The sequence below is a fragment of the Melozone crissalis genome, unplaced genomic scaffold (assembly GCF_028551555.1).
Source record: "Melozone crissalis strain CALT ecotype California unplaced genomic scaffold, PUWL_Pcris_2 ptg000026l_1, whole genome shotgun sequence".
NCBI lineage: Eukaryota > Metazoa > Chordata > Aves > Passeriformes > Passerellidae > Melozone > Melozone crissalis.
In genome coordinates, this window is record NW_026535804.1 from 3,817,809 (window position 1) to 3,943,833 (window position 126,025).

General features: G+C 45.6%; 7 protein-coding genes across 7 annotated transcripts; 2 read left to right on the forward strand and 5 right to left on the reverse strand.

Moving 5' to 3' along the window:
- Window positions 1-2,560: 2,560 nt before the first annotated feature.
- On the reverse strand, window positions 2,561-10,026 carry SUMO2 (small ubiquitin like modifier 2). Its single transcript, XM_054278890.1, has 4 exons — window positions 9,849-10,026; window positions 8,363-8,494; window positions 5,301-5,372; window positions 2,561-3,777 (listed from the first exon to the last, which is right to left on the reverse strand). The coding sequence occupies exons 1-4, from the start codon at window positions 9,867-9,869 to the stop codon at window positions 3,715-3,717; spliced, it is 288 nt and encodes a 95-aa protein (XP_054134865.1). The 5' UTR covers window positions 9,870-10,026; the 3' UTR covers window positions 2,561-3,714.
- Window positions 10,027-15,922: 5,896 nt separating this feature from the next.
- NUP85 (nucleoporin 85) lies at window positions 15,923-27,484 on the forward strand. The gene is made up of 19 exons (XM_054278965.1): window positions 15,923-15,976; window positions 16,107-16,200; window positions 16,934-17,096; window positions 17,450-17,520; window positions 17,852-17,895; window positions 18,624-18,693; window positions 19,575-19,696; window positions 20,018-20,152; window positions 20,460-20,582; window positions 20,909-21,040; window positions 21,421-21,527; window positions 21,804-21,887; window positions 22,064-22,129; window positions 22,607-22,758; window positions 22,841-22,958; window positions 24,243-24,343; window positions 25,932-26,083; window positions 26,643-26,729; window positions 27,303-27,484. Exons 1-19 carry the CDS (start codon window positions 15,944-15,946, stop codon window positions 27,402-27,404), a joined length of 1,956 nt encoding a protein of 651 aa, XP_054134940.1. The 5' UTR covers window positions 15,923-15,943; the 3' UTR covers window positions 27,405-27,484.
- Window positions 27,485-27,822: 338 nt separating this feature from the next.
- Window positions 27,823-49,287, reverse strand: GGA3 (golgi associated, gamma adaptin ear containing, ARF binding protein 3). The gene is made up of 17 exons (XM_054278807.1): window positions 49,207-49,287; window positions 43,688-43,772; window positions 43,203-43,278; window positions 42,659-42,757; window positions 41,746-41,869; window positions 40,501-40,604; window positions 39,895-39,975; window positions 38,815-38,952; window positions 37,385-37,466; window positions 36,806-36,922; window positions 35,642-35,920; window positions 35,055-35,122; window positions 34,346-34,668; window positions 33,610-33,875; window positions 32,259-32,428; window positions 31,236-31,346; window positions 27,823-30,058 (listed from the first exon to the last, which is right to left on the reverse strand). The coding sequence occupies exons 1-17, from the start codon at window positions 49,244-49,246 to the stop codon at window positions 29,948-29,950; spliced, it is 2,274 nt and encodes a 757-aa protein (XP_054134782.1). The 5' UTR covers window positions 49,247-49,287; the 3' UTR covers window positions 27,823-29,947.
- Window positions 49,288-49,369: 82 nt separating this feature from the next.
- On the forward strand, window positions 49,370-52,939 carry MRPS7 (mitochondrial ribosomal protein S7). The gene is made up of 5 exons (XM_054278759.1): window positions 49,370-49,425; window positions 49,975-50,166; window positions 50,466-50,529; window positions 51,420-51,587; window positions 52,445-52,939. The coding sequence occupies exons 1-5, from the start codon at window positions 49,370-49,372 to the stop codon at window positions 52,664-52,666; spliced, it is 702 nt and encodes a 233-aa protein (XP_054134734.1). The 3' UTR covers window positions 52,667-52,939.
- A 9-nt stretch (window positions 52,940-52,948) lies between these two features.
- On the reverse strand, window positions 52,949-57,962 carry MIF4GD (MIF4G domain containing). The gene is made up of 6 exons (XM_054278760.1): window positions 57,880-57,962; window positions 55,851-55,987; window positions 55,593-55,702; window positions 55,141-55,296; window positions 54,401-54,493; window positions 52,949-54,276 (listed from the first exon to the last, which is right to left on the reverse strand). Exons 2-6 carry the CDS (start codon window positions 55,930-55,932, stop codon window positions 54,049-54,051), a joined length of 669 nt encoding a protein of 222 aa, XP_054134735.1. The 5' UTR covers window positions 55,933-55,987; window positions 57,880-57,962; the 3' UTR covers window positions 52,949-54,048.
- Window positions 57,963-62,032: 4,070 nt separating this feature from the next.
- SLC25A19 (solute carrier family 25 member 19) lies at window positions 62,033-67,993 on the reverse strand. The gene is made up of 7 exons (XM_054278639.1): window positions 67,848-67,993; window positions 67,595-67,740; window positions 66,948-67,103; window positions 66,080-66,250; window positions 65,102-65,285; window positions 63,832-63,962; window positions 62,033-62,661 (listed from the first exon to the last, which is right to left on the reverse strand). The coding sequence occupies exons 2-7, from the start codon at window positions 67,718-67,720 to the stop codon at window positions 62,461-62,463; spliced, it is 969 nt and encodes a 322-aa protein (XP_054134614.1). The 5' UTR covers window positions 67,721-67,740; window positions 67,848-67,993; the 3' UTR covers window positions 62,033-62,460.
- Window positions 67,994-69,235: 1,242 nt separating this feature from the next.
- GRB2 (growth factor receptor bound protein 2) lies at window positions 69,236-118,674 on the reverse strand. The gene is made up of 6 exons (XM_054278721.1): window positions 118,658-118,674; window positions 113,735-113,957; window positions 79,980-80,077; window positions 75,446-75,568; window positions 72,959-73,127; window positions 69,236-71,580 (listed from the first exon to the last, which is right to left on the reverse strand). Exons 2-6 carry the CDS (start codon window positions 113,810-113,812, stop codon window positions 71,395-71,397), a joined length of 654 nt encoding a protein of 217 aa, XP_054134696.1. The 5' UTR covers window positions 113,813-113,957; window positions 118,658-118,674; the 3' UTR covers window positions 69,236-71,394.
- Between the last annotated feature and the right edge of the window lie 7,351 nt (window positions 118,675-126,025).

A 126,025-nucleotide genomic window follows, 5' to 3' on the forward strand; every position in this document is an offset into this window, starting at 1 on the left:
AGGAAAATTCCTGCTGGAAAACCAACTTGCTTTGACCTTAACCCTTGCAGAGATGCTGTCTCTGTTCTGATATTGCAGTTATCTTGAAGCAGCAATTATCTTAGTGGTACTTCAGGGGTTTTTCTTTTGTTAAAAACACCTCCATATGCCAGCACAAGAATCTCTCTCATGTTACCACTTGGAGTATTTCCTTACAGTGCTGGCAGCCTGATGGATTCCATGTCAGAGCAGCCTTGCACTCCTCATCTTCTTTTGAATCAGCACCTCAGGCCAGATACCACTGACCCCACAGGAGCCCCCTGGGGTGCCTGTGATCCCCACTGTGCAGACAAACAAAGGCATTGATTTTCAGGTGTCAACTGCCCAAACCAGCTGTGATTTCCATCTGTCCTTATCTCCCCTGCACATGAATAAAAATGCCTTACTGAAGGTGCCTGACAGAATTTTGGTAACCTATTTTTAAATAACTGGTCATGTTCACAACTCATTTGAGACTAAAACCCCAGCACAGGCTGAAGGGGTCCAGCCATACACCAGAGCTCACCAGGGGACTGGAAACAATTATAACTTGCTCCATCCTTTTTCATTTAAAAACCATGGGAGAAATATTAACTAAATTGCATGGCAATCACTTTACAACACATTATTTGAAAATTGTGGGTAATAATGTAATTTTCCCAGGCTCTTGAAAGATCCCAGCTGTTTAATAAAACATGAAGAACTTACCTCCCAACTAGCCTGATAAGACCTCTTTGCCCAGTTTTCCTTTCTCCTCCAACAATTGGACTTCCAGAAGTCCAGGTAAACCTAGGAACTGCCACAAACCAAGGCAAGCAGCACAGTGTACTCAAAATAAGTTGATTCAAATTGTGCATATCCTTGTACTCCATACCACTTCCAAATCATCATCCCCAGCAGCAGCTGCCCTAAGAGGCTGGCACAGTAAAACCACAGAGGGTTCCAGCAATCAGGAATCCACAGGTAAATCTGCAGCACCACAGGAGCAGCACAGACAAAAACAAGTTCTGACATAAAGAGAGTATTTGCAAGACCATGCAAAAAGAGAGTTAATTTTCTTTTTTTTTTTTTAAAGGATTGTATTTCTGCATTACTGTTACACCAATGTGTTGTATTTCAGAATCAGAAACCAGCCAACATTAGTTTGCTACACTACTGGAAATTCAACATTTGAGGCTGTTAAGGAACTAAGTCACTTGAGATGTTTTTGTGATCACATTAAAAAAACAAGAAACTATATCAGAAAAGACTATTTGACACTTTTTGGCTGAGGTCACCACCTAATATAACACCATTCAGCATTGTTAGAGAAATCATTTCAGGAACATAAGCAAGCCCAGCAGAAAGATGAAAAGTGGAAGAATGCAGGTGAATGCTGCACATAAGTTCAGGAGAGATGAAGTAACACTCGACTAATTCAGGAAATGAAGACATTGTTTTTAAAAGCTCTTCAGTACCTGTCACTTGACTTCTGTTGCCTCAGGAAATAAAAAGTACAAGGCAAGATACAACAGGGAGCTTTGAGCTTCACAATCTTAAGTTGAGCTGAAAAAAAACTGTATTTAAGGAGACCTCACCCTTTCTTCAGAAACTAAAGCAAGTCCAAACACCTTTTTTGGCCAAACAAGATAAAGACAGCTTTCTCCTGGGAAAAGTTTTGGCATGACATCAAGTTGAAAGAATTTTATACACTGATATCAGAAGTTTAGCCAGCTTAAAAGCCAGGGATTCTAAAGCCAAAGAGCAATGTATTCCACATGTAACTTAGGGAAGATGCTGAAATATATTCCCCCACCACCCTCTTCTTTTCTTCAAAGTAGATTTTTATAGGCCTTTTAGACTTGGATATGTAAACATTTGTTCACAAGAAGGAATTTCAATCCTACAAAACACCACAGAAGTCAACAAGATACATCCCACAATGAGAAGTAATCTGCTTGATAATGGCATTTCCTTGAATTAAAACAAAGCTACACAGTAGATTACATTCTTCAGCTACAGACTCAAATGCAACTGCAAAAACAGATGTTCATTTTCCCTGTATCCCCATTAGATGGAACTAATGTAGCATCAAATGTGTTATTTCTGACAGAAGACAGATCACAACTCATCAGCTAAATGCACACACCCATCATTCTGCCACAAACCTTTCAGCTCAAGCAGGCACAGGCCCCACGTGCAATAATCACTCCTTGAATTAAGTGTTACAAAAACTACCACCAAAGAGTGGCCTCTTCTCAGAAATCTATACCTAAAAAAGGATTAACTTACAATAAAATATTGGAACATTCCTAGGACACCAGAGAATGCTGTGGGGCTGTGGGTTTGACAGGTATATAATCTTCCATGAATGTCCATTGATTTCACTCCAACCTCTAAACTTCCCCCCAAAAGTTCCCCAAGAACTCAAGAATTGTGGAAAAGACTTGTGAGAAACACCAGCATCACTGTATCTCCCTCCAGAACTTCCAGCCTCTTTCCCTTTTCCAAGCAGAACAGCAGAGTGGGGTAAAGCAGAGCTTGGAATCTCCACCACCATAGCTAAATACACCCAAAAACAGAACTCAATTTTTTATTTTTGCTTTACATTTCCAAGCAGCTCCCATTTGATACCACGGTAAACTGAACGGTTAATGAAATTATTTGCTCTCTTAAACTTGATGTTTACATCAATAAGCATTCAAATACAGAGTCTTAAATAAACTACTGTAACAACAATATTGATGCTTCTAACAAAGACTGACAAGAAGAGCTCAACCCAAAGGCATTACTAAGTAATTCAGTATTTTGCAGTTTGCCTAATCAAACAGTTTTGGCTTAGCAGAACATTCACAAAAAAAAATCAAAATAAATCAAAATAAGAGAAAACTGACTTCTATTTCCAGTTCAACTGGTGACTGACAGACCTCAAGGAAGCCTTTCCTTTTTAAACAGTCTTCTGCCTAGACAGGGGGGATTATGCTTACTTACCACAGAGAAAGCAGAGATTTGAGAAGCATAAAGTGCTGCAGAGAAAGAAATACAGCTGCTGAGTACTATAATTCCACAGAAAAAGAAAGAAAACTGGTTATTTTAAACAAGAAGTTTATTTAAACAACAAGACGTTTTACTTGAAGGGAAAACTATCTAGGACTTTTTTTTTTCCTTTTTTTTTAAAGAGTAATTTACCCCTACTTAGACAGAGATTGCTCTACATGTAACAGCTACGTACAAAAAAGTTATAAAATTGCCCTTGGTTTTACAATGATAAAAGAAAAACATTGAAATTATCCAATCAAACAAGGTATGCAAGGTTTTTGTTTTTGAACAGTGAGAGCAAAATAACTTACTGGAATATAAAGATAACTCGGCTTATTCTGTGATTCTGTAAAAGTAGAAGGAGCATGCCACTAACGGAGAGAGGGGCATTTTCACAGAACCAGTTTGTTTTCCCACCCCATCTCCATTAAATGTTGATCAAAACATACCATTGGCCATTTAGTTAAAAAAAAATATGCATTATGCCTGTGCACATCACCAGTTACTTTATGTACAATAAAAGGAATAAGAAAAAAAAAATCAGAGAGAAGAGAGAAAACTATACTGCAGTAGTCAGGATGTGGCTGAACCAAGTCTCATTTTTCTAATTGTGAAGTGTTGCCTGTGGGAGCACAGTTCTGGAGAGGAAAGTAGCAGGTTCTTTTTTGTGTGTTTGTTTTAGTAAACTCCTCCTGTTTGCTGCTGGAACACATCAATTGTATCTTCATCCTCCATTTCCAACTACAGCAGAAAAAAAGAAAAAAGGGCTTTCAACTCTTCTCACATCTCTACAGCAGCCTGGGTTGTTCTTACAGTTCCTGACTTTATGTTTACTTGTTATGCAACTTAACCAGAGAAACCCCACTCCCCTCCACCATCACCCTTTTGTACATTTAACAAAACTCACTGAAGTCAAAACCAAAGGAACTGCATAGAAAAAAAAAGCCAATTGATAACTGTTGACCTAGAATGAATTCTAGTACTAACTTCAGGGTACACTGTGTGACTCCTAAGAAACAGATTTATAACATTTGATTTCTATTGCCTGCTTTGCTGTTGCACCTTTGTTCTCCTGTTTACTCCCTCAGTTTACCTTAAAACATTGCCACAATTCCAGTTGGCTGCTGCTGCTTAAATGGCTACAGCAATGGGGAAGCAGACTGGAATTGAAGCCTCTGCCCAACCAGGCAGTAAAACCAAGCATCAGCAAGCACAAAAAAAAATTAAAAACACTTGGCATGTAATCATGTAACAATTGCCAGTGAAGAACAGCAATACTTCATTAATATCAATCTATTTTTTCACTCTAAGTTTTACAGTTGATGTTCCTGGGATGTTAATGGCACCTACTGACAAAATCTGTACCAAAACTGGAGCTGCTATAACTAATTCAAGTTATATTTCTAAACAGACTCAGTTGCTGCTCAGGAAATAGAACTGGTCTATGCCAATTACCACAGCTATAACAGACTGGTCTAAGCTTCAGCAAAACATGGATGGAAAAGAAAAATCATCCTGTTGCCTCAATTATCAGTATTGCAAATTAAAAAGTTGCATAGATTGGGGCCACAAGAGGCACAATCTTTGAAGCAACAGCTTGGAAAACTCAGAACTGAAAACTAAAGTCTGTTATTTCATTACAAGTGGTTCTGAACAGCAGATAAAGCTATCACTTGGTCAGGCTGATTAAACACAGCTCTGTGGAGCAGGACAGAAAAATGCTCCAGGGCCACAGGGAACCATTCTGTTCTTGGAATGGCCTTCATTCAAACACTTACAGACAACCCAAACTTCACCATATTCATTAATTCCATGCTACTGAAACAACTTCAGATCACAAACAACAGAAATTACTTTTGTATTACAAATGCAAGCTTGCAAACAGCATCTCTCTGATAACATCCTGGCAAGCTTTTATATAAAAAATAAAGCCATTGCTTCAAGAAAAACTCAATTCTTAACTTACCATCCTTATCTCAGAGCCATGAATCAATAAAGTAAAAGTTTTACAGAACTCACTATCTGTACACTGCACTTAAATTTTTCTGTTTTACTATTACAGTGATACAGATTTATTATTCAAAACACCACAAGTCCTGGATTCCATTTCTAATTATCCTAAAGTAGTTACACCAAAATAATGGTAAAAAAGACCCAGTTCTATCAGTAATACACACATTTACATAAGTATTTGACGGGAAACAGAAGCATCAACTGTTGCAGTAAATTTCAAACAGTTCTTCAGCCTTGCTGGTGCTGTTTACCTGTGCAGGTGTGTCTGTTTCATTAATTGGCTGCCCATCGAACCGGAATCTGATTTGCCTCATTGACAACCCCTGGACAAAGAGAAACAACACAAAGGGAAATAAACCTGGTGTTAAAGTTCTCAGCAGTTTACTCTTGAACTTGTTACTGAATTGCAGCACCATCATTAAAAGCCACCAGAGATTCCATCCTTCCCTCATGCCCTGACTTTTAGGCATTTCACTCCAAATCCCTGCAATCTGTTTTGTGTTAAACACTGCATTGTGTCCAACAACTCATGAGAAGCAACAGTGCCCCCACTGACTAAGTTAAAATAAAGCCATTTCTGAACACCCCAAGGCCAGCAAGTTTACTGTGCTTTTGAGTAATTCACTTAAAAACCAGGTGCAACACTCTGGGTAATAAATGCCCAACAATGACACTCAACACTCCTTTTTGATCTCCTCCAAAAACAAAGGTATTCTAAAATATTTCTTCCAGAAATGCAACAACAAAATTAGTCTGCAGCAGCAAAGAATAAAAAATGGGAACTTTTTAACCTCCAATTCCTATTATAAAGAAATCTATGTATCAAGTTTTTCCATGCACAGATGGAAAAAATAAAGGAATGTTCTACTTCCAGAAATTAGCCAGTATTTTGGATAAGCATTTCTACCACACAACACTCACTTTACTGACCTCTTCCATCCCTAAAAGAATATCTCACATTTTTCAGTCTGTTGGCTCAGGTGAGGATGAAACTTGGGAGTAACAACCAACCTCTCCCACTGATAACATCAGCTCCAAAATCACCAGTGAGTGTTCCAGGGTATTTTACAGCGCCAGACATTCTGCAAAGGCAGGGCAGTGACATTTGGGGATACAAATTTCCTTTCCAGTTCTAACCATTCTCCCCAGAGTATCTAATAACCAAGAGCCCAATCTGGTTTTAAGGCAATCCAAAGGATTGCAGGGTCGTGCTTTGGCATCTCTGAGTTAGAAGAGAAGCCTCCATTCAGCCTGGCAAGAGCGGATGTCACACACAACAGAAAACAATGTAGGAATTATTTCTGAGGAGCAGATTTGTCAGGAAAAATATTTTAATAAATGTGAGTAAACTTTTTTTTTATTAACTTTATGGATGACAGCAAAATGCCTCCTCCAGCATGATCAGGACACTGCAGCACTCGCTCAGAACATCATCTGCTCTAAGGAAATGTGTGGCTCAGTCTCGTGGCAGCAACACATTTCTGCACAGCAACATTTGCTTTGAGCCCTTTGCTCTGACTTTGTGTTTCTTGAAACATGCATTTGCTATTCCCAGAGTGTTGTTTTTTTCCAGGTTCATAACAACTTTATAAGCTAAATAAATGTTAGCTGAAAACATACTGAAAAACTGTCCTTTGGTGAGCTTAGTCTCCACAAAACATGAAGTGTGGTGCATGAATGATTTTTTCACTACTTAATCACAAATAGTCTTCTCAACAGTTGGTCACTCAAATTTAATTCCATTTTAGATCTACTACACATAACACATGATTATCATCCTTTATAGCTGCTAAGTTCTCTATCACCTCTCCAAAATTAAGGATTTAAGTTGGGGTGTACTAGTTAGGTAAATAAATACATGAATAAAATCTATTTTAGAGACATGCAGAACAAATGTGTTTTTGTTCAAAAACATGCAGCAAAATTTCAGAAGTAAGCACCTAAAGACAAATCCACATCCACAAAAATATTCTTTGGATACTTACTAGCTTAAAACTAAGATCAGAAAAAATGTCTCCCATTCTCAAGATTTACTGATGTTTTCCCTCCAGTTGATACCTGGGTTTGGTTTTGTTTGATTTTTTGGGGGTTTTTTGCTGGCTTTGGTTTTGGTTTTTTTTAAGCATTTTGGCAATCTAAGACAATTTGGAATATTACTTTTGCTTGCTTCAAAGTAACTAAGAATGAATGATACTTCAAAATGTTTTATGCCAGGACTTCATAGACAACCAATCCCCAAATTCCCTGAAAGACAGATGTAACTGCACTCTATGACTGGAAAAAGCAATACAGCGATTTGCAAAATAGAACAAGAGTTTGTATGAGTGAGGTAGGAAAAACAAACTCACAGCTTCCAACATTCACTAATTTCTCCACAGAACACTCATTCAAGAACACATTCACATGTTCAGCAAGAGCTAATTTTTCCTGTCTTTACTTTTATTCTGTTGTGGCACAGGGTAAACCAAAGAGGTTTTACCACTCTCTATGTGAATCACAGGGGTTTTTCCTGGTGATGAAATAGCTGCACCAGTATCTTATACTGACTTTATTGTATGCAATAGTATCCTGGAGTATTTATGCTTTAAAAAACTAAAAATTCCCTAATTCTGAACACTTTTGTAGAGGTAGAATTTTTGAAGGCTGACAGTCACTAAAAAATATCTTGGATAACAGAGACAAAATTTCCCAAATCAGGAGCTGCAGAAGGAAGAGCTCCACAGCTCAACTCAAACAGGTGTTTGTAAAATTTGCAATAGCTGCCTCACTGTGGCTGCAGCTGCCACCACATCAGCAAACACATGGGGTGTGTGAGTCTCTCAGAAGATTCATTTGTCAGCCAGGACACAAGAGAAAAAACAAAGCTCATCATTAAATGTACAAGCTCCCTCTCAAGGTATCTTCTCATCTCAGTACAATTAAGCTAATCAATCAGAAGCCAACAGTCCAAGAAGTCACTCAGAGCTCTAAAAATCCCTGATTATCACTTAACTCTCTCTCCCCTAAGTTCATCCCAAACCCCCCCTTTCCACACGAATATTTCTGAGCATCAGAGCAGCAGTTACCTCCCAGAAGCCTCCACCTATAAATACAGATTTCATAAATGACAACGGATCTTTATTTCACCCATTTCCTGCCACAACCCTCTCAGTCCACCCTGTGACAGAGCCCAAGGACAGCACTTCACAGCACAATTAGTTTCTGTTCCATCTCTATAATTTTGTGTTTTTACTAAAGTTTTAAGACTTCAACTGCTTTCCTCCATCCCTTGGAGAGCAGCTCTCCCCCAGACACCGCTCTCCTGAGATCATACCTGTCGTTCACAATAGGCTTTCATTAGTTTACTAAGTGGTGTGTGCCTCTTAATCTTAAACTGCACCACAGACCCATCTTGCCCTGCCACCTTCAGATTAATGTGGTCATTGTTTTCAGTCTTCACTCCTTCCTGTGGAGGAAATAAAAGAAAAAAAAAAATAACCAACACTTTTTAAAAAAGGTATGAAACAAGAAGTTAACATTTTACCAAAGTGCAACAGGTTATTGAAAAGGAGGAAATAAAGATATTAAAGCTGTTTACTGACTTGAAACCTTGAATTAGGGAATAAAGGTCAGCACTTTTCAGTTGAAAATTTAAAGGAAAAAAGCCACATACAAAAAAAAAATCTGATATTAGCTGTCATTCTGTAGACTGGAAATTTAGCAATGAAGAATTACCATCAGGCCAGGCATTCAAAACAGATTTAAAAAAAATTAAAAAGCTATTTCTATCAAAAGCACAACAATATGCAACAGCAGCGTACCCACTGAATGGAATTAAGTTACCTATAACTATGATCTGTTATAGCTGATTTGTGTTACAACTATGCTCCCAACCAGCAGCAAGGCTCTTTCTCATTACACCTCAAACTTTTTCCTACCGTTTGATGTCCTTATTAAAAAAAACTTTGCAGATACTTTAAAGTGCCTGATAAAACCTGAAACGGGCCAGGTCTTCTCCTTCAGAAAATGTTTTAAAAAAACTCCACATCAAGCAGCCCGACCCTCGCGGAGCGGAAAACTGCGGAGGATCAACTTCCAGCGGCGTCCCTCGTGCTGGGGCCGGGCCTCAGGGCCGGGGGCCGGGGCTGTCCCGGCCCGGGGCTCTCCCGCACCCCCAGTTCCAGCTTTGTTTTCGCTCCTTGCTGCGAGCCGGCTCCCGCCATGTGTCAGCCCGCGCGCGGCCCCGCGCCCTCGCCACTTCCAACTCGCTTTGAAAATAGTGTGGGGGAGGGAAAAAAAAAAAAAAAAAGGAAGGAAGGGTGAGGGGAGAGGGGAAAAAAAAAAAAAAAAAAAGGCCAAGGAAGAAGGAAAAAAAAAAAAGGGGGAAAAAAAAAAAGCCAACCCCCCGGCGGCGGCCTCTGTTAATTCCTGCCGTGCGGAGCGGAGCCCCCGCAGCCCCCCCGGGCCCGAGCGGGGCCAGAGGCGGCACAAAGGGGCCGGAGCCGCGCGGGGACCGTGAGGGCAGCGGCTGCCGAGGCAGCCGGCGGGGATGCTGCGGCCGCGGAGGAGGAGGAGGAGGAGGAGGAAGGCAGCAGCAACCGCCTCCAGACCTGCCTCTCTCCCCGCGGAGGGCGGGAAGGCGGCCCGGGCTCGCTCCCCCTCTCCCCGGGGATCCCCCGCCCGCCCCGGGAGCCGCGGCCTCGGCCCCCCCCACCCGCGCAGGAAAATGGCGCGCAAAGGCGGCGCGGGGGCTGCGGGCCGGGGCCGCCGCCTGAGGGGCCGAGCGCGGCGGCGGGAGCTGCGGAGCGCGCCGGCCTCACCTTGGGCTTCTCGTCGGCCATGGCGAGTCGGCGATGCGGGGGCGGCTCGGAGCGCGCACAAAGGGGGGGCAGAGCCGGCCGAGCGCGGCGGAGAGAGGGAGAGAGAGGGACACAGAGAGAGGGGAAGGCGGGGGGGGCCGGGAGCGCGCACGCACGGGGCAAGGCGCGGCCCCGCGGCTGTGCGTGCGCGCACCCGCCGCGCTCTCCCCTCCCCCCCGGGCGCGTTCCCGCCGCCCATTGGGCCCCGGCGCGCGGGGAGGGGGCGGAGCCAGGTCCGGGCGGGGGGGGGTGAGGCGGGAGGGAGGAGGAAGGGGCGGCGGAGGGAGCGCGCGCGCGCCCCGCGGCCGTTACATAACGCGGCGGCGGCGGAGGGGAGGGGCGCGCGCGCGGCCGCGGCCGCGCTGCCCGCGCGCTGCGTGCGCGCGCCCCTGCCCCGCCCCGCGCGGCGGGCATTGTCCTTCGCAAAATGGCCGCCGGGCCGCCCTCAGCGCCCGCACCGCGCCTCGCACCGTGCCCTTCCCGAACAGAACTTCCCCTAGCCGGCCCCAGCATCCTTGGCCCCCATAAATTTTAAATGTCCTCAAATCTCCTCAAAGCCGCTGGGCCGCCTGCCACATCCGCCTCAGTGCCCCCTCAGTGCCCCCTCAGTGCCTCACACGGCGTTCTTTGCACACACCTTCCGGGCGACCGGGCAGCCCAGGGAGGTGGTGACTCGCTGTCCCTGCAGGTGTTCAAGGGAAGAGTGGACGTGGCACTCAGTGCCATGGTCTGGTTGACAAGGTGGTGTTGGGGCCCAGGTTGAACTCGCTGATCTCAGAGGCCTTTTCCAACCTCGTTGAAGCTGTGGTTCTCCCTCGTCTCTGCCTCGTCAAATCTCTCCCTCCTGCTTGTGCCCCTCACTGTGGTGTGGAGGACAATGATGGCATGGCAGATCCCCAAACCCTGGGCTGTCCCTGTGAGGAGGGCTTATCCTGGGAGAGATGCCATGTCTGTGAGGGGACTGAGCACCTGCAGCCCCCCAACAATTACTCTACATGAATCAGAACCACCAATGATGTGATTTCTTAAAGTTCATTCCATGGAAGGGAGGAGGAAATTCTCAATAACTCCAGAGATTTCACAGGTTCACACAAAACAGTTCCTGTGCCTTTTATCATCAGCATTACACTTGCCACCCTCATTTGCAAATGCTTCTCTACATCACATAGATGGAAGAGAAATATCACAAAAATGATCCCTGTTGATCCCCAAGGGTTGGATTTTCCAGGTTGGCATCACTCCACACTGGCCCTGCTCTGTGTAGGAGCACTCTGAGTCATAACACCAAGGTGGCCGTGTGGTCACACACCCCCTGCTCCTGGCAAGACAAAACTTTCTGCACCATTTCAGAGATGTTCCTTGTCATGAATAAACTGCTCACATAGTGAAATATTGATTGAAGAGAGACTTCACTTACAGGCATAGCTGCAGACTTGCTTTTCACTGTCTGTTCTGGTCCTCTGCTCTGCCTTTGTCTTGTTACTTCACATTCCAGCTCTCTCCTTCTGAGCACAGATTGGATTTTTCCTGCCATTTTCTGGAAATTGCAGAAGAGTAACACCAACTGGGGAGAGGAAGCTGAAGCCAAACATTTATCCGAGTCCCCACTTGAGAAAATGGCACAGCTGTGAGGCAGGAGGATGTCCCAGGCAGCCACCTGAGCTTCCACAAAACATGAGCAGTGGTCTTTTACAATCCCTTGTAGTCCAAATTTTATCCTGAAATTTCATAGAACCTTTTTCTTTTAGTATTTTACTCCTCCTGAAGAGTCTTAGTGAGTCAATTCTGAAAAAACCCCAGACACAGACATGTTCAGTTTGACCTAAGAAGGCAACAGATGCTGTTTCAAATTGTGACTGCGATTCAAAGAGATCATCCTCTGAGCCCTGCTTTTCCACTCCCACGTGTGTCAATTTACTTGATATATCATCAAAAGATAAATCAGTTGATCCTGCCTGTTTTCTCTGTGTTTAATTACTCATGCTATTATGTTTCTATTTGTTTAAGGTACTGAGAGGTGAGAAGCACCCTGGCTGGGAAGACCATGTACTTCTACCCAAATCTCCCTTCATGTGTGATGCCTCAGGCTCCTGTGATCTCCCTTCTCCTTCCATTTGAGCTCTGAAAAGCAATGGCCAACTCGGTTTGGACCTTCTCAAGTCTATCATCACCACTAAGAAATAGAACTACTAGTGAGAAAAAGGAAACAAAGCACCTTAATCCCCACCCTTCTACCTCATCCAGAGCTTTTTAAAGCAAAACTACAAAAAACTACCCATGGGATACTTTACAGAACTAAAGATGAGTTGTGATTCCCAATGGACCTTAAGTTCTATTTTTAGAGATGATGCAATGTCACATAGAAGTGTGGAAGGGCATCATGGGGTTTGATGGTCCTGTTGTCTTTTGTTCTTGTCACTCTTCCCCCTCCCTCCTTGAAGATCCCTGTGCTGCAGGCCCAGGAGGAGGATTTTTTGGGAAGGTGGGATGAAACAGGCCAAAGCCTGAGCATGGCATCAAAGAACTGAAGGCAGGAATGGCACCAAGTGAGACACACATTAAGGCAACCTCACAAATAGAACAAGTGTGCTAAAAAAGACAGGAAAATACTCTAGAATTTGTGAGAACATATGGGAGTTAGATGTGCTCAGAAAAGCTGAAAATGGCTTCAGCTGTACCAGCACTGGTCTCACCACCAATCAAACAGATCCCAAATCACAGAGCAGGTTTATACAAACCTCATCTCTGTGTGGCTTTTCTTTTTACATAGCAACGGAGGAAACTCTGAGAAACTGGAGCTGACAATAATCAGTGCTAAAACCTGCAAAGGAACTGGCCAGGCAGCAGCACTGGGAGCAAGCAGCGGGGGGAGAAGCCACACTGGGAACTACAAAGGCCCCACTCCTGCAGGGTCTGGGCTGCAGCAGAGGGGAGCAAAGCAAAGCTTTTTGTGCCTCTGAGCTCCTCCTCTTCAATGCACCAAGCTGAAGGGAAGTGAATGGGGAAGCGTCACGGTGAGAATTCCTGAGAAATTCCATCTCTGGGAGAAAAAAATTCCACGTGCTGTTTCTTAAAATATTTCCATACTTTGTTTCATTCTTGTATTGCAGTTTTATAAGGAAGAATTTGCAGAGCTCTTTGGCTTAATTCTCCACCCTCTGATGAAGAGGGTGGGGAACACAGGCATTCCATATATATGCTCTTCATGCTGGGATTTTAAAACATTCCATTTCTGACACCAAAGCAGCTGCAGGCAGAAGGTGTGTGCTCCTGCACATCAGCAAGCATTAGCCTACAAAACCCAGTCCAGCCCCTTTAAAACTGGGTGTTATTTTGCACTGAGTCCAAGGCCAGAACTGAAAGCACACAGTAATTTGGAGGTGTGAGCGAGGTTACTGGCTCAGACCCTGCAGGTCTGAGTGCTTTACTCAGGCTTTGCTTTTCATTAATTCTGGCTTAGCCCTGGGAATAGAAAATACCTTTTGCCTACAGCCCTGCCTGTGCTGTGCCTTCCCTGTTCATGATGCTGATCATTCCCTCTGTTCCCCAAATAGCTTCCAAACCTCCTGTTTCAGAAGGTGGTAACTGCTATCCTCATCAGACTTTTTTTTTTCTTTTTCTCCTGACTGTAAACCACACAATTTCTCTTTGCTTTCCTTGCTGGACCCACAGCCCATACTCTCAAGCCTTTCTGAGCAACGTGAAGTTCCATGCTGCTATGAAAATTCCCAATTCTGCTTAATTATATGGACTGGAGAGGCACAGAAGCCTCCTTGAGAGGTGAGCAGGAAGGTTTCCCTTCTAGGTATGAGCAGAGCTCCAGCCAGTGTTCAAGAGGACTAAAAAATGTCAAGATTTCATACTAAAACTCACCTTTCCCAGGATGATTTCCACAGGAATCATCCATTTAAGAACAACAGATGCTGCGGATATGAAAAGCCACGGACACTTTTAGGGAGTGAGCAAAGTGGACACTGTGTGCCAAGAGACAGCAGGAGAGGATCAAAGAGTTCCAGCTTTCAGTGTCTCTTCACACAGATGGACCTGGGAGCAGCAGAGGACACTGTCCCACTCCTAGATCCACCTCCCACACAGTGGATCTCTACACAGTATTACATGGGTATTCTAAATGTATTCTGCCACTCACAAGAAACTGCTGCAGTTATAAAAGCAGCACCTTAGCCTTGAGGAACAGTGGTAGGAGGCCTTGCATTTTCAGACATCTGGTTTTGATTTGCATCTAGAGCCTTTTAGTGACGTGTGGACTGGTATTCTGGATCTAGGAATGCCCACTAGCATCCTCAGAAGTCTGCAGCACAGAGCAGCACCATTGTGTAAGACAGTAGGTGAATTTGACTTTGTACAGCAGAGATTCAAATACAGGCACATCTTCAAATAACAAAACACAGACTCTTACCCATGATAAACAGTGAGGGGTTTAAAATTGATGAGTCTTCAGTTTCTCAAGCAGCTTTCAGAATGTTTAATTTGTTCTACCTGCAAAAATTCATTCCTTCTGACCTGAGCAGACACCACTTCCTTTTCTCGGCATGACTGGTTGCATGACATGCTCTTCCCAGAGAACTGCTGGCTTTATTTTTATTGGAAATTATGGATGCAGTAGCTGATAAGTAAAAAAGGGCAATTTAGCCATGGAGTGTTGCAGTATTTGTCATACAAGGACAGCAAATGATTTACATTTTCTTGAAAAGTTAACTTTTAGTGAGTGTCCTGGGAAGGCACCAGCCTAAGAAGGACTGGTTCCAGCTGCAGGACCAACAAAACTGCACTGCTAATACTTGTCTTAAAAAGTGTATTGCTGGAGAACTTGCTTATTGGCTAGCACAGGCAAAAAGTGAGGAGTACACAGAAGTGGGGAGGAGAGAAGCAGGATGCTGTTAGTGTTTTATCACACCAGGTTATTGAGTTGAGCACCATGGTAGGTGAGCTCTCAGTGCTAACAGAAAGGTGATGAGCCTCCAGCAGCTTCAGAAGGCACCTCTGCCCTGTGTCCAGGGGATATCGACCTCTCCTGGACCCTGAGTGAGTGAGTGAGGCACAGGGGGTTCTTCCTGCTTCAATCCTGCTTCATTACAAGTCCTTCCCCAGCCTGCAGGCAACTCACTGAAGTCAGAGCACATAATTTGATTTGTCAGCTTTATCAATGCCCAAGAGCTCCAGAGAGCATCACCTTCAACATCCCAGAGGTTTCTCAGCCTGCACGTGTTTGACATGCATAAAGAAATAGGAGACATGGGTTGTTCCACAGCAATCACTCAATGAAGTGAGCATGAAAACAGCACTGTGCTAGTGACTGTGCACTTGGACAGAGATCAGAAAGGGTGTGGGGTCTTCCCCACTGGAGATATTCCAGAACTGTCTGGACACAACCCAGTGCCACGCACTCTGAGATGAGCCTGCTGGCTGGAGCAGGGAATTTGGACCTGGGTTTGTGATCCTTCCAAACTGAGCTATTCAGTGAATCTGTGAACGCTGACTGACCAACTGCATCACTGCACTACACACCTGGGGCCAGCAATGCTCCCACCCAGCACTGAATCTGTCCTGACAAGAAAATGAGGTAGATTGTGATGGGGTGGCATCCATCCATCCATCCATCCATCCCTCCATCCATCCATCCCTCCATCCATCCATCCCTCCATCCATCCATCCATCCATCCATCCATCCATCCATCCATCCATCCATCCATCCATCCATCCATCCATCCCTCCATTCCCCACAGCCGGCTCGGAGCAGTCCCCGCCCGCCCCAGCCCTCAGGGCCGGCGGCTCTGGCGGGGGCGGAGCGGGGTCTGTCCCGCCCCGGCGGGGCCTCGGGAGCGGGCGGCGCTTCCGGGGCGAGCGGTGGCGCCTGTCCCGAGCCGGCGGAGACCCGCGGTCTCTCCCTGTCCCCTCCCGTCCGCGGGCGGCGGCTCCGCCGGGGCAGCAGCGGCCGGGCCGGGCGGGGGCTCGGGGCGCGCAGGCGGCGGCGCGGGCAGCCTGGAGGGGCCTCCGGAGCCCCGGCGGGCGGGAGCGGGAGCAGCGCGGCCGCCGCCATGGACGAGCCGGACACGGAGCCGCCGCTCGTGGTGCGGGATGGGCGGGCAGGGCAAGGCCGGGGCTGCGGGGCCGGGGACGGTGCGGGGCCGCGGGCGGTGCGGGGCCGGGGCGGGGCGGTGCGGGGCCGGGACCCCGCTGACCGACACCTTCCCCCCACAGGTGGTGCCGGGCGCGGACCCGTCGGCCCGGCAGCTCTGCTTCGCCTGGGGCCCCGCGGAGGTGCTGGTGTGCGAGACCCTGTTCGGCCGCGCAGGTGGGTTCCGCTCCCCATGCCCGTCCCGTTCTCCATGCCCATCCCGCTCTCGTGCCCATCCCGCTCCCCACGCCCGTCCCGCTCCCCACGCCTGTCCCGCTCCCCACGCCTGTCCCGCTCCCCATGCCCGTCCCGCTCTCCATGCCCATCCCCTTCTCCATGCCCACTCCGCTCCCCATGCCTGTCCCGCTCCCCATGCCCATCCCGCTGCCCACGCCTGTCCCGCTCTCCATGCCCATCCTGCACTCCATGCCCATCCCGCTCCCCGTGTCCATCCCGTTCCCCATGCCCATCCCGCCCTCCATGCCCGTCCCGCTCCCCTTGCCCATCCCGCTCCCCGTGCCCATCCCGCTCCCCGTGTCCATCCCGCTCTCCATGCCTATCCCCTTCTCCATGCCCATCCCACTCTCCATGCCCATCCCGCTCTCATGCCCATCCCGCTCCCCATGCCCATCCCCTTCTCCATGCCCATCCCGCTGCCCATGCCCATCCTGCACTCCATGCCCATCCCGCTCCCCGTGTCCATCCCGCTCCCCATGCCCGTCCCGCTGCCCATGCCCATCCTGCACTCCATGCCCATCCCGCTGCCCATGCCCATCCCCTTCTCCATGTCCATCCCGCTCTCCATGCCCATCCTGCACTCCATGCCCATCCCGCTGCCCATGCCCATCCCGATTCTGGGGTGAGCGCAGCGCGGGCGCTGCTGCCCGGGCGCTGACGGGCTCTGTTGCAGGTACCGGCGATGGAGCACCGAGCTCCTCCCGCGTCTTCGTGGTCCGCAGGGACCAGGACATTTACATCCACACCCTGCGGAAACTCTTCAACGAGTCGCACGGGATTTTCATGGGGCTGCAGCGGAGCGAGGAGGAGCTGGCGGGGAAGTCGCGGAAGGCGCAGTGAGTGGATGGGGAGAGGGGGAGGCAGCGGCTGCCCCTTCTCCAGCCGGGGACCAGCACCAGGGGCTGATAAACGCCTCCGGTGAGGCAAGTGCCGTTGGCCAGGCTGCTTTTACCAGCTCTGGAATCAGCAGCGGGGCGGATAGAATGACCATTTTGGGGGGATTTTACAAATCAAGGCTCGGATCCTTCCAATAACTACGCTGGTAGGGTGTGGCACAGTCTCACTGATTCCAGATGGATCCACCCAGGTACTGGGAGTTGCTGCCGCAGAGAAACTTGCAAGGCTATAGGGGGGCATCACACAAAACTCCAACAGCTCCCTCCAACCAAAGTCATTTTGTGTTTGGCAGATTGGTTCAAGTGAGTAAAAACTACCGGTCAGTGATAAGAGCCTGCATGGAGGACATGCACCAGGCAGCTGGTAAGGTTGTTTGTTCTCTTATTGCAGGAAAAGGAAACGCCAGTTGCAATTATGAAAGTAAGATTGTAATGGTAACTTATTGCAACTGCTGTACAACAGCATGTGTAGGTTTCAGTAATTACCAGGACTCTGTTTCCATGCTGGAGATTTCCAAGGTGATTTGTAAATCTGGTCGTGGACTGTTTTTTTCCCACCGTATTGTAACTGATTTTCTGGGGACTTGCAGCCTTTTTGTATCTCATGTGGCAGATGTATGGAAAGCTGTCAAAGCTCAGAAGCAGCTGTCAAATGTAAATATGTTGCTCTTTGATTTTCCTTGTTTTTCCTTCAGTTTCGACCCGGGACCCTGCCCTGCAAGGCCAGTACAGCACTCAGGTAAGTCCTGTCAGGTTGGACGTGGATTACTGGCTGGTGAATTCACCAGGCCACCACTGTGGCATCGGGCACTTCAGATTTAACTCTGCCTTGTATATGAGACACAGTTCATGACCAAGAATAAATGGAAATAAATAGTTAATTCCTGTACTTCTAAAACAATAAAGATGCCCAACACCTCAATTCACTGCCATGTCGTAAACGTATTTGCTGTTGTAGATGTGATGTTTTCTTGTCATCCCAAAGCTGACAAGAAATGTTTCAGACTTGCTATGTGGTGTTTCACCTCTCAAACTCTCAGATTCCAATCAGCTGCATCTGAGTCTCTGGGTGTTCACAGTGAGCTGTCACATCCACAGGAGTGTCCTGGGAGGAGCAGAGTGCTCACACCAGTTTTGTCCTAGCTGCAGTGATGCTGCTTCATTGGCTGCTCTTTCTTCCTTTGATGTTTGTATTGAGTCTTAAAAGTGCAGAAAGGCTGAAAATAAGACCAGCTAGGTTGCTCATTGGTGACAGATTATTGCTGCATTTCATTACACAATGTCAGTGTTTTCTGACAAAAAAAAGTGTGAAATTTTGGCATGTGTCTTTTAATTTTTATGTCTGAACTGTCAGTATGATATTTCTCTGTGAGAACTGATTGCTGTGGACAGCAGATGCCATTGTGTGGTTAAAAAACCCAACTGGAATAATGACTAGCTCTGAAACTTGGCCCTGCTTTCCTTCAGGTTTCCATTCTCTCTGCAATGGAGCTGATCTGGAACCTGTGTGAGATTCTGTTTGTGGAAGCAGCTACAGGTGAGCCATGAACTATCCTCGTGTAAAGACTGATGGGGGTTTGTTCTTTGCATATAAATTTGTTTAAAATGTATATCATATTCACTGTGTCATAGTTTAATGTTTTAGAGATATGCAGAGTGTCAATAAGCCTTTTAATACACTTCTGCCTCAGATAATTGCCTTCTTTATATTGAATTATGTCAAGCTATTCAATTTGCCTTCTACTTTTCTTCCTCACTCTGATTTAAATTGTTTCTCTGTCAGAAAGGTTATAAAGAGAAGGGATATCAAAAGTTGTTGCCTATCTATTTTATTTATAAGCTTAAACATCTCTTTAAACATCTGTCGATGCCAGTTGACATTTACACAGGTCTGATACAACTCTTTTAATTCTAGGTTGCCATTTTTGAAGTCAGTCTGTTTACATTGGCATTTTAAAGTAGAAAATAATTTTTGAAGGAAATAATATTATGCAAACAAAGGTGCTACTTACACAGTCCCAGAATTCAGGAGAGATTCACAAATTACAGATTACTTAACCTAAATTAATCACCTAGTCCCAAATTTCTTCCTCATATTAAGTTAGTAATAATGAAATGATGCTAAAATAAACAGAAATATTCTGTTTGTCTCTTGGCATGACAAGGTTTATGATCTGGATCACTCACTTTTTATTTTTTCCAAGTTTGGGTTTTCTACTGGACCGTGTTGCCGCAGGAAAACCTGCCAGAGGCTGGGTGCTCCCAGGGCCTCTTTGCTTAAGGAACTCTGTAATTTGGGAGTGGCAGATGAAATCCAGTCAGTAAATCTCATCTAGTGATGTCAAACTGTGACAAAATGTGTGAGAGCAGTTTGGGAACAAGCCCTGGGGACTGACAGAGGGCAATGTGTGTGCACAGCTGGGCCCCTCCTGCTGCGCCTGCTGGACTGGGTGCGGCTGCACGTGTGTGACGTGGACAGCATGGTCCGGGAAGTTCTGAGCAGTGAGAGTCCTTCCAAGCACAAGCTCTTCTGGAACGTGGTGAGTATCACCACCTGGAAGGTTCTTAAACAACAGGAATTCATGTCTGTGCTTTCCTTCCCCTTCCCTGCTGGCCACAACACCTCAGTGCTGTCTGCCTGTGTGGGCTTTAGGATGAAGCCGTTCTCATTCCCTCCTCATCCTTCATGGCCCAGAGAGGTCAAGCCTTACACTGTTACTTGAATTAGCAGTGCCTGCAGTTTAAACATTTTAACTCCACTTCCCTTGCCTGAATTACAGGTTAAAATGCCCTCTGATCCCTTTCCTGGGTGCTCCATAATCCTGCCCAGTGTGGAGCTCATGGACAGGGGGCTTTTGCAGGTGGATGTCTTTGTGCTCCAAGGCCGGATGGACGAAGCGCGGCACCTGCTCTCCAAGGAAGCCAGTGCCAATCCTGCATCCTTGAACATGTACAAAATCTTGGATGACTTGATGAAGAAGATGCCTGTGCCCAGTGTATGTACAAAGTGTGTTTTTTCATGTAGTTTGTTGGGAAAAGCCACCTGGTCGTGTCCCCTGTAACAGTCTATTAGAACATCTCTGTCTTACTCCATTACAGTAACAATATTTGTGTTCTTGAATTGCCCAAAGACCCAACAATTCAGATAAAAGTCTGTTAGGTGACACATCAACCCAGAAGGATGACAGGCAGCCTCGTGTTTAGCTTTTTATCAGGAGTGACTGTGAGTTTGGCCCAAAAGCTTGGTGTGATTTGACTTGGTGTTTCCTTTATTCCCTGTATTTCTTTATTCCCTCTGTTCAGCTTGGCAACACCCAGACTCTGACAGAGCTGGAGCTGAAGTGGCAGCACTGGCACGAGGAATGTCAGAGGTATCTACAGGATGGAACTTTTGCTTCCAATCCCCACATGGAGTCCATCTGCAAGGTGTGTTTTTGCTGGGAACAGAGGAAACTTTGGACTAAAGTATTGAATCTATCCTTGTGGATTTCAGGAGCCCAGTGTAGCCATAAGTAACTTTAATATGTCTCCTGTCCTCTGTTGATGGTTGGCCAGCCTGGGTTGTTGGGTTTCTCTCCCTGTCCAAGGTCCTAAGGCTGATTTGGAAACTGAGCTGTGAGAAAGATTTTTGTTATGCAATTTTGAATAAATCCTCACCTTTGCAGAACAGGAGTAACGCCTGTGGAGAGCTGGAGTGCAGCCGTGTCCATCACTGAGTGTTCAGCATTCCTGGTGTGTTTTTGTCCCTTTAGATCCTGCTGGGAGATGAGGACGCCATTTTGGAGAAGAAGGAGCTCATGACCACCTGGTATCACTTCCTGGTCACCCGGCTCCTGTATTCCCACCCCACGGTGAAGCCGATGGAGCTGCGGTTCTATGCACAGGTAGGAAATCAAATATTCTAACAGTCTCCACTGTTTCAAGCACTAAAGGGTTACTACACTGAAAGAAAAACATAGGGAAAAGTCTTACAGCAACTAGATGCCTGTAAGATGTTGTCTGGAGTTTGTGAAAGGACTGGGAGAGTGATAAAGTTGACAAATAATTGTTGAAGCCCCATTTTTCAATGGGTCACTTCTCAGTGCCATAACGTTGCCAGTCTCATTCCTGCAAATTGTTTTCCCAGTCCCCTATCCTAAAATGAGGACAATTCCATTTTGTTAATGTGTTTAACCTCCATGACCTATTATTTCCTATAAAATAACTGCTACATCCAAACAAATGTCTTGCTTTTGCATTTATGTCTTGTCATCTCGTTCCACAGTCTAGTATGGACCTGTTCCTGGGTGGAGAGAGCAGCCCTGAGCCTCTAGACATGATTTTAATGGCAGCCTTTGAATTTGAGATGCATCAAGTGATCAAGGAATGCAGGTTGAGTTTTAAGGTTTTGATTCTCTAGTTCTACAGTATTGCTTCTGTGTATTTGGGGCAGGGGTATGGGTACAGAGGGACAGGTACATCCTTGCCAAGAATTCAGCAAAAATACATGAAGCTGGCAGCACTTAAAAGTATTCCATTAGGTCTGGGACATTGCAGCCAGACCTTGCACTGTAACAGAGCTGTGTATTGGTAAGAAATGCCTGTGGAAAACCTGACACAGTCCCTGGCAGTGTTAGGCTTAGTTTTTTTCTTTTGCTTCAAACACAGCATTGTCCTGAGCAACTGGTGGTTTGTGGCTCACCTGACTGACCTGTTGGATCACTGCAAAGTCCTGCAGTCTCACAATCTCTAGTAAGTATTTATTTGCATTATTTGAATAAAGCTGGTTAAGATAGCCCAGAGGGAAAAAAACAAAACCAAAAGGAAACATACTGCAGAAATTGATAGTACTTGTGAAATAAAGTAATCAGATTTTTCCAGTGAGATGCAAATAATAATATCTGGATATTTGCTCTCTTTCCCCCCAGTTTTGGTTCAAATATGCGTGAATTCCTCCTGCTGGAGTATGCCTCAGGACTCTTCTCCCATCACAGGTATCACCTTTTGTTTTATTACTTATAGGACAGACTTAGACTGAGGCAGCCAAAACAAATAACTGCATGTTCATGAAGTAAAAGGGCAAAACTCAGAGCAGCCACTGTTAGAATTCAGCAGAGGTGTCCCTCGGGGTTTGTACAAGATTGTCACATTTCCCTTCCTGAATGGAGACAAAAGCTGTCTGTTAGAACTCTTCACACCCCATGACCTGGGCACAGCCACTCCTGCCACTGTGCAGAGTGCCTTGCACTGAAGCTCTTACCAGCTGCACACATTCCAAAGTCGTGGCATTCCAAAGTTATGTTACAGGGAACTGGTGTGAGGTAGAAAGGAAAAGCCATTTCAGGACTGAATGCAAAGTTGATCACAGCAAACAGGTATTAATGCAGGCTCAGATTCTCCTTGGGCCTTTACTGTTGTGCTTGTTGAAGATTGCTGGGGTTGGAATGGTGGTGATTTCTCCCCTCTCTCAGCCTCTGGCAGCTGGGGGTGGATTACTTCGACCACTGCCCGGAGTTCGGCCGCGTGTACCTGGAGCTGCACATCGAGCGCGTCCCGCTCAGCACGGAGCAGAAGGCCCTCAAGGTGCTGAGGATCTGTGAGCAGAGGCAGATGCATGAACAAGGTGCTGCATTTTCAGTCTCACTGTTTCTCAGCGCTCCAGCTGAGCCCACTGGCACTAATTGCTGCTTTGTGTGCTCCCCCAGTGCGCAGCATCTGTAAGATCATGGCCATGAAGGCTCTGCGCAACAACCGCCTGGGCTCGGCGCTGTCCTGGAGCATCCGCGCCAAGGACGCGGCGTTCGCCACCCTCATCTCGGACAGGTGAGGCTGAGCAGCAGCTCCCAGCCAGCCTGGGGCACAGGGAGGGTGCCTGCTGTGCCAGGGCCCAGCTCCCACTGCTGCAGGTGGGACCAGAAAACAGCACCCTTGGGTGCTGTCCCCTGCAGTAACCCAGCTGTGCCTTCCCTGCGTTGTTTTCCTTCCTGACATCTAGAGGCAAAACAGATTGACTTTATCTGAGAGTCCAACCCCCTTAGACCTTATTTGGATAAACATTTCTTTAACAGCTTCTGTGCTCTGGCCTTCACTTGCTGTGACAGAGCTGTTTGATGGGCTGGACGGTGATCCAGGGGGCTGTCCCCACCTGTGCTTTATTCAGCAGATTTTTTATAATCAAGTTCACCTCACCTCCAAACAAGCCAGTAGCAGTCACTTAAGCCACCATTTCTACTAAAAATCTCATTGTTTCTACTAAAAATTTGTATCAGTGAGTGGTTTTATCGTGTCCTTGGCTTTGTATGAGCCTCTCAAAACTCCTGACCTTTCCTGGAGTGGGAGGTTGTTATCAAAGTGAGGACAATACTGACACTTGGCTCAGGCCTCAGCAAAAGCTCTGGCAACTCTTTATACTTTGTGATCTCTAACAATCTGTGTCGTGTGGGTTTTGCTAATTGGAAATAGGCAGAGACCAGTCCCTGCATAGTTAGAGTATAATTTTGAAATTACACTCTGGGTAGGTGGCCAGACAACACTCTGTCTTCAACACTGGCAAAATGAGTGGTAAGGGATTGCTAATCTGAGGTCTGGGGTTTTTTTGTTTGTTATTTGAGGGAGTGGGAATCATTACATTTCCTTCAACAGAAGGATGAAAAAAAAAATCACAGGAAGCAGCTCTGCAGAAAGCAGCATAATGGAGGCTGTGACAAAACAGATGAAAAGCTTTTAGCATTGTTTTTGTTCCTGCTGTTTATCAACTTTTTTACACAGCAGAAAAACAGAGCTTTTGTTATGGTCTGAGAGTGTTAGTTATGCATCCACCAGCCTCAGCTTCCTGCCTGCCTTCCTTCATTTACTCCTTTTAAAAAACAGATCTCAACTACCACAGAATGCAGAAGAATCAATGGAGTGTCTGTTAAATACACATTATAAATATAAATATACCAGTTCCTTGGCCACTTCCAGAAACTTCTAAATCCCTTGGGGAGGTTGATTAAGATGGAACTGAGCTGTCCAGTCAGGTTTTCTGGGAAGGGATTAGGAGGCACAGAATGGATGTGCATGATGGCCTCCCCTCTAAGCTTTCCTTGTGTTCTCCTTTCTCCCCAGGTTCCTGAAGGACTATTGTGAGAAGGGCTGTTTCTCTGACCTGGACCTCATTGACAACCTGGGCCCGTCCATGCTGCTCAGTGACCGCCTCACGTTCCTTGGTGAGAGCTGCCTGCAGGGCCCATGCTGCTCTGCTGTGGAGAACTCCATGGCATTACTGCATTGATGCTTTCTTCCACCTGGCATTACTGCATTGATGCTTTCTTCCACCTGGCTGGCTCCTGGTTTAGTGATGAGGGGAAAGCAAATGGTGAATGTGCTTTGGGATGCAGATTGTACCAGGGGTGGCCTTTACCTCTGCCTTCACACCAGGTCCCTGCTCTGCTCTGAGCAGGACAGGCCAAGTCTGACACTCCAAACTTCTTCCTTTTTTTTCCAGACTGTAGCACTACCTTGAGAGGCTCTGAAATACTAAGAAATCTGCCTTAGGGGGTTCATTGGAAGAGTAATCCATTGGTTTAAGTTAGGTTGACCTTGTTATAATTTTACCAAGTTCTCCAGAGTTTCCAGTGTGTGGGTTCAGTGTGCCAGTCAAGCTCACTGGAGCAAGAGCCCTCCCTGCCCTCTCACTGAGCACTTGTGCCAGAGACAGTGAGGGCCTCTCTCAGCCTCTGGCAGCTGGGGGTGGATTACTTCGACCACTGCCCGGAGTTATTTCCTTCAGGTACCACAGCTTCCTTCTCCTGCCTGGCACAGGGCAGGCTGTGGTAACCTGCCCCTCTGCCTGCAGCTGCTCTGTGGCCTTTGACTCATGGACCAAAACAGGAAATTGATTTCTTTGATGCTGTGAGTAGGCCAGAATCTGATAGGAATTTGGAATAGCTGTCAGCATTGGACTGACTCCCCTCTACCTGATACCACCCTTACAGAGAGGGTGAGCATGAGCTTTATCTGTTTCCACTTGGTCCAGCTTGCAAAACCAGAACTGATTTTCCTTCATTAAAACTGATCCTAAGCTAGGTCTAGAAGTTAAACATGACTTATCAAATTGGTAATCCCTCAGCTCTGCATGCCCAGCATCATCTGGTAACTGTCAATCCCAGAGAAGCCTTTTCCCTTTCTGCTGTTTCTAAACAATCCTGAAAGACCTGAAAATATTTCTGCCTGTTTTTCCCTTAAGGTTTTTAGAACCTTTGATTACCTTTGCTGGACAAATTCCCCATGTCTCTGCCTTGAGCTTAAGCATTAGTCAAGGTGAATCTGAATGGGAATCATTAACTTCCAGTATTGTGACAGTTTAGTGGATACAGAAGGAGCCCCACTTCCATCCTCAGCCACTTCTCTCATGCTGGATATTGATCTCACTAATTCTTAGCAAATGCAGAACTTTCCCTACTAACAGAGATTCCAGTTTCCATTTAAACAACCAAGGAAGATGGTGCAGCTTTTCAGACCTCCTGATACTCTGTGACCTCAAAAAGGACATTTTCTCTGCTCTAAGCCACTGGGGCATTGCTCCCCTGCAGACACAGCCTGAGGCAGCAGCAGCCCTGACCAGTCTGATGCAAAGCCTGGAGCTCACCCAGAACAGCAAACCCCGGGTGTGGCTGCCCTTTCAGGGAGGCTCTGTTGTCACCTTCCTTCATGCACCAGACCCCAACCCCGAGGGGCTGCTTTGGGCTCGTTTTGGCTCTTTGTGGGAGCAGAGGGATCTCCCAGGCCCAGCTGCTGACGGCTCCTTTTGTGCAGGGAAGTACCGGGAGTTCCACCGGCTCTACGGCGAGAAGCGCTTCGCGGAGGCGGCGCGGCTGCTGCTGACGCTGATGACGGCGCACATCGCGCCCTGCTCCTTCTGGATGACGCTGCTCACGGACGCGCTCCCGCTGCTGGAGCAGAAGGAGGTCAGGTCCTGCTCACAGCCCCCCAGGAGCCCCTTCTTTGTTCCTGACCAGGGAGCTCAAAGTGGTGACCCTCCTGCTCCTGCCAGACCTGTCCGTGGCAGTTCCGAGTGTGCCAGCAGTGGGAGCACACAGGGACCCAGGAGGGGATCAGTTGACTCTTACTTTGGTTCCCTGCTGTTACAACAGCAGTGGAATTCATCTGCTGTGGTAATTTTAGCACACGCTGCGTTCAGCTCCTTTGGGTACTTGGCTTGAAGGTTGCTCCAATTCTAAGCACAGTTTTTTCTTTAATACCCATCAAGAAAAGAGTAATTCAGCAATTACAGACCCAGAGCAGCCACTGTGAGTGACTTCATAGCTGACCCTGCTTGGTGCAGGAGGTGGTACTAGAGACCTCCCAAAGTCACATCCAGCCTGAATTATTCTTGGATCCTGTGATTTCAGGGGTCAGAATGGAGCTGTGGGAGTGTAAAAGCATTCTCTTCAACTGCACTATCTTCTCAGCCTATGTGATGTCTCTAAATTTGATCTTTTTCTGTAAATACTTTGATTTCCACAGGTCATATTTTCAGCAGAGCAGACTTACGAGTTGATGCGATGCCTGGAAGACCTGACAGCAGGGAATCCAGACAAGCAGAAATTCCAGGTAACCCTGTTCAGCTCTGAGGACAATTGGATAATGAAGTGAGGAGGGCTGTGGGAAGGGTCAGGGAGGGAAACTCTGCATTTATATTCCTGGTGAGGTCATAAGAGAGGGACAGCCCAAGTCCCAGAGACTGGCACAGGGGGTTCAGGGCAGTCAAATAAGAGCATCAAAAAGAGACTGAAGTATTTATGAACCCAGTGCAGGAGTGTTCCTACTCCTCCTGTTCTGATGGTTTGCACTGGACTGTGATGCCTTTCCAAGATAAATAATTGCACATTATGTGAGCAATGACGAGCTGAGGTGTTGCCATCCAGCAGCTCTGTCTCTGAGCATTCCAGGCACAGAACAGGGAACTATTTGCTGCACATGCAAAGCCCTGTAGCATCCAGGGAATGAAAAGTGCTGTCTTGGGTTGAGCTATTAAGTAGGAAATGCAGGTTTTGCTCTTCTCAGGAGGTCCCTGTACAGGTAAATACCTCTCACTGACCTGCATCTTTCCCAACCCTGAGACAGACCATGGCACCAGCTCATCACTGTGTGCAGTCCCCTACCCCAGGCTCTGCTCTCTTGCAGGATGATGATGTTGAGACAACCAAAGTGGAAATGCTGAGACTCGCCCTTGCACGGAACCTGGCTCGAGTCATTGTCAAAGAAGGCACCGTGGAAGGGTCTTGAAGACTGCAGGGTGTTCCTCCTGCTCTGGGGCTTGCTGTACATAAACTGACTTTTTCTAAGAATAAATGTTTTGTTTTGCAGATTGCTTCATTTGTTCTTGTCTTCCAAAACCAACTTTACATAAGCTGTTTTTTAACCTTTTATGAAGGACCTGCATCAAAATGTTACAGCTGCTAGTTCCAGCTTGGTCTGATGAAGTGAGCCTCACTACAGCTTTTCCTTGGGTTTTATGTTTTCTTTGCCTTTAACACCCAGAACTGAAATGAAGGCCACCTCTTAAACCAGCAGGGTTTTAGAAATGGCAAGCTCTCTAGTTTTGCTTAGGAAGGTCTTGAGTCCACAGTTTGAGTCTGAGGCTTTCCAGAAGCAGCACTGCACTGCAGGAGCTGTCACGAGAAAGGGCCAGCACAGAGCCAGGTAGGGAAAATGATTTATTCAACATGCAGCAGCACAAATGCATTGGAGATGTATGTACAGGTAGGACTGCTGGGGATGAAGCAGGAACCTCACCCTACAGACAAGGAACATTCATGGTTTAATTTCCAAAGCAGCAGGACCGTGGTGTGTGTCCATGTCTGGGTGGCTGCTGCTGCTGAAAGCACCTGTGCTCTCCTGCCTTCAAGTCACAGTGAGATCCACATGCAGGGAAGCAGTGACCCTGCTCCTCAGGACACACCACCCAGGCACTGCCCCCATGCCTACTGTGTCTAAAGTGCTGGCAAGAACATGTCTGAGGCAGAAAGAATTCTCTCCTTGTCCATTATCTCTCAGTCCATCAATTTAAAACAACTTTCTTTAGTATCCAAACAACCCATCCCTCTCCCCTGGCTTCTGCACCAGGAGCTGACAAGGCTGAGATCTCCACAGGCTTCAGAGCAGGACAAGCCTCAATTCCACCTTCAGGGGTTCCTGCAGCTGCCCGGTGCCTCTGATGAGGGCCTGAGGCTTGTGAATCCCATTTTTTCATTTATAGGGATTTTTACTCTGCAGCATAGTAAAGAAAATTCAACTATGAATAACTGCAAGCTGTGTTTGCAGCAATGATTTTACAGCCACCATTCACTCCAGCATCATGTTCTCCTGTGGAGTTTTCCTACACGAGGCAGGAGCCTCTGTACTGCTTTTCTCTGTGCTGCTCCCACTCCACGTTTGAGAAGAGCTGACAGCCCTGCTGGAAATGCAGAGCTGAGTGTCCAAGGACTGAGCAGGCATCTCTGTGTTCGTGTCAATGGGTGTTAAAAACCCCCATTAATTTACAACAGTCTGTCAGGGCTCACTGAGGCACTGCTTGAGATTGGAAACCGAGAAGAAAGAAGGGGCTGCTGGAACCAAGTTGTGGTGCTTTACACCTTATTTCTAGGAGATTGCAGCTAAGGGATCAGCTCTCCTGTAAGCACTGATGTCCAACAAAACTCTTTTCCCCTTTGTGGGGACAATTGCACTTTGCCACTTAATACAGGGAACAAAGAAAATGGGGCATTAACCCAGCACAGGCCCCATCACGGCCCAGAGGAGCCTCTTCCTTTCTCTGCCTGCTTGTTCTGTTTTAATACTCTATGGCTCGATTATTTACATCTTGTAGGTCATTGTACTCAATAAAACACAGTATCTGACTATACCAGTAACACTGCCTGCATGAGGGGACATGAGAGGCATCTCTCCTTATCCCTGGATTCAGTCACTTGCCCTGACTAGTGATTGTAAAGACAGTTCTGTGCTCCAGGTGCTGTCCTCCTCCAATACTGACCAATACCCTCCAGCCCTCCTTCCTCCTCACTATGCATTTCCTCTTTTCCTCACACTATGGAATGCAATGAAAGCAAAAAAAATAACCAGTGTAACCATTTGCAGACAAAACTCAGCACCAGCTGCCCCAAATGGATGCCCCAGGGTGGCAGCCAGCAGCATAAAATAAATAGAACAAGTAAAGATACAGCAGTATGGCACACACGGAGCGAGGGGTTGCTTACACGGGCCCTTGGGAATGAAGCAGGAGAGGGGGAAGGGAGCTAAGTGCTGTTTCAGTGTAAAAAAGGAAGCATTCCCTCATGGAGCAGCATTATTGCTCAGCATGCTCACGGGCCCGTGTGGCACAAGGAGGTCACAGGCCCAGGAGGGTCGGGCAGGGCTCTGCGCTCGCTCGCGGCATCATCACCCCACAGCCTGTCGGGATCTCTGGACAGCAGTGCAGGAAAAGCCAACTAAATCCCCTTCTGCTGACAGGTCTTCCCTCAAAATACAATAACTTCAAGTTTAATAGAGTGGAAGATAGAACCAGATTCACCCAGAGGTCAAAGTAAAAGCAGCCAGCAGCGCCTGTGGCTGGCTGCCTCTCAGTTCATGCTTGGCATAAGTGTTCCAGGGCCCCTTCAAACGTGGGGCACAACATTCTGGACTAAAGCTACAAGCAGAGTGGTCAGGACATGTAAACAAAGCTGAACATCACCAGTGGATAGCATGTGTGTCCCTCCCCACGGCACATCCGTTCCAGTCCTGTGGGATCCTGCCCTGGTCCTGTCACAGTCTCTGGCAGTGTCCTAAGGTCATAGATTCCCCCACTGCTCCACCGGGGGAAACTGATCCACCTCACCCACTTCTGTGCTGGGCTGATCTCCCAGGGTGAAGGTCAGTCTGTACCTCAGCCTCACCTTCTCCTGCAGGAAAGACAAAACCCAAAAGCAATGTGAGAACAGTCCCAGCTCAACAGCCCTGAACAAAACACTTCACTGTGACAGCTCTACAGAGAGCACAAGACTTCTGTTGTACAGAGCAGGGGCAGGAGGGTTCAGGTTAAGTTCATTGAGTTCAGCTATTTACAAACCTGAGTTATTCACCTTACACTTTTCATACCAGAAAACTTTTACTGCTTAGCATGGAGCAGAACAAGAGAAGCATGAATGATCTGTGAGCACAGACTGCACAGACATGGCCAGTTGCTCAGCTGCTCTCCCAAGAGCCTAAAGACTGCTGCTGGAAAAGTTCCAAAAATTACATTCCTCATCATGTGGAGGAAGATAAAACAGTTCCTGCTCTGAAAAATGCCTTGCAATACAGTAAGCATGAGATGGAAGCAGCCCTTCAATCAAGCCACAAAATTTTTTAAACACCCACTAAACCTCTCTAACATTCATCCTTTTATCTGAGATTTTAGCTGATACTTGAAGGGCACTTTCATTGTAATTCTCAAGTATAAACATTTAAATTTGTCAAACAATTAGAAAGTCCTTCAGCTTTGTGCTTGCAGAGCTGGCTGACTGCATGAGTGACTACAGCAAGGAAAAACATCTTCTCAGATGCTCCTAGCATCATCAGCAGAAAGGGAAGGGTCAACCCCATTGTGTCCCTGGTCACAGAGAATGATGGAACAGACAAGATCTGACATTTGCCTGCTGGTTCATCAGAAGTACTGCTACAGCACCAGTTAATTTAGCATTGATCTAATTATCAGCAAAGCCAGGCATGTTCAGTGCACAGGAGAGTCAAACTCCTGATGCAGCTTTGCTTCCCTTTAAAGCTGAGCCTGACACAATCCTTGCCCTTTGGCTGGAAGAAGTACACTGCCCCTTCTCATGCCTCTCCCTGCCAAGACTGTTGGGAAGAGCCTCATCTAGCCCTGAACTGAAGCACCAACATTCCATAGTAACCACTTCTGGAGGGCACATTAGAATCACAGATAATTCAGGTTGGAAAAGACCTCCAAGATCATCAAGTCCAAACTTTTAGGAACAAACAGCTGTAGCTGCTCAAATGTTTGGTCCCACCCCTCCACAGAGTTCAGCTGATATCAAACATGTCTGAAGAGGGCAGGAGAAATCCCAGTGCCCCTCTCACCTTGGCAGGATTTGCCAGAAGCATGACCTGGGTGATGGCAGCTGGTGGCTGGATGGGATTGAACGGAGACAGCTCAGTGCCAGAGGGTGGCTGTAGCTTCACCTTCATGGACTGCAAATGAAATAGAAAACAGAACCTCAGGGATGATCTCCTGCCCTGGGGACAATGAAGGATGCATGCACAGGCTGGGGGGACAACTGCCCATATCCAAATAAGAGAATCAACCCACAAGTGAGAATGAGGGAACAAGAGCCAGCCCAGCTTGCAAAACACAATAGGAACAAGCAGATCTTGACTTATCCTGCTCAGTGTTTTCTGCCTCTGACAAGAACCTTTGTGCTCTGGAAAGAGCACTGTGGAAGCCCAGGGCACTGGGAATATTTCTCTGTCTGCCCTGACCCCCAGGGGAGCACTGACTTTGACCCTCATTCATGCTGAAAGTTTCCTGGACTTCAAGATAAACTGGAATCCACAAAAGTGTGAAATAGATTATAGAGAGTAGTGTAGGTGTATCACTTGGTGAGAAATTGAGGTTTTGGGATTTTTAGTGTGTTGTGGATGGAAGCAAGATGGAGGGCACAGGGTGCCATCCTGGGTTTCTTCTTCATGCTTCTTCTTCCTCCTTCTTCATGGGTTTGGGTGGCATTTTGTAATTGGGTGGAAAAGTCCCCATTGCAGCTCTTTGGGATCAGTGATTGGGTTAAAAGGGAAAATTATCTAGGTGTCAGTTCTTAATTGGATAATTTAGTCTTAAAAGACCTTGTAACAAGAGATTGTTGGCCATTTTGTGCCTTCTAGTGAAAAGCTGCCGAACTCACAGTAGTGAGACTGTTTTACTGATAAGGGATAATAAACACCTGAGTGTGAACACGAATTACTGTCTCAAGTGCCTTCAATCCAGACCCAGAAAAACCAACAACCGGTATCCCCACAAGCAGAGCCTGTGGCACGGTCAGAGCAGGCTGTCCCAAGCCCCAGAGTGCACGGCCAGGCCCCCCTCGCTGCAGTGCCACGTGTCCCTACCTTGGGCACGGCCGCCTGCAGCACGATGTTCCTGACGGGCAGCGGCGCCGTGTTCAGCATGGACACCACCACCACCAGCACGTCCGAGCGGCCGGGCGGGCACTCCCGGGCAAAGTGCAGCAGGATCCGAAACCCGTTCTTGTCGTAGGCTGTCACGGGCAGGGCACTGCCTGACAGGGGGAGAAGGGAGAGCATGCAGGTCTGTGCTGCAGCACAAGGTCTGAGGCAGATGTTGCAGTGTGTTGTAATGTCCTGTTCTAAACTTCCATGTCCCTTCCCCAGGTGTGCCAATACCTCTCTTCCTATTCCCCCCTCGCCCTCTTGTGTCGCAGACATTTTTTCACAGAAATCCTTTTCTTTGGGATTTGTGCATCTTCTGGGAAGCAAAGGCCCCAGAAGAAGAATGTAAACAATTGTTATCAGCTGCTGTGAAATGCAATAGGATGCACCTGTGATTGGTTCATGTTCCATGTTTATAATTAAGGGCCAATCACAGGAGCAAGCTGGGGACGGAGTCCCTGGACACAGAACTTTGTTATAGATTCTTTTCTATTCTATTCTTAGCTTAGCAAGCCTCTGCAACTTCTCTCCTTATTCTTTTTAGTATAGTTATAATGTATTATATATCATATATCAATAAATCCAGCCTTCTGATCATCAACTAAGATTCTCGTCCTTCTCTCACCCCAGCGACCCCTTCAGGTTGCTGTAATACCCTTGCTGAGTGAGTTCTGTCAATCAGGCTTAACATTCCAGGAAGGTCTTCGTGTGGCTGGTCAGGTTCAAAAGATGCCCCATGCCCAGAGGTCATTGGCCTGTCTGGGTGTCATCCTCCCCTGAGACCCTGCCCCTCCCACCTGGTTGGTGGCTCACCTGTCCCCTTCCCTCCCCCCGGAGCTTAAAAGGTCAATCAGACCATGTGCTCGTGATTCTGTTGGAGCTGTTACCAAGATTCAGACCTCTGTGACCATGGAATAAACCTCTGGATATTAACCCTCCGACAGAATCCATCTCCTTCCTCCTCACCATAGCCTGAAGCCTTCCCTCCCGAGGTAAATGGAGTTCCTAACAAGCCTGGACTTGTTCAGTGCCCAGCTGCAATCTCCAGCAAGCCAAAGGTGTCTCTGGGGTGACACACCACAGTTGCTGCCTTTGGCCCAGCAGCAAGGGTCAGACTGGCCCAGGCACAATCTACCTGGTAATACTGGGATTCATCCTCCAATAAGGCAGCACCAGGTGATCAGCATGTTCAGCTGGAGCTGCTCATCCCTTCTCTCTATTTCATAAACTTTGACAAGAAGCTTTGCCTTTAAAAGTATCCAGAGCAAAGCGAAAAACCTGAAATACTTACTGGGTTTAATGGATTCCAGGGGAACGTGGACATTGGCCAAAGAAATTTCAGGTGCTTTCATGGGACTGCCTTGCTGCTGGAATGATGTTGGCTGGAAGAGAGGACTTCCTGATCCAGCAGGGCAGCTGCTTGGGAAGGGAGCTGGAGGGGCCCCAGAGGCAGTGGCTGCCAGCCCTGCAGGTGCTGCTAATGGGGCAGGGGTGACAGTGGTTGGCAAAGTCACCCCAGGGAACACTGAAGGTGTCACCATGCCTTGGGTGGCACTCCTGCAAGAGAGACAGAAAAGCCATGGTGAATGGAGCTGGAAGGGAAGCAGGAATTTCACCAATACCCAGAGGCAACAGCTTAACACAAGGACAAAGCAGCAGCCTGGAGTCAGGCTGGGGTCTGTGACTCTGCACAATCTCACATGAGAACTACAAGGACAAGGGTGGTGGTCAGGTTGGGGTCACTTCTCTAAGTCAGGAAGGAAATGGGGCCTCTTGTACCTTAACAGCTAATTGTCCTTCACACCACACCTTTGGATCAGGCAACAGTACAGCTGTGTGCTCTGCCTGCCTTTCCCTCCCAGAGGTGGGAAACTCATATTAGTTTGTAAACTGAAACCTCTGAGAAGAAAAATCCCAATCCCACATTTCTACCAAACCAGAGAATTGAAAGTCACCCTCAGAACCTGGCACTGCCGTGAGCTTGGCTTCTAACTGCAGAGCCAAAGCAATTCAGGACTTTTGGTTACCCTTTGGCTTCTTCAAGGAGTTGTCCCAAAGCATCCATCTTATGTGACATATTGCCCCCCACAGACGAGCTGAAGTAGCCAGGAGCAGCTGGAATATTCTTAGGAGGCCCTGCAGGGGCAGCTGGCACAGCAGGAAATACAAACGGTGCTGAGTTTGGGGCTGGGATGCTGGGAGCAGGCTGGGAGGCTGGGAAAGCAGAAGGCAGCGTGGCTGATGTCCCACACGTGCTCTGTGATGTGGGATGGAGAAGGGGGTTCCCTGCAGGGTTGCAAGCAACAGTCACCATCTTCGGATTAAAGAAATCCAGGTCCAACTGCTCATTCTGGAAGAGAGGACAGGCAGATGCTCTAACTCACTGCTGGCCCTGATGCAGAGATGGCACTGCTCTGTTACAGAGGGACAGAGGTTTACCACAAAAACATGTTCTGGGTGACAAGCAGCAAAGTCTGTGGCCTAAGTCAGGACTACATCTGATCTGTAATTTAAGCAAAGCAAGGACTAACATCATGGGGACAGATGGAAAGCCAGGTTCAGGGTTATACCTACTCTGCTTAAACACAGCTATCCCACTTTTTGGGGCGAAGCCAGACTGCCCCTTTGCCTGGGTGTGTGTGATCACATGCTTTTCCAAGGTGACAGTGTATCCTGAGACCTCCCACAACATCAGTCTCTCCCTCCCTCCCCTTCCCTGAGACTCCTCCTTTGTACCTCAAACATGCTCCACTGGTTGTTCTCTGAGGTCTCCTTCCCTGCTGCAGGGGCTGGGTCATTCAGGCCTGAAGGGAAAAATAGGAGGAGAAAATGAATACAGTCTAATTCCTTGGCTGCTGTTTCAGTAGCATCAAAACTTTATTCAGCTCTTCCAGAGCCCAAGAACCTGATGAAACACTGAGATGGACTGCAAGTCTGTGATGAGGAAGAGACTGACAGCACCAGCAGCCAACAGTCATGCCCTGCACACAGCTCTTCTAACCCATCCTGATTAGCACTGCCTTCTGCTGTTGACACCTGGGCTCCACAGACAGGCATCCTGCAGGCTCCTATGCACAGCCCTTCTGAGCCCTTCTCCTTAGCACAATGTCCCACCAGCCCCAGAGATTAGACTTCAAATGCACTAAACAGTTACTTCCTTGCAGCCAGCTCTGGGAAGATTTTAACACTGACTCACTGACCAGGGCTCATACTCAGAATGATGCAAGGGAGCGTTCCCTGGAACCCAGGAACACGGAGAACACAAAAGTAGCCTTTCTTAGGATGGACTGAGCAGCCCTTTTGCAGGCCCCTCAGCAGCTTACCCAAGCACAGGAGCTCCTCATCCAGCAAGGACAGGGAGTTGCTTGTGCTGCCCTGCTGAGCGGGCGCTGTTTCCCCGTGGCCGGCGGAGCTGCGCGGGGGCACGAAGGCCTGGGGAGGAGGAGGGAGGATGGGGATCTCAGCTGGGCCAGGGGCTGGGCCGGGGGCTGGGCTGGGGGCAGCTGCCAGGCTCCTGGGGGGCAGCGGGGGCGGCGGCGCGCTGCTGACGTCCAGTCCAGCCAGGTCGATCAGGGTGTTGAGATTGTTGGTGGAGTTATTCCCTGCAGCAGACAGGAGAAGGGCATTACTAGGAAAAAAGGCAAAAGGCTCAGAGCAAACCCAGTGTGTGCAAGAAATTAGCAGAGAGATCCTCATCTGAGCATGGCTTATGGCTCTCTGTAACAGAGAAAGGATATTTGCTGTCTGGACTATGTAAATCAACACAGATACTTAAAAGGATGAAATTCGTGATCTCTTCAAAAATCTTTTGAACTAGGATGAGGCTTTGGGAGATCCTACAGCATTATAATAAACAGAGGTTACCAGAGATCTGGAAAGCTGAAGGAAATTCATACCATCTCAATCTTCATATTTAGAACAGTCTTGTCCCTGTAAGATACTGCCAGGCAGCAGCAAAAATGTTTGAGTCTCAAGTGGTAATTCTGTCACACTCATGCCCAGAGCTTTCAATGGTGAAGTTCAAGTGTGAAATGGGCAACTGGCCTGAATTCACAAATTGGAATTACTTGCAAAACCAGGAAAAGGATCCCTGGTCCAGCTCCTACTCTTCAGCTCTTGTTTGATAAAATGTTTTTGATTAAATTATCTCCTTCTTACACATTACCATTCAGAAACAGGACAAATGTGGGGAGGAAAATGTATGAGAACTTCCAGCCACACGAACTGCTCACATGGAGGTTTGCTACTGATGTCATCAAAGGTTTCAATAATATGGACTGAGCAATGGAGAATGCAAAGCTGCAGCACTGCTGCTCCTGTCCAGAATTGTTTATTCACTGCTCAGAAGCCTTCTTGTTCCCCTCTGATTCACAAACTGTTGGCCACAAGAACCATCAAAAGCTACTTTAACAAAACAGGAAACATTGCTCAAAACACTTAGAATTGCAGGATTCAAAAATTAAACAATTGGCTTCCCAGGAACTCACCTTCCACTACAGACATCCCAGGGAGATCCACTTCACCATTGATCACTTGCCCTTCTATTATTTTTTTATAAGAATTTATCACACGTGATAAATTGTCACTGGCCTGCAGAATATCCCCTACAAGAGAGATAAAAATGACCTCCAAGGCTTTAGTCACTTTGTTCCCACTAATGCTGAGAGTGCTCAGTTTTCAGCTAAATAATCAGCAAGAAAACCCATGAATATTTTGCTATGAGCTCCATCACTCTGCCTGTGCCACATTTCTATAAGCAATACCCTGACCTTTTCTAGCTCCACACACATTGCAGTACCAAGAAAAAAATGAGCCCAAGGTTGTTCCCCACAGCAATTCCCTTCCCCTCCCAAAGCAGCAGCTGTCCCCCATCACTGCTCCCATCCCCCTGAACCAACTTTACTGTCCAGTCCTTGCCTGAACTGAAATGATAAGCACAAAGAGAGAAGGCCTGTCCTTTATTAAAGCAACAGGAACCTACAGTGAGGAAATGACTTTATAGCTGAATCCTTACAAAGGCAAGGAGCACAAAAGCAGTTAAAAAGGAAAAGTGTGGTTTAGTTTACCCAAACTGCTGTCATTGTCCTCTGTCTCACTGGCCAGCTTGAACAGTGTCCGTCTTTTGGTTTCACACCTTTCATAGAGCTCCTGAAAGACAGATCAGGACAGAGGGTTTCACCAGCCAGGAGCCACTGCCAGCAGCACCAGTCAGCACAGAATGACCCCCAGAACAGACCAGGCTCAGTATGCTGACTGTGCCAGTGTGGCTGCACAGCCAGGATGGCCTCTGTGCCCAGCTCACAATGCCCAGCAGCGTTACGTGAGCCTGGGGTAACACAACCTGCATTGCCAACACACTTCTCAGTCCTCCCTCACATCAGCACCTATGGTCAAGTTCTAATCCAAAAGACATGTTCCTTCCTTGTACAGCAGTCCCTAAAAAAGCAGGATCATGCTTCAGCAATTAGGCTTCAATTGTGCTGCAACCACTACTGAGTCTGCAGCCACACAGCAGAAAGGCGGCAGTAACAAAATGGTTCACAGAAACAAACACGTTTCTTACCACTCTTTAAAGACTTTGTTGTTAAAAATAAGTGGGTTTGATTTTTTTAATAAGATAATGTGCAATTCTTAAAGGCTCTGGGCCTACCAAGTCATCCCTGGTGATCGTTTTGATTTTCACTGATGTCCTCCTAAGCCTGAAACACAAGCTAAAACTTTTCCTCTGAAGGGGAGGGACTATTTTCTGCCCCATTTAGCCTTTAGTTTATTCATCCACAGTGCTGCAACAGACAGTTATGACCTGCAAGCTGTGTGCCCTTATAGGATCCAGAATTACAAACTGCAGGTTCTGCCAAGCTGCACCTCTGGAGAACAGCTGCACCTCACTTCAAGCATAGATGAAATGGAGCTACTCCCCACCCAGTCTTTTGGTGAAAGGCACTAAAAACATGGATATTTTCTTGCCTGCTATTTGCAGCAACTGCTCCTGTTTCTCACCACTGCTCTCCATTTTACTGCAGTATTACAGCGACCTGAGGAGGTCGCTTGGGGAGAGAAGGACAAGAATCTTGTTTCTTGATCAGAAGGCTGGATTTATTGATATATGATATATAATACATTATAACTATACTAATAGGAATAAAGAGAGAAGTTGCAGAGCTGCTAAGCTAAGCACAGAAAAGAATCTAAAAACAAGATAATTCTCTGTCCCTGTGTTCCAGAGAGCTTGCTCCTGTGATTGGCTCTTAATGGTACACATGAAACATGAACCAATCACAGGTGCATCCTATTGCATTCCACAGCAGCTGATAACAATTGTTTACATTCTTCTTCTGGGGCCCTCAGCTTCCCAGAAGATGGACAATCCCAAAGAAAGGATTTCTGTGAAAAAATGTCTGCGACACTGCAGTGTTTGCAATTCTCTGCAAAACTCAAGTCTGTAAGAAAGGACTGACTCCAGGATTGCTGGGAAGAAGGAGCAGCTCAGACCCACCTTCATGAGCTCCCTGTCAGCCTCTGATGAGTCCTCTTTGCTGTAATGAACCAGCATCTCATTCAGCAGCTTCACGTTGTTGTTCACCTCCTCCAGCGTGTGCATGCGCTTTGTCACCTTCTGGATCCGAGCCTCATCCTTCAGGGTGGAAAGCACAGACAGAAAGGGTGAGTTTCCTTCTGAAAGCTCACAGCAACACAAACACAGATATTATCTGCAAATGTGTCAAGTAACTACTATTAAAGATTAAGCCAGAAAAAAGGAAACAAAACCCTTCTTCATTCATGTGAAGCTTTGTTTATTTTATTGTCTTTTCACCACCATTCTGAAATTACAGGCAACCCCATATTTCCAAAAAGTCTCATTAGACAGACTTCAATGTATAATTACACCACTAAAAAAGTTCCAAGAAGTTTCTTTCTGACCTTTTCAGAAGATTTTTTTTTTTTGTTCACTTGATGCCACTTAACAAAAGAGAGGTGTTTGAGGCAAAACATTTACTAGGAACAACAAGCACACTCTGGTGGAAAATGTCCACCCATCTCTGACTGGAGATTTCAACTGAAGACGTAGAAGAATCTGCCCTGGGGACAAGAGGAGCTTGAATGAAGTATCTTGGTAACCTATACAACCACTACAGTCCAGAAGGTATCCTTTTATTTGCCAGAATCCCAGTGAGTCATTTCCTGGACTCCAGAGATTGGAATGACTGCCATGGGTGGATGCAGCACAGCTCTGCAAACAGGAAGGTGTTTCCATGAACTTGTTTGTGAGAAAAACCAGTGCAGTGACTCAGTCCTCAGCATCCAGGGGTGGTACCACAATGCTCCCACCAAACCTTGATATGAAATCCCACCTTGAGTGATGGGAATGTGGTTATTTACAAGAGACATTCAATTCCTGCCCCATCATCCACCAGAGACACCAACTGTAGACACAAACATCACATTTCTGTGACACAAACATCTCCTAGGTACAAGCTAGAGATCAAATACTAAGCTCTCCACCATTTGAAGTCAAACTGCTTAAAACCTGGAAAGCAGACTGCTTACCTGAACCAATCCTACAGGAATTTCTTACCTCTTTTACCATGGATTTTATAAGTTTGTTGGCCTCTTGTAAATCATCTGGGTTTTTGCTTTTCAGCAACTTGGCTAGGAGCTGAAAGACAAGAAAATTATAGTCAGGAAACAAATAAAGACCCTTGCGCAAAAGAAAAGGACTCCATATGAACAATTCAGGGGAAAATGGATAAAGCCCAGTATTACACAGCTCACATAGCTTCCATAGTTACAGGGACTTCAGCAGGAGTCATTTGGGGTTTATTATCTATGTGAGTTGCTGCATTCCTACTTTTACACAGGACATATTCTATGACATCTCAGTGACTTCTGGCACTAGTTATTTCTCCCATACATTATTTTTCCTCCTGTGTGTGAAACATTCTCTGCTTTCCAGTACTTCAGTAGGATGGCACTTTAACATAAGTAACCCCATAATGGTAACACAGACAAGGTCTTAACTGGAACTTTGGGTTAAGCAGGTGGACAAAGCAGTGAACCCTGCAAAAATACAGATCATCCCCCCTAAAATAAAAGCCACATTATTATACTTTGCTTCCTTATTCTAAATGTGCACTGAGTAATCACTTTTCATTAGTGATTTTGTCACAAGCCTTCACTGTACCTTGGATTTCTCCTCATCATCAAACACTGGGTTCTTGGGACGAGGTGGTGGGGAAGGAATCAGTGTTCTGTCTGCAGGAATCACAGGATCAAACATGACAATCCCTGAAAGCAGAAAGGGATCCTGTGGGTCAGCACACACACTCACAGCAGGCAGGGCACACAGGCACTCCCAGGTATTACAGCAACCTGGAGAAGGTCTCCAGGGTGAGAGAAGGATGAGAATCTTGTTTCATTATTAGAAGGCCAGATTTATGGATATAAGATATATAATACATTTTAGCTATATTAAAAAGAATAAGGAGAGAAGTTGCAGAGGTTTGCTAAGCTAAGAATAGAAAAGAAAAGAATTTAAAACAAAGTTCTGTGTTTAGGAAATCTTTCTCTGAGCTTGCTCTTGTGATTGGCCCTTAATTGTACCCATGGAATATGAACCAATCACAGGTGCATCTTATTGCATTTACAGCAGCTGATAACAATTGTTTACATTCTTCTTCTGGGGCCTTTGCTTCCCAGAAGATGCACAAATCTCAAAGAAAGGATTTCTATGAAAAAATGTCTGCGACACCCAGGCTTCTCTCAGAGCCAACACACATCTGTCCAGTGAACAACACATCCACATCCCCAGGCTGACTTCACCTGGATGCTCTCCCAACCCCACAAAATGAGATAAACTCTGCCTCTGAAGGGGAGGAACCATTTTCAGCCCCTTTAGTTTATCCATCCACAGTGCTGCAAGGGACAGTTATGACTTCCAGTATGTGTGTCCTAATAAGACAGGATGGTTTCCAGAGCTTTCATGGAATCTATTTTTCTTGTGAAGCTACTGAGTTTTTTTCATTGTGCCTACACAAGAAATGTGTGTCAGCTGAACAAAAGGAACAGCTGCAAAGCCATTTAGCTAAAAGAACACAAAAAGCTACTTGGAAGCCCTTGTTTCACTTTAAATTAGACTTGTTCAAATAATCTAATAACTACTTCCATTAAAAAAAAGAACTTAGAAAAGGCCCTTCAAACCAAAACAAAAGTATTTGCAAGGTATTTCCCTAATTTAGTTAACTGAGCCAACTCAACCCTGCCCAAGGCATTTACACATAATGAAAAGCTTTTCAGAGAATTTCTCCCTTGTTCTATCTCCCCTCAGAGCTTGTCTTGATCCCATTTAATTAAAAGCTGTATATTTTGTGACACTCTTGCTCAAAGCCCAGGCTGGAGAGAATGCATGAGCGAGCAGCTGCCTCCCTACCTTGTCTCTTGAGCATGTAGTAGGCATCCTTGATTTTGGATTCCTCTGGCAATGCCACAGTCCAGCTGTACAGCAATTCAATCACTTTGGACTTCACCTTCTCTGAGACTCGGTCCCCCAGGTACTAAGTGTGGGAAAAAAGATCCAAATTCTTCATGTTCTTAATTTCTTTCTAAAAATAAAGCTCTGTGGAAGCTCAGTGAAATACATTCAAAGGTGTATGATCCAAGTTCCAAGATGGTCTAAGGTACATCTCATTAGGAGGAAAAGGTGCTCCTCTAATAGATTAGAAATAACAGTGAAGAGAAGCTTTGTGATTACCTTCAGCAAAAGAAAAAGCAGCTGTTCTGCTGGCTCCAGGATTTGGCTATTTTAAAAATTACAGCAGTACAGAGAACCACCTCCTCCTCTGTCTTATGGGAGAGAATTTGGGAATGCATTGTTGCATCAATCATGCCATAGGGAAGATTTTCAGCACATTAAACTCATCATGAATGCTGAGGGACTTAGCCTGGCACTCTTTACACAGCAAGTCAGCAGAATGAGGACTAGAACTCCATGGTGTGCTGTCAAACCTCTTGTTTTAACCTCTGCATCACATTTCTCTTCCACAATCACTGGAATTTTGTTTTTTAAAACAACACAGCCCAAGTTTTAGAACCCCTTTAGAGTTACCTGAAGGATTAGAACAGCCCAGAGACTGTATAGTGATAGCAATTCAGTACAGCTTCCTGAGAGATTTAGTAAGGCATAAAAATCCCCCAAACAACAAGAGCTTAGCTAACAAATGCTCTTGAATAATGACTAATAAGTGCAATGAGCCAAACAGAACACTGCAAATATTTTGGATGCTGTCTGTAGCTTACAGAGGTCAAACAAAAAGCAACTACAGCTGTAACACTCAGGGACTAACCTTTGGAGACACAACTTTTATTAACTCATTTAAAAAGCGAAACTTCCCAACTTCATTATGAAATCTTCTCCCACAATTCTTCATGCAAGCTTCCAGCACCTGCATTCAAGGAACAGAAACAGGGGCTGAAAGCCAAGGGAAAAATCCTACAATAACAGTATGTGCTCTAGCTTAGAGGGGAGATAAAGGGCCCCTGTCAGGGAGACAAGTATTCCTGCTCCATGCAGACATCCATCTCCCATCTTTAGGGATGGCACACCTGGTGTCCCACCCTCATCCAGGTGCATCTGGGTCTGTGTTATCTCAATACTTGGCCTCAACAATAAACACCAATCTTGCCTGAAGATAAAGGAAAGCAGCTCAAACTAACCCAGAACTGTTTCTGGACACTTAAGGGATGGAACTGCTCCCTTCCACCTCCCACTCCCTCCCAGGACCAGGGCACTCAGCCCAGCTGACCCCATGGACACACCCTGTGCCCCCTCCACCCCACCCAGGTGATGCAATGGGATAATGCCTGGATTTAGGGGTAAGGACTACCTACTGTCAAGGCTTGCACTGCCTCCCATTCCTGTGGTGACTGGATTTTATGAGCCAGGAGTCTCACAGCTATCTGAGGCCTAGAACAGAACAGGTAAACACCAGGGAGGACTTTAACACTTTCACAAATTCTGCTGTTTAAACAAAGTGTCTTGCAAGTAAAGATTTTAAACATGTGAAGCTCTGCCAGCATTATCAGTGATAACCCCATTTTACAGACTGGCAAATGGAGTAATTTTGGCCAGATGAGAACCCTGGAGGTGCTGATCCTGAAATTAGAAGCAGATTCAGAATTCCCAGTTTCCCAGTGCTCAGTCTGGATTAGCCACGCTGCCTTTCACAGGAGAAGCAGCATCTTCTCTCTGTTGTAGCCAGCTCTTCCTTGTGATATCAGTATATATTAAAAAAACATTGTAAATGTCTGGTAATGGAATTTTACACTTTAAAGAACATTTATTTATTAAGTCTAGAGCAATTTGGGACACCCACCCTTCAAGCTCTTTGTTGATCTGGTCACAGAATCCAATGATGTATTCCCAGTCTTCTTGCCTGTTGGATGGGTTGGTGGCTTTATCTTTGGCAAGGGAAAGAGAACATATTATCAATCAAGAGAAGAAACAGTGTAAAAAGTCACACATTTCCTAGAGAAAAGCATCTGACATAAACTGCCAGCTCTAACAAAGGAGAAAGAAGTTCACACATGGCATGTCTGTTCAGGGTAAAGGGTGTGTCCAAGTTGAGACATCCAAACATCCAGTAAGAACCACTGCTTTCCAAAGAAAACAGGTGGCCAAATCTCAAGTGTTTAGAGACAGGCTACTCTCATATCCTTAAATGAGAGCACAGAATAAAATATTTCAGCTCACAGTTTCCTCTGCCTGAAAAGCTGTCTCTTTCTATCTGGCTGTAACAATAAATTCTTTAAAGGTTAAACCCTCACACTTTCTACATATGAAATTATTTTTGTATTCCCTGGGAATTTTGCAGAAGGAAGAGCTGGAAGATCAGATGTTTAATATCAGTCACTTAGCACTTGCCTTTGGAGTGCCAGCTGTTTTGATTGATGCCTGGGATTTGTGAACTGAAATTTATTATTATACATTGAGTTCTTCTTGCAGGTAATAAACACTGCAGCCTGCACCTGATCAGGAACTCAAATCCAACATGCAGAAGCTAAGAGATCAACACTTCACTGACAGGGCTATTTCAGGCTCCTGAAGGATCCTCCCTCGAGCAGCAGGACCTCACTGATTGCAGAGCAGTGGGGCCATCAGCACCTCTTTGCTTCTGAATGCATCTTCTCCAGGTATTTACTGAACCCTGATGCAGCAATGAATTTACAGGAGATCACATTCCTGCTTTAACCTAATTTTCCAGCCAAGATGACCAGACATAATGTTTTTTCTTTCTTGTAAGGGAAGAAATAATGTGCTGTACCTGTCTCTATATATCTAAGAGCTGGCCTTTAAGAAACTTTCCTAAAAATTTTAATATAATGGAAAGAGGTTTAGGAAATTAAATATTGCTTAGTCAGGTAGTATAGAGCAGGGGATGAAGGGCAGGAAAAAACCCAGCACACATTTCTGTACTTTCATCTCAGAGGGAAGCATAACAAAACTAACACATGCTGCATTACCAAGTGTCATTTTTTATCATCATTAAAACATATCCTTTTACCTTTCCAGAGACAGCTAAGCAGCTGTCAGGCATCTACTGCAAACCCTCCCTTTCCCAGTGCACCTGAGCTCTCCTGCTGTGCCCATCCTGCACGGTTTGCTCAGGTTTTCCTCCTCACTGAATGGTATTTGTAAAGCAAGTAAATGTTTCCATGGATGGCATGGTAAAATATTGCACTGGTGAATGAATCTCTGTGCGCACTGCTGAGCTCCATGGGACCCTAGATGAGCAGAAGACAGCAGTGAGGGAGGAATGACTGCAAGATAATATCCTGTAGAACTCACTAAGCTACCAGGCTGGTCTTAAGAGATTCAAGGCAAGCTCAGTTTAAAAGACAACTTCTGCAGAGCCAAACAACTGTTCCAAACACGTGGCACCTAAACTTATTACCACATTTCCAACTGATGAACACCCTGGAAGCATCATGAAACCATGGACTTACAACAATCTAAAGCCTCTTCATGCAAGTCAAACAGCACTGTGGTAGTTTGGTGCTCCCAAGCACCTCTTGTGCTCAGCAGGCCCAGAAGACAAACCACTCAGTTCCTGGCTGGAATTAAGGGAAGTTACTTAATAAATGCAGGAGGAGCACAAACAGATAAGGACACACAACCAACTGGACCTTGATGGATGCACATCCTGAATTTAGGAAAATGATGTGGCATAAACAGGAAAATGTAACCAAGTTTCCTATGTTCAAAGTGTTAATTTTAAAGCTGTTCCAAAAACGTGTTGCAATGACACTGGATTATTTCATGCTCTCAGACTCATCTAAGTTTTTTCTGCAAAAGCTCTCACACAAAGACAGTGAAGTCTCAGAAGGAGAGAGTGACTGCCAAAGGGAAGCACTGTTCCACATGAAGAATTTTCCTATTTCTAGTATCCATAAAACCTCCATATGAAACCTTGGTTCATAAAAGTTAATGAGCTTGATCACAAGTCCTGCCCTGGCTCTGGAGATTGATGTGTATGCATGACACAACACACCAGGGTGTAGGGGTAGCTGTCCCCAGTCTCAGCACAGCCCCATGGACTCAGCATCCCAGCACAGTGGAATCCCCTCACTTCACCTGCAGCAAGCTGTGTCACATCTATCAACTTGTGACTTACAATCCTCTCTTTTTATGCAGAATGCTTACAATGTGGGCAAGGAGCTCATGTGTGCTGCCTTATAAATATGCTTCAACCCTTTTGTGAAAAGATTCAGTCCAGGATGAAGAGTTGGTGCTCTGGAATATCAAGTCCTTGGCTTTTCTGTTGAAACTGCAACCAAGGCCCCTTTGGTAACAGTTATTTGCTTCCATAGACACTTGTCCACCTGGTCCCCTCCTGAAAATCCCATCTCACACTGGCAACCACATGAATCTAAGCTAGCAATCTGGGGACTGAAGTCTTGGCACTGCCCCAGTCCTGCCACCACTTCTACCTCAGTTTTCAGCTTTTGTTTAAAATGTGCTCAGGACAAACAAAGCTGCTTCACTCCCACCCTGAGTATCAGAGCCTCTCAGCCCTCAGGTGCTCTGCCAGACTGAAATGCTAATGAGGCAACATTCAGATTAATAATTAGATATGAAACAAAGGTGTTTGTTTTCCCTAGAGAGAAACCATACTGGAAAACAGGGGACCACAGAGCAGCTGGAATGAAGAGAACCAGAGACCATTAACTGGCTGATAACAAATGCTCCTGTTCTCTGGGTTCATTTCTCTACTGAAATGAGCCAAAAGCCACCCCAACAAAGAGTTTCCCCAGGTCAGGCTTAGCCTGTGATTCCCAGCCCAGGCATGCCCAGTCTAACAGTCAGACTCTGCAGCCCTGGGCAGAAAAGAACACTAAGCCGGACAAACAAAGGAAAAAAGAAATTGAGACAGTTATAATATTTTATCCATTTGCATCTCATCTGTTCCACAGTGGAACACCGCCTTAGCCTGACATGAGCAGGGTACAAGAAGCTTCCTTTTGGATGCAGCAGAAAAGGCAGCATTGGAGTCAAAAGCTCCAGTTGTGTTTGTACAGCTGGCATTATCTCCTAACCTTCTTGTGTTTCAGCTCAGAGCAGAGGCAGAGCCTGCCTGCCAGGAGGGGACAGGAAGGATCACCTTCTCTCATCCCAGCTGCCTGGAATGAGGCAGGACATGCAGATGATGCCAGATCATCCCAGGCTGAGGCGCAGATCTTGCTGCAGCAGCAGGACACGAGGATGATGTTACTTCATGGCTCTGTGACTCCACCTGATGCCAGAGGCAGGGCAGCAGGAAGCTGCACACCACCACAGGAAAAAAAAAAAAACCTGGAACATTTTCAGTCAGAAATTCTCCATCTTCCCGTGGCTGGGAAGTTGGCTGTGCTGCTGAGTCGTTCCCTTAGGGGGGTACAGCATGGCACATCCTCAAGGCTGGCATTAGCCACAGCTTTGCCACGATCACAGAACCCCCTCGGGCATGGCACATCCTCAAGGCTGGCATCAGCCGCGGCTTCGCCACGAACACAGAAACCCCTCGGGCATGGCACATCCTCAAGGCTGGCATCAGCCGCGGCTTCGCCACGAACACAGAAACCCCTCGGGCATGGCACATCCTCAAGGCTGGCATCAGCCACGGCTTTGCCACGAGCACAGAAACCCCCCGGGAGGGCAGGGCAGAGCCGGGAGCTGCAGCAGCCCTGCCCGCCCGGCCCTACGGCTCCGCTCCCTGCGATGGGAGGGGCGATCCAGCCACACCACAGCGATCCCTGTAGCAGTGACCTGGCAGAAAAGCATCCTCCTAAATCCGACGGCAGCACTCAAGCCTTGAAAAATGTGTGCCCCGCTGCAATCAGGCTCGCTGCAATGCCTCTCATAGTGAGTAAGGCCTTTGTAACTCTTCCCTGTAGCCCCTTGGCCAAGGACACATCACCTCTCCCTTAACTTCCTCAATTAAAAAATATCCCCAGAAAACAAGCAGTCAGGAAGCATTCCAGGCTATACAACCCAAAATATCCTTCCTACTAGAGACATTTTCACACACAAACTGAACTGGGTGAGTCAGCTCTCCTCAGAGAAATATTGCAAGGAAGGGATGTGGGTGTTCCTTCTTGTGTCTCACTGGCTACAACAAAAGATATTGACAAATTGTGGGAGTTCAGAGGAGGAGCAAAATCGGTAAGGGGACAGAAGGGATTGAGCTAAATTGAGAATGGATGAAAACATCTTTCGGCCAGTAACTTGGATAACAGACCATGACAGCATGTACATGTTTGAATTTTATATAAAAATACCAAGAAAGAAGGAGTAATCTTGTTTATGGAAGGATAGCTCCAAGGGTAACAGGTTATGCAGTCTGAGGTATTTGGGGTAATAACCATCTTCTGCTGTTTGCCCAGTACCTGACTACTTGGAACTTCACTTGCTGCCATAATCAAACAAATAACTATTAAAAAAAGGAGAAGAAAATCTAGGCAACAGGCTATGAGGTGCAGCATGGCCTCCCAGGGACAGCAGCAGGAGCTCCTGTGTGCAGAATATATAAAAAACACTTACAGTTACGATTGATTTGTTCAGGAATCACATGCCTGTGTTCTGTAGAGCCAGAGCCCAAATGCCATGGGACAGACACACAGGCAGGGGACACTCAGCAGGGGCTGGGCATCAACACCAACGGGGGATTGTCCCCTCTAACCTTTAAGGCACCTTAGCCTGACAAAGGGGTTTGATATATTCTAGCCTGTACGGAATGGATGTCCACAACTACCCTGAAACTGCAGCCAAGCATAAAGCAGGATTTGTCTGCTTGAACATCACAGTTGTGTAACACAAGAATAAATTAATTCATCTGGGAACCCCCACAATTCTGAACCTCACGAACAGCACTCAGGCTGTACACTCGACGGGCCACAACCCAGGCAAGGGAAGAGACGGGAGGGACAGACACGAACCAGGACCCTTTATGGACAAGAAAAAGCAGCAGCCTCGCAGGGGCCGAGCCGCAGAGCTGCCCGGTGGCCCCGGTCCCGCGGGGAGCTGCCACCGGCCCCGGCCGCGCCCCACACCGGGCGCACCGCCGGGAGGGGAGGCCCCGGCTCTCCCCCCGGCACGGCGCATCCCCGGGTGCCGAGACCCCGTGCCCGGTGTGCCGAAACTCCCCCGTGCCCGGGGGGCTGTGCCAGCCCGTCCTCAGGGCGCTGTCACCCCCCGGCCTCCCCGGGACGGCCCCGGCGCTCCCGCCCGGCTGAGGGGGGTGGCGGGGTCGGGCGAGCGGAGGCTGCAGGGAGGCGCTGGGAAGGGGCTGAGGGGCCGGGGGGCAGCGGGGCCGGGGTCGGAGGGGCCGGGCAGTGCCCGCACGCCCGCGGTACTCACTCAGCCACGACTCCAGGCTCTCCCCCTCAGCCTCCGCCATGTTGCCGGAGCGACCCGGGGCCCCGCCCCGCCCGCGCGAGAGCCGCGCGAGGGGGCGGAGCCAGCGGTGACTCCGCCCCTATCCACCGTGGTCCCGCCCCGCGCGGCGGCGCGCGCAGGGAAGATGGCGGCGCCCAGCGCGGCGGGGCTGGGCCGGCGGCTGCGGGCGTGGCTGCCCCGGTGAGCGGGGACAGGGACGGGGACAGGGGCTGCTCCCCACCGCGGGAACACGGGCAGCGCGGCAGGAGGCTGCGGGCGGCTCGCCGGCAGCGCACCGGGGGTGAGGGGAGGGTGTGCGCCGCGCCGGCAGCACGCGGGCAGGCCGCCCGCCTGTTTTGCCGGGTCACACGGGCATAGAACTGGCAAGGCTGGAAGGTTGGAACTTTAAGGTCATCCAGTGCAGGCAGCATTGCCATTCTGATCCCTAATGGCATCACCATTAGGGATCACCTAATCCAGGGTGATCACCCAGCGCCAGGGGCAGACGCCTCCTGAGCAGCTCCAGGGACGGTGACGGCCCCGGCCCTGCGCGGCCTTTCCAGTGCCTGGCCACAGGAACGGTGACAAAGGGACAGAACCCGCACCGAGCTGCCCGCCCCACTGCCACGGGATGCCTCTCACATCCAGCACTCCTTCTGAGGCGTGTTCACATCTGTCCACATCTGCCCGCATCCCTGTCCCCACAGCGCGTGCCCTGGGTCACAGCCCCGCCTCTCTTGCTCCTTGCAGGATAATGCCCGTGAGATGGAGCCGCTACAACCCCAGCTACCTGGAGCCAGAAGTGAAAAAGGAATCGCATGAGAAACCTTTAGAGGAGCTGACGGAGGAGGAAAGGGAACAAATGGAGCTTAAGGCTGTTCGACCCATCAAAGCTGCTCCTCCCAGTCTGTCCAGTTCCGTGTTCAGCGACCCCATGATCAGGTCAGAGAAAGCAGCAGCTCCTCCTCTCTCCAAAAATGCCTGGGAGCTGTGCTGCCCTCTTCTACCTCCACCTGCTGGCTTCACATTGCCTTTTGTTACAGCACAATCCCTGTATTCTGGGTTACTCTTATCCCATCAACGAGTCCATTGTTCTGCTGTGATTAGAGATAATTGCAGCAGATCTGGCAGCACCCACACTTAACCATGGGAACAACACAGAGGGATGGGGGTGGGGGGCTTATTTCTGTGGGTGATAAAATCAGAATTCATATGGATCCTGTCTGATTTTGTGTTTATAGTAAATTCACCAATATGATGATGAAGAGTGGAAATAAAGTGCTGGCCAGAAACCTCATGTCTCAGGTAAGAACTCAGGTTTCTTCTAACTATTATATTGAAACTAGACAAAATAGAAGGCTGGGACATCAAACCCACTGGAATTAGGAATTACCAGAACTCGGGTGGTCCATCTCTGTGGTCCTGATGTGTTTTGCTCTGCCACACGTTGCTTGCAGCATGATTCCAAAATGTCCAATGGATAAATAATGGTTTGATAAAATGTCCATTGCCCCAGCCTCCTTGGCTCACAGACCAGCAGGGGACAGCTTCATGGAGAACCTTCTGTTTCCATCCTTCATTATCCCTGTGTTCTTTTGTACTGCATCAACACAGGGAATACCCTTAAAAGCATAATTTTCTCTAAAGATCTTTGCAGCTCTCTGTCATGCCTTGCCCTCTGTATAACTTGCCCTTGAAGTCCCACAGATGTGTCACCTGCAATGGCACAGCTTTGAGCCTGCTCTGACCCACAGCCCCGGCTATTAACTGCTGTTCTCATCTGGTTTCTTCCACCCCTGAACTCCCTTGAAATGGAAACATTTTGCCCAAATGTTTCCAATTAAGTGCTGATTCCTGGTTACAGAAAAGCACACGGGAGGCTGAGGGAGGATGCTCAGTGCACAGACCCCTCCCCACTCCTGGCTCCGCTTTGTCCCTGCCCTTTCCTGGCTCCTGGCCCAGGTTTGTGCTGCTCATCCCCCTCACCCAAAACGCAGTGACTGATAAAAGAGACTGAGGAGCTGGAAGAGGGTGAAGTAAAACTTGAGTTAAAGAATTCCCAGTGGGTCTTTTGCCTCTGGGGCTGGTGGACCAGCTGCTCAGGTGAAAATGGGGTGCCCATAAAAGTGATGTAACCTCGTGGAGTGGCAGAATCCATCTACCTTGTATGTCTTGTTTCTTGCCTTTCTTCCAAGACTCTGGAGGCCATTAAAAGGAAGCAGCTGGAGAAGTACCACAAAGCTCCAGAAAATGAGAAGGAGACAATTGAATGCAACCCCTACGTCATTTTCCACCAGGCTCTCAAGAACTGCCAGCCCATCATCGGGCTCAGCAACATCACCAGAGGAGGCAAAACCTACCAGGTGAAAGGGGGCTGGGAGCACATCTGGTTGTGAGGCAGTTAGCTAGGGAGGCAAATGAACTGGTTTCCACCCCAGCAGCTCAAGATTATCTCTCCTTGGAAAGAGCCACTTTGCAATCTGGAATAAAACAGCACCTAGAAACTGTCCAAAATCAGGATCCCCACCTCTGAGTATTGTGCTTCCCCTGTGACAGAATCACTAAGGTTGGAAAAGACTTCTAAGATCAATCAAATCCAACTGTTAATTGGCAGCAGTCTCTGGTTCTCTGACTAGATGTGAGGAGAAATACACAGCAACTATTTTCCAAAGAGACAGAGATCAGCAGCAAAAGAATTAGTAGTCTTTGGACTACCAGTCCCATCCTTTCCACTGCACCACATTGCTTGGGGGGAGGTCCCAAACCCCTGGGGCAGGTCAGCATGGCAAAATGGGTCACCTAGATCCAGTGGGATACTTAAAACATGAGCAGAATCTGTCTCTGAGTATGGGCTCTGCAACCCTTGGGGCCTGAAGGAGAGGTGAGATGTGGGGGCATTTGCATCTTTAAGGTCCCTTCCAACCCAAACCACGCTGTGATTCTGTGACTTCTCTGTATTCAGTGCAGAAATGGGGTGACCATTTCCCATCTCTGCTGACTCAAACCAGCCTGGACCCAGCTCCCAGACAGGCCAGAGTTTCCATTTCGGTAGCAGTGGCCAGTTCCTATGGACAGAGCAGGAGAACTGGCAGGGCTCAGCTGTGGGGAGCAGGTGTGGCTGCACAGAGCAGCACAGTGAGCACCTGCAGGGGCAGCTGGTGCAGTGTGGCTGCTGGGGAGGGGCAGGTGCTGACTCCTGCCACGTTTAACCCTTTCCCAGGTGCCCGTCCCGCTGACGGACAATCGGAAGCGCTTCCTGGCCATGAAGTGGCTGATCACAGAGTGCAGGGAGAACAAGCACCGCCGGACACTGATGCCAGAAAAGCTCTCCCAGGAGCTGCTCCAGGCCTTCAACAACGAGGGGCCCGTCATCAAGAGGAAGCACGTCCTGCACAAGATGGCAGAGGCCAACCGGGCGTACGCTCACTTCCGCTGGTGGTAGGGACCCTGCGTGGGACACGCTGCCATGGCCTGGAGAGCAGAGCCCCAGGCTGCCAGCCTGGGACAGGGCAAGGGGGAACATCCCTTGCAGCAGCTTCTGTTCTAACCCAGGGAAAGCTCACACGATCCCCACGAGGTTCTTTTTCTTTGTGCTTGTTTGGATGGGGGAAGGGGGAGCCTGAGTTACCAGCCTCAGTGGGGCTGCTCCAGTTAGTTCATCAGCACTTCCCTGTGAAGACAAGCCTTAGATGTTTTTCTTACAGCAACGCCACACAAAACCTGTTTCCTGGGGATCTGAAATCTGAAAGTCTCTCTGCTCTTCAAATCAGCAATGTTTTTGGCTGCAGAGCTGAGAGCAGAGCTGGATCCTTTTCCACAGGGATTGGTACAACAGGCAATAAAAGGCCCTTTTTGGTTTTGGCCATCAGCAACATGGTCTGCACAGATTTGATGGGAATGTGGACAAAATAAAACCAGTTTTATGGGAAAGGTTTCCTGATTCCAGACTTTTGTCTTTGTTTCTCCAGGTCCTTTGGTTGTGTAAAGCCCTGAGGCCCTAGACTGTAGCAAACAAAGTTATCTCAGCCTTAGGGCTTCAGTCAGGAGCAACCCTTCAGTGTTGCTCAGAGCTCAGCAGCTGTGCAGGGAGAAAGCAGGGCATATGTTAGTGGAAAACTTTTATTAGAAAAAAATCCTTCAATAGGCTATTTTGTTTCATGTCTTCCTCTCCCACTCTTATAAGAAATATACTGTAGCTGAAACTTGCAAATTCTGGAAAAAAGTGACAGTTATTGTATAAAATCTATAAAACCTGTTCCTACATGTGCTCAGGGACCTCTTCTGTTGCAGGCTGCCTTGTGGCAGGTATTCCTGGCTGTGGAAGAGGCTGTGTGCATGCAGGTGCAGCCAGCCTGCTGGAAGGAGTCTGGGAACAAAAGCACTTGGTTGAGCTGTTTGTGAGGTCATGGTGTGATCTGTGACCCATCCCAGAGAACCAGGTACAACCTGAGCTGGGAGATTTCCCTGCTGCCTCCCACAGCTCTGCTGGCTTTGGGGTGAACCAAAATGGTCTCAGCCTAAACTGTGCTTTCTTTAACACTCATAGAAAATGCTGGTGTGAACTACAAGCCTCCCTAGCCCTTTGCTGACAGCAGCCCAATATTAAGACAAAATCAGGGGGAGAACTTGCTGGGTAAAGTGCCCTTCCCACTGCTCTGAACCTCCAAAGTCAGACCAGCACCAGCTGCATCTGACAGTAGGTGCAGAGAGGCTCTAGCCAGTATAAATGCTATTTACAGGGAGTGCTAGAAAATTAATGTGAAAAATTCCAAACTGGTACAAAGCTTGCTGGTGAGGTGCTGGGGACTCCTCTGCCTCGGGAGGTTAATCTGTCACCTCACTGTAATAATATTTCTGGGCAGCGTCCGTCATCTTCCACTCAGCAGCCCGGAACTCGATGATCTCCAGGAGCAGGAGCTGGGACAGGGAGCTGAGCCCCTCCTGCAGGAGGAAACCATCTCGGAGCAGGGAGAAGAGCTCGTCCATCCGCTGGGAATTCATCTTCTCCAGCTGCTCGCCGATGCGGTGCAGCTGCAGGACCAAGCAGTCCACCTTCAGGAGGAAGAGCAGATGGCTGAGCACAAAGCAGTGGAGGCTCCTCTGCACCCCCCGGGCTGTGCTTTTAACAGCTCCTTGGCAGGACAACAGGCACATGAGCAGCTCTCCCTGCACTCACCTCCTCCTCCTTCTGCAGGCTGTCGGGCTGTGCCAGCCGGAACAGGCAGTCGTACACGGGGTTCACCAGAGCCATCATGGGCATGTTGTTCACCTGCAAGGAGGGTGGGGCATTGTCAGCCTGGGGACAGAAGTGAGTCTGCAGCTATTTTAAATAGTTATTCCCTTGCTGCTCTGCAAAGGAGAAGGAAGCAGGGTTTAGTTGTGCTGTGTTAGTGGGATTTTCATCAGAGATCAGACATTTGAGTCTCTGGGAACCAGAGGAGCTGAACAAATGATGTAAAAACCATCTATTTTTAAATGTAAGCAGGTAGTCATGGGAAATACACTTGTTCCAACAGTATTTTTCCTGCCTGCAGCTCTACTTGCATCATTTTTACATCTCCAAGCAGGAATTCAAAGTTCACACACTGCACAAAGGCCTGAAGCCAAACTCCATCAGCAAACCCCACAGCAACTGAACCAGTCCAGTCTGGGACATCTGGGATCAGGCAAATCAGGGGATTTCAAACGCCAGGTACAAAATGAGGAAGCTGTGACTGTTCCTGAAGACTTCCTCTGCCTCTCCAAGCCTGTAGATAGCACCAGCTCTGTCAGCATCCTTGTGTTAGAACCAGCTCTGGCCCCCATGGCCCTGGGGCTCTGTACAACACCCACCCACCACCCCTGCTCTGTTATCCTGGGATGCTCAGGCCCTCCTGGCACTCCAGGCAGCAGCAGCTGGCTGCTGCACCTCCTTACCCTCAGGTAGTCAAAGATGTTGCAGATGAAGGTGACGTAGCAGATCCAGGCCTGGAGCGAGCGGGTGCGCAGCTCCTCCCTGTCCTTGTACTCCTGCTGCAGCCGGTTCAGCAGGCTCCTCCGGAAGATGCTCTGGCCAACTTGTTTGCTCTCTGCCTATAAGCCCACAGAAACAGGATGGAGGGATGAAACAGGGATGCCAGAGGGGCAGGGGAATGCAGTACCACACAGAGACCCTTCTGTGATTCCCAAAGAGGCAGAAAAGCTGCAACTCACTGCCTGTGCTGGCCCACTGCTCTTCTGGATGCTGCCACTGCATGGGGCAAGTGGCAGGACAGGAGAGATGGGCAAGGGGTCAGAGCATGTGACTGGGGCAAAGCCCTTCCTGGCCCAGCCCAGGGACAAGCCACACAACATCCCAGGTGTTTCACTGTCCAGACACGAGCTCTCACCTGGATGATGGTGTAGCAGATGCGTCCAGCCTCCTTGCTGAACACAGAGTCTTTGAGGGACTGGTCCACTATAATATTGGCCACTTTCTCCAGGTCCACATTACTGGGGTCTGCAGAGAAGAGGAATGCTGTTAGGACCCAGCCCTCTTTGGCCCCTGATTGCTTTGAGGCAGCAGATCAAAGCAAGCTCTGGAAAGCAACCAAGGTCTGTGCAGGGCCCAGTAGAGTCACATTAAATGGTGCAGAAGCCGTGCTGACCTTTGAGGGCTGTTTTCAGCAGCTTCTGAGTCTCGGAGTCGAAGGACTGTATTTTGTACTCTTCTTTGCCCGTTTCCCCCATGACTGGTTTCCTCCAAGGGCAAGAGTCAGGGCAATGGATGAGCTAGTGACAGTCCCTGGGGAAGGAGCACACAGAGCTTAGCTGGACAGAGGCAGACCTTCAAGCATTTCCCATTCAGCACATCCCAGGTAATGTTGAAGCACAGGCTGTTTCCTGACAGCTCCCCACCCCAAAGAAACTCCTCTTTTATTAGGGCACCAACTCTAGATCTGTGCAAATCCTCATTCCCACATTTTTTAAAGCATTGTCTCCTACCAGCTGATAATAGAACTTAAGAGCCTTTATATTTTTCTGATATGAGAAACATGTTACAGGCAAAGCAGACCCAAAATATATGTGGTTGTATCACAGGAAGGCACACACTGCTCCCTTGGGCCCTTTAAACACCAATTCAGCAGCTTTCATACAAAAATCTGGGAAGAATCAAAGCCAGTACAAAAGCATCCAACACACACTCACTAGAGCACCTCTCCTGCACCACAGCCAGGCTTCCTCAGCTCCCAGCTCGACACAGCAAACTCAGCAGCCAAATCCCCAAGAGCAACAGCTCCCATCTCTCTCATCCCCCTGCAGTTAAGCACTGCTCTGCAGCACCAGCAGTGTCTCTAGATTGATTTTCTTCTGCTTCATGATACAGTGAAGACAGCAAGAGGGTACACACGGCACAGAGAGGAAGGGCTTGCTTTGATTCACTCAGGAGCTGATGGATGGAAATGCAGGGCTGGCCAGACCGGCAGTACAAACAGGAGAAGGCAATCGGCCAAATGAGTTTTGCCAGCTCGTCGAAATTCCTCGGCCATTACTCACCCCTCTCTGCAAACAGATCCCTACCCAGATCAAAGCCCAAGAGCCTTTAGGGGCATGGGACAGGTACCGTGGGCAGTCCCCTCACATACAGCACAACACTAACTCAGAGCAGAGAGCAGCCCCATGGGGGGGACCGCCTGCCCACGCTGCTCTCGCAGCCAAAGCTCTCGCCTACCCTGGGACTGGCACTGGGGATTCTTTCCCTGGTGGATTCACAAGCAGCTGGGTGCCCCCCGTGCCATGCCTGGTTGGCAAACACCTTCCTAGCCGACCTCTCCTCTCTCTGTATCAGCACTGATGCCATGCTGCACTGCCAGTGGAGCAGCCCGAGATCGCCAGCAGCCCCGTGTCCCACCGGCAGCATCTCCAGGCAGCCGGACCCTGGCGAGAGCACAGCGCCGCACGCAGCGCAGCGAGAAGCGCCCGAGCCCGTCCGGCAGCGTCTGTGCCGCGCCCGGCCCCTCTCTCGGAGCTCCCGTTCCTCGGCTCCCTGCGATGGGCACGGCTGCTTTGAGCTGCTGAGCCAAATAACCCTGCCAGAGCAAACCACGGCGTGTGAACACCGAGCCGGCCAGGTCTCGCCTGCACTAGAGACCCTCCTGCCAGCACCACCTTATCGGAAGAGCTGGTGGCAGTGGGTGACATGGGGCACCTGTGGGTACCGACTGCTCCTCTGCCACTGGCCCCGGCTAGACGAGCCGTACCGAGGGCTGACTCAGTTGGGGTCAGCACCCTCAATCTGCTGCTGATCCACCAGCTCAGGTGGATCACACAGGCACCTGTGACCTGTAGGGTCACACCTGGCAGTATGGGCTGGACAAGTCCTGGCCACTGTAAGGAGAGGGAGAAGAGCAGAGAGTCTCCTCTGTCACCCCATAGCGTGAATATGAGGTTCTACCAGCCCTCGGAACCCCCATCCCATCCCCGCCGAGCCGCAAGTGGAACCCCCAGCGTTGAGACGCCTCTTGCCCGGGGCAGCTGGACCAGCGGAGCCCCAGGACCCCCCGCCGCTCCCGTCGCTCCAGCCCCGCAGCTGGCACAAGCCCAAGGGCCACGGACGGAGGAAGAGGCGGGTCCCGGGGAAAGCAGCCCCCGCGCTGCCCCGGGCAGGGCAGGGGAGCCGGGCGCAGCCCCACCGACCTGCCGGCCGCCCCCGCTGTGTCCTCCGGCCGCCGGGACATCGCCGGCACCTCCCGCGCCCTCCCGGCACGGCCCAGGTTTCCTCTTAGGTCATTTCCTCGCCCGAGCCGGGGGAGGGCCGGGCCGGGCCGGGCGGGAGAGCGGCGGCAGCTGCGGCAGCGCCACCGCCTGCGAGCGTCGGGGCACGGCGGGCTGAGCGCCGCGTACGGCCGGCGGCTCCTCGGGAAACACCGGGCTGCCCCAGGCACGGCCACTGCTCCTCGGGGCACCGCCGGGCTCCTCCAGGCACGGCCATTGCTCCTCGGGAAACACCGGGCTGCCCCAGGCACGGCCGGCTGCCCCCGACACCCTCCCGGGCACGGCCGCTGCTTTTCCGACTGCCCCGCCGGGGGATCGCGGGCAGCACTCACCCCTCTGCCCCGGTCCCCCGCGGGGCTGTCCCGGCGCTCTGCAGGTGACAACGGCGTGAATTCCGCCCTTCCCTCCGGGCCAGGGCAGGCCAATGGTATAAAAAAATGAGTAGGAAAAAAGTCGGGAAAGAAGACAGTGAGTAAACCAACGCACTGCAACAACAGCTGAGTGTGGTATAACCACACTTCACGTTTTTTTCTCTCAAATCTCAACGATTTCATAAGGGAAGACCCCACAGGGGGTGAAGTCTTCACCACAGAGCAGACAGGCTGCTAAACCAGGGAATGGCTGAGAGAGACAGAATGAACAGTTTAGGAATATTTTCTGTAGCACTGCATGGCCTGGCTGGATACAAACAAAGCCTGAACTGTTCCACCGGGGGTGTGACGCTCAGGACTGGCTACCACAGCTCCAAATGCCCCTCTAGGACACAGCAGTGGGACTGGGCTGCAAAAATCCCCCTTGGCTGATCCCTTTTGGTGCAGTTCTCAATGATGATACCCAGCAGAGAGGGTACAGTTCTGCCTACGGCTGAGGAGCACCCACAAGCCAGTGATGGGAAATTCAAATGGCTCCTGTTGCCCTATGGGCTGGGCCCTGACTATTCTCCTTTTTAGGCAGCAGGAGGGCCACGATGTTCCTGCAGGGTCCAGCAGAGGCACAAAGAGGAAAGGAATAAATCAACTGCAGCCAGCCACTGCATAACAAAATATTTAATGTACCTTGTCTTAAAGGTAGGCACACACTATGCATGTTGTGTGCCAAATGATTTCAGGAAAGAGCAGCTGCAAAAGACCCACTCTGGCAACACAGCAAAATGCCACTGTTACAGTTTCTACATCACAAGAGAAACTTAAATACAAATTAAACACCACCTATTCCAGTCCCGACTGTAAAACATTAATTTCTTGTCAAAAATGATGCTGTGCAGCTCTGGATGAGTATCCTGAGAGTGGGGCTGTCCTAGGAACTTGGTGAGGCAGCCAGCACTGCAGGAATCAGCATGTTCCTCACAGATTTTGTGTGTCCAAGGCTGGCTCAGTGTGTGGTGGAGCTGCAAATGGCTGGGGCACAATTCTCATGGTAAAAGGCACAAGAAGAAAACAAATGCAACTGCTGAGCAGCTTGTGAGGTGAACTGCAGGCAAATCCCTGGTGATAGGATTAGCTTGGAAAGAAATCCCAAGGGCCAAAATCAGCCAGGTCTCAGAGTGAGGCATTTGCCATGTTGAGTCACTTCACACTGAACGGGAGCAGCAGCTTCCAAGAGCATTTCTGTCCCAGTACCTCAAAGAACACGGTGACCACAGATCTCTCTCATCTCCTGCTCCTCTAATTCTAGAGATTTAGCTCATAACAGCATGTGTTTTGCCAGAGCAGCTTGAGAAATAAGATCTGTCCTCCTAGTGCTTCATTCAGCCTCAATCCCACAGAGAAATCAACACTCATACAGTGCTTTCCCCAGCAAAGTGCACTTGAGAACTCTATGAGGACAGATGCTGCTGATCAGAGGTGAAGAAGTGATTGGTGGATGCAGCTCCTAATATTGTTGAGGTTGTCACATCTTTCTCCCTCTCACTGGCAGCTCAGATGCCTTTATGGGCCTGTAACACTTGTGACTCACAGCCTAAAGGCCTCCAACCAGGGAGTGTCTCTTCCACAGCCTGGGCCAGACAGGCACAACTTAAACTCCAGCTTTGCCATCTGCTGGGTGGAGGCAAGCTCAGTTAATGCCCAGTGGAGGAAAAAAAGACCCCAGAGAAGAAAAGCTGCTCCATACTCTCCAGTGCTGCCCTCTCTGTGGAGCAGCCAAACTGCCCATACCAGCATCCCCTCAAGCTCCACAGCACCCTCGAGGAACGTCACCTTAACAGAGTACAGATCTTCCTGCTCTTGCCTGCTGCTGAGTTCCCAACTAGTTTCCCCCTATTTTGTGCAGTTTGACAGCAGCTATTTGACAGAAAATGGAAAACAAGTCTTGCACTGTTTAGACAGGATGGATGAGTCCCCATTTCCTAAGGAAGCCTAGGTCAGCACTGAATATTTTCTGCTCTGGCCTGTCCCTGCTAACCATGACGGCATTCCTCTCACCAGCAACAAAGACAGTAACAAAGCCAACCTGTATCTGTTTTGAAGAGAGACATTTCTCTCCCTCAGAAAGATGTCATGAGGCTGAGTTCATTAGTCTTTATCATGTCTTTCCAAGAACAACAGGTGAACAATAAACAAGGGCTAAACATCGTTAAGAATATTCTGAGGAATCTCAGAAGAGCCTAAATAACACAGGAAAACGACAATAGGATTGAGGCACTTGGAGAAACTCCACATTTCCTGCATTTTCTGCTTAAACTAAATGGCCATTTTTAAAGTATATGCAGCTCTCTCTCCCTCTTTAAGACTCACATATGGGCCTCCTGCCTGACACTGACACTGGTGAATGAACTTAATTTTACACAGCTCTGTCACCTTTGTACTCCAAGATCTCAAACCCATAGCAGACACAAAGTTATTCAGCCTGGGCTTGCAAGGAATTTCTTCAGATACCTCAGCCACCAGTGAAACAGCTGTTTTTTAAAAACAGCCTCTCACAATAGCTCAGGATAAGTGAGCAATGCTGATATGCTCAAAATTGCCAGGAGAAGTTTCGTCAACGGAATGGAATTGGTCACGCTGGAATCTGGCCAGACCATTTGGGATTAACACCCTGAATACTGCAAAAGAGCTGGGAAAGGCTTTGTGTTAAAAACCATGAAACCATCCTCCAAATAACTGCAGTGCTCTGCCTTATCCACCCCTTGCAGATGACTAACGTGCTTTTGTATGGCAGGGCTGGGAACTCTGCCTTCCACACAGTCCAGCCACACCCTGCTAGGCTTGAAAAAACACAGAATAAAAGAGGAGGAAGAAAGTAATTTTCCTTTTTTCCACTGTTACATAAATCAGAGTTGTCGGTAGGTTTTGTTGGTTTTTTTAACCACTCAAAAAACCTTTGAAACTCCAGAAAAACACTTTTCCATCTCTAATTCAGTCATCCATGTGAAACACCACGCTCAGCCAACCAATTCCCATTTGATGTTCATTCCTTTCACTTCAGCAAATCTTGTCAAAACATTTTCATCTGCTAGCACCAGTGCAGGAATGAGGTTCTGAAACATTTTGAGACCATTACAGAAATACAGAAACACATTCAGAGGTGCTGTTAAATAAATAATGATAAAAAATTACTAGTTTCCACAGGACTTTCCCTTCATTATTCCAGCTTAGAATAATTATTTCTTAACTCTGTACAGCATTTGTTTACTCACTGCTTTGAAGTGAAGCACCCTGAAGTAAAAATTTAGTTTGTGCGTCGAATCCCCTCAGAATGGGGCTCTTAATATGCAAGTTTGCTTGTAATAAGTGTGAGTGAGGCATTGAAATCCCTAAGAGATGTATGGCCAGACACCCAGGAAGAGAAAAGGGAATTCAGCATACAATCAAGTTCACTGGAGTTAAAGGAGAAACAAGTCTGATCCAGCATGATCAGAGAAGATGCTGTGTTTAAGATGACAGAGAATGCTCAGCTAGCAAGTGGTGACCAAGAAGCAGCAGCTGGCAGCAAAGGAAAGGAAAACTGAGGGTCTGTGCATTTATGTGGCTTTACCTGACTTTACACCAGCAGGACAGAGTGACCTGTGCAACATTGAGACAAGAGTCTGGTGCAAACAGCAGGCACAGAGCAAAGGAACAAAGCTGTGCAGAGCAAAGGAACAAAGCTGTGCAGATGCAGGGCTAGGAAGTGATGTCTGGTTGGTTACGCAGCACTAGGCTGGGCCAGAACCCCCTCTCTGGGATCCAGGGCGAGCTCAGGGATTCACCCACTTTATTGGGTGCCTTTCCAGAGCACAGGAGTTGCTAGGGAGTGGTCTGTTTGCTCCCCCTCTCACCACTAAATGTGCTCTGATATGAGAGGAGACAGAAGGAAAGTGCTCTGTTGAACAGCTCCCAGCCAAGTAGTTCAGTGTCTCCAGCAGAACTGCAGTTGCCTTCTCCTTCTGCTTGGTCCCAGGAGGTGATTCCCCACAGGCTGGGGGAGCTCTGGGAGCCCTGACATTTCCAACATGCTCGTGACAGAGCAAGGCCATCAGTGTCCCCTCCTGAGGAGAACAGCAGGCAGCCACACACGTCCCTTTCAGCCTTCCTTGCTCTTGGTGCTCTCAGGGCTCTTCATGGTGCACAGGAGGCTGCAGAACAGCTCGTACCAAAAGAAGATGAAGCCAGAGGAGAAGGCAGCCTTCAGCAAGCTGGGAGAGAGGCCCTTGAAGAACCCACCTGGGCCCTCCTCTCTCATCATCTGCCTCACACAGTCCAGGAAACCCCCATACGTCCGTACCTGGGAGAGAAATGCAACAAGGTTAAACAAGAAAACTTCAGGACAACTGGAAAAAACCACAAAGATCCCCAAACTATACCCAGAAACATTATCTTGACATGCAGCTTGGAGAGGCCTTTCTGGATAATATAATAACTAACTGAAACTTTCAGAGAGAGTTTAGAGAGAGCAGGATAAAGGAAATGTACAGCTTCAGCAATGGTTTATGCACATCATTCACTGTAAAATGGCTGTAAAACCTCTGCATGCAACAACAGCCTGACTTTAAAGAGGTTTGTCAAGTCATTATTTCAGATTGCATAATTGCTGTTTTCTATCCCCTTCACTGTCTAAGAAAGAAAAAATGTTGAGTTTTCTGACAGAAAGCAAATACAGCTACAACACTTAGAAGTTTCCAAATTAGCTGTCTGCATGTTGTCATGTTATACTGTGCAGTTTTAACATCTTGTGACACATCAATGCAAGGAACAAATTTTGTATCTTACTGCAGGAGGAAAAGCCCCCAATGCAATGGGCTGAGACATCAAAATCCTATTCAAGAGTTTCTTAGGGTACAGACTGATTTCCTTCTCAGATCTCAAGAATTTTAAGGAAAGTAGAAAATTTCCACATTTCATGGAAAAAAAAGAGGAAGTTCCTTGAAAGATCTATATTTGTCTTCAAGTGTATTTCAAGGTGCTAACAATGGTGCTAAAGAACACCAGAGTATTTAATTTGTTTTGAATTTCAGGCTATTCCCACACATAAAACACATGTTGAACACTTGGTGCCTATTTCTTGTGTCAAAATATTAATTGCAGAAGAGGAGCCTGACAGCCAGGTGACCTCAGCACAGAGCCAGCGTCATCCTCTGCTAGTGATTTGGTTCTGAATCAGAAAAGCCAAGCTGCAACTAGAAAAGTAAAATAAATCAATGGCCCTTTGCATGTCTGATGGGGAGGGATGACAAGCCAGAGCACAGGTATGTGGGACAGGTCCCTCCTGGGACCTATCATAAAATAAACCCAGTATGTTCACGTACAAATTCACATTATTAAATGACACCGGTGCTCACTGGGAGCTCCCAACCCAAACATGAACTCAACAGGTACCACTGGTGGATTGTCACTGCATTCCAGTGCACTGGACTAGCCATAGTCAGGAAAATCCAGCACTTGCAGCATTTCTCACCTGCCCAAAGGCTGCCCGAGCGTGCTCAAAGCCACCCACTTGCAGTCGCTTTTTGACCAGATCCAAAGGGTACGTGAGGCTCTTGCTGAGCACTCCAGCACAGCTGCCACACACCAGGTTCCTAACGCCGGCTGAGGAGCACAAAGGGAAAGGATAACAGGGAGGAAAAAAAGAGCATTATCAAGGAACTCTGATTAAAGAGCATAAGAGGTAAGTTAAAAATCACTTTTCACAAGAAATAAAGTAAAAAAAAAGTCCTTTGAAGTTGCATCACCTCTTCTGCAATAGTTTCAGCCAAAGAGTCTCAAGCTGTATTTTTTCAGGCTTGCAATATCTGTTGGAATCAGAGGATCAGCTCCTCTTGGTCCTTTACACTGACTTAGGGTTTTGCTCTGCTCAATAAACCCCAATCCCCAGTCACAGACAACTTGCTGCCAGTGGATGAAAGTTTTCATGCCCTCCCAGTAAAGCCTGGTCATTGGAAATCTTGCACCCCTGACTGCTCAGGCTGATGCATTCTGGATTGGAATGTCTCAAGCTGACACTGCCTGATGATTTCAGAGGCTTGTGGAAGTGAGCTCTGTATTAAACTTTTTCCTGACAAACATGAGGTCCCAGCACAAAACCACCATCGGCCTCTGCCACCTAAAATTAAATATGCAGACATTGAAAAGTCAAGTTCCTCTGCTGAAGAAATTCCATTGAGGAACAAACTCATGCTGCTGCTGTATCCCTCTTGCTCACAGGAGGCACAGGTATCTAGCACTGCCAAGGTGGCAGATTGCATCAGGATGATGTTCTCTTACAATGGAGCTAGAAATCAACATAAAAATACCAAATCAAGAGCCTGGCAGCTTTAAATTGGAGTAAATGAATCCTCTTCCCTAACAGCTGCAGGCAGATTTACTACAGAAATCCAAGAGTCCTGTCCCCACATGAATGAAACAGAAAGATTATGGCAGCACTGTCTTCCCACAGTATCAGTCAGGTGACACTGTTAAAGAAAGAGCACCTTGGCCTGTGACACTTCACTTTCCCATCCACCCACTTCCATCACAGTTACTGCACAAGGGGAGCTGTTTGTAAACTCTGCTGTACTTAATTTGGCATTTCCCTGCAGGGGTAAAAATGAGAGGTGGGAAATAAGAGACACTTTTCAGATGTTGCATCAAAAAATGTGAAAGGACTAACAGAGCTTACATCAGTCAACCAAACTAGCATTCATCTTCTTTCTCTCCTGACTGCAACCATCACTGTCCCAAGTTCCTACCTCCATTCTTTGCTTCAGCTGGAATCGCCCATTTGGAAAACTGCTGCAGGATGTTGTAGAAGAAGAACTGGAGACCAGCATATGGGAAGACAGCAATGAGTGTGGGGGTCAAACCTCTGTAGAAAGTCCCAGGCCCTTCTGTCTGGTACATGGTCACCACTGCATGGCGAAGGTTGAGGTAAATCTGCACAACAAGGAAGAGGCTGAGTGACTTTTCAGTGAACTTAAAAACACCCAACCAAAGGTCAGGTCATTTCCCAGTAATGGCTATAGGAATTCCCCTGCCCAAAATACAACTGACTGTATCTTCAGCACAAAGTGATGAGCAAGGTGATTTTCCACACCCTCACAGCATTCTCTGTTAGGCCCTTGTGACTTAAAAGAAACAAGGCATGGAGCGGAGTCCTGAGACCACCTGCATCACAGATATAATTATTTTTCTTTTAACAATTCCTAACTCCTGCAACACAATTAATACAATACATACTGTAATTCTACTGCAGGCTAAATACAGAAATGGCTCTGATACAAATCTATCCCATTATTACAGAGCTAGTTAGTGCAGAGACCAATTCTCGTGTAAAAACAACATGAAGCACAGGTGAAACGTGACTAATTTCAAGTATCATCCCCATCATTATCTAAACATGACTCTCTGCCTGTGCAAAGTTTCAAAAATGCAATGTTCAACAGTCTGGGCAGCAGGTTCTATAAAAAGCCAACAGCCAAAGCAAAAAAATTGAGTTATCCTGTTAAGGGCAGTTTCTCCTTTCTGCATCAGAAGCACCAAAACACAATTAGGAAAGCTGTGTCAACAGCACGAAGGATAACTTGGCAACAGAGCAAACATTGGCCATAACAGCACCTGCTCCTTCATTTTAACCCACAATGCTGAACGTGCTTTCAAACCTCCTGCACCTTCAGAGCTGTGGAATATTGCCCCTGCTGAGGATGCCGAGATGGATCGCTCAGCCTCACCTTTGGCTCCCCCTGGGCAGCGAAGCGGGTGCGCAGCGTGTCCACGGGCTGCACTGCCACCGAGGCCGTGCAGGCAGCCAGGCCCCCGCACACCAGGTGCACCAAGGAGTCCTGGGCTTTGAAGGAGGTGAAGTTGTGCATCAGCTCCGTCAGACTCTCGAAGGTCATGAACTTGCAGAGAAACAAAAGAGCGCGGGTCAGGAAGCCGATGCTAATGACTCACACAGGTTTCCCACTCCTCTCTCATTTCACCAACAGCTCCACCCCTCCCCGCTTGTTACCACCTTCTTCGTCCTTCAAAAGTCCTCCCCAACTTGCAACGTGTAAAAATCACTAAGCAGCCCAAGGAATGCTTGGGATACTCTGGTGTCCAACACTTCTGCTTATTCTTGCACTTAGAATAATGAAAAACTCATTTTAATGTTCTGTGGCTCCAGAAGAGTGCTGTGTCACAGATATGCTTTCCTTTGTCCTTTCAGCCACTGCTCCTAAAGCTGTTACTCATGTTTACAAATTAAACATAACAGTGCTGTGTAAAACACCCTCATCAGCTTCACTGATTTTTTCCTAAGAAGCCCTTAGGCTGACAGCATGACTAGAAGCAAAAAACTGCCCAGGCTTGGGGCATGAGCAGCTAAGCCAAATGTCAGGAATAGGGAGGGCTTATCTATGACACCAGAGACAGACAGAGCTCAGTTTGCTCTTGCTGTGCTCCAGTCTATTCAGCCAGCTCAGGAACAGTAACTTAGGAATTATTCAGCAGCTTTGTAGAGCTATATGTTCCCGCTCCTGAACACAGACAGTCAGAGGGAGCAGAGCAGTGTCCTGTGTACCCACAGTGTGCCCAGGTGATGCCTGGTGCCCTCACCTGAACAGCTCCGAAGCCGACAGAAAGGATCTGAGCGGGGACATGGCCCTTCCAGAAGGCTGTCAGCCCCTCCTCCCGGAAGATGCGCTGCACAGCTTGCAGCATGCCGTGGTACTTGGCCGTGGGGTTTCTGGAGGAGAGCTGCTCGATCTGGAGCTGGAGGAAAGGGGAGAAAATAATTTCAATTTCACCCTTCAACACTGGTTCAAGTGTCAGTTCAGGAATTCACAACCCTGTCAGCCAGCCAATGCTAAGGGATGACATTTTGTCTTCCCACAGAACCACATTCAGATCTGACTGGGATGTTGTTTATGAAGGGCTCTAAAAGAATAAAAATGTACATGAACACAAAGATAAGCAGGAGGGATGATGGTGAAATTCAGTCAGAGAGTGTAAGTCGTTCACAAAAATAGAAGGAGAACGAACTCTGAGAAACACAAGATTCCATTCCCACACAAGTTAAGTTGTATAAATAGAAGTGGTGGACACAGGATAGCCCTACTTCCTTGCATAACCTATACACAACGTAGGTGAGGCCTGACGAGGGATTCAGTGCTCTCTGGTTGCACAGGTGACCTGCTCACCCAGGACACGATCAGCTCTGCCGCTCTTTCATCCCGGCCCCGGGCACGCCGCGAGTGAGGTACCTGAAAGCGGATCTTGAGGACGTCCAGGGGGCTGACAAGGACCCGAGTGACCAAGCCAGACGCCGATCCTGCTACAGCCGCTTCCGCCGTGGACACGCACCTGCCTTCGGGGTCGTAGCCCACCATGCCTGCCGGCTGTGCCCAGCCTGGACAGGGGCACAGAGCAGTGAGCCCCGCCCTCACCGAGCCCCCACCCCACAGCCCCCTCACGCCAAGGCCCACAGCCCCTCCTCACCCCAAACTCCCTTCTCACCCCACGGGACACACAGATGCCCCTCTGCATCACTCCCTCTGTCCCGCAGCTCCCGGCCCCGCCAGCGGCAGCCACCAGCGGGGGGACCGGACCGAGCCGAGCCCGGCGGCACCGGGGCTGTCCGGCCCTGGCCCGACTCCCGCCGCGCCGCCTCACGCGCGGCCGCCCGCTCCACACTGCGCCTGCGCGCCGAGGGGGCCGCTGGGAGATGCAGTCCCGGCTACGGCGCCCACAACACGCGCGGGACGCGGCGCTCACAGAACCGCGTCCCGGTAGGGCTGGACAAGCCCTCAGACCCTGGAGTCCAACCTGCGAGCCAACACCACCCTGTCAGCCAGACCATGGCACTGAGTGCCACATCCAGTCTTTCCTTAGACACCCCCAGGGACAGTGACAGCTCCCTACGCCACCCGTTCCAACGTCTGATCACCCTTTCCATGAAGAAACTCTTCCTGATGTCCAACCCAAAGCTCCCCTGGTGCAGCTTAAAGTTATGTCCTTTCACTTGTTACCTGGGAGAAGAGCCCAACTCCCACCTGGCTGCACCCTCATACCAGGGAGCTGTAGAAAGCAAAAAGGTTCTGCCTGGACCTTCTCCAGGTTGAACAAGCCCAGCTCCCTCAGCCAGCCCTGCCTCATCGCACTTGGATCCAGAGTCCTCCCCAGCTCTGCTGCCCTTCTCCGGTCCCACGAGGCAGGGCTGTGAGAGGGGAAGGTCAGCACACAGCCCACACTGCCCTCAGCACTGCTCCCACTGCCACCTCCACCATGCACAACCACAGACCAACAAACCTTGTCTGGATAAAGCACAGGGGAATGAGATTTTCTAAGCAACCCAGCCTACAGTAAAACATCACTTCAAGCAATATGTTCTGCTACAGCATTGCAAAAAAAGCCAAGCGCTTCAAACCACATAGTGGCTTTTCCATACTGACTTCTGGTACAAAAAAGTAAAATAAAGAATTGTACAAGTATCCAGGCATTTCCACCTCAACATCATCAGTATTTAAACATAGTAACTAAGGGCAACTGCTTAAAAACCACTAAAAACTGCCATGTAGGCCTTTTCCTATTCTCTGTTAACACTGACTACACCATTCATGCTCACAGGTATTTCTGACCATGTCAAAGGCTGAGGAGAAGCTGCAGAGAGCTGCCCATGCACCTTGTTAGCCCAACAGAGCCATTCTTCTTTAGGTAACAGAAGTGAAAATAATCTGCAGGGCCCGTATGGAGCAGATTCAAACCACAACAGCCTGAGCCTGGCTGCTGTGCTGACACCAGCCCAACACCACCTCCTCCTTTTAGCAAAAGGCTCCAGAAGTGTCTGAACCACAAGCTCAGTCACAGCTTAGTCAGTTGACTGAAATAACAGACAGATGCTCAAGTGAAGAATTCAATGTATATTTATTATTCACAGTTAATTACTATCTACCAAATGCTGCTGCAGAGTTAAAGGATTAAGTACATAGGCCTTTTTTTTTATTTAAACACAGAAAAATTTTTTAATATATATACACACACAAGACATATGTCTGCAAGGCTGCATGATATACACCAATTCCAAAATAAGGAAACAATCAAATGGTCCAGGTGTAGAATGCCATAGATTCCTTTTCCAATCACTTTACAAAGTGGGAAGAAAGTGAGTGACAGCTAGCAAGGAGAGGGGGAAAAAGTAATACTCTACAGGGTAGCTCTCTCTTTCATTTGCTGGAAAATCAAAGTGTAAGGCAGAGTTCATCTCAGGAGTAAAACTTTTGTAACACTTACTACAAAAAAAGGCACCCTCCAACAAAAGATTGCCCATGCTGAGCAGGGCGGGAGGAGATCTCCGCTGCAGGTTGGGTGTGTTGGTGGGGTGAAGGGATCCAGCCAAACGGCCACCAAGGGAAAAACAACGCAACTGAAGATTGGCACAGAGAGCGCTGCGGGCTGATTGCTTTCCTTCTGTCCAATTTAATGTCACACTGCTCTGGTGAGGAGCAAAGGGCCACCAGAAATGCCCTGGGGTACAGGGTGGGGAGAACAGTCACACACAGCCTGCTGTGAACGGGAGCGGGCGGGGAGCTACTTCAACAGGAACACTGACCTGAGGAGGGAGGAGAGACTGGAGAACAGGGATGCCAACTCCACTTCTCAAGAGCAACACGACTGCAAATACTGCCTATCCAGGCCGAGGAGACAGGCTGATCACATGCATCACGTAGAAACATTCACTAAGAGCGTAAAGTTTTTTTTCAAGCACTATTTCTTGAGGTTTCTCTGCATTATGAAGTTTTCCACCAAAGGAATGTACATTTTGTAGGACATCTCAGGGCTATTATTTCTCAAATTCCCCCCTTAACCCTCCCTCCCCAAAATATTCTTCCTCATTTTCCCTCATCAGAACTTTCCCCTTTCTCTTACTTCTTTTGAGGCTCCTGGTTGCAGCTCTTCACCTCTGAGCAGCCTAAGTTGCCACTTGAATGCCTTGATTTTATTTTCCTTGGAATAAGGGAAGTTGAATAGTAAGACAAATCTGAAGATTAAAGCTCCATCTCTGTTTGTAGATTTTTCTCAAGTGTCCATTGATAAAACCACCCTCCTTTGCCCCCTTCCCCCATAGTATTTATTTACACATAGGCAGAAAAAAAAATCCTCTGAAAAGCTCTGGACTGTCCTTTTAACTTAAAAAATAATAAAAAAGAAAATAAGGGGAAGGCACTATGGAAAAAATTACAGAATGTGCTCAACCGTACACCTTTAAGAAAAAACAAAAAAGCTGTCAGCACAGCATTAATAGACTTCAGTTGTACGTTGGAGTTTCTCAAAGCAGCTCTGTGACTCAAAAGTAAAAAAGAGAACAAAAAGCCACACAACTCTTCTCCCTTCCTCTGTTTGGAAGCTGCTGAGCTTCAGAAGAAAGTGCCAAAGGAGAAGAGACAATAAAAATTAGATTAACACCTCATCTTTCCCAGGCAAGAAATGCTGAATGTTGAAGGCAAAAGCAGAAACTGATGATTTTTGTTTTTTTTTAAAGGCAGGACTGTGGATTTGGTTCTTCTCTCATGTCCCTTCATGTCAAATGAAGACCGTTTGCAGAGAGAGAAAATACCAGCAGAGTTTCTCCCTTTTCCTTTAACTGCATTGGCTAGGACTTTATATGGCATTAAAACTTCATGCACTGATGGACAGAAGAGGAGGGGGAAACAAGAAGAGTTGTGGTGGTGAGACCTTAAGTGACCTTAAAACACTCATTCGCAACAAGAGTGAATAAAAGGGGATAACCCAGGAGCAGCTGAGGAAATTTGTTATTTTCATTTTTTTTCTCTCTCTCCTTTTTTTTATTTTCCTTTTTTTTTTCCTTTAAGATAAGTTTTGGTGTGTAAGTTGAACTCTTCCCCCCGCCCCTGAAGTTCCGCTCTGAGGGAAGGAGGATCACCTCACGGTGACAGGTGACTCTGGTTTTACCGCCGTGTGATGTTTGGGTCACTGGCTGCAGTTAGGCTCTGTATGTGTATTTACTGTTTCTCTGGTTTCCTTAAATAATCTCTAATATTTCTCTCTAGATGTTCCGGTTCACTGGGGTCACGTAGTTGCGAGGGAACATGCCCGTCTGTCCGCGGCACGCTCCCTTCCACCAGTTGGGGTCAGAATTGTCAAGGACTTGGATAAAGTCTCCGCGATGGAAGCCCAGCTCTCCTTCCTCTTGGGGATCAAAATCAAACAGGGCCTGAACGTATGTTGGTTGCTGAAAGGGGAACAAGAAACACACACAGTGAGAATCACCCACGGCACTCCAGGCACCTGCTCCTGCGGGGCAGAAGCTGTCTTACACTGAAGATTAACAATAAACATTTGGGCTACTCCCTTTTCCTGCAAGCCAGCTCCCAACAGCTGCAACGAGGTGCTAAAACAGTCATGGACAGGCTATAGAACACCTCAGAAAAAGGTCAAGTTCCTGTGAAACAGCTGAAATAGAGCAGATGATTCTGATGTTTTTCTAGCATTTTTCACTTGTCATGGCCTATCGTAAATCCGTGTTCTATAGCAATACAGTAATATTGATGTTTACTTGTCCTGTTTTCATAATTGACAACACAAATATTATTGATCTACACAAAGTTCCCCCTAAAAACTGGATGTTGACATTTTACACATTTTCCCTAACTCTTCTGTCACAGATGATTTGGCCTGGTCAGCAAGTCTTTCTTTCTGATGGAAAAGCTAACAGTTCATTTAAAATACATTTGCAGTCTTAAAATCGTGAGGCCAGGAAGTTCTGTTCATGCTTGTCCTTTTCAGCCAGCTCTTTTCTCCCCCTCTGTTTATCCCTGACCTGACCGTGCAGAGCCAAGTGTTAAGTTCAGACAAACTGTGACAAAGCTGCCAGTGGCACCTGGACAGCTGCACAAATGCCACACCCTTGTCTTTGGGCTAGAAGCAGAATGCCGTACAAGGAAGCAAAAGGATTTACCCAGAACTGACAAAACATGCAGTTACATGAAATACAACACTCTGATTGACCTGGGAAATGGAACAAAATACAGAGCTGGATATACACAAGCTGCTCTGCTGGCACTTCACAACAGTTTCTCTTTACACTGGCTAGATCCAAACCAGAGATGCTCCATATGCTGTAACCACCTCTTCAGGAAAGCCCAGTATCAAAGCCTCACTGAGGGCTGCACTTTGGCTATGATCAGGTATAAATCAGAACAGAATCACAGAGTTCTTTAGGCTGAAGAAGGCCTAAGATCAGCAAGTTCAACCATAAAGCCATAAGTTCCCTTCCCTTTTAAACTGTGCCCTATAACAGGAGCAAATCTATTTTTAATTCACAGGAATCAAATTATCTTCCTGCAACAGAATCTGTAAGTATTAAAACAAGACAAATATTCAAGCAGTAACAATCATTTTGCCTCAACTCCAGGGAGAGCAGGAGTGTTGGTAGGCTTTGCACAAGAATGCAGCTTATTTACCAGTAAAATTTTGACTGCAGGATCTAAAGATACACTTTCACAAGAAAAAAAATCAGTCAGCTTCTTTCTTACTCTAAAATGCAATCCCACTTCAGACTGTGGTTGCAATTGCCTGACCAGGGCACTCTACAGGGACACTTCCCTTACCTGTGGCACCTGCTCAATGTCCCGGAGAAATATTTGCTGGTTCCTGGAGACAGATGTGGATCTGTGATAATCTACCAGCTCGTTCAAAGAATTGAACTTCACCACCCAAAGGAAATACTTGCCAGCCCCATCTCTAAGCACCTTGAAGTGCTGCACATCATTTCCAAACCTGTGTGGAAAGAATGAAGAACATAGAGCACATTATTAGCCATGGGGAACTCCTCCTGGGATCATCAGCACAGAGTTTGGAACAAGAAGGTCCTTCAGGGCACAGTGAAAACTGTCAATGACATTGCTGCAATCCCATAACAGGAATCTCACATACTTCTTGATGTATGTTACATATAGCATCACCTGTGTTGATGAAGATGGTGCAGAATCCCAAGGACAAATGCCAGGGACTTTGCAAGGTCACAGCAACACAGCTGCACCCTGGTGCTTTCCACTTCACATCCTCAAACACAGAACTGCCAGATAAACAGCACAAGCACTTTGGTTTAGCTCTTCACAGTTTGGTTTAGAACTTCACAGCAGTTTCACAGCTGACTCGAGCCACTCTCAGTCTGTGCTACTCTTGCCATGGCCCTCTGCTTCTCTTAGCCCCAGTCCCTCCCTCCCACAGCACCACTGGGGACGTGCTACAATGCAATGCAAAAGCACCAGTCCCATTACAGGCAAATTCCTGGGAAACACTGCCACAGAGAGGGCAGAATTGGCTCCTCTGGCAACCAGAATGGACTTGGGCAAAAGGCTCTCCTATGAAACAAAAGGACCTCTCTGGTCTTTAAAAAAACCCCCAAAACAAAATGTAACAGACAAAAACCCCTCAAACCCCAAAGTGTTCAAAGATGATGCTGCACACATAAACCAGCAACTTCAATTCTGTGTTAACAGACAAATTCAGTGTTTTTTCCGACAAATGATGGCATTCAACTGAAGCTACATTTGCAATGGTTTTACTCCGAATAAAGAGAAACTCTGGAGAGATCCACCGGGATTTTCCAGATGAATGGCACATTGGAAATCTTACTTCAGCCTAAAACACTGAAAACAGAAGACAACTGTTCCCATTTGGCATGCACAGCACCTATACCTGAGTGGGGAAAGCAGACACTGCCTTGAAACAACTCCTGGGTGCTGCCTCTGCTCTGCCTTCCTCAACCTCTGAGCTTCTCACCATTCCAAATCCTACAGATCACTGTTTAGGAAAAGGACTTTCCTAAATTATACACACAGGAAAAACCACCCAGCTGAGACATTACCACCAGATGGCAACACCAGGCTGAACAGGCAGGCCCAGCTATGCCATTGTAACTTTCTGCTTCTTAAAGGAATGCATTTTCTGCAGTTGAAGCTTCCATTCATATCTAATATTCCAGCCTGGATGACTCTGTCCTAGACAGAAATATAAACGTCTCTAAAATCAGTGGCTTTAATCCAGTTTGCTGGCATGACTCAGTGCTGCTGTACAGAAGGACAAAAATTTGGTTACAAACCAAAGATGACCAAAAAAAAAAGAAACAAATCTTGTTGAGATGGATCTGACAGCCACAGAAAACAGAACCAGCTGGAATTGCACATCAATAATAAAAACATTGTAAGGATTCTAAAGAAAATCCTGTTTATTTATGGTAGAAAAGGGGAAGATTACAGAAAATATTTAAAAAATCAAAATAGCCAAAATCAACCTGCTGAGGACAGATTCCCTCCCATCCCCATCCTACATTAAATTACTTCACATATCTTTTCAAGTTTCTAATAGCTCTATTTTAGTGACTTCAGATCAGACAACCACAGAATTGCTTGTGTTGGGAATCACCTAAGGATCACCTCATTCCAACCCTCCTCTCATGGGCAGGGATACCTTCCACTAGACCAGGTTGCTCCAAAGCCCTGTCCAACATGGCATTTAACATTTCCAGGGATGGGGCAGGCACAGATTCTTTAGGCAACCTGTGCCACAGCCTCACCATCCTCAAAGAGAAGAATTTCTTCCTAAGCCACGTGGAATATACTTGTGAGAGTTCAAATGGACCTCTGGTTTCACAGCTCCATGTCCAGTGCTAGTCAGTGGGAATATTACCAAGGCATGTGCCAAGCAGAGAAAAATATACTTGCAAATGTACAACACAGAGGGAAGATAAAGTAATAACTTGCACTGCAGAGAAGGAGTGAAGGAGGATGGGAAGTTGTCCACATTGGGTGCTTTGTGGCTGTAAGAGGGAGGAATGGGATCCACAAAGAGGCCACCAGACACTGCCTGGGCCTGTGTGAGCCACCAGGTCAGTCCTGTGGGCTCACTGCAAAGCAGAGCAAAGATGTTTGTTCTATTAGAGAGGGAGTAAGTGTCACTAGAACAGGAATGCTATAGGGCATCTGTGAGGTTATTCCTGCTCCTCAGGGCTGACAATCACCTGCCCTTTACTCACCCTCCAAAGGAGCAGCAGATGCCTGATTAGCACACAATTGCTCCTGGGCATGACTTACTTGACTGAGAGGGAGAAGTCCCCAGGAGCACTCTCACTCTCCCTGATGAGGAAGGCACCATCATGTCTCTGTTTGCCCAACATTTCTTCAGCCTTCGCTCGGGGAATCTTTCCAAAAAACCACCTGTGTGGGGAGGAAAGAAAACAGGAGGAAAAGTTAAGAATTTGAGTCCATTCACGGAAGAGCCAGAAACACCACAGCTCCAGAAACAAGATGTTGCCTATGCACAGCCCCATCCTGGACACATGGAAAGTGCATTTTGTATCCAAATCAATTTCTTGTCTCTTTCAGATCAGGTGGTAAGACACATCTACTTCAGCAGAGAGAATCAGTATCTTCATCCAGCAGCTGTTTGCTCCTGCAGCCCAGAGTCCAATCTCTGAGCCTACCAGAGTGCTATGGTCCAAGACAAGTATCATCTGTCAGAAAGCTGAGGCAGGTGCCAGGACAGCACTTACAGACCAAGTGAGAAAAGTTCCTTCAAGGTCTCTCTGCTCCACTGCAGAGCAGTGCTGAGCTAGGCATGGATTCTGTTCCAGAAAAGATGCTGATGACACTTGTTTCAGGAGCCTCTTTTCTTGTTTTCTCCCACAGGCAGGACAATCCAGCAGCTTTCACAGGAGAGTCACATGAAGGAGCAGCCTCATGAAAATCACATCCAAAATTCTCACCAGCCACAGGCTGACCATGACACCAAGGCTGAACCTACCTCAGGCCACCAGATCGTCAGCACTGACCAACAGACTGGTCACGGGATCCTTGCCCCCATTTACATTTGCATTTCTAGACTAATCCAAGATTAAAGGCAAAGAAGGGATGAGTGGTAGGTCACATGGCATGAGAAAAGCAGAAGCATCTTCACAACTAAAAAGCAGAGCTTTCAGCTCTGAGGAACAGATCACACAGGACAGCAGCACTTATCACACCCACACCCACGCAGATGACTGACCTTAGAGGAGAGCATTTCGTAACAAGAGCTCCACTCACACAGCCCACTGTCTGCACTGAAGGTTTTGCTGCAGCAACAAGGCAGGAGTTGCAGAATCCTCCTTGAAACAGTCATTCTTAAGAAAAGCTGGAGCTCTTGTGATGTCAAGAAGTCACCAGATCTATCTCTGTAAGGGGAAACTACCTCTAGAGCTGAAGAAGGACTGATTATTCAGTTACCAACCATACTCCACTTGCTTGAAACTCTTGTTATGTTTTTATCCCCTGGAATAAAAAGGAAAAGCTTCCTCCCTAAACCATCCTATTCCCAGTGGTTAAGAATTTCATGGTGTTTTGTACATTCTGGGTGGCTTAGCACCTGTGCTGCTTCTTGGTGCCTGAGGTGAGGTGGTGCCAGACCCCCACAGGAGACCCATCTGCCCCTCACTGCACACACTGCTGTCCACAAAAATCAACCAGGAGAAACTATTACGTGAAACTCCTTCAGAAATCAAAGGTAGCAGTTAATTTCCTGGGCTTTTGGCACTACTGTCAGAAAGACAAAAAAGACCTGAATATTCTCTCTGCTAAATAAATGCTGCCTGAAGCAAGCTTTATATTATGATTTTAGATATCTCGCCATATTTCTTGTTTACAAAGTGTCTTAATCCTGTTTAGTTCTCAAATAATTCTCAATTACTCGTGTGACAGTTTCATCTTAAACACAAACAAAAAACAACTTCACCTTTCTCTATAAAGTAAGAAGGAAAGCCTGAAAGAGCTTAATAGAATCCTTCCTGAAGCCTCCACAGTTCACCTGTTTTCCCCCTAAATTTTACTGAATCACTACAAAGTAGAAGTGTACTATTTTTTTAAATGAAATAACACTTCTAAAGTGACAATGGCAAGCTATGTAAGTTTTCTGCTGCTAGCTGCTTCTGAGGCACTTCACTAAAAATCTTTCACAATTCTTAAGCTTCCTTGTAGTTTTGTAGCTTTACTACCACATTAGCCAGAGTAAAAGAACCTGAATTAAATGAACAGAAAACCCCAGAGATGAAACAAAGCTATTCTGCAGGACTACTGTCTACTTAAGAACACAGCTGTACAGCAGCAGAAGTGTTGTGCACATATGTTTGCTACAGAATGTCTGAAAAAATTAACAAACACCACAGCATGTCAAAAATCACTTGTGGAGAACTAGGGAAAGTGACAACGACATTGCCACAACTTTTCTTCTGCAGGGTAAGCCTGATAATCAAGGCTTGGCTCCAACAAGCTCTGTAATGCAGGTGAAACTCATCCTGCCAGCACTGCAGAAGCAAAGCAGGCATTCCTGCTGATGCTGCACAGCCAGAGGGAGCTGCCCTGATTGTACAGCACAGTTCTCATCGCTTCCAGCCTCCCCTCCATCGGCACTTTGGCAATTCCTTCGGCTCCACTTCGCACAATCATCTCACTTGGCCGAGCTCCTCCACAGAAATTACAATGCTGCAAAGTGAGACTTCAGCAATATCCCCAGGACAAGCTGACAACAAACACAAAGACCTGAGATAGCCTGGATCAGATCCATGCTGTGTTTCATAAACAGCAAAGTCTTCTCCTGCCCCCTTCCAGAGCAACGTGCTGCTGCGACTTCACCATAACTTCCCTGCCCAGAGCTTCCTGTAGCTCTTCTCTGTCCTGCCTAGCTCTGCTCAGTCTTTGCTTTGTTAACTGAGGTGGTAATTCAGACCAACCCTTCAGGTTAATCCCTAGGTAAGTCTGGTCACCGAAAAGTGCCACATTTTCCTTTCAGCTTCATTTGCTGGGAGTTACAAAGTGATCTGTAAGATTTGCAAAATACAAGTAAGGAGAAACATGGCATTTAATACCAGCTGTGCAGCTGGAAGATTTAAGTTTTGGATCCTAGGACAGGATTTAAAGCCATATTCAGTTGCTTTCTTTCCAAAACCTCTTGAAAACAATTTAATGATACTGTGAGTAAAGGAACATTCTCTTTCTCACTGCTCAGCTGCCTGCAGTTTGCTTTTTGTATGACCTGTATGACTAGAGAGGTCTGCAATACAGCTAAGCCAACATTATGCTATAAAAACTTCTGCATCATTTCCCAGGGTTGTTAAAATACAGTAGTTAAGACTCTCAGCATTGCTGACACATGACACTGCCTCCATCCAGATGCCATCAGCAGTTTAAAACATCTTCAGATAAAATCAAATTAACTATGCTTAAAACCACTACCAAATTCACCCACTTGCAGGCTCAAATATTGTTCATTCCCTTTTGATACAAAAAAGGTGAAAAACAGACAGCTCTATTCCTCTAAAACAAAACTCCATGGAGGATCACAGAATACACTGATCATCACAGGAGACATCACTGCAGGATAACTCAAATGCCTGGAAAATTGTCATGAGAAACTACAAGCATCAAATCAATATGAGAGACATTGCAATGTGGATTTGTGATCCTCAGCGGACTGGTACAATCAGGATAAACCAGACATGTTACTACAGAAAACAAAGCTTTAAAAATGTTCAGAATTTTGTTGTGTGTCCTTGCTTCACTTCCCACTTGGCTGCCCTAAAGTAAGACACTTCTTCTTCCTTCTTGGGGCCAGGCCCTCAGAAGCTTCCTTCTGCTATTTCAAAAGGGCCTTTAGAAAAATAATTCTTGATTGCATTTAACTGCAATATCTTCATTATATAATGACAGTCAACACTTACATTAATCATCAGTTTTTGTGAGCAAATGAAATGCTACAGCTTCTTGTAAAACCCCTGATTACAGGTTTTGCTTCTCCCTCCTAAACCTCCCTTTGAATCTGTTACCCAGAGCTTGCTGTTCTTGTTCAGATGTTGCAGGATCTCAAAGGTTGGAGAACCAAAGTTTAGCAGAAGACAGCAGAAACACATGAACTGACACAAAGAAAATACCCAATCACAAAATGCTACAGTTTTCATAGGCTGGGTTCATTACATCTAGGGGGAAAGGTCTGAAGTAGTTACTCAAACACAGCTCTTTGGAGCAGCAGTTCAAGGCAACAACACTTGTGTGACAGCACTTTGAGGTCAGCCTTTTTTGTGAGGAAGGTGTTGGACCAGATGACTGTTACAGGTCCTGTCCAACCTTAACAATTCTGTGATTCTACACTCAGGATGTGACAGACATACTACAAGTTCAGCTCCAAATACCCTTCACCTTTTGCAGAGCTGTGAATGCCATGATTTTTACTCTTAGCTGCTCAGTAAGTAAAATTGAGAATCATCACAAGAACACTGACACTTTTCCTGGGGCAGTGGTAGTACAAACTCACTACTCGAGGATTTTCTGCTGGTTTATGGCTGCTAACTCCAAGATTGCTCTGTCTGACTGTAAAAACCACCAGAGCAAGCACCAGAAAGGCCTCCCAAAACACCCTGCCATGCAGCTGCTGTGGCAGGAGTTAAAGCAAACACTACAGCCAGAGACACACAACTCACCAGCCATCCTTTATCTGTCTGTACATTTGAGTGGATCAGGTAAAATTTTAGCAGAAAGCCATCCTGCTGTTTGTGAGGATGCCCAGAGTAAGAGCAGGAGAGCCCATCCCAAAAGCTCTACTTACGGATGGGGTTTCATTTCTATGTAGTTCTTGGGAATGAAGCCATCTTTTCCATTGAGTTCTGCCTTGTACCAGTTCTGATCACATTCTTCATTCAAAACCTGAAGGAAGGAAGCAAACAAACATTAAGCTTGAGATACATTCAAGATACAAGCAAGACTGATGAAGGTACCAGGTTAATTCTTCCCATTTATGTTGAGCAGTTTTTACATTAATAAAGTTAAACACATTCAAACAGCAAACGTAGATGAACAAAATTCCTTCTTTTTATTTTTGAAGGGGATACTTTTCTTGCTGTAATTTTGAACATGAATGAAAGATCAGGAGTCACAAGAGAGGAGCCACATAAAAAGGTAGTTTTAAAAAGCACAAATTGATATTTCAAAGCATACTTGCTCTAAAAACTTTGATGCTTTATTTTTCATTGAATTTCTATCAACTTGTATGCTGCAACAGGCAAGCCTGGTGCACTGACTGAAAGCAGTCCCTCCAATATTTTATTATGTTCTGTAAATAAAACCATGCTATTGCTTGAAACTACCTCTCCTGAAGATGATTTTGTGTTCGTCAACACAAAAAAAGCCTCAATCACATGATTAGCATTGCCTGAATGCAGGAAAATGAGGAAATGCAAAGAGAAAGAAACACGAAGGCAGATCCAGAGATCACATACTACACACACAGAGTTATGGAGAATATATCCAACAAACCCTCAAGCTAACTCTTTTGCTATGCCATTATGTTTCTTTATTTCAAGGGTCGTGAGAGGAAATTAAAAAAAAAAGGAAAAAGTAAAAGTAAAACCAGACAAAAATTTGCAAGTGCATGTCTCATTCTTACAGCTGACTGGAGTGCATCAGAAAATTAAACTCTAAAGATCAGTGCTTGCTGCCTTTCAAAACTGACACACCAACACCCTAGATCTGCCTCACTACTGACTGCTATGTACGACAGAGAAAAACCTCAAAACCTACTGAAATGAAATGTGGCAAATGAAAGAGTGCAAAATATGAGCTTCCTCAGCAAATTACAGGGGCTAATAGTTACTTGGATGTTCCTCCACTCCAAGGGAAGAGGCTGCTGGGATGTACATTCCCTGGGTGCCAGCACCTCCACTGGGGAGCTAGCACAGCAGCAGGGCCACATCTACAGAACTTAGGGGAGCAAAGACACCCATCTTTAAGGCCCATTTCTGGATATTTTCAGCTGAAGAGGCTTTGACACTGAAAAGATCCCAAATCCTTACATGTGGATGAAACGTTCAAGCTGTCTTTAGTGCAGTTACTACTTTGGGCTTCCATGCATTTATGTACAAGCACTGCTTTGGCATGCACAGCAGAGTTCAGTCTTAGCTGGCACCATCCGAGCACAGGTCATGAGCAGTTCAAGCATGGCTCTGTTACAGCTCTGAGGTGAGAGCTCACACATGGAGAGCTGCCCTGGATCAGCTGATGTCTGCTGGTCTGCCTTGGAGCTGGGACAGCAGCCTGGGCAGGGACTGATTCCTCAGCATCAAATACAGGGAGAGACACCAGCAGGAGTTCTGGGAGACTGAACAGGGATGACAGAGATCAAAAACAGGAGTGCAAAAGCGAATTGTGCAGAGACCAGGGAGGGCATGAGCTGAAGCCCAGATCTGTAACTCAGTCATGTAAAGATGTCAGCACATAGCTTCCAAGAATCAGTTGTTTGGGGCTGTTCTGTACCTCAAGCTGCCTTCACTAAAGTCCTGCACAATAGAACACAACTCAAACACAACATATTTTAATATGATTTCTAATAAACCAAATCTTACACAAGGGCATGCATTCCTTTATCAGAGATGTCTCCCATGAGCTTTGATAAGCTCATGTTTATCATGCTACAGACTTGTTTCATCACCATCAGAGAACAGTTAAAGGATCTGGCAGTCTGCTCTTTTTCCAGAAAGAATGGGTAAATTGTAGTTTCACCTGAAGGACAGTGCCATAGTTTTGAGGATTCGGCCGTAGGTATTAAAAAGTTATCATTAATTCTAACGCCCAAATGTAAATTATTTTAATGAGTTTTATCTTGCTCTGAAGATATGCTAATAGATTTGGAGGAGCCAAATCACATCGGGCTTGGGGTACTCATTAATGCCTGGCCTGAAGCCAAATGCCAGTGAGGGAGCAGTGCTGAGGGAGGGATGCATTAAAGCTTTGTGACCAGAATAAAAAACAGCTGATTAAAGGCAGGGTAAGCTAACTGCCTACATATCTGCACATCCAACCTGTTCAGGAGACTTGTGCTGCAGCGATGAGCCCTCCATGAGCGGCTGGGTTGCTCCCAAGACCTTTTCCTGCCTCACCCCCCCAGGCTGACGCTATCTGCAGCCCGTTGTCCTTTCTAGGATCACTTTAAGGAGCTGTCACAGCTCCATCCACACCCTGGCGGGCAGCCAGGGATCCCTGCCCTGTGCTGGAGACCGGAGAGCTCATGCACAGAACTCACCCTGTGAACACCCCTGGGTTCCCCTTTCTGCCTCTTCCAGAGAGAACAGAACACGCTGTTTGCTCTCCAAAGCTCCATGTTCCCGTATCATTTCAGCACGAGTCATCTCCACAACACAGATCTGCAAAACCATTTCTTCTGCCAGGGTCACACACCCCTGGAGCTGCCCCCAACGCTCAGCCAAGCAAAACTGACTTGGACTGAAGTGCCTTAAATTCAGGAAATTCAGGACAACTTTGCACTCACATGCACAAGGCTGGAATTTTGGTAGTTCTTATGAAGTTATGGAGCTGTTATCATGAAAACTGCAGAACAGTCCTGTAAAATTTCAGCTTTCAAAAAAAATTATGCCACTAACATACTTTAGGGAAATGTAACTGAAAACTCAGGAACACAGAGGAATCTTGTGCATTAATGTATCTGTCTTTGATGTTTACATCTGACACTGCTCTCTGATTATAAATCATAAATCCACTGAAATGAAAGAACTGACTTTAAGTAATTAAACCATTTTACTGCAAAACGTTTTATGAAAAGAACCCAGTAAATCCATCTATTCTATATCTCCAAGTGACTTCCAGATATTAAATCATATTAAAATTTATCATCTGGATATTAAAACACAGTGCAATGACTTTAAGAAAAATAATTATTCTTAACTGAATTACAGTAAGATTTCCTTGGATTTACCAAAGCTACAAAATTTAATCTAAGTATCTAAGTATCACATGCATCACTAGATTTTGCTCTGAATAATTTGCTAAGTACAAAACAAAACCACAACTAAATTAAGTAACAAAACGAAACTTTAAAGATTCACTACTCCAAACTGGACAGCCTTCAACATCTACAAAGAATCTGAAGCACCTTTTCAGATCAACTGTTCAAAACTGCTGCTCTTTGGGTAGCTCAAAACCTAAAGCATTCCTCTGCATCCAATCCCACGGCTGCCATAGATCCAACCAGGTCTACGCCAGAGTGACTCTTCCTTTCACACTGGGGCATCTGTGCCTGAGAGGAGGAAGGAGGAAGGATATTTTTATCCCTCCATTTGAAGCCATGCTGCCATGTGATGTCCTCAGCCACAGTCAGCCCTGCTTTACAGTAAGAGTGGCTCAACTGCACCCGGCAGTTTCCCAGTTTGATGACAGCTCTTATCAACAAAAGCCCATCTGTTCCCATGGAAATGGGGAAGAGGCACCGCAGAAGAGTTGCAGCAAGGCAGTTCCCAAGTTCCAGCTAGAACAGCTCACACAGAGCAACCATCCCCAGCCATGCTCAATTCCATACCTAGTGAGTATTTCCAAGCACTCCCTTGGGAATTGTACACCAGTCCCAAACCTCTCAAAACCAAACCACTGTCAGGAACACAAGGCACAAAACTGGAACATAACAAGCAGATCTGGCTCAGCTCTCAAGCTGACACCCATATGCTAACATGAAACTAAATATAATGCCTTGAATATTATGTGCTGTGAATTTAGCCAAATTAATCAGCATGCTTCAGTTTTGGAGAGATAATCCCCAAAAAAAATGTATTCAGAGAGGGCTCTGAGTTTTGGCTGAAACTCCTCTTTCCCCTGAACTCCAAGGTTTTGGGACTTTTACCATGCTAACAAACAGAAAGCGCAACACAACTGCTGCAGCAGCACCTGTTATTGTCAAAGCAGTTTCTCTCCTCCACTAAGTCACGCTGACAACGCCACAAAGAAAACAAAGCAGCACATTAAAAACATTCCCAAAGTCTAAAAAATCCAAGGAAAGCACTCATGACCCTCAAACTAGGGCAGGAAACAAAATTTATTAAGTGAACAAATGTTTCAAAGGGAGCACTTCTGCAATTGAATTTGTAAGCCTGGAAATTACTTGTCCCAGGGTGGAACAGCCCTTGGCAGCAGGACTCTTACCCTCAGAGAGGGTGTTAGAGCAGAGGTGCTTTAACACTGCTCTTCATTTCAGACAAAAATGGCTCCTTTTCTGCTCTGAGAGTTACAAACTAGATATAAACCAGCAAGTAAAAACTGCTTGAAGGGAAACTGTCTGGATTCAACAAAGTAAGTTCACCATAGCCCAATACAAAACATTTTTGTTCTCTGTGTAATAAATACATAGTGTGACGTTGGCTCTCACAAATGTTGAATGTAAAAAGTTCTGTTATACAAAAATTTTGTAATGTTGAAAGTTGATCTCTGACCATCAGAAGGGTTTGAGCAGGAAGGACTGCACAAGGGTTGTCACAGTGTGAGGCCTGTGCCTCCGGCTGCAGCTAAGCACACAGTGCTCTCCCTTTTCCTTATTCAGTCCCTTGTTGTGGTTCAAAAAACCTTTTAAAATTTTTAAAAGTAAGGTTTTGTTTCTCACATTTGCAAATTTACTGTAAATGTCAACACAGGACATTCAAATTCATTTTTTCAGGGTTTGGCAGAGACAACCCAAGACGTGGCCTGGTCACCTGCAGCTCCTGTCTCATCCTCGTGTTGAACAAATGAATCTCCTGCCTGTGAGGCAGGAATGGCATCTTAAAGAAACCTGGGGAAATCTGCCCATCCAAATGACACTGTGACTCAGACTAGAGCAAATCAGTTTTTCTTTTCTTGATTTACTCATCACACAGAGAACAGTTAATTTTAACTGCAAACTTTCAATACATAAAGATACACTGGACAATTAGGGTGACTCAAGAGCACGTCACTGCTGAAATATTTTAGGCTTTTCCTTAAATTCAATTTATCATGATAACACATAGGAAATGCAAAATATCCACATTTTTCAGAACAAAGCCTACAGTATCATGTTTGGACATCCTTAAAGGTTGTGAATACTTGTTCTCTAGGTAGATGTAAAAAGCTGTGGAAATGCTTAACAACCACTGAGCAAATATTAACGAAAACAGCCAGAGAAAGATTGTTCCTTAAACTGCACTCAACTACCAAGCAGTACAATATAATACCTAAATAATGGATGTAGATTGCTCTATAATGCAGTAATGTGTTATGGATACAGGTTTTTATTCTCCCTCTCCTCAATTCCCATTATCACTATAGAAACACTTCTTCCACCCACAGCTTTTTAAAGGCACAAGAAGAGCACAAAAACCTCAAAAAACTCCAAATAATTCAGAAAGTCTCTCCACCACAATGAAGTCCAGGGGTCTTTCTTCCCCATGCCTCAGTGGTGGCTTTTGTCAGAAGTCTTATCTGAAGTGACACTGCTGCTTCAACACACACAGACTTTTACCACAACAGCTGGAAGCAGAGTCCAGGAGAGGAAATTCTGAATCTTCTCAAAGCAGAAGGCTGGTGTCTGGGTCTTTAGTTTCTGTCTTTAGTTTCTGCTGTGTTTAATTTCTTTGCAAAGAAATTATGTTTAAGTTATTTCCATTCATCTTGAAGGAACCTGGAAACTCCTCCAAAGTAAATTACATTACAGAGTTGAGACAACAAACTAACAATAAAGTCACAGGACAAGGCCACTCCAGGATCTAAGCTTCCCTTTTCAAACCTGAAATAATATTGCCCTCCATATCTGCTGCACAAAACTACTCACAGCTGGAGGTTTGTGCAATATTAACATTTACAGATAAAGTCAGAATTATCCTAAACTTCTGAAAGGGTTAATGGGGAGAAGTAGCTGGGTAAGATTACAGGAAATGATGTTATTTTTAACTGCATGAGATAAAGACAAGTTGTCACTGCAATTCCATGTAATATTTCACCATGCCAAACTCAAATCCATAGAAGCACTGATTAAAGCCATCAAGAAATCCACAGTTGCACTGGCTGGCAAGCACAGTAAAATCTGTTGTAACAAAGAAAATTCCAAAGAGAGGACTGGAGCGAGGAATTAGCATTCAACCTTTTACAAAACCACCTCTATTTTCTTGTAGGTAACACAAGAATACTCGAAACAACTTGATGTTAGCTGAGGCATAGTCAAGTCTAGCCACAAGGACAGAACTCAGCACAGAATAACTCACCCTGCCTCCCAGGCCTTGCCAGTCTGGTACTACCATGTTCCCTCTGGCAAAAGTCTTCAGCTGTGAAGAGTTTTTTATTAAGGATAATAGGAAAAAGAGAACTAAAAAAACCAAACTAGACAACAATTCTCTTTCCCTATGGCTCACCTTTTTTGGTTCATGTGGCACAAATATGGAAAGAAAAAACCCAGTATTTTAAAGTATACTGCAGTGAGCTCCAAAATGTCTAATGGAGATCCTGAAAGGAGACAATCAAGTTCAAGAAACTTTGCTACAGGTCTTGCATTCCTTCTGTGTAGGAAGCTTCCACTAGCACAAACAAATGGAGGTAAAATGATAACAAACATGCCAGTTCTGCCTCTGCTCTTGTGGTGGATGCAGAGATGTCAGCCCCAGTGACTACAGGATTCCCTTCAAGTTAGTCCTCCCATTACTACCACCTGGATAAAGGTTAAGCTGTAGATACCACAAATAATCTGTTTTCAAAAAGGTTGATGGAAAATCTCCCTAACAGGAAGCATGGCAGTTTGAAGCAAAAAAATCACTATTAATGATTTTACACCTCAAATAAAAATAGCTTTACAGAGCTTGAAGTAGCTACAGCTCACATTCTAATTAGGCTTTCCACATCTCAAAGACCCCCAAGTGCTTCTGAATCAGCAGGGACTCAGCAATGAGATTCATTTGATGTTCAGCAACTTTTATGGTACTTAAACACTAATTCTGACAAACTTCATAATGTAAGGACTACTTCAACAATTGATGCTGCAATGCACAGTCTCATTCCAGTGCTTGATCAAAATGGAGTGCAAACCAGTAAAAAGCTTGTTAGCACAGCTTGAGCTCCACAGCTTGGCCTGAATATGTGGAGGGCAGAATGCTCAGGGATTCACAAGAGCAGTTTCTTAAAAAGAGGAAGGGGAGTGTTGTTTTTCCCCCAAACACCACGGGTTAGTTTACAGTGAGTAAAGACCAGGACAGGCGCCTTCAGAACGAGCTGTAGTGCTCAGGATGTTATCAGGAAACAGAAGACAAAACATCCTTCCTTAATCTCAAAGCCAATCCACACCAAATTTGGAAGCCCTGAAGAGCACAGCATTTGGGCAGTTTTCTGTTGTGCAGTGTGGATTAATTCACTCAGGTATTAGTAGGGATGGGCATTTGCTTGTGAATGAGTTATTCACGGAGGTTTTATTTAGCATTGCTTAATTTAGGATTAAACAGGGTCCCAGCAAAACCACCTGTGGTGAAGCACAAACTGAAGAACAGGTCATGTGCTGGAGCTAGAGAGCTCTGTGCAATCCTCCCTCTTTTTTCCCGAGGAAAGAAAACAGCCTTGAATTCTGAGTACAAACCTGCTCTATCTGGGAAAGGTTCAAAATCCAAAACCAGACTCCAAAACAACCCAAGTGCATATATGCACATGTCTACATAAAGAACAGAGCACACATTGCCTTAAGCACCTAAAATAAAGCCTCAATTTTGAGAAGAAAAATTTTGAAAGGAGTCTTTTTACCTACAGGTCAGAGTAAGGTCTCCTGGTTTCTATTCCTGTATCTGCTGCAAACACCAGTGCTATAAATTCCAGGTCATCTTACAAGGGCTGTTTCAAACTGCAACTTCAAGTTTAGCCTGAACACCAAGCATAAAACACATCTGTTATCATGTGCTCTAAACTATCTATTCAAGTACAGCCCACTGCAACCTTTCAGTCCTGGAATGAAATTGTGAAGCTTTTGTAAGAGCTCTTGACATCCTCTGAGGGATGAAGGCTGAAAGTCACTAGCAGAAAATAATAAAAAAGAGCTACTAAACATTCCAATGAGAGTGTTTCAGAATTGTTTTCAAGCTTAACAGAGAAACAGCAGAAATAGCAGTGCGTTTGTGGCAGTTTGCAAAGCATATCCAAATTATACATTTCTCACTTTCTGCACTTCTGTCATTGTGCTGGCTCCCTTGTAAGCCAGGACTTGATAGTGTGTCTCAAAAACTGAAAAAGGTAATGAAGAACAACAAGCAATCATAGCATGTGTTTGTCCTTTTAGAGCTTTACAACACAAATGAAGCTGGTCACTACAGTAAAATTGAAAATACCCTGGGGAAATACACATGCCTGACAGCCCATAGGTCAGACATTCACAGCTTGCAAAATCCATTCTGTAACCTGCTTTGCATAACAATTTTATTTGAATACCCAGCAGCTCCTACTTCTATTTGCATGTGTCCTACTTGTCCTGTTATCTCCCACTAAAATTAAAATGCAGCGCTGGAGAATGCATTTCTCACCATCTCAGGAGGAAGCAGATACACCTGTCCCAGAGACATGGACAGTGCCTCTGTTTTTATAAAGCAGAGGCAGCAGCAGAAGGCAGAGCTCCTGCCTGGCTGTCCCACACATTCTCTTGGAACCTACCACAGTCAAGGACCAAAACATTCCCTGGAGGACAAGGGAAGGTTTGCATGAAGCACAGGGCAGTGCACCACCAACAACCAGCCCTCGATCACCTCATGCTTGGTACCCCAAACCTCTACAGATATAAAATTCTCAAAACTCCTCCATCAAGAATGAAATAGAAAAAATGCTGAAATTAGGACAGCTGTCCTTTCTGTTCTAAATAGAGGGTGTGTACCATTGCCTCTGCTACACTTCACTGCCCAAGAAACCACCAGACCCAACACTCCACTCCAGCACTTTCACTCTTAATTACTGCTTTCCCTAGCACAGAAACTCAACAATTTACATATCACTTTTAACCAGACAGGAATAGTTATTAGTGGAGTGACATCCAGCAACTGCTTCATGTAGGGCATTCTCCACTACAACCATTCTAATGCTTGTACACAACAGAGGGGCTGTGATGTACATAAATAACAGCAGGTAAAGTCCAAAAGGATGTTAAGGGAGACAAACTAATTATGAACACTTGGCATCCTGTAAAAATACCACACTACATAAGGAACCTTGATCCCAGTGCTGGAAAAGCTGGGTGGGAGGAATGATGATTATTAGTGGGACAAGCTGGACTTGATCTTTGCTCAGAAATTTAGGGTATGTGACCAGAAGGCAGTTCTGCACAGCCCTGTGGACAGCAAACTACAGAGCTCCCCAGCCACAGCCTTACATGCACTGATTAAGAATTACTTTGCATGGTGGGCAGGTATCACAGCCCTGTCTGTACAGCTCAGCATGAGGAGACATCACTGTGATTTCAACCGATTTTCCACTGTAATGTCTGGGGTATTTTCAGAGGAACTGATACCAAGTGAGTGATTCCCTGTCCTGCACTGGTGCAGTTGATTATTTCTGCCTACAACTCTACCAGTTCTTTGATCCTTGTTGAACATCTTCATGTTTTCACATTTCTTCAACCCATCATGACAGGAGGTGCCACCTAGATGAGGTCACTGTGCTTGAAAAACAGACTGACAATGACAGTGGCCACAGGTCAAGGACCATGCCCCCAGGCACCTGCTGTGACTCCTGGAGCTGTCCCAGGCAGGGTCAGGAGCTGGACTTGATGATCCCTGTGGATCCTTTCCAACTCAGGATATTCTATGATTCTATGACAACCAGGATTGATAACCCAAGATGCACTGCTAAGTCTGAGTGATTAACAACATGATGTACTTAGAAAACCTGGAAAAAGTGAAAAGAAAAAACGTGCATGCCTTGCACTGATCATCAGACAATCTGGTGAGAAGCAATCCACATATCAACACTGCCTACTACAAAGCAAAAATGAAGGGAAAAAATGTAAAAGTTGTCCAAAACACAACTATGTTTCTGTGGGAAGTACAGTTAGAAACATTATTTGCTGCATTTTAAAGCACACTAAGAAAAGGTACAACCCCATAAAGGCCTTAAAAAAAAACTTTACATGAATTCAAAGCACCAACTATCAGTTTTCGTTTCTAAAGGAAGCAAATTAACTTGAGTTGCAGCTGCTCTAGTTTTTTCTAGTGAAAGGCTATTCCAAATAGCAAAGGCTCCAACATGTTTCTAAGGATCAAAACAGGCAGATTTCTGCTATCAATGACAATAATGTAAGCAAGGGGGGGGGGGGTAAAAAAGGCTCTCAGCACAACTGGCATGTACTTACAAGAGAAATAATATTTAATTTTTTTTTCTCTATATGCATGGTTTTGTTTAAACTGTTTTATTATAGTACTCAGTACACTTTCATTTTACACTGCAGACAAGTTAAAAGAGCAAAAAAAACCTCAACCTTGCTTCATCTGGTTTTAAAATGTAAAAGCTTTAGGATTCTACTAGCATATATTCTTATTCAATATTGATTGCTTAATATATTTTAGCATTGTAAATTTTACAGAATGTAAAATTGTCTTACTTGGATCTTTGTCAGAAAGATTCCACGAATGATGTTTGAAAACTAATTATCTACAGGACAAAGTTTTCTAGGTTAATTACACCTGATAGGACATATTAAAAAATGTATCTTAGAAAACTAAGCAACACTGTAGTTATACTACTGAACTTTTGTGCATCTCTTATTGATGGTCCTCAAAATTCAGTTTTTTCAGTTAAATCATGCCTTGAAAGGCATAAAAACTTATTCTACTAAACACAGAGCTAGAAGATTTAAATCTAGTTGATTTAAGCCTTTATTTAGGAATAAGGATAACTGCAGGCATCTCTCAACACAGTCAGCAATCAAACTGTTAATATTGATACTGCACACATCTTGAACTTGGAATTAACAACCTTACTTGGGAATTCATACTCCTGAGCAGGAATTCCTACCCAGCTACAAGCTCAGAGGCCACACTCTCAGTCTAGGGTGGCTCCAAGTTTGGCAGCAGCTCTGGGAGCTGCTCGATGCAATGGCTGCACCCTCCCACCTGTGCTCCCCAGGCACCTGCTCAGTCCCCCACGCTGGAGCACTGATGTGCAGGAGAGTTTAGGGAGGTGCTGCATTTCTCACCTCCTCGCTTGGCTCCACAGAAAGCGCAAGGCAGAGCTCTGGGAGCAAAGCAACAGAGCAGACAGGAAGGAAAGGAATAGGGCAGGACTGCTGGAGTGGGCACTGCCATGACGCAAACACCCTTGGTTCCAGTTTCAAGGGACACAAAAAGCTTCTCCAAAATTCTTGCAGCAATCCACCTCTAAATGTACACATGCAAGAACAGTTCCACTTGCTCAAAGATTTAAACCCAGCAGATTAGGGGAAGAAAGGGACAAGAGCTCAAGAAGGAGCACGTGGGTAGTCCTGCTCTGGGGCAACAAAAATTCAGAACTCACTGACTGCAAGTGGGAGGAAGGGAACTGGGGAAGCAGGAGCAAGTGACTCAGCTGAGACCTAGATGTATTTGTGTTTTCTGATGACAGCCTTATTTGCACAAGTGTTAGGGCTCTTTTTTTCAAACTGTATACAAGCTGGGCCCTTTAATGGATAAAGATGGAAAGGAGAGTCAGGTCAGTGACACCTGCATGTCAGCCAGCCACGTCAAGCTAATGGATCCTGGCAAGACACATCTAAAGATTTCTGCAGTGCAGACAGAAAAAGCTCAGACTTCACGCATGAAACAGCTCTAAAATTCAGGGGGACACAAGAAATGCTGCTGGGCCCATCCATCAAGTCTCTTTTTGTGCTCTGGACTGTCAACAATGACAGCTGCTGGTCCTTCTGAGAAGTTTAATTCTTTACAGGTTACATCACCCAGGTGCAGAGCAAAAATCATCCCTTCCATCCTACCACAATGCAAAACTGCACACAGGAGAAAGCAGGGCTTTATGGTGCTGGAAATTACAAAATTACATGTGCACAAACCTCACACCTTTTAGACACAGAACGTCAAGGGAGCATTAACTGCAATAACCTCTCTGCAGCAACTGAACAATCACAATTTGATAATCACTATTTACTCATTTCTTTCATGCTTAAGAGCCACACGGACTTTTCTGCCTGTCCCCGGGGCATACTCTGCAATTTGCATTGGAAAGTACAGAGGAAGGGAAAGCCCAGGTTTCACTACCCTGAGCCACTGCCCCAAATGTCAGCACCACCCGGGCCAGGCCCCAGCTGCAAAGGCTCAGCACTGCCCAATGAAGCTCAAGCTGCCGTTTCCTCTCAGCACCCAGAACGTTTCACAGCCTCAGTGATCTAAGAATAGTATTATCACCGTGTATTTGAACTGCATTTCCCCCAATTTCTCAATACGTCCTGACCTCCCCATTCGTGCATTTCAATGCCCAGCCTACTGAGAAGAGTGAAATAAAGGTTGTTGAAATCTCATTTTAAGGTGAAAAATGAAAGTTACTTTTAAAAGGACCTCACACCATTTTTTGAACAATTGCTGCAAAGTGCCAAGAAATCCTAGACAGGGTCTGAAAACCCCTGCATGAACTACTGTCAGTCTGTGCAAAGAAGCCTCTTGAAATACATACCTACAAAATACCTATGTTTCAATATATTTCAAGATAATTAATATATAAATAAATTTATAAAAATACATTTTCCTATTGTTGTTAGGATGGGCAACAGCAGTTGCACCTGCACCTTTGGAAAAGCATAATTTAGCTGTGGCCATAACATTTCCCAGGCTTACTGATGGAAAACAAAATTATATAAATGCCTGTGGGATGGAAGGACAAAGATTTTTATTAAGCAGACTTCACACACAAAATGGAAAATAATAACTAGTGATAGTTAGATCAGAAAATAGTATTTAAAGTAATCTAGAAAGCCTCATTACTTTTCTACTGAGTTATGGAAAATCATCATCCAGTCTCCAGGCTGCATGAGGCGTTCATATGCAAGGCTTACTGCAGCTGCCTTACACCAACAGACACCACAAATTAAAGATTTGCCTCATCAATCCAGGGCTTCAACAACTCTGTTTGCTAGAATTTTGTGCTGGAGTCTTATGGATCTTGCTTACAGAGCCAGCCCCTGTCTCAAAGGGACTAAAGGGACTGCAATCTACGCTCTGCTTTGCCAAGAACCAAGTTCAGGGGAGAAAAGAAGAAAAGCTTTGTGTTTGCCACAGGAAGGGTTCACAGTGCTTACATGAATTATCCTCCCCTTACAACAGAGGAGATATGATTCATATCAAGTGTCAAAGTACATGAATTCTCAACATCTTTATTTTTCCTTCCACCCTTGACAGCTCCTTGCTGCAGTTATTACTGGAGGAGTGTCACAGCACCAGCTCTTACCTCACCAGCTATTCCCCCTTCCTCCTCCACTACCCCAAATGGAACAGGCTTGCTATCACTGAGCCAGCTCATGCAATTCTTTATTCTTTGCAATTTCCTACCTCTCATTTGAAAAAACAAATACTTCACTGTTATCTAAAAATATATTAAAACATTGCCAGCAACTCAGCACTTAAAGCAAAACAACCATCACCACCCAGTGTGAATGCACAATAGAAGGAGCATTTTTGGTAAGGCAAGTTTTTAAAGAGTTCTTGAGAACTGCAAGAAAAATAGCTCAAGTTACAAAAAGAAAGGGCTGCTTTGCCATCATGAGACTTGGCCAAATGCACAGTCCCAGGGCAGGAATGGAGACTGCCATCCACGCCAGCTTGGGGTGGCTGATCCAAATTGCACGGGAGTGCACCTAGCACAACTTCTTTATAGCAAATTAAAACAACATTACAGAAAAGTCAACTCCCACACAAGTCCAAAAAGCCAAGCCAAAACAAAAAAAGCCACTGAATGAAAAAAAACCCCAAACAAAAAACCACAACAAAATCAAACCTAAACCCATGTCCAGTTCCCAGTGCAACTCTAGGAATGTCTGTGCTACCACAATATGAATGACACTCAACACAGAGTGTCCTGTCTGTAAAGCCCAAGACACAACTCCTCAAGCAGAGTTTGTAACAGAGCCTAGTTCAGCTTCTCCCTGTATTTTCTTCCCTCCAGCCATTCATCCTCACCTCTTACTCTCCATCCCCATGCTATGCTGGCCCAAGTGTTTGAGGAGTAAGTCAAGACAGGACAGAGTGAAAGAAAAAAACAAACATACATCATTTTCAAGGGCTCATTTTTTTCCAAGTTGCTCAATCCCAGTGTAGTTCCATCAGTTGGGTGGAATTACAACTAGAGGAGAAGCTCAGGTGGTCCCTGTACTGCACCCAGGGAACAACCTCAGTTAAATTCCAGCATTGCAGATTCTCTCAAAACCTGATGTAACAATTAGCACCACTGTACAGAAAAACACTGTTCAGATTACCTATAAAAATGACAGACCAAACACAGGAGCACAAGGAACTTGCTTCTTCCTATCCCAGCCTCAAAGCACTATTACATCTTTTCTGCTTTCTCCAAATGAAGCTTCAGAATGGGAACTGGCAAATACACTCCATGTTCAAAGATGACCAGCAGAATAATCAGAGCAATATCCAAATGCTTTTAAAAGAATTCCCTTCACTATCTAATCCAGAACTCCATCAGTGTAGTACAATGAAATCTCAATTATCCTATGAAACCGTTCAAACAGGAGTTACAATAAAATACCAAGCTTTTAAAGACAGAATCACATTTGCTTTTTACCTCCCACCACCACCAGCTGTCCTTTTGCTTTCTTTTCATTTCCAGACCTAAAGAAGCAATAACCCTTGTTTCATAATTGATGCCCAAAACTGTGTAGAGAGCACAGAGCTTCCTCCCCAGGTTTCAGACAAAGAGCTCTTGTAGTCTTCAAAGTCCACCTGACAATGTTTGTTCAGTAAAACATGTTAGTCCAGTGCAGAAGTCTCCTCTGTCACAAACTACAGAGTTAACCCTTTACAGACAGTTAAATTGAAATGACTTGCCAGTGACCAGAGTGAAGCTGTAGATAAGGAAAAGGGAATTTCATGCTCCATTTGAGTTGTTCCTTCTGCATTTTAACTACCCAGCTACATACTTTCCAGCATTTTGCATTAACTTGTATGTTCTTGTAAGAAGATGAGGAGACACTCCATGAAGTTTTATATTTTTGTGTATCACACACTGAGACAAAACTCTGGAAAATCCCATTTCATTTCAGAAAAGCTAGTGAATAAAATAATCCTGACCTGTTGGGAACTAAGAATTTCCCAATCTTCTGAACTGTAATATCCACTACTAATTTGTTGTCATATGTGAATTGCATCCTTTGTAACTCAAAAGAGTTGATCTACCCATCATTTTAGACTGTTAAGACAAAAAACCCCAAACAAAAAAACCCCAACAAACCCAACCAAAAAAACCTCCCAAACAACAAACCACTACCACCAAAGTGTATGACTCCAAGTAGCAAAGTCTTTGAAAGCTTTACTATTTCAGGATAAAATAAACATTTAATCCAAAGTTTGTAGAACACACCTCAATCACCTTCTATCATTACATTTCTTGTAGCTGTTGAAGAAAGGGTTAAAGGCAGGACATTTTCAAATCTAGAGATTAAATGTAATGAGATCAGAATAATAAGATTACCATAATCTGCCTCACACACATAGCTAGGATCAGCCCTAATCTCTTCATTTTGAGACAGATGGAAAAAGCATGAAATCAGAGATAACAGGAGGCCAATTTCCTAGAATCAGGGCTTTGCAAGGTTTGCCATAGCTGTAAGTCAATATTTTGCTAGATTTGTACCTATTTAACCAATTCTAACAGAACATACTGGAAGGGAGAATCTCTAAATCTGTACTACATAACCAGTAAGTAATACATCAATGTAATTTTAATATATTGCAGAATATTACAGACTAATTTACTGAGACTGCAGCCAGTACCATTCCCAGATGCTTTAACTGGGAGTGCAGCAGTAAAGAGCAAACCATTTGAAAAACAAAGATCTTAAAACTGCGCATGACCAGAGGCTGCTCATTGATTTTTCCTACGGGGTGGATAAACACCAAGTAGCAATTTGCATCTGTGACCATCTGACAGAAAGCACTCACAGGAAGGGACAGTTTTAACCTTGCTTTAATACAGAGTATTCAAGAGATGCAGCATGGAACCATCCCTTAACTCTTCTTTCTGTATCTTCAGGATATGAATATTGGGAAGGTATTAAATAGCCTCAAATATACAAGAGAGTGGTTATGGTGGCTACTGTCCTCCTGCCTCAGTGGAAGCTGGCCATGAATCAACAATAGGGAAACTTAAGGAAAAAAATTAGAAAGAAAATAAAAAGAAAAAAAAAGCATGCTGGATTTTAGCACTAAATAGTCTCAGGATGATGCCTCAGGATTAAGTAATGCTGTTAAGGGAAACAGAGGTAAGCAAGAAACCATGCAAGGAATTAAAAACAGACTGATGGCTGTAAGATAAGTGGAAAATTGTTTTTCAAACAGCTAACAGCTCCTAACTTTTTCCCAGAAAAAATGTAGCCCTATGCTGCAGGACAGTAAAAGCCTCAGTCTCTCTAAGTCAGATCCTGCAACACAACACCTCTGAGGTTCAATGTGACAGTTCAGCAGCACTTTAGGACAGTTATGCAAAGACCTGAGAAACGAGAAAAAAAAGAAGTGCCACAAGATGCAATCTCTTCCTGAGCAGGTTCACCTGTCAGTTCAGACTAATTACTCCATAAGTCTCAGAGCACAGTTCCCATGCATCTGCTCTTGGCCAATGATTTTAAAACATGTCTTAATTCAGCCCACAAAAAGCCTGTTCACACTCTCACAGCCCTCGTGATTTTGTATTGTATTATACAGACACAGCCACAATTAGGAATTTGGTTGGTCTCCACACAAAGCTCTTTATTGACTCAGCCCTGTTTGTACATACACAGAACTTGCTGCCCCACCTCTTATCTATTAATTTAAAATGTAAAATTTAACTCTCGTTTATGGGGAAGACATGCAGCTCTTCCAAAAGCACTTATCACTCATTTCATTTGGGGATGGTTCCCTGGGGAAGCCAGAAGAGGAGACCTGATCCTGTCAGTGCTACACCAACAATCCCTTCCCCACAAAAAGAACAGCAGCATCAATAGTGTCATTTTACCATCCTGGCAGAAATGAATTTTTGCCATCAGAACCTTGATCCAACTGCATGCAATCAAACCAAGACATTTTCTTAACTAGATTAGAAATTCACTTATAAAGCAGCACTGACTATAAAAAGAAAAATTAATGCAGCTTACCCTGCACAAATCAAGATAATTTCAGTGCATAGAGCCAACAACATTTTGGCTCAGTGTGACAAGAGAGCTCAGTTTTCTACAAGATAAAAAACACTGTTTAAGGCATTTAAGCCACTAATTTACCACTGAGGAACTGCAATGATACTTATCAGAGATTTGTCACCTGCAGAAGGATGGTTTTAATCAGTGCTTTTTTTATTAGGTTTATTTAATGTTTTTCCTGACTTTTGTCTAGCAACATCTTGAACTGAAGAGGAAAGGGACAGGTATTTAGTGTGTCTGATCTTCAGGGTGAGAATGTTTGATAGAAAAGGGAACGCTCCTCGTTTTCTGTAACTGCAAGCTGCTCCCACTTCCCTGCTGCTAGCAGGACATGCACACACAAGAGGAAGACACTTACAAATGGTTTCTGATCCGAATGTTGAGCATCTCAGACTCATTCCTGTCCCATTTGCATAATGCAAAGCACCCCAAGAGCCTGCAAAAACCAGAGTGTGACAGGTAACACCACACTGGGGGCAGCTTGCACCACTGGCTCTAGAACACTAAACTCATAAATGTGAAACGTCTCCAATCTCACCAAACCAGGAGAAAAGAGATGAAGCTTTACTGTACAACACTACAGAAACACCAGTGATTCCCCTGCTCATGTAACTGAATGGGGGAGAAAGAAAGGATAATCAAGAGGGCTTTACTGCAAAAAGATTTTTTGGGGACTTGCATTTAAAGGTTTGAGAGGGCACATTTCCCTGCACTGTGTTTCAATGGACTGGTGCAGGTCATCAGTCACACTTCAAAAGACACCAACAAAAAAAACCTCAACCTGGTTGGTTTAAAAAAAAAACAACAACAACAAGAATAACAAAAACCCAACCAGGACTATGCTAGTGTTAATAACCCGAGTTCAAAGACAGTTAACACAGCCCATTGTTACATGCTGTTCAAGCCAGCTCTGGAGGTTCTTAAGAGATTCAACTCTGGTAATTTCCACCTGGCCAGGTTCTACTAAGAGAAAAATAATCCAAATAACAAATGTACTGAAAGATCTTTGTTCACCAAAGCCATGATTAACACTGAATTCAAACTTCTGGGCCTGCAAGAAACAAACCTTAGTGTCAAAAGAAACAGTCACTAAGGCAAACACATTAAATAAAATATATGTTAAAAAACCATACAGGAAAAATGAATTTCAGTGGATTTTGCAGTTAACTAACCTTTCTGAACACATATTTAATCACAACTTTGCTTCAAAAGTTGTTCTGAGCAATTATTCTAACAGTTTTAAAAGCCAGTAGAACCAAACTGCACCAAGCAGTTATGCCCAGTGATCTTTCCAAACTTACAGTTTCCCAAACAACTGGTTTAAGTTATAAATCCTTCATTTCTTTTCCAGTTTTCATAGGTCTTTGATCACGAGGCACACAACTTGTATGTCAATATTATTAACATTGTATCTTCAGCAATTTGATGACAAAGACTTGGGCAATCCACTAACCCACCATCAATGCCATCTTTTCCACAAGTGCCAATATTGCAGCACAAAGCTCCCTCAGTGCTTTTAGCACATGCAAACCTCAGTGGGGCAAACACACCAAATTCTCTAAAAACAGAGTGGGGTTGCTGTACCAATGTCTCATGTTGGTCTTCAATCCATGACAACTTTCAGAAGAAATGTATGATTGTTTTCAGGCTGCCACAAATAATGAACTATTGTATCCCAGAAATCTTTTAATGACATTTAAGTTTAGTCTATTTTTGGGTCACAACAGGCCTGAGTCAAAAAAGTTAAAATTCATTCCAACATTAATCCATTTTTCTTTCTTCTCCAAACTCATCATTAAATGAAGGTTCAATTAGTGGAGAATCCATAGGATACAGAATTAAACACCCACAATTCCGTACTCATAAGTCTGAAATAACAAATTCTGGGGTCATAGTGGCCTCAATTTAACCATAAAAAGCTCAGCAATTTCTGGCCAAACAGGAAAGCTTAGCCTTTTATTTCACAGAGAAAAGAAAAACACCCTCCCAGCCGAGCCTGTACAAACACACACTCCTCAGGAGGCTGAGCAAAGAACAAGCTTTGGTCACTGCTGAGGGAGAGAAGGCATCTGAACCACAGACATGGAATCAGATGGCAAAGGATAAAACCATTCCTTTAAAACAACAAAAGCTATCAGAACTAAATGGCATTTGTCTAAGCCCAAAAAGAAGCACCAGATGTCACTTTGAACAGCAGAAAGTGGAAAGACATCAATAATCTCTTTTGGAAAGGAGGAGGAAAGATGACACTGCAGAGCAAGGAGCACACGTGTGCCAGAGCTGCTGATGGTCTGTGACATCCACTCAAGCCAAAAAACTGCTCCTAAACTGACTTCAACTGGGAAAGAACAAGGCCCAAGAACTCCAAAGCAACTTTAATTTTCATTCTACCTCAGAAAAAGTCCAAAATCACAGCTGTGGGGGCTTACTGAAAGTAAACTGCTCAATTACACACTGGAAGGGAGGGGAGAGGGGAAAATGAGAAGAACAAAAAAAAAAAGAGGGGGCAACATCTGCACATCAAAGTAATGCTGAAAAAAATCCCCTTGTGCAATGAAGTTCCTCTTTCACTTCAGAACTAATAAAATAGCATTTGTTCATGTCCAATGCTCTCCATAAAAGGAAAATAAAGCATTTAAATGCCATTTACTCACACAAAGTTAGAAAAGAACTTTGTATCATGAGCAGACTGAACCTACACTAGTGTCTTGTAGCTCACTATCCCATGGACTGGGCTAGAGTTACTCAGGGTCAGGAAGAAAACCAGTATCCTAACAAAGGAATAATTTTTTTAACTTTAAAAAGAGACACTACTTACATTACCTCAGAAGAACAGAAAATATGAAAGTGATAAAAGCTGCCTTAATTTTTTTAATATTACTTTTTTTAATATAACATACTATTAGAAACACCAGCTATATTGACAATGAAAGTCTACTGCTGCTCTCTTGGCTTGTGGGCAAGAACAGAAAAATCCAAGAGTCTCCTTATATGAATAATGCAGAAATGCAGATATGAAATGCCAAAAGCAGTAACTTGCTCCAAAATCTTAAAGTCAAGACAGCTGAGGCACAAAATTCTTTATGGAAAAGATCAGAGATAACTAAAACCATCTCCTAATTATTGTCTCAAATTAGAAGAATTGTTCCAGGTCAAGAACAAATTAGAACAAGAACAGACCTCGTGATGGCTCAGTTGGAATAACCTGGAAGGGAAATCCCAGTGCAGGTCAGACACCTGAGGGTGCATTATTTGACTAATAATGCACTAATTTGAAGCATCCAAGCACACTACAGCAGCACAGTATCCCTGTTGTAAATCACAATAAAAGCTGAGGCATTAAAACTCTCCCTTACTGGGACAGTCAATGCCTTGGCCACAAAAAACTCCCCCTAGAGCCCTGAGGAGGGGTCAATCACTTCTACACAACAAAGTGGGATTTTCAGACCATGCCTTAGTGTGGATGCAGTCAAAAAGATTCCCTACAGTGGAGTTCTGGGAAGACCTCAATGTGTGGGAGCCAGCTCAGGGATGTGCTCACCAACCAGGAGCAGGCATTATCTAAAGACTTTAAAATACATATGATGAGATGACAGCTGCTGGTTTGGTCCCAGCTGCTTTGCAGCAATACTGCCAGTCCAGAGCCATAAAACCTCCCTGGAAGTACAGCAAATATCCAATTAAGTTGAGTCAGGCAGCTGTTTGGAGGCTGGGCTCTTCTGGCAAAGTTATAAAAGCAAAAAAGCAATCATCACCTCAGACCTCCACTTCATCAGTGGCAGGAGAGAACAAAAATGTAACTCGGTATAGAGGGCAGATGAATCATTCATTGTGATAAACTGGAAATAGTCACAAGGCTTTTCTAAGGTTTATTTGAGCTGCTTCATTTAAAAACCCAACAACTCAACTTTTGGCTACCCCTCCCCACAAATGTGCTCATTAACAACACGGGAACCTCACCCTTGGTGGTTAAAAAAGAAACCAAAGGGTCAGTGTCTGCAGCACAGGGAGGCTGTGCCACAGCATCTCAGGACTGGCTGCAGCCCCAGGAGCCATCCAAGAAAGTAACAGAGGGGTGAAGAGACAAAGCTCATCAAGAGAGTGAGGAAACGCACTCAAACCCTAAAATTCATCAGTTACACTGGTAACTTGTACTACTAAAAGGCCAAGTGATAAATGTGAGATTAAATACAATATGGAAAATAATGTGTGTGAGAAAAAACACAACCAAAAAGCCAAAGAACTGTGAATGTATGAAGCTAAGGATTTTAAACTATTACTCTTCAGCAATTATAATACAATCAAAGGGGCAGCAATCTGAAAATAAATTAGAAACATTACCTGTTTCTCATAAGAACAAAACAAAACAAGTATTCTGACACTAAATTTAGTGTTAGCCCCTCTGTATCATGAGCACTTACATTTAGTATTTTTGAGATGGGTTAAAATGAACTAAAAGAGTTGCAAACCAAAATAAAACAAAGCATGGAATGGGTTTTGGACTGTAAGAGATCAGACTCTCCCTATCTCCTTCTCAGAAAAAAAAATGCAACCAAGACAAGAAGACATTTGCAAATCAATTCTCCCCATGAGAAGTACAGGGGAAATGTTTTGCTATCGTCTCTTGCAAGGGGAGGGGGAGAGAAAAGAAGAAAAAAATAACCAGTAACACTCCTAGGTAGCATGTTTCAAATGAAGGAAGTGACTTTATTCCACACAGTACATGTTTTTGTTATGAAGCTTTCATGCTGTAGTGTACAGATGATTCAAATGGGTTTTAGAAAGATGCACAGAAGGTGTGGCAGCAAGAGCCAGGCACAGCCTCCAGCTGGGTGAGTCACTCCAGTCTGACTGAGGGAAGCCAACACCTTTCACAAAGAGGAAGATGATGTCCAGGGCTAAACTCTGACCAACACAGTCAGCACTGGAGTGCTCCATCCAGCCCAGTGCAGAATGGCAAATATTCCAAGTACAAAGAACAAAGGAAAAACCTATGTGTAAACAGTTTTCTATTTCTTTTAATTGTGAAAATTGCACGATTCACTTCAGATGGGAACTACTCCCAGAACACTGTGAAGAGTAGAATTTACTTCCATTGAAGAAAGTTTAAAGCACAATACAAAATCCATTATAAAAGTACAATAAACTGAGTATTACCTGTAGCAACCAACAGTGAGTGGGAGAAAGCTGACTAATACAGGTAGCACAGTCCAAGGGCCATGTGAAAGGTCAGCTCAAATCTGTCTGTGGGGGCTGGAAAACCTTGGCAAAGCCAAGCACACCCCAGGAGTGTTACCTGATCCCTGCCATGAGGACATGAGAGTTAGTTCTCACCCATTTGGATGATGGCCTCTCCCTCCCAGTTAGTGAACTGGGAGTTTTGGGAACAATGAGCAAAGGAAAACAGCTGCTTTTAGAAGACTTTCATTAGGTATGGCCAGACTTCTCAGTTTTGATTGCAATTTTTGTCCAAGAACAGTTAAATCCAGTTAGAGTCAAAGCAAACTTAGAAGACTGTGTAACAGTATTTTCTTTGTGAGGACTTTAAACTAGGGAGCCCCAAAGGGTTCAGAAAAATACCCTTGGGGGGTAATTCAGCCACTTCCACAGAATTTCAACCTGCAGCACTCCTGAGCCACCCACAGATCTTTTTCAGTAGCTGACCAGCCTGTAGAGCAGCTCTTTTATCAACATATTGCCCTATGTTTAATAACTTCAGCCTTTCTGGAATGCTAAAAATAATGTCTTCTTCTCAACAAACAAGCTTTAGGGGGAATTTATTACTCATCATGCAAATAGAATCAACAGTGCCTCTAATCTTACTGCGACATCGTGCAGGTGTTTGTAATCCAAACAGAGACAGGTGGACTGAAACACAAACTTTTCAAAGGAAAGAAAGCTCAACAAAGTTTATAGAAATGCTGGAAGCCTTTCTACTTATGCCTTTCCTTCTAACATTACCTAAAGAGAGCAAAGGTAACAGCTTGTGAGATTTCCAGACACAACAAGCTGTAATGGGAAGGGTGGAAATCAGGAAATGTGGGTCAACTATAATCACTTTGGTTATCTTTATTTTTTGTGACCCTGCAGAGAAGGTTGTTTGTTGGTTTAAATCTGAATTTTTCTAGGTAGTAAGGTTGGACATGATGATCTCAGGGGTCTTTTCCAACCTAATTCAATGATTTTAGGGAGTGTCACAAGAGTCTTCAGCTGCCCATCCTGGCAGAGATCAAGTGACACTCTGAACCTTACAGGCAATTTTCAGGGAAGAAAAATGAGTAATGTATCTCTTCTCAGTAAAGTGTAAGGAAATGTCAAGACAGCTTGAGGCTGGAAGAAAGTTTTAACACCCTGGCAGAAACAGTCAAATCCACACCATTTTTGACAAACCATAGTTTCAGGAGAGGTAGAGCAGAGGTGGTAGTGCAAAATGTATTTTAAGAAATAGGGACAGAAGCAAAGACAAGGAGGAAGCAGAAGCAACTTCTGCTTCCTCCATTCCAGTGGTCAGCAGGGAGCAGAACTGCCAGCCCATGCCTAAGCACTTCCAGGCTTAAGGATACATCTTGTTCAAGCAGTCTTTGAGGACATGTAGATCATTACAGAAACAAAATTTAGCTGTGAAATATATGCACAACAGGTTCCCCAAATATAGCCTGGACAAGGCAAATTTGTCAAGCTGATGTTCATGTCATCAAAATTCAAGCATTATTCAAAGGCAAGGTTAGGAAAAAGAACATCTTAATTGCCAAATTTCATCTTTAAAAGTGTTCACTGTCCTTGGATGCCACTTTCTCCTCATCTTTCTCCTTGCATTTGGTTTTCTTCCCTTCTTCTGGAACTGCAGGATGCACTTTGAACTCTTGTTTCCCTCCCCCTTCCCAAGAATTTCCTTGATTAGCTGTGTCCCCAGAAGTAGTAAAGATTAGAGCACAAGACATGAACTGCACAGGAGCTCAGGGAAATACCTCCCAAGCAAAAGTGGCACAAAAGGTACACACTTGTGCAGCTTAAAATCCTACTTACTCTAAAATAAACCCACTTAGATTAGTAATCTAAGCATAGCTCTTTCCAAGCAGACCATAATGTATTGTTAACAGCAGTAAGTAAAAATCAGATCAAATGGTTAAAGTATCATTTTCATACTTATGCTAAAGAAGGGTAGGTAACAAAAGAATACTCAAAATTTGACTGTACATCAGGGCTTATAATGGCAAAATCTACTCAAGCTCAGCAAGAGTTGCAAGAATTTAAAATTTTGTGCCAATTTCTCACAAACCATAGGGCTGACTAGCTCATACTACAAGTCTTCAGTACTAGCAGAGCTGCTATGATTAGTGGAACCTGCTGTCTCATACATAACTCATGAAGAATTCCCCCCTTTCCTCCCAAGGGAAACAATTTTGCATAACAGCAGCACTTCCCTCCTCCCCCCATGTAAACCTGTAGAGTTTTAGTACAAGTTAGGGCAAGAAGTAGGTTGGCTCCATGGAGAAAGCATGAATTCCAGAGACAAATTATTTAAATAAGAGGTTTTAGAGACTAACAGTATAATTACAGTTCAGCTGTAGAGAGGGGGAAAAAAAAAAAGCTTTCTGCTCTCTCTGCACGAGGTCCAGCTGCAGTGGAGCCAACAGGCAGCTCCCAGCACTGCGTGCAGCCTGACACGAACTCATGCAAAGCAGCAAATCCAGCAGGTACAAACAGAAGAATTCTGCTCTGTTGAGTATTCTCTTATATTTTATTTATAAAGGGCAGTGACATTTGAACATCACCATTCTAAATTAATTACTCCACAGAGGCTGACTATCTACTTCCCAGACAGAAATAGCTGTTCCTAGCTTTTGCCTTATTCCAGTCACTGTTCTGATCTGCCACCACAGGGTCAAAACCCAACTGATTTCATGAGTTCCCAATATCAGGAATATTTGCTTTTCACAACCTCAAATAGTTGGAGACAAAAGAATCCAAGATCAGGTACAGAAATTCAAGTGAAGGGGATAAAAAGCCTCTTAAGCTCTTCAAGACATTTAAAACATTTTTAAACTGGGCTTCCAGTCAGTATCTACAGAAAACACCATTCTTTTCTTAAAGAGAGACACACAAGCTGAGGAAAATTATGAACACAACCATTTAAAATGCAAATTTCAGATGCATCTAGCCACTAATCAGGAAGTATTGTAGAGTAGCATCTGGGATTCAGGAATATAATAAATATCCTAAAAATAATTTTCATGAGCAGTTTTGGAGACTCTCAGCTCACTTTTTGCTCCATTAGAGCTCAGCTGTACAACTCCGTGTGTTTAGCACATGTCATCATGAAAAAACACATTTTTAAGTTTGTTAAAGCAATTCTCACTTGAGTTGTCAGATGGTGGCACCAATCATGCATACAAGCCATGGGAACAAGTTCAGGCTCCACCACAGACATTCTGCTTCACAACATTTTCTGTTCCATTTGAACACCTACTCCTAGGAGGTGTTACAAGATGTCTTCAAAGCTGAAGGCATGCGCCACTCACACAGAGCTTTAAATACTCAGCAACAGGGCAGGGGCCTCAAAGTGACAAACAAGGACAAGCCCCAGGCTTGACAGATTGAAATGGACAATGCTGCTGGTCTGAAAAGTCTAAAAAGATTTGGCTATTTGAGGGAAAGAAACAATTTTATCCAGCATTTCCCAATGTAGAAAATGAAAACAAATGCAGCCCACTCCAAAAGTCAGAGAAATTATTCTCCTATGCTACTTTCTCTTCCAAGGGCCAAAGCATCCAAAAGCCACATTTATTTCCAAGTTTACATTAATTATTCCAGTCACTGGTGCTTGCCCAGCCTGGGAGATAAGTTAACTGCCACTGCAGGACCAGCAAAGGAAATGAAAGAGCAAGAACAGCTGGGGGATAAAGCTGCAGATAAGAGCTGTGTATCAAACTGCTGCAGTATCAGTCTCCTGATCTACCTTCAAATGCAGCACACACAAGTCACCCACTCATTTGCATTTTAAATCTAACACAATTTTCAGAGAAAACTGGAAATTACAGAGATCAAAGGCAGCTTTCCTAGCTAAATGAAGCAAGTAAAACATAAAACACTTGGACCTAGTGCCTCTTTTCACCAGTGCCCCAGTGAAACAGAGAGCTACAGAAATGCTCCATTTCTAAGGCTGTAAGACTGGGCAGAGAAAGAAGAAATACATTCCCTTGCTCACCTTCCTATGTCAATATTCTATTCCCAAGCCTCAGCTTCAACTCCCTGGCTAGGACCCTCCCATAGCACTGAAAAAAGTAAGGGCAGGGGGAAGAAGGGAAACAGGCTCATCCTCTGCTACACTGTGTTAATGAAGAGTAGCTGCTCAGACCTTAACTGACACAGCAAAGAATTCATCCAGACTCCTGTGTGAGTTTTGTAATTCACATCAAATCCCACAGTGGGGTTATCTTTGGTGCAGCCACCTCGAGGTCAGCTTGGCTGTGGCTGAAGAAGATCCAGTCCCTTCTCTTGCCCACACAATGCAGACAAAGCCATGGAGCTGCAGACACCTCGGGTGTCACAGCTGCAACAACGCTCTGCTGTCACACCTGGGACAGTCAGCACAGAAAGGACATTCTGCAACTCAACACCACAGAGCAGAAGAAAGGTGATGCCACAAAGACACAGAGGAAAAACCCAAAACTCATCTCCACTAGGTTTGTTGTTTCTAAGTTGTTTGTTGTTATGGTTGTAAAATTAGCTTTGATTCTTCAAACTTTTCAAAATGCATATAAATAGAATTATTAAAAATTTAGCAAAGGTTGTAATTCAGGGATAAAGAGCAAGTATGGAAATTTGCCATCTCTAATACAACAGCTTATAATACAATACTTCAGTCTCACAGCAGTTGTGAAAATGTCCAAACATTATCTTTAGTAGCTCTTCTGGTTTCGATTTCTACTGTAAAATTAATCAAGATTGGTAAATTAAAGCACCTTTTTGCTCAATTTGAGATTATAAGATTTATTTGCTCCAGTGTTGTTAGGGCACTAATGTCTAATTTTCTTACATTTTCATAAAATAGGATTAGTTTAGCCCAGCACTTTTTTTTCCTGAAGTTCAGGCTTTAGTATTTGATTAATGGTATGTAGCCCTTGGCAATTTTAAAGCACAGGGGATTTTATCAAGGGGTCATATAGTTCACTCCTTGTGAGGCTGAGCTCTACACAGAAAAACTGGATTTCTTATCTTCTCTTGCTTAGTTGGATCCTTACTAGTTGTAGAGAGAAATCAGAAGTCTGAATATCACTGCAAACAAGATCCAGCAATTAGCAGGACTCTGCACATAAACTGGGAATCTATGAATACACTCCCAATCCTTAATACATGCCACTAAAACTGATAATCCTTCTTTTCTTCCCTCAAGCTGCAATCAAGTTTTACCATTTTAATTTAACACAAGAAATTAAATCAAAGTTAGTTCATTAACACCCAGGATGTCCAAGAGTAACAGATGTTATTGACCTGAAACTCTCCCACAATCCCTAACCACAACAGTTCACACAACAGAGATGTCACCTGACCAAAGAGGGGAGGCAGCATCTTTGTGTTGCCAGTAAATAAAAACAAAAGCACGTCATGTTGGTTGCAGTTTGACAAGCAGGTTGAACGAAGCAGATAAATAATTTATCAAGCCAAAATGGGATTTGCTGCTATGCCTGAGCTAACACTTGTCTATCATGCCTGGCATATCACAAGCTGGACCTTGCAGAGAGGCTGTAACAGCTCCTCCATTCAACTGGCAAAGGCAGCTGAGCTTCAAATTAGCACCATCTCCCTGGCTAGCACAGAATGCAACACGTGCTAAGGCACTGTCACAAAACCAGCTGAGCTGACCACTGCCTATAGCCAGTGTTTGTTCAACACTCAGAACTACTGCAGCCTTCAGGCAGCTCAGAGCTCATCTTTCTCTGCTTTCAGGGACAAGTTTAAATAACTATCATAAAACCCTTCTAAATAAAAATAAAGATGCCATACTTAAGGTGGAATGTTTTTAGTCCTTGCTTGCAAAGACCACTTTACACTTTCAGACTGGAATACTCCTAACTATGTCTCCTGCACAGAAATACCTTCAGCAACATGATCTTCATCTAAGCAGGTCCCAGCTCTTCTACAAATACAGAACAGACACTTTAAGATCAGCTATTTCCTTCCCACACACTTCATCCTAATGCCTGCAGAAGTTGGCTAATGAAACATAACCCACCTTCACATTACTTTCACACTTAAGAGGAAGGAGGAAGAGTATTTGAGAAGTTTGCACTCAAACCAGGCCTCGAACACTTTGGCAGATCAGAGGAATGCAGCCCCTCATAGCAGCATCTCTTTGTGACACAGATCTCCAACTGCCAGGCTGCCAAATCAACCGCATTTCACATAACTGTGCTTGGTTTTATGTCTCTGTAGTGTTCTGACAGTTTTGCCATCTCAGACTGCAATATTGATCACATATTGATGGCAATTATCATCTTAATTCAAGACCAGCAGCCAGGGAACATGACCTAAGCACAGCCCTACAAATCAACCATCACACACAGCAGAGCTGCCACTCACACAATAGTGGAGCTTGGAAGGGCCTCTGGAAGACACCCAACTCACCCTCCTGCTCAAAGCAGTCTCATCACATTAGAGTGCTCAGGGACCCGCCTGGGAATCTCCAAGGATGGGGATTCCACAACTTTTCTGGGCAACCTACTCTAATATTTGACCTATTTCACTATAAAGCACATAGTGCTTGCGATTTGGCTGAATCATTAATTCAGAAAATTGTTTCTCACATATTAAAATCATCAAGACTACATGGAGTCTATCCCATTACAACAAATGGGAAATAATGGAGGAGTGTGTAAAGAAGGGAGAGGAAGGACGAATGTAAAGACAGCTTCACTCAAACCAGGAAAAAAACTGGCACATCTCTTCAGCAAACCTTGAATTTGTGTTCTCTAGGACAGACACCACAACACAACAGCCAGTGCAGGTGAAGTACAGAGGAGGGAGGGGAAAGAGCAGTAGGGAGACAGTGCTCCCCTCATTTATCATCTTCCTGCCTCCATTTGAAACTGTTCCACTCTATCCTGACACAGAAAAATGGTTTTCATGCAGGAACTGAAAATGCCACCTCAGCATCAACTGTTAGCAAACACTCAATTCTCTTAAGGGCTGACAAAGAAAATAAGTGTGGTGACAAACACTCATGTGGACAGAACCTGTGGCAACTGTCAAGTGCATGATCAGAAAGGGAAAAGTAATCTTGACTTGGTTGAACCAAATTGTGAAGTGATCAAAATCCTATCAAGGAAATCTTCTTTTGGCACATAAGGAAGCTGGTTTGTGCATCATACAAAAGCAAAAACCTCAAAATTCAAGATGATGACCTTCTACTTAAAACACCACCTGGATAGTTTGAGTCATAAAAACAATCTCTAAGCACCCCTGAATTAATTATGATGACATCTACTGGGAACAGTAGATTATTCACTTCTTTAGAAAAACACTTTCCAGCTATGCCCCAACCCTGTGACAGAAGGAGAAAGAGGAAATGAAGCAGTAGTTTATAGTTTAAAAACAAAACAATTCTAAAATTTAAGATATTAATTAATATGTTTAGTGCTCCTGCATTAACCACACAGAAACCAAACAGAGCACCACAGCAGTAGAGAAATTACGAGATGACAAAGAATGGTGATTTTCCTTCTCTTTTCTCCCCCTGGTTCCTGCCTAAGCATCAGCATGTATTAATACACTTTAGATCTGGGTATTTAGCATGAAGGCTGATAGTTGTGGGGGACATAAAACCTGAATAACAAATACTGGGACTGAATTTAACTCCTTCCAACTTCAATATATATAGCAAAAAAAAAACCCAAACAGGTGAAGACTGTAAAGGCATCAGGACAACTGATGTGCAAAGTGAAAAAACAGTAAATCAAGATTTCAGGTAGGAATCCCTCAGGTAGGAACCCTTCAGCTCCTCATTTTTTCTTTCCTTCCTTATTTTACTTTTTTAAGTAACAGCAATGGGCACCTTCACCTCTCCCAGTCACCAAGCAGCTCCTGTGAAGCAACAGGAGAAGCACAAAGCTGGAGAGCTGCAGCACTGTCAGAAGGAAGCAGCAAGCTTGCCTTTCTTTGGAAAAGGCTCAGCAAGTAGAATTTAGAGTATGTGAAGTTTAGAGAAAGCTGTCAGTGAGCATCTCCTGAGAGGCAGCACCACACACTGCTCCAGAGGCACCTGGCAGAGGGCAGGGGACCCACTGTCCTGCCAGGGTTACAGGAACCACAGAAGCAGCTTCTACCATGTAGTGCCCACAAGGAAAAAATAAAAAAAGAGGCCAAGCACTTTTCCTCTTCACTCAGCTGTTTTACAATTGCAAGGCAAAGGTCAACTATCTTCACTCACTTTTGGAAAGCAGCCACAAGATTACTAACAACCAGCTTAATGGCTCCAGTTCAAGCGCTGCTCAATCAGGTCCTGAGTCTGTGGGTAGGCAGCAGCAATGGCACATGACATCACAGGCAAGGTATCTGCTGAGGTCACAGCAGCCACACTGGGCACCTCTGCCTTCCCTCCCCACAGGGAGAAATGTGCACTTCCAAGGACTGGGAGCTCAACTTCAGAGAATTTGCTCTTGGCTTGTGTGACACATTTTGCTACAGATCAATGCTCTGCCATCCTCTAACAGCCAGGCCTGGCTCTCTGAGTGCATCACCACAGGGGTCTCACAGTGCAAAGGTTTCCCTGTGCATGAAGTAACACAGCAAGGGACACTGAAGGGTGCAGGTGCATTCAGCATGGCACAAGTTTATTCCTCTTCCCAACAAGCACAGGAGGATTGTCCTGGTTAATGGGAGACATCACACAGGGCACATGACTGGGACACCCTAAGATTTCTCACTCATGAGCAGAGCTGGCATTTCGGGCGGAAATTAATTTCCACAACCACAAACACATTTGAAGTCAAACAGATTTTTCAAAGCAACAAAGTACCACAGAAGTTTGTCAGTATGGGTAAAGTGGAACAGTTCTAAGTCATTTGGATTTATGTGTCTGAAATTCACCAGTTTTACACGTGAATCTCACCACACTGCACAGAACTCAGTTCAACTATGTGCTGAAGGATTCCTGGAAGTCCTGATGCTTCTGCTGACTTTAGTGACAATCTTGAGCAATTTACCATTTCTATGGCTCAGTTTATGCATCAATGAGGTAAACATGTAAAATCTGTGAGCATTTTCATATGAATATGAGCTGAAAAGAAAGGAAATACAGATTGAAGAATTGTGCATAAATGCTTTGAGGACGTGTTCAGCCAAGGTTTAGGGTAAAGTAGAAAAATCCTTTGTATTCTGGGAAAAATATAATTATTAATGCAGTGTAACAGTATATATATGTTTCTATTTGAGTGAAAAAATTTGTATCCATGGGATGACATCAAGAACACCTTACTGTCAGCCACTGTGCACAGATCAAAGACTTTTAACACAGACTAAACTTCAAATACACTAAAAAAAAGTATTTTTCCTTTACTTCTTAGAGAACATATTTTTAAACAAATGAAAATTTTATTATATTTTTTCATGTACTTAAATAAACTTCTACCCCATACTAAATGAAAATAGCTGAGAATACACTTTACAATATACTATATTTCATTAAACTTCATTTTTCCTTCCTATTCAGCATTTTCTAAAAGCTGACTTCAGCTATGCTGTACCTCAAATACACTGTAAAAGTCGAGGGCAGCTAGTAGTAACCCAAAAGAGCAAGGTTATCACAAAAGGTTTCCAAAATTCTGGCAATCTCAAACATTTAAAAATAGCCCTGGGAAATATCCTGGTGATTTACCCACACAGTGGCACTGAGGTGTACAGGTCTAACAGGAGTTTTTAGGCCAATTATGGGGCAGGGATGTGTAGGACATACACAGATGCAATCATTTTATAAGTTAAAATCTCAAAGCATGATATGCTTTAGCAACCTTTATCTGTTTATTGCCTCACACTTTTAACAAAGCCACAGTTGAAATATCAGCTATAAAAGATACATAGTAGGTTTACACATAAAGGTTATTTTTTCTAGCTTATTTTAAAATAGGAGTTAAAATCAGGCCCTTTCCTGGCAAAAGTGTTGAGCAGATGAGTAATCCCACTGAGGTCTGCAGGACTTGATTTGTCAGCATACACACAGTTACAGCCTTACATCTGCAGGAAAAGCACCTCTCAAAACTGCTTCTACTCCAAGCATTTTAGAAAAAAAGCAGCTTAAAGATACCTTCACACCAAGTATATCACACTAGCCCACCTTTATGGAGAAATAGTGATTATGAATGAATTCCATTAAAGCATTTTGCAATATGGCTCTTATTACTTGGAAGCAACAAAGCTCTGAGCTACACTTCACCAAGGCCAAATCACTAAGGAGTTTTGTATTTTACTCCCCCCCAAAATAAAATGTTGGGCTTGTTCTCTGTGTCCAGTTTTGTTACAGTTGTAGAAACTCAACTCTTTTTTCAAATTCCTGTAATATAGCCAAGATGAAACCTAAAAAGGCTTTGATATATTGAAAGAATTATAGACCAAAATTCCTCTAATGCACTCCAACATTCACTTAGATCTGCACAGATCCATTATATATTCAGCCACAAGCTTATCACTCCAGTTCATCACAACTGAAGATAAAACTCAGCTTCAATATTTGACAGCCTCATGCTAAAAGATTATCTACTGAGAAATAATCCAATCACTGTTCTTTGATATTAGAATCCTTGGCAGGAGGCAAAGAAAAAGAATACCAAATTGATCTTGATGACTTCATGGGGCTTCCTCTCATAATCTCTACATTGAATTCCCCTTTATCTTGTACTTCTGCTTATTTGCTGCCGTGTTTATGACTGAGTTTTCAAATATTCTAATCTCAGAAGAGAGAATCGAGAGACTTTGGGATGCATGCTTAATACTGAAACAAAACAGCCTCTCCTGCTCTCAGAGGTGTGACTGGGATTTAGAAGATCTTGAGGCTCCGTATAAAAAGGAGATGGCATTCTCTGGGGACGCAAAAGAGGGTCAGGTCAGACGGACAGGAAGAGACTCAGAGAGAAACTGAACAGCCCAGGGGTAAAGAGGGAACACCCGAGCCCGAGCGCTCCACTTACCTTAAGGATATCGCCCCGTTTGAAGCTCAGCTCGTCATCCGCGGTGGCTTTGAAGTCGTACTTGGCGATGGCTTCCATGCTGGGGCTGCCGCGCCCGGCGGTGCGGGCGGTGGGCAGGAAGCGCTCCCCGAAGCCTCCGCTCCTCCCGCGGCGGCGGCTCCCGGCTCCGTGCGAGGCGCCGGCCCCGTCTCTCACATACAGGGAGGCCGGGGGACGATCCGCCCTAGGGGAGGGGGAGGAAGAGACGGGCCATTAGGGGAAGTGGCACGGATCGATGGCCGGGGCCGCGCCCAGCGCCGCTCCCTCCGCCCGGCGCGGCGCGGCCGCCGCTTCCTCCCGCCGCCGCTCGCCCGGGCCCGGCTCGCCCGAGTGACGCGTCCCGCGGCCAATGGCAGCCCCGGCGCTGAGGGGGCGGCACCGGCACAGCCACCGGCACCGCTCCTCGCCCGGGGCTCCTCATGCCGGGCCCTCCCCTCTCCCGGGGATCGCTCCTCGCAGCGGCAATTACAGCGATGTAACGGGGGGAGGAGAGCCCCGGGCTCCAATTACAGCGATGTAACGGGGGGAGGAGAGCCCCGGGCTCCAATTACAGCGATGTAACGGGGGGAAGGAGAGCCCCGGGCTCGGCACCACGGCACCGGCACAGCCCGCGGTAGGCGAGGGGATGCGCTCCGCTGCCCACCGGCTGCCCTGGGAAAAACCCGTCTGGAAATGCCCGCACCGATGGTTTGGGTTCTGCCACTCATACAGCTCATGGCGATTTAAATTCAAGCTAGACAAGGCAGAGTGCTATTGGGTTGTTGGAGTGGAAATGCCTATCAGAAGGTGTCCTCAAATAATATGACACAGGAACAAAAGTTTGGACTGACTCTAAGTAAAAGCAACCATCCTGAAATTCCAGTGCTTTGAGCAGCAGAACACGTTAAAAAATCTTTGTAATTCAGTGAGACAATCAGCAAGTTTGTGTCTCTTAGGGGCTCAGAGAAGACATTAAATCAAACCTGGCAAGTCATAAACACACACTGAAACCACTGAAAAGGCTGAAATCCTACCCTCGGGTTTGAATAGGAATGATTTTCTATAACCCAACTACACTTGATAGCACAGAAGCTAAATAATCAGAAAAAAATTCACCAAAACACAAGAAAGACAGTCTCTAAGTTAAACCCCACCATGAATACCCCCTTGAAGAGCTAACAGAACTGGCACTTGTCAATGACAATTCAAGACCGAAGAGATCTGACAAACACTGGTGAACCCACGCACCTGCTAATTCAGGCTCTGTGCTTGTGGCCCAGACAGAGCCCTGCTGCATGCAAAGGCAGCAGATGGCAACAGCAATTTCTCATTTCAGAGAAAAACCTGCCTTACATAAATGCAGTTCAGCAATTAACATGCTTATATTCCATGAGCCCCATGTTTGCCCAAGCTTCAGCTCCCTGTAGAGAGTAACGAAGCTCGAGGCAAACATTGGAACTGAGATTCTATCACAGGAATCTGGCAGAATGAGAGGAGGTATTTACAGGATTCACCTTGATTTTTAAAAGACCAGCTTAGCAGGGTCCTCACATGGACAGAGCTTTGGGATTTCTCTGGTCTTCCTACACAGCACTCCTGAAATGTCAGCAAGGCTGAAAACAGAGTCACCAGTCACAAAGAGCCCAACAGAACAATCTCCCTGTGCTACCATAACCAATGGAAATGAATGTACTGGATCCAAGCTTCGACCACACACATCATGAAATCCATAAAGTGGATCATCTTAACTACATTTTGGTAATTGTGAAAGACTTAATTTTAGTCTCAAGGCTGATGAAAAACCTTCTTTCTGATGTGAGTCTTTCACATCATACCAGCACACTCGTCCAAACAGCAATAATTACTTCCCTTCACCAGAAGTATTTTCTCTTTGCTGTTTCTTCTACTGTGTTGTGTTCACCATCTCCTCACCTTTCCAACCTGGCCTCTTGGGGTTTGTCAACTGATGGTACTGATAATTTCCTGCTATTATAGCACCATTAAAGGGCAACATGAATGACAGTGTATGAAGCAATGGAAAATGCAAACTGCTCAATGCTTGTTGTCTACCTGTCCCGTATCTTTCATGGCAAACATCATCTATTTCTAGTCCTTCTTAAATATTACAGGAAGAAACAAGAAAAAGCCTTTAGTGTATGCTTTAAGTTGTGTAACATCAAGTTGCACAACTTAAAGCATACACTAAAGGCTTGAGACACATTTAAGAAAGAAATTGCTTCAACTTATAAATATGCCTTTTCTGGGGGCACACAGGTATTGCTCTCCAGCACTGCACTACCAGCTAATAATTCCTTTTTTAACTGAAGGTGTTAAAACACAGCTTTCCTAGAGAAACTGATGCAGCATTTCCAAGAACTATACTGGCATTTCCCTGAGCTTACTAACAGCAGAATGCCGGGAAATTTTCCAGCACAATTCAAGATGAAAGAGATCCATCATGCAATACTCTTTAAACATGCATTAGTACTACTACCACCATCAGATACATTGTCAACACACAAAGGAGTGAAGTTTCCAGGTAACAATTTTACAGCAGTGTAGACAAAACTTTACCTTCCTGACTTTAGACAAAAGTGTAGCTGAAGTTTAGGCACTAAAGTTACATCTGAAAGAGGGAAAAGCTTTGAAAATATTAAACCAAGATACTCACACAGCAAATGTCAGGAAAGGTGAAGTCAAGGCATAATTTCCTTAAAGTCTCTTGAGGAAGCATTATCTGCTTAGAATCTTATTAAATAAGTTCTTACACACATTCAGCTATGATGTTATTAAAACACAAACAAACCAGCTGCATGAGTGGGGGAAAAAGCACAGCTGTAGCTGCTTCAGGCAGAGAGCAGTGCTACAGGACACCCCAGTGCAGTGAGCCCAGTCCAAGACTGCAAATGGAGTGAGACTGGGATGGATGAATAACAGTCAATACATGAACACAATGGTTACATGTCACAGAAATTATCAGATGATCTTGCTAAAGAAATGACTAAGACTGCTCAAAATATCAATGCTTCTCACCTTACTGTGACTTCGGTTAAGACTTCCTTTGCTCTCAGAAATACTGGGAGGGGTGAGAGGAAGAAAAGGCAGCAGATGCGGCCAACAGCAAATGCTCATTAGTAGTAGTGCTGCAGCTCAGGATGGAATAAAAGTAATTATAAAGACAAACCTCCCTGTTGTGGCCAACAGGAAACAATTCTCATGTTCACTGCAACAGATATTTCAAAAAGCACACAGGCAAAGGTGAGCTTTTAACATTACTCTTAGAAACAGCACGGTTTTAAAACAAAAGAGTGTTCTCATTGTTCTCTTTTCACTGTTTTACTGCTCTTCTGGAAAGTGATCCAGGCAGGAATAGAACAACAGACAGTTTAGAAAAGCCAAAGAGAGGCAAGATAGATTCACTGGGAGGTTTTGGAAAGAATCAGGTCCTAAACTGCATCAGCTGTTTTAGGACAAAACATTACTGAGGGTGGTAGAAAGAAAAATGTGTGCATACATCATCTGGAAGACATGCAGAAATGCAAGTGTCAGCCTCTAGACAAAAGAATAGATAGCTAAAATTGTAAGGGCAGAACACTAATTCAAATTAACCAAATAAGGAAGTATAACATAATAAAGGAACAAAGTAAAATATAAACTATATTATTAACATATAAACCCCAGAATATTCAGGATCACAAATTATCCCCCTGATCTACCAGCTTAAAATGATTCAACTTCCTTCAGCACCAGACAACTCAAGATATCACTTACCAAACTAAGCTACAGCACAAAGCACAGATAATACTTATCAGATCAAAACATTTTATCAGGTAACAAGAAAACTTCACCTCTGCCAGAACTTATTTACTGGCAGGTTTGTTTTTTTTTTTTTTAACTGTCTAAAACTGCTTTAAATGTTACAACCTTAGGTGGTATTATGAAATACTCAAAATACTGTATGACAATCAAACTAAGAGATGATAATAACTCAAAGGTCTTTTTATGGCACAAATTCTCAATATCCAAAGTTGGCACAGAAATGGATTACAAACAGCATTGTGTTTGAAGATGGATTTACCATCTGTGGTCCTTCAGATTTTGTCCCTTGACCCCGGCCATTTAACAGTTCTTGAAACAAAGAATTAATTTCCCTGAGCACCGTATCTGTGAATTGCTCTTGCAGTTACTTGCTGTGCTACAGAATACTTTTCACTGTAGGTTATAAAAGAGGCATCTGAGTCAGATGTTGTGGGAGTTAACAAGGCCGCATCCTTGTCTTCTACAGATTATTTGAAACTATATTGGCAAGTCAAACCTCATCCCACAACACCAGCACTGGCTCTCAAGAAGGAAGTTCATAAGAGAAGGAAGAGGCCAAGAGAAAAATGTCCTCCTCCGTCACAGAAACTCCCGTTTGCAGCGTGACCCCAGCTGTGTTCGGAGCCAGGGCGGCAGGGATGTTACCCTGCCTACAGGGCACCCGCAGCCTCCCAGCCTTTGGAAGCGGCTTTAAGTTATGGAGCTCCTTTTGGGGAATACAAATATGAGCCCAAGAGCCACGGGCAGGTAGCACTCCCCAGCCGCAGGACAGAGAGAAAAGCGACCCCCGCCCGGTGCTCCCGGTACGTGAGCCGGGAATCTCGCCGAGCAGACGACGCCTCTGGAGCCCAGAGCTTATTTCAACCACCCCCCCACCGGCAGAGCCCGCATCCTCTCCACCCCCCGGGCAGGCCGGGCCCGGCGGAACCCGGGCCCGGCGCCGAGCGAGTCCTGCGGAGCGCAGCGAGGAGAGCGGAACACGGCGGGGCCCAGGCCGCGGCACCGGGGGCTCAGCGTGTGCCCTCCCCGCTTCCCGCCCCGGCACGGCCCCCGGCGGGCGGCGGCCCTCCGCACGCCCGGACTCACCGCGCAGCGCTGGGCGCTCCCGCCGCCTGCCCGGCCCCGCGCGGCCCGGCCCGGCCGCCGCTCCAGCGCCGCCTCAGCCGCCGCTCCGGCCCCGGCCCGGCCCCCCGCCCGCCGCGCCGCCGGTCCCGCTGCAAGTCTCGCGAGAGCCGCCCTGTCAGCGCCCTCCGCGGGAGCGGCGCCTGCGCGCTCACCGCCCCGTCGGGAGCGCGGACACGCCCCGCGCATGCGCAGCGCCGACCTGCCCTGCCCCGGCCCCGGGCGGCCGCCCCGGGAACGCACCGGGAACGGCGGCGCTCGGGTCGGAGCGGAGCGGGAGGGGACAGGACAGGACAGGACAGGACAGGCAGCATCCGAGCAGCACGGCAGCACGGCCCGGGCCAAATGCCTGAAAGGAGGGTATAGCCTGACGGGGGTCGCGCTCTTCCAGGCAACTAGCCATAGGACAAAGGGCAAAGGGAAAGCTGCGCCAGGGAGGTTCTGGTTGTACCTCAGGAAGAATTTTTCCACCGGCGTGGTTATTGAGCACTGCAACGAGCTGGCCTGGTGGTGCTGGAGGCACCGTCCCTGCAGGTGTTCAGGGAAAGACTGAACGTGGCACTCGGTGCCGTGGTCTGGTTGACACCGTGGTGTTGGATCATAGCTTGGCCTCGCTGGTCTCCGAGGTCTTTTCCAACCAAATTGACTTTGTGATGCTGCTCTCGAGGCTCTGTCTCGTCCTCAGTGTCTGGAGGAGAAACCACGCTGGCTTTGTGCACAATACATGTCTAATTTGTCAGTGTCTCCACTTGTCTGTAAGACAGAGCCATCTACCACACCACGGAGCCAGAGGGACAAATTGATTGAGCAATTCTCTAACTAGCAGCGATACACCCCAGCTTGTCCAGGCAGTGTTTGAGCAGACACCGAGCGTGCAGAGCTGCTCACCGAGCTCAGAGCAGGGAACACCCCTGGTGAGCCGCTACCTGCCAGCTGCCATCTCTCCCGAGCACTGATTGAGGCACCCGTGCTGCAGGAACAAACAGTTTAATCACACATGGCAATTACAGCATGCACAGAGACCAAAATTCAGACTGCACAGGCAACTAATGTCAGGGTTTGCATGGATGACCCTCCTGACATTCTTTGAGCTTGAAAATGCTTTTAATTATAGAGTAAAGCAGTGTAAACATCAGGCCTCAGTCCTTTGATAAAGGCCTAAATAAAAAGCTTTCCTGTGGCTTTAGAAAGGAAAGGTGGCTTCTGAACATGAAAATTCTTTCTGGCACTGTACTCGCACCACCTGAAGGGATGAGTTGCTGCAGGGTTACTTTTATCCCTCTCCACTCCCCCACCTCCAGACAGATGCCAAGACTGGAAGAGGGCACTGAAGTGGGCACAACCACGGTGTCCAGACATCAGCTGCAGGGCCCACAGCTGGGCTCATGTCAATTTAGCATTGTTGTGGACCAATTCAGGCACAGGTAACTGATATTTTGTTGTGTGACAGAGATGCACATTTTCAGCCTCCAATTAAACACTTTTTTAAAAAATAAACCATGAGACTGGTTGCTCTCCTCAGCTGGAGTCTGCCGGGGGGTTATGGTCACATCCACACCAAGACCAGATACCATCAGAACATTTACCACAACCTCAGACAATCCAGCTTATAAATTGTGTTCTGCAAACAGCGCCTGCTAACATTCTCATTATAAATGCTTAAGCAGCTTGATAAAGAGTGGATTAAATTGGAGCTTTAAACCCTTGGTTAAACCCAAGTTCATTTTCTCATCCTCACAACATTGTCTTTAAGGGATTTTAACTTATTCCCAGGTTTTGGGGGAAGATGTGAGTTCTTCCCATACTTCATTCAAAACATTGGAAAGGGTGGAGAAGAGGAGCTTTAGGAGCTGAGATGTTACAAATGTTTCAGACATTCTTTCTGAGGATGCAGAAATGATTCATTTGGAAGTGACTCCAAGACTGATGAAATCAGAGCTGGATTATTCCAAGATCACTCAAGTCCCCAGTACTTGTTCCTAGAACAGTCCTACAGAATCTCGTGTTTCATGAATGCCCCCTTCATGGTAAGTTTCTGTAAGTCAAATAACATCTCAAAGAAGTTATAGGAGCTACTTTTAGCTGGGCTTGAAAAGCCAGCTATGGCCAACAGCTGCCAGTTGAATGACAGCTACTTTATGGGGCTGCAGCTGCCTGACTGTAAAAGGGCAGTCCTAGAAAATCAAACAAGCAACAAATTTCAGAAATAGCAGAGATTAGAGTGTTACAGAAAGATATTCCTGACTGAGGAATTGCTGAGATGTACTTGCTTGCAAACAAATCCATGTAGAATGTTCCCCCAGCTTGCAAACAAGTTAATACTTTATAGAAACACACAATTTATTGTGCAATACTGTGCAGCTTTGCTACAGCAAAAGCCAAAATCCTGACATAGCTGTGAGCAAGGGTGAAAAAGGCAACAGAGACATTGTTTTGCTAAAGATTCAATTTCAATTTTTTTTTTTTTTGCAGTCAAGGAATAGCTTGAATTTTCTATGACAGTTGATGATGATAAAATATAATCCAAGATTAGCTCTGAGTATTTTAAGAAGGTAAGAAAAATCCTTGTGTCTGACATTTCTTTGGGATACCTTTTTAAACTTCTCAGAGCAGTCTGGGGAAATAAATGTATGGGTTTTACTATCAATAGATCAGAGGAATATTTGTTAAAATGGGTCAAGCAGCCACTACAGGTTTAAAATTGCTGCTTGGAATAGTTGTATTAATGCCATGTTCCTAAGGCTGTTCTCCTCAGACATGAGGATCTGTCATCATCACGAACTACAATACACTCGACAATTTAAGGAACTTTGTGTTTGTTGCAATGTTTTTTTTAAAGGCATCTGGCACAATAATTGTAATGAAATACATTTATAACATGCACCTTTCTTCCTCTGACGCATTTCCTGCTTTCAAAGAATTGTAGTGTTTTTTTTTTAAAAAGCAAACCCTTGACTAGCTCAGCACATCTGAAGATGCTCCAGATTTCACACTGTGATTCTGCATTGTAGTGCTGCAGTTTGTAGAGGGTAACACAGTGTGTGCTGTGTGTAAGTTGGATCTGAGCAGGACACAAAGCTTGGTCCCGTGGAAAATCAGACATTGTGCCACAGGGAATGTGCAATGGATGTAGACAGGCCCTGATCAATTTTCTTCCCAGTTGAAAATTTACAGCCAGAGCCTGTTCTGGCAGCTGTGGGGGACTGCCTGGGTGTTCACCTCTGTGGGAGATGTGCAGGGACCCAGTGGGTGCGGCACAGGGGGGAATGACAGGAATGTGGGCACAGCATGGAGGGAATGGGGAATGCTGGCAGTGGGGCTGTGGAGATTTATTGCATTAATATTTCCTTCTTGCCTTTTGCTTCCCACATCAACCCACGTCAGCCTCAGTGTGATAATCAAACCAGGCACATTAGCCATAAAATCCAAAGCTATTCCATTTACTACATATTTGGGTCTGTCATGGAACAAAGTTGCTTCAAACATGCCTGATGCAACCAAAGAGCCACAAATATGACCTGCTCTAGGAAGATGCTGAATACCCTGAGAAAAACCTTATACTGAGGTTCTAAAGTCAGACCACAGACTGAAACAAAACTGCAGGTACCACCTACAGACAGAACTGGCAACAAATTCACTTTTTTTGTCAGCTCGTATTAAAATGGACTCCAAGGAGGGGAGTCTACAAGACTTAAATGCTATTACTGGAGTTTCTCTAAAACCTTAATTCAAGATTTAGGTTTCTGGTCTATAGGATTTCCCCACATGCCCATATTTGGAACATTGTGTGACAGGACTAATTAGGGAATCAGACATCAAAGCTGGGGAAAAAACCCTGTCCAAATGTGTTTTCTGTGTCTGCTCCTCAGAGAGCAAGATAATGAATGAATTGGGTAACTACTTTGCTGTGTATTGGTGAGTTGGTCTCATTTTGATTTGCAGCTTTAGGTTAGTGCTAAAGGCAACAAAATCAAAGGGATGGAACAGATGTATGATAACAGATAGTAGATGTGTACACATATAAATATATAGATATCCATATTCTGCAAACAGGGAAACAGAGGCATAGAGGGCTTGCCCAAAGCCATACAATAAACTGACACCACTGTTCAGCAGCATTAGGAACAGAATTGGCAGGTTTTAACTTCTGAGCCAGCTGAAACCCTCCTCATGCTCTGCCCTGGCTTCTCACACACCCCCTGAACTGTTATCACAACTGTCTGTCCCTGTAAATCTGCCCACGTGCAATCAATAAGTGTTGCTGCTTGTGACCCAGACAGAACAGCTGATCTGCCAGGACAGCTTCACAATTTTACTCATTACAGACCTCAAGAGCACTTGTGAAGCAGTTTAAGCACCATGTGAGACAAACGGGGCCTGTTCTGACTTTTACAGACCAGGAGATGAGAAAACTTGAGTTCAAAACGGGCAGAAAAAAGATCCAAACCAAAACCACCCATGAGTCTTACATGCAAGCACATTTCTTTCCATACCACCTGTATTTCTATGGTCACAAAGAAGAAATGACAAGATTTATAAAACTGACTGTGTAGGAAAGGCTGTTCTACCTGGGACCTCCAATAGCTGTCACTGACATTAAGAAATTAAACAATAAAATCACTTGGCCAGGGTCACCCAGAACTGCTCAAGCTGTGAAAGAGACCTGTAAAAGAGAACCAGATGCAACTCTAGTGTGCCATCCCCCTTTCTTTAGTACAAAAGGACTTCTGCTTTCTTCCTACTCCCAATCCAGTCATCTGTCATTTTCAGGACAGCCTGGAATTGTCAGTTCAATTACCTCTCAGTTTGGAGAAAAACAAAGCAGATGCTGCTTATTACAAAAAGGCAGAATTGCTCTCTTTTGTGAAATATCTTATCTCACTTATTTTTTATAATTAGACACTGAATTACATGCAAGTCCCTTATTTATTAAGCAATACACAGGAGCTGGGAAGGAATGTAATTCAGCTAAAATTAAATACTATCTTTCCTTCAGCTTTGGCAAAGGTGGCAGTCAACTCAACTACTCCTTTTAATTTTTAAGACTCAGTCAGTTTGTGTATCAATCTTCCCCTTTCAATTCCTTTTTCCACTATGCACATTATAATTTTAGTCATTTCTTAGCATCTGTTATGAAATATGCAAGGGAGGGGAAATCAGACAAACAGCCACTGCCTGTTCTAAACAATACAAAATATTCTCACGATTTAATTATATTTAAATTATTTTGCACAACTGTTCAGAAACTCTACTTGTCAAATACTGAATAAAATGCAACTTCAACACTTTGTTAGAGAGCTTAACTAAAAAAAAAAAAAATACAAAGAGAGGTTTGGGGGTTTTTGCATACAATACCTGCTTTAAAGTGGTCCTGGTGAAATTCTCATGTCTGCTCTCCACAGCAGCCACCCTGGTGAGGACTGACTGAAAGGCGCATGCAGGGAGGTCAAATAGTCCCGCGGATGTGCCGGGCTCCACACGCGGCTGCAGGCGGAGCTCACGGCGGGCTGGGCCGCGGCTCTGCCCCTTTGCTGCGACCCAGGGGGAGCCAGCAGAGCCTCCAGCAGATCCCTCCAGATCCCCCAGCAGAGCCTCCAGCAGATCCCTCCAGCAGATCCCTCAGCAGAGCCTCCAGCAGATCCTCCAGCAGATCTCTCCAGCAGATCCCTCAGCGGATCCCCCAGTGGATCCCCCAGTGGATCCCTGCGCTCACACCTGGGAGCATGAGATGAAGACTTTGCAGACTACCCACATAGGTTTGAATTATTTCACTCCTATGAGCTCACTTCCCACCAAAATGATACAGGAGGCCTTTACATGGTACTCCAAGGAATATAAGGATGTGGAGGAAAAAAGCACTCAAGGAATAGTTTAGAGCTATTTAGAAGCAAGTATGGGAAGTGATCTGAATTTGCAGGCAAAATTGACTGATTCGTGGTTTTCTCCATACCAAAATACTACATTGCTATAACTCCAGAATGATTTACCATTCATACACAATTCTGCAATATTGAACAATAGAGAGGATGATAACTTGAGCACTGTCCTGTGGATCAGGTCTTTACAGCAAAGTTCTCAGGCCCAAAAATCACACCAGCTTAGTGCCTCTTGAGTGCTTCACAGCTTTTGCCTTGAGTTTCCCTTTGTCATCCACTCCTAAAATACCTGGGAAAAGTGCTCTCTGGACACCTGTCCTATTTCTGAATCTGTAGCAACACTGCCCAATTCAAGGGTGTCTCTGCTCCTCCTCTCTAATAATGCATTTTGATGTTTTTCATTTATTCTCAGCACTCTGCAAGCACGAGGTCCCTGAGGTGAGCAGTTAGATCAGGTTTACCAAGGAGGAAGTGAAGGCAGCAACACGTTAAAGGTGCAGCCTGCCAGCCCCTGTAAATGAACATTTCACTGACAGAAATCTATTCACAGTGTACTTGTGAGTAAAACAGAGTTTATCAGGGGCTTGTTTAAGATCCACAGGGAATCTGTGTCAGAGGCAAAATAACCCATATTCCAGATCTCTGTTCAAGATGTATCTGAACTCTGACCTTTTACTTAAAACCTTCAACTAATTAAGTAGATTTTATTGGGCAAGAACAATCTAAAGAGGAACTAATGAGATGCTTGTGCAGCACTAAGCATAACTCATGATTTTGTATTACTGCAATTGAAGTAGGACATTTATCTTCTTTCCCTTCATTGTACCGTCTCTAAACTACACCATCAGTTTCCCACATCTACCATTTTGTTTCCTTCTAAGTCACCAAAATCACTTTCAGCATCACTCAGGTGTTGTGGGAGTTTTTTTGTTAACTGATTCTAAGGAAATCTTCTGAGTAACAGGCTCAGAAAATCCAGGAATTCTGTGGCCTTGATTCTCCTCACTGACATTTAAATTGTATTTAAAAGAGCTGAAATCATACCCGTGGAATCCTGCACTGTGTGTATCCAGACACTGTCAAAGTAAACTGTCTCAAAAGAGTATGGAGAAGTTCTCAGAATGCTACATTCTTAAACTGCATCTGCAGTGAAAACAATGCAGACCTTAAGCTCAAGCTCTTTGTACAAAATTGCAAACAACAGCATTTGTAGTTTAGCAAGCTAGTCAAGATGAGTTTTGTAACAAAATATCGCACGTGGGAACTGCCATATCACAACTCGGGATAATACAAGCTCTGCAATGAATTAAAGGAATAGGAAAGGAGTTAAAATTGACAGACATCTTTTCAACTACTACAAATTCAGAAGTCAAGCCCTAAATGTCTGCAGGCAGAGCACAGCAGTGAGGCATCTCTGTCTCACACCTCTGACTTCCTTTCCAGATTCTGCAGAGGC

What these genes read in the sequence shown, in the direction of transcription:
- GRB2 (XM_054278721.1), bottom strand. Translation starts at nt 113,812, where the DNA reads ATGGAAGCCATCGCCAAGTACGACTTCAAAGCCACCGCGGATGACGAG. An exon ending in ATAGAAATGAAACCCCATCC is followed by an intron (nt 75,569 to 79,979) that starts GTAAGTAGAGCT and finishes CTCCCCACACAG; the next exon opens with GTGGTTTTTTGGAAAGATTC. An exon ending in GACTTCTCCCTCTCAGTCAA is followed by an intron (nt 73,128 to 75,445) that starts GTAAGTCATGCC and finishes CTTTCCACACAG; the next exon opens with GTTTGGAAATGATGTGCAGC.
- SUMO2 (XM_054278890.1), bottom strand. Translation starts at nt 9,869, where the DNA reads ATGGCCGACGAGAAGCCCAAG. An exon ending in TGGCCGACGAGAAGCCCAAG is followed by an intron (nt 8,495 to 9,848) that starts GTGAGGCCGGCG and finishes TTTCCTCCACAG; the next exon opens with GAAGGAGTGAAGACTGAAAA. An exon ending in AAACAGACACACCTGCACAG is followed by an intron (nt 3,778 to 5,300) that starts GTAAACAGCACC and finishes TTTCTGCTGTAG; the next exon opens with TTGGAAATGGAGGATGAAGA.
- SLC25A19 (XM_054278639.1), bottom strand. Translation starts at nt 67,720, where the DNA reads ATGGTGGGCTACGACCCCGAAGGCAGGTGCGTGTCCACGGCGGAAGCG. An exon ending in CTGCCCAGGGGGAGCCAAAG is followed by an intron (nt 65,286 to 66,079) that starts GTGAGGCTGAGC and finishes CTTGTTGTGCAG; the next exon opens with ATTTACCTCAACCTTCGCCA. An exon ending in CTCGGGCAGCCTTTGGGCAG is followed by an intron (nt 62,662 to 63,831) that starts GTGAGAAATGCT and finishes TTTCTCTCCCAG; the next exon opens with GTACGGACGTATGGGGGTTT.
- GGA3 (XM_054278807.1), bottom strand. Translation starts at nt 49,246, where the DNA reads ATGGCGGAGGCTGAGGGGGAGAGCCTGGAGTCGTGGCTGA. An exon ending in GAGCCTGGAGTCGTGGCTGA is followed by an intron (nt 43,773 to 49,206) that starts GTGAGTACCGCG and finishes CCCTTGCCAAAG; the next exon opens with ATAAAGCCACCAACCCATCC. An exon ending in TGAGGAGCTCCTGTGCTTGG is followed by an intron (nt 35,123 to 35,641) that starts GTAAGCTGCTGA and finishes TTTTCCCTTCAG; the next exon opens with GCCTGAATGACCCAGCCCCT.
- MRPS7 (XM_054278759.1), top strand. Translation starts at nt 49,370, where the DNA reads ATGGCGGCGCCCAGCGCGGCGGGGCTGGGCCGGCGGCTGCGGGCGTGG. An exon ending in CTGCGGGCGTGGCTGCCCCG is followed by an intron (nt 49,426 to 49,974) that starts GTGAGCGGGGAC and finishes TGCTCCTTGCAG; the next exon opens with GATAATGCCCGTGAGATGGA. An exon ending in GAGGAGGCAAAACCTACCAG is followed by an intron (nt 51,588 to 52,444) that starts GTGAAAGGGGGC and finishes ACCCTTTCCCAG; the next exon opens with GTGCCCGTCCCGCTGACGGA.
- NUP85 (XM_054278965.1), top strand. Translation starts at nt 15,944, where the DNA reads ATGGACGAGCCGGACACGGAGCCGCCGCTCGTG. An exon ending in GGGAAGTCGCGGAAGGCGCA is followed by an intron (nt 17,097 to 17,449) that starts GTGAGTGGATGG and finishes TGTGTTTGGCAG; the next exon opens with ATTGGTTCAAGTGAGTAAAA. An exon ending in AGCTGCGGTTCTATGCACAG is followed by an intron (nt 21,041 to 21,420) that starts GTAGGAAATCAA and finishes CTCGTTCCACAG; the next exon opens with TCTAGTATGGACCTGTTCCT.
- MIF4GD (XM_054278760.1), bottom strand. Translation starts at nt 55,932, where the DNA reads ATGGGGGAAACGGGCAAAGAAGAGTACAAAATACAGTCCTTCGACTCC. An exon ending in TCTGCTACACCATCATCCAG is followed by an intron (nt 55,297 to 55,592) that starts GTGAGAGCTCGT and finishes GTGGGCTTATAG; the next exon opens with GCAGAGAGCAAACAAGTTGG. An exon ending in GCCTGCAGAAGGAGGAGGAG is followed by an intron (nt 54,277 to 54,400) that starts GTGAGTGCAGGG and finishes TTCCTCCTGAAG; the next exon opens with GTGGACTGCTTGGTCCTGCA.